Genomic DNA, 112,312 nt, shown 5'->3' with positions numbered 1-112,312 from the left:
TCTAGGTTCACCCACCTCATTAGCACTGACTCAAATGCATTCCTTTTTCTGGCTGAGTAATGTTCCATTGTATGGACATTTAGGTTGATTACCTGTCTTAGCTATTGTATTAGTGCTGCAATGAACATTGGGGTACATGTATCTTTTTCATTATGGTTTTATCAGGGTATATGCCCAGTAATGGGATTTGGGGGTCATATGGTAGTTTTATTCCTAGTTTTCTAAGGAATCTCCATACTGTCTTCCATAGTGGCTGTATCAGTTTATATTCCCAGCAACAGTTTTACACATTTCTTATATTAATCAGATATCTCACCAGTATGAATTCTCTCATATTAAGTCACTTGTACAGACACAATAATGACATTCTCTCATTTCTTACATTCATACAAATTATCATCAGTATGAATTCTCTGACTTAAAGAGTGAACTCAATTCAGTCTAAAGTCCTTCTTTTATATTCCTGTGATTTCTCACCTGTATGAATTCTCTGATGTTGAATAACTTGTCCACACATAAAGGCTTTCCTTCACTCCTTACATTCATAAAATTTATCACCAGTATGAATTCTCTGCCTTGAGGAAAGAATGCAATCAAGTCTGTAGATCTTCCCACATTCTTTATATTCCTATGATTTTTCACCTGTATGAATATTCTAATGTGGACAAATTGTCCACACACAGGGAAGGCCTTATCACATTTCTAATATTCATAAAGCATCTCACCAGTGTGAATTCTCTAATACATGGTAAAGACTGCATTAAGTCTAAATATCCTTCCATATTTCTTACATTCATTGGTTTCTCATCAGTATAAATTACCAATGTTAAGTAATTTGTGTGCACATAAGAAAGGCTTCCCCACATTACTAATGGTCATAAAGTTTATCACCAGTATGAATTCTCTGGTTTACAAAAAGAACTCAGTTAGTTCTAAACTGTTGGGAGCCGGCGTGAGGACCTCCACCCATGGCAAAGGTCATGAGGAAGGAGGCTTGACATACACAGAGGCGGGATCAAGCCTCAGGAGTCCCCCTGGAAATTCTTGAGCATCTACCCCCATAACCAGAGCCTGCCTACTTTACTACTTTGTGCTCTCACCTACACCTCTGACTTTACAGGGGGCTGTCCCCCACCACCTCTTTCGGAGAAGGAGTTAACTTAGAGCTCCAGTTAATAAAAACTCCTGGGCGTGACAGGAGTGTTTTAACCTACAAACTCCTCTGAAGGTTCTCTAGCCTGCCTGACAGGCTTGTCCGGCCACATGTGATTGCTCACAGCCTCCCAACCATGAGAGGAACGAGACACTTTAAACCTTCTAAAAACAGATTCCTTAGAAAAGTTAGAAAACCATTAGTATAAGTATAGTGGGCTGATTAGAAATTGTATTGGTGAAGGGTTTTTCATTTGTTGAGCGAATGTTTGTTGTTAAGTCTCCATATCCCCTGCCCTTACACACATTAATGAATATATAGAAGAAATAAGTATTAACCTTTGATATTAATCACATTAGACCTTAGGCTAAGTAAATTCTTTCCTTAATTAAAACCCACTACACCCTCACCCTATAGGAATGTAACTTTATCTGGTACCTTCGGAAGGTGGAGTCTTTTTTAAGAATAATCACCCCTGGAGAAATAAGTGTCCTGGTTGACTGACCGCTGTCACAAGGAGAGGGTCATAAATTGTCAGCAGGCCCCCTGGCCAGAAGATGATGTAACACCCCTAAGACCTCTGTATACATTTGTATGAAGCACCTGACTTTGATAAAAGTCAGGACTGCTGACCCCGCGTAACTTTTACATAACATCTCAGTGTATAAAAGTAGACCATGGAAATAAAGAATTGGGATCAGTTTCTCGAAATACTGGTCTCCCCATGTCACTCTCTCTCTCAAACTCTGGCTGAGTCTCCACCTGGAACGTGGAACCCACCAAGCTTACTAATTTTGCCTGGGCTTCTAAGATCCAACTGGGGAGGCCTCAGTGTCTCCTCTCCTTTGGGAGAATGGAAGGACGCCTGCGGCCTACATAAGTGGTGCAAACTTCTTGTCTTGAAGTTTTATTGGTCTCCCGTGTAAATCAAGCTACTCAGCCTCTTTTCTCCACTGAATTTTCCTACTGAGCTATCCTCATTCTATTACTCTTTACATCTCTAATTAATATCTAATTGAAGCTATTGTATCCCGATCCTCGCCGACACCGTCCCCACTTCGAACTCCCTGGATCAGCCGGGGCTGGACCTCGGCACTAAACAACTTCATACATTCCTTATATTTACAAGATTTTCCATCAGTATGGATTCTCTGGTATTGACTATATTATCCACACAAATAATGGCTTTCTCATATTCTTCTTTTTATAATTTTATTTATTTATTTAGGCTGTGCTGGGTCTTCACTGCTGTGCAGGCTATTCTCTAGGTGTGTGGGCGCTACTCTCTAGTTTTGGTGCATGGGGTGCTCATTGTGGTGACTTCTCTTGTGGAGCACTGGCTCTAGGGCATGTAGGCTTCAGTGGTTGTGGTGAGTTGGCTAAGTAGTTGCAGATCCCAGGCTCTCGAACACAGTCTCTATAGTTATGGCACGTGGGCTTAGTTGCTCTGTGGCATGTGGGATCCTTCCAGACCAGGGATCAAACCCGTATCTCCTGCATTGGCAGGTGGACATTCCGCCACTGAACCACCAGGGAAACCTTCACATTCTTAACATTAGTAAATTTCTAACCAGTATGAATTCTCTATGGTATGGTAAGGACTGACTGACTTAAAATTAAACATCTTCTCACAGTCATTGTGTTTTCACCAGTATGAGTTCCCTGATGTCTTTTTGTTTTGTTTTGCTTTGAGTTCCCTGATGGTGAGTAAACTGATATCCACTACTAAAGATTCCACATTCTTTCTGATTACATTATTTCCAATTAGAGCATGTTTTCTGTCAATTTTGATAAGGGTTGGATTTATGTTATTGATTAAACAGAATTTCTGTCTGAGTTATATGTTATAAAATGAGACAACATGATCATTTTTGTAGCTATTTTGTTGGTGCAGAAGTAATTGCAGTTTTCCATTGTTGAACTCTGCCATTTGATATTGGAATACATTCTTAAATGAATGTGGTTATGTTATACATCATTTTAACATGTGTTTCTCACTTTATGTTTTTTTGCTAATGATATATTGTTGTTGTTGAGTCGCTAAGTCATGCCCGACTTTGCAACCCCACGGACTGCAGCATACCAGGCTTCCCTGTCCTCCTTCACTATCTCCTGGAGTTTGCTCAAGTTCATGTCATTGAGTCAGTGATGCTATCTAACCACTTCACCCTCTGCCACCCACTTCTTGTTTTACCTTCAATCTTTCCAAGCATCAGGGTCTTTTCCAATGAGTTGGCTCCTCACATCTGGTGGCCAAAGAAAGTACTGGAGCTTCAAAATCAGCATGAGCCCTTCCAATGAATATTCATTTCATTTCCTATAGGATAGACTGGTTTGATCGCCTTGCTGTCCAAGGGACTCTTAAGAGTCTTCTCTAGCACCACAATTCGAAAGCATCAATTCTTCTGTGCTCAGCCTTCTTTACAGTCTAACACTCATATCTGTGCATGTCTACTGGACAGATTTGCTGACATATTGAGTGTAGCATTTTAACAGCATCATCTTTTAGGACTTGAAATAGCTCAACTGGAATTCCATCACCTTCAATAGTTTTGTTGGTAATAATGCTTTCTAAGGCCCACTTGACTTCACACTTGAGGATGTCTGGCTCTAGGTGAGTGACCACACCATTGTGATTATCCTGGTCATTAAGACCCTTTTTGTATAGTTCTTCTGTGTACTCTTGCCACCTCTTCTTAATATCTCCTGCCTGTTAGATCCTTACCATTTCTGTCCTTTATCATGCCCATCCTTGCACAAATGTTCCCTTGATATCTCCAGTTTTCTTGAGGAGATCTCTAGTCTTTCCCATTATATTGTTTTCCTCTATTTCTTTGCACCGTTCATTGAAGAAGGGCTTCTTATCTCTCCTTGCTATTCTCTGGAACTCTGCATTCAGTTGGGAATGTCTTTCCTTTCTCCCTTACTCTTCACGTCTCTTCTTTCCTCAGCTGTTTGTAAAGCCTCCTCAGACAACCACTTTGCCTTCTTGCATTTCTTTTCCTTTGGGATGGTTTTGGTCACTGCCTTTTGTGCAATGTTACAAACTTCTATCCATAGTTCTTCAGGCACTCTGTCTACCAGATCTAATCCCTTGAATTTACTTCTCACCTCCACTGTATAATTATAAAGGATTTGTTTTAGGCATATCTGAATGACCTAGTGGTTTGTCTCCACTTTCTTCAGTTTAAGCCTAAATTTTGCAATAAGAAGTTGATGATCTGAGCCATAGTCAGCTCCAGGCCTTGTTTTTACTGATTGTATAGAGCATCTCCATCTTTGGCTGCAAAGACTATAATCAATATGATTTCAATATTGACCATTTAGTGATGTCCAGGTATACAGTCATCTCTTGTGTTGTTGGAAAAGGGTGTTTGCTATGACCAGTGCATTCTCCTGTCAAAACTCTGTTAGCTTTTGCTCTGCTTCACTTTGTATTCCAAGGCAAAACTTGGCTGTTACTCCAGGTATCTCCTGACTTCTTACTTTTGCATTCCAAAATAGATATAGCTACAATAATTTCCTAATGGACACACAATATAAAAATATGTAAATCATAACATCAAAAATATAAAATGTGTGGAGCAGAGTAAAAAGGTAGTTTTTGCATGTAATCAAATTTAAGTTGTTATCAGCTTAAAATAAATTGTTATATCTATGTTTCAAGTAAGCCACAGGATAACTACAAAAAGACAAAAATCTATAGTAGATACAGAAAAGATAAAGAAAATGTAATGAAAGTACAATTGATCCTTGAACAACACAGATTTGAATTGTGCAGGTCCATTTATTCACAGATTTTTTTTTCTAAAGTAAATACTACAGTACTACACAATCTGCAGTTGACAAATCCTAGGATATGGAACTGAAGATACAGACAGATATGGTGGAACTGCATATACAGAAGGCCAGTCATAAGTTATATGTGGATTTTTGACTGCATGGGGTGTTGTCACCACAAACCACTGTGTTGTTCAACTGAATACCACTAACATGGAAAACCATCAATTCACAAACAATGATAACAACAAAGGAAGAAAAGAACAAAGAACTACAATATGGCTAGGAAACAATTAACAAGATGGGAATAATAAGTCCTTGTTCCAGAAAACATCTATTTCTGCTTTATTGACTATGCCAAAGCCTTTGACTCTGTGGATCACAATAAACCATGGAAAATTCTTCAAGAGATGGGAATACCAGACCACCTGACCTGCCTCTTGAGAAACCTATATGCAGGTCAGGAAGCAACAGTTAGAACTGGACATGGAACAACAGACTGGTTCCAAATAGGAAAAGGAGTACGTCAAGGCTGTATATTGTCACCCTGCTTATTTAACTTATATGCAGAGTACATCATGAGAAATGCTGGGCTGGAAGAAACACAAGCTGGAATCAAGATTGCCAGGAGAAATATCAATAACCTCAGATATGCAGATGATACCACCCTTATGGCAGAAAGTGAAGAGGAACTAAAAAGCTCCTTGATGAAAGTGAAAGAGGAGAGTAAAAAAGTTGGCTTAAAGCTCAACATTCAGAAAACGAAGATCATGGTATCCGGTCTCATCACTTCATGAGAAATAAATGGGGAAACAGTGGAAACAGTGTCAGACTTTATTTTGGGGGGCTCCAAAATCACTGCAGATGGTGACTGCAGCCATGAAATTAAAAGACGCTTACTCCTTGGAAGAAAAGTTATGAGCAACCTAGATAGCATATTCAAAAGCACAGACATTACTTTGCCAACAAAGGTCCGTCTAGTCAAAGCTATGGTTTTTCCAGTGGTCATGTATGGATATGAGAGTTAGACTGTGAAGAAAGCTGAGCGCTGAAGAATTGATGCTTTTGAAGTGTGGTGTTGGAGAAGACTCTTGAGAGTCCCTTGGACTGCAAGGAAATCCAACCAGTCCATTCTGAAGAAGATCAGCCCTGGGATTTCTTTGGAAGGAATGATGCTAAAGCTGAAACTCCAGTACTTTGGCTACCTCATGTGAAGAGTTGACTCATTGGAAAAGACTCTGATGCTGGGAGGGATTGGGGGCAGGAGGAGAAGGGGACGACAGAGGATGAGATGGCTGGATGGCATCAATGACTCGATGGATGTGAGTCTGAGTGAACTCGAGGAGTTGGTGATGGACAGGGAGGCCTGGCGTGCTGCAATTCATGGGGTCGCAAAGAGCTGGACACGACTGAACTGAACTGAACTGAACTGAACCTACCAATAATTATTTTAAATAAATATGGATTAAAATCTCCAACCAAAAGGCAGACTGGCTAAATGGATTTTTTTTAAAAAGACCTTGAATATGTGCTACATACAAGACACTCACTCTAGCTTCAAAAACACACATAGGCTCAAAGAAGATATTCATGATTATGGAAACCAGAAGAGAGCAGGGGTAGCTATACTCATATTGAACAAAATACCTTAAGTCAAATACTGTAACAAGAGACAAAGAAGGTCATTGTATAATGATAAAGGAATGAATTCAAGAGGATATACAAGTTGTAAATATATACATACCCAACATCAGACTACCTAATTATATTAGGCAAATAATAACAGATATGAAAGGAATAATCAACAATAATAATTTCCAACGTTTTCCAATTTTATGTGTGCTCAGTTGTTAATTGACTCTGCAACTGCATGGACTATAGCCCCCCAGGATACTCTGTCCATGAAATTTTCCAGGCAAGAATACTGAAGTGGGTTGCCATTTCCTCCTCCAGGGGATCTTCCCAACCCAGGAATTGAATCCACATCTCCAGTGTCTCCTGCATTGGCAGGTGGTTTCTTTACCACTGTACCACCTGGGAAGCACCTAATCAACAACAATAGAAGACTTTAATACACAAGCTTCTACAGTTGATAGATCAGCCAGACAGAAACATTGAGCTATGCTTTAGATCAAATGGACCCAACAGAAATATATAGACTATTCCATTCAACAGCAGTAGACTATACATTCTTTAAAGCATACCTGGAACATTTTCCAGGATAGATCAGGTGTTAAGTCACAAAACAAGTCTTAGCAAATTTTAAGATTGAAATTATACCAAGTATCTTTTCTGATCACAATGGCATGAAATTAGAATTCAATAACAGGAAAAAAACTAGAAAAATCACAAATATGTAGAAATTAAACAACACACTCCAGAGCAATGAATGGGTCAAAGATGAAATAAAAAATATCTTGAAATAAGTGAAAATAGAAACACAACATATAAAAACTTACAGGATAAAGCAGGAGTTCTAAGAGTAAAGTTTACTATAACTACATTAATTTAAAAATGAATGCTGTCACATAATAATTAAAATTTACACCTTAAAAAAAACTAGAAAAATAAGAATAAATTAGGCCCAGTGTTAGTAGAAGGAAGAAGATAACAAAGATCAGAGCAGAAATAAATGAAATAAAGAGAAAAACAAAGAGAAGATCAAGAAAACTTAAAAGATTTTTAAGATTAAATGAAATTGACAAAACTTTAGCTAGACTTACAAAGAAAAAAGAAAATTAAATAAAATTATACATTAAAGAGGAGATATTACAACAGATACACACAAAGATAAAAAGGATTATAAGAGATTCTACTACTAAGTCGCTTCAGTCGTGTCTGACTCTGTGCGACCCCACAGACGGAAGCCCACCAGGCTCCACCGTCCCTGGGATTCTCCAGGCAAGAACACTGGAGTGGGTTGCCATTTCCTTCCCCAATGCATGAAAGTGAAAAGTGAGAGTGAAGTCGCTCAGTCGTGTCCAACTCTTCGCGACCCCATGGACTGCAGCCTACCAGGCTCCTCCATCAATGGGATTTTCCAGGCAAGAGTACTGGAGTGGGTTGCCATTGCCTTCTCCTTATAAGAGATTACTATATCCAATTATATGCAACAAATTGGAAAACCTAGAGGAAATAAATATATTCTCTATCAACTGTGAATCATGAAGAAATAAAAATCTGAACAGACCGAGAACAAATAAGGACACTGAGGTCAGTAAAAACCTTCCCAATAAGCAAAAGCCCAGGACCAGAGGGCTTCATAGGTGAATTCTACAAAAAAGTTATAGAAGAATTAATATAAATTCTTCTCAAAGTCTTCCTAAATTTGGAGAGAAGGAAACAATCTCAAATTCATTTTACAAGGCCAACATTACCCTAATATCAAAGCCAGATAAGGATACTTCAAGAAAGCTACAGACTAAAAAAAAAAGAAGGAAAGAAAACTATAGACAAATATCCCTGATGAATACAGATGCAAAATCTCTCAACAAAATACTAACAAATCAAATTCAACAGTACATTAAAAGGACCAAGTAACAAGAAAAAAAAGAACCAAGTAGAGAAATTCCCTGGCCATCCAGTGATTAGAACTCTGTGCTTTCACTGCTCAGGGCGCATGTTCAGTCCCTGGTCGGGAAACTAAGTAAGATTCCCATTGGCTATGTAGCACAGCCAAAAAAAATATCAAATGAGATTTACTCCTGGGATGCAAAGATGGTTCATCATATGCAAATTGATAAATGTGATATTCCATACAAAATGAAAGACAATAATAATATGATCATCTCAACAGAAGCAGAAAAAGCATTTGAAAAAAATTCATTATCTTTTCATGATAAAAACTCTCAACAAATTAAGTATAGAAGGAACATACTTCAAAATAATTAAGGTCACATATAACAAGCCAACAAGTAACATCATATTCAGTGGTTAAAAGGTGAAAACTTTCCCTCTAATATGAGGAACAAGACAAGGGCGCCCACCCTTGCCACTCCTATTCAACATAGTACTAGAGTCCAGCTAGAGAAATTAGGCAAGAAAAAGAAACAAAAGGCATCTAACCTGGAAAAGAAGTAAAACTGTAGATGACATGGTCTTATATATTTAAAAAATCCTAAACACTCCACTCAAAAACTGTTAGAACTAATCAATGAATTCAGTAGTTTCAGCATTCAAAAACAATATTAAAACATCTGTTGCATTTTTTCCACACTAACAAACTATATGAAAAAAATCCCATTTAAAATAGGATCAAAAACAGCAAAATACTTAAAAATAAATTTAACCAAAGAAGTACATGAGTTATACAATAAAAGTTATATGACACTGATGAAAGTGAAAAAGGGAAGTGAAGTGAAGTCGCTCAGTCATGTCCGACTCTTTGTGACCCCATGGACTGTAGCGCACCAGGCTCCTCGATCCATGGGATTCTCCAGGCATGAATACTGGAGTGGGTTGCCATTTCCTTCTCCAGGGGATCTTCCCGACCAAGGGATTGAACCCAGGTCTCCCGCATTGTAGGCAGATGCTTTACCATCCAAGCTACCAGGGAAGCCCGGAAGAAAAAAAAAAAAAAAAGGGAAAAGACACAAATAAACAGAAATACATCACATGTTCATGAATTGGAAGAGTTAACACTGTTTTAAAATGTCCATACTATCCAGAGTCACCTATAGATTTAATGCAATCCCTAATAAAATTCCAATGACATTTTTCACAAAAACAGATACAATCTCCAAATTCATATGGAACCAAAAATGATTCCGAGTACTGAAAGGAATCCAGAGAAACAACAACATGAGGCATCATGTTTTCTGATTTCAAACACTATTACAAAGATATAGGAATCAAAATACTATGGTACTATCATTAAAACTAAAATACAGACTGATGGAACAGAATTAAGAACCTAGAAATAAACCCATAATTATGAGGTCAGCTGCTTTTTGACAAGGAGTGACAAATACTAAATGGGGAAAGTATATTCTCTTCAATAAATGGTGCTGAGAAAACCGAATATTCACATACAAAAGAATGAAATTAGACCAAGCTCCTTTCTTACACTATTCACATATATTAACTCAAAGTAAACCAAGAGATTAAACGTAAGCTATGAAACCATTAAAACCCTAGAAGAAAAATAGGGCACTATCTCCTTGACATAGATCTTGGCAATGATTTTCTGGATATGACACCAAAAGCACACACAAGAGGAAATATCAATGAGTGATATTTGTTGATATTTATCAAACTAAAAAGCTTCTACATAGCAAGAAAAATAATCAACAAAATCAAAAGGCAACCTACAGGGTGGAAGAAAATATTTGCAAACAATATATCTGATAAGGAGTTAATATGCAAAATAGATAAGTGGTGAGTACAACTAATTAAAAAAAATTTTTTAGTGGGCAGATTTCTTGACTAGATGTTTTTCCACAGAAGATATACAAGTGGCCAACATGTACATGAAAATGTGCTTAACGTCATTAATCATCAGGAAAATGGAAATAAAAAACATAAATATCACATCTGCTATAATAGCTATTATGCAAAAAAAAAAAAATATAAGAAACAAATACTGGAGAGGATGTGGAGAAAAGGGGGCTTTGGGGCACTATTAGTTGAAACGTAAACCGGTGCAGCCACTACAGAAAATATTTAGTATGGAGGCTTTGCAAAAAATTAAAAATAGAACTACTATATAATCCAGCAATCCCACTTCTAGATATATTTTAAAAGGAGATGAAATCAGTTTCTCCAAGAACTATCTGCATTCCATATTTATTACAGTATTATTCACAGTAGCCAAGACATGGAAACAACCTAATTGCTGCTTCTCTCTCTCTCTCTCCTCTCATCTTTTATTTATTTATTTTCAGCCTAAAAAATTAAAATCTGCCATTTGTGACAACATGGATAAACTTGATATTATACTAAGTGAAATATTATACTAAGTGAAATATAATAAGTGAACTGAAATATTATATATATAACTAATATATATTATATATATAACTAATATATATATATAACTAATATTATACTAAGTGAAATATAATAAGTGAAATGAAATATTATATACTAAGTGAAATACATCAAACAAAGAAATACAAATGCTGTATAATCTCTCTTATAGGTGGAATCTAAAATCATTGAACTCATAGAAACAGTAGAAAACAGTAGTTGCCAAGTGCTGAGGAGTAAGGGAAAAGGGGAGGTGTTGGTTCAGTTCAGTTTAGTTCAGTTCAGTCACTCAGTCGTGTCCAACTCTGTGACTCCATGAATTGCAGCACACCAGGCCTCCCTGTCCATCACCAACTCCTCGAGTTCACTCAAACTCACGTCCATCGAGTCGGTGACACCATCCAGCCATCTCATCCTCTGTCGTCCCCTTCTCCTCCTGCCCCCAATCCCTCCCAGCATCAGTCTTTTCCAATGAGTCAACTCTTCACATGAGGTAGCCAAAGTACTGGAGTTTCAGCTTTAGCATCATTCCTTCTGAAGAACACCCAGGACTGATCTTCTTTAGAATGGACTGGTTGGATTTCCTTGCAGTCCAAGGGACTCTCAAGAGTCTTCTCCAACACCACACTTCACAAGCATCAATTCTTCAGCGCTCAGCTTTCTTCACAGTCCAACTCTCATATCCATACATGACTACTGAGAAAACCATAGCCTTGACTAGACAGACCTTTGTTGGCAAAGTAATGTCTCTGCTTTTGAATATGCTATCTAGGTTGGTCATAACTTTTCTTCCAAGGAGTAAGCGTCTTTTAATTTCATGGCTGCAGTCACCATCCGCAGTGATTTTGGAGCCCAGAAAAATAAAGTCTGACACTGTTTCCACTGTTTCCCCATCTATTTCCTATGAAGTGATGGGACCGGATACCATGATCTTCGTTTTCTGAATGTTGAGCTTTAAGCCAACTTTTTTACTCTCCTCTTTCACTTTCATCAAGAGGCTTTTTAGTTCCTCTTCACTTTCTGCCATAAGAGTGGTGTCATCTGCATATCTGAGGTTATTGATATTTCTCCTGGCAATCTTGATTCCAGCTTGTGTTTCTTCCAGCCCAGCGTTTCTCATGATGTACTCTGCATATAAGTTAAATAAGCAGGGTGACAATATACAGCCTTGATGTACTCCTTTTCCTATTTGGAACCAGTCTGTTGTTCCATGTCCAGTTCTAACTGTTGCTTCCTGACCTGCATATAGGTTTCTCAAGAGGCAGGTCAGGTGGTCTGGTATTCCCATCTCTTGAAGAATTTTCCATGGTTTATTGTGATCCACAGAGTCAAAGGCTTTGGCATAGTCAATAAAGCAGAAATATATGTTTTTCTGGAACTCTCTTGCTTTTTCGATGATCCAGCGGATGTTGGCAATTTGATCTCTGGTTCCTCTGCCTTTTGTTAAAAAGCATCAACTTTCAGGGGACTTCCCTGGCCATCCAGTGGTTAAAACTCCATGCTTCCAGTACATGGGGCACAGGTTCAATCCCTGGTCAGGAAACTAATATCACACAAGCTGCCTCAGAACAGCTAAAAAAATTTTTTTTAATTTATTTATTTTAATTGGAGGCTAATTACTTTACAATATTGTGGTTGTTTTTGCTGTACATTAACATGAATCATCCATAGGTGTACATGTGTCCCCCAGAGAGGGGAAGGGTACGAACTTTCAAGTGTAAGATGAACAGGTTCTAGGAAACTAATGTACAACATGGTGTCTAAAGTTAACAATAGTGTATTATATACTTGAAAGTTTCTGAGAATATTCTGTAATGTTCTCACCATAAAAACAACAAACTGGTAATTATGTAATATCAAAATGTGTTAAATAACTTAACTGTGATAAGCATTTTGTAATATATACATGCATCAATATCACACACAACAAAGATCGAAGATCCCATGTGACCCAGCACAGTCAAATAAATAACTAATTTTTTTAAAAAACTCAGATGTAATCTTAGGATTAAAGAACACTTCCCTCCTTCCCATACACCTTACCACCACATCTTTAGGGATCCTGTAAAACAAAAGATTGCAACTGAAAAAAACACATATCAGATCTTACTTAACAAGTCTCTACATAGAACTAAAGACAACAAGGAAGACAAAAACAAGAACACTAGAGGAAATTTTAACCTCTCACACCTACAGCTATGGGTAAAAACAGATTAACCCCCAGCCAGATGAACAAAACTTCACACAAACAAATCTATTTACCTCATTTTCTTTTAACTGGTACATCATGTTCCGCTTTCAACAAAAAACTACAAGCTATATTTAAAGGGATAAAGACACAGACTGAAGAGACAGAACAAGAATCAGAATCAGATATAACAGAGATGTTAGAATAATAAAGACTCAAAATTTAAAATAATTCTGTTATTTATGTTGTTTAAAATAATTATGTTAAGGGCTCTAGTGGAAAACATACAAAAACAGATGGTAATGTAAGCAGAGATACAGAAACTCAAAGAATCAAAAGGAAATACAAGAGATGAAACTGAAATCAATTGCATGTAACTTTTTCTAAAGGAAAATCCAAACAAAACAAAATTTCTCTCCAATTATCCCAGAAAATTTTGCTTGCCACAAAGTGGCTATTGATACTGTTGCAATACTATCAACTAAAATTAGAATCTTTCATGAATTTGAAGATGCTATGAAAAAAAGCACATACAAGCCTTTCTTTAACAGAAACCTAAAATGAGACCCAGTATCACTTCTTTTCCTCTTTCCTCATGGATAAGTTTTTCCCAAGTTATCCATGTAAAATGTCTTAGACCTACAATAACCTATTTTTGAACTGTGGTGTTGGAGAAGACTCTTGAGAGTCCCTTGGACTGCAAGGAAATCCAACCAGTCCATTCTGAAGGAGATCAGCCCTGGGTGTTCTTTGGAAGGAATGATGCTAAAGCTGAAACTCCAGTACTTTGGCCACCTCATGCGAAGAGTTGACTCATTGGAAAAGACTTTGATGCTGGGAGGGATTGGGGGCAGGAGGAGAAGAGGACGACAGAGGATGAGATGGCTGGATGGCATCACCGACTTGATGGATGTGAGTCTGAGTGAACTCCGGGAGTTGGTGATGGACAGGGAGGCCTGGTGTGCTGCAATTCTTGGGGTCGCAAAGAGTCAGACACGATTGAGCGACTGAACTGAACTGAACTGAACTGAATAACATAATTTGATACTTCAACGTCCTCTATTATCAATATGGTAATTATTTCAGGTGATAGATTGAACTTTCAAGATTTCATGAAGTAAGTCTGACAATTCACTCTGCCACTTGAAAAAAAATTATCAACTACATAAGGATGAGAGCAAGATGACAGGAGTCTGTTTTCAGGCTTGGTAGTTCCAAAACCAAACAGAATCCAAGTGACCATTATCTAATGTTATGCTGGAATCGTGTTTCAGCTCTTGCTTGAGGCTGGAATATAACAACCTTGAAATTGTGTTTGGAGGGAAATAAATTCTAAGAAGTGTTTATTTTTCAAATATGGATTTTAAAAGGGAAATAAATGTTCTAATTTACAAAAAAAGTAAATGCTAGAAATTAACAACACTACAAGAGAAATGATGAATGCTCATCAGTAAACTGGGCACAGCTAAGGAAAGAATCACTGAGCTTGAAGATATTTCAAAATAGAAACTCCCAAACTGAAAAACAAAGAAAAGAAAACAGTAGGGTGGGGGGGATGAAGAGAATATCTAAGAATTTGGGAACAATTACAGAGAAATAGAATCAATGGAATAAGTATAAAATAGAAAAGTATTTATTTTAAGAAATTGGCCCATTCTATTACAGAGATTGGCAAGTCCAAAATCTTCAGAGTGAGCTGTCAGGCTGCAGACAACAGAAGAAATGATGCTTCTGTTTGGATCAGGTCTGAAAACCATCTCCTGGCAGAACTTACTCTTCCTAAGGGAAGATCAGTCTTTTCAAAGGATTGATGAGGTTCAGACACATTGTGGAAGACAATCTGCTTTACTCAAAGTCATTGACTTAAATGTTAATATCATCCAAAATATACCCTCACAGAAATACCCACAAAAGTATTTGACCACATATTTAGAGCTTGTTACACAGCCAAGCTGAATTAGAAAATTAGCCATCAAATCAAGCAAACAAGAATAGAGCAGAATGGAATATTTTAGATGTTGAAAGAAAAAAACCCATCAACCTAGAATTCTGTATCCAGTAAAGTTACTGTTCAAAAGTGAAGGAGAAATAAAGACTTTCTCACAAACCAATCACTGAAGGAATTTATCACCTGTAGATCTGCCTTGCAGGAAATATTTTAAAAGTACTTCAGAGAGAAGAAAAATAATATAGATCTATCTAATTAAAGGAACACCATTTGATAAGGAATAATGTAGCCACACGTTGACCAACACCCAGTGGCCAGTGAAGTTTAAATGCTCAACAAGGACCAGCAGTGGGACACCCAGGGCACCAGGCATGTCATTCAGCCATGTCGAGTGGCTGAAGGGTATGTCCCTGCTCTTTAGGGCCTGACAAAATGTGGTCCACTGGAGAAGGGAATCGCAAACCACTTCAGTATTCTTGCCTTGAGAACCCCATGAACTGTATGAAAAGGCAAAAAGATATGACACTGAAAGATGAATCCACCAGGCTGGTAGGTGCCCAATATTCTACCAGGGCAGAGCAAAGAAATAGCTACAGAAAGAATGAAGAGACCAAGCCAAAGCAGAAACGATGCCCAGTTGTGGTTGTATCTGGTTGTGAAAGTAAATTCTAATGCTGTGAAGAACAATATTGCATAGGAACCTGCAATGTTAGGTCCATGAATCAGGGTAAATTTGATGCAGTCAAACAGGAGATGGCAAGAGTGAACATCGATATTTTAGGAATCAGTGAACTAAAATGAACAGGAATGGGAGAATTTAATTCAGATGACCGAGGCTTAAGGGCAGTCTCCCTTCCTGATGCCAGGCATGCAGCCAGTTTCCCAACTGGCCCTGCACTCTGGTTGCTGATCAGGACTTTAATTCTTTGCTGATCCCAAGTTAGCTAGCTGGGGTTCCTACCTCTTACTAAGAGTTTCTTGTACTAGGACTTGTGCTTGACAACATGTATTGTTGTCAAATATCAATATTTGTGAGGAGTGGGTGTTACAAGGACATTCTCCCCAGTTAAAACCATGTGGAAGGTGAAATGTCTGTTCTTAAAAGCTATGAAATAATGCCACCCTAACTTGGCAGGGAGAGGCAGCATGTGATGAGGGAAGAAACACAAGCTACAAAGCCAAGGCATGAATACCATGTCTCAGCAATAAACTCTACAAGAAAAGTCTCCATCAAATCCCTCATGGGAAACACGCCTACAGAGTGAGTGGCTGCCGTTAAGGGAGCCTGGGGCTAAACTGAGACTGATGTTACACTGATTCCCATCTAGGGCAACATTTTCTAAACATACCTGACTCTTCCTAACAACTTAGGCAACAAAAGAATCCAAAATGCAGTCCTTGGTTGCAATCTCAAAAATGACAGAATGATCTCAGTTCATTTTCAAGGCAAACCATTCAAGGCAAACCATTCAACATCACAGTAATCCAAGTCAATGCCCCAACCTCTAATGCTGAAGAAGCTGAAGTTGAACGATTCTATGAAGATCTACAAGACCTCCTAGAACTAACACCAAAAAAAGATGTCCTTTTCATCATAGGGGACTGGAATGCAAAAGTAGGAAGTCAAGAGACACCTGGAATAACAGGCAAGTTTAGCCTTGGAGTACAAAATGAAGCAGAGCATAGCCTAAGAGAGTTTTGCCAAGAGAACGCACTGGTCACAGCAAACACTCTCTCCCAACAACACAAAAGATGACTCTACACATGGACATCACCAGATGGTCAGTACCAAAATCAGATTGATTAAATTCTTTGCAGCTGAAGATAGAGAAGCTCTATACAGTCAGCAAAAACAAGATCTGGAGCTGGCTGTGGCTCAGTTCTTCAGATCCTTATTGAAAAATTTAGACTCAAAAGAAGAAGGTAGGGAAAACCAGTAGGCCATTCAGGTACAACCTAAATCAAATACCTTATGATTATACAGTGGAGGTGACGAATAGATACAAGGGACTAGATCTGGTAGACAGAGTGCCTGGAGAACTACAGATGGAGGTATGTAACATTGTATAGGAGGTGGTGACCAAAACCATCCCCAAGAAAAAGAAATGCAAGAAGACAAAGTGGTTGTCTGATGAGGCCTTACAAATAGCTGAGAAAGGAAGAGAAGCAAAAGGCAAAGGAGACAGGGAAAGATATTCCCAACTGAATGCAGAGTTCCAGAGAATAGCAAAGAGAGATAAGAAAACCTTAAGTGACCAATGCAAAGAAATAGAGGAAAAAAATAGAATGGGAAAGACTAGAGATCTCTTTAATAAAACTGGAGATACCAATGGAAATTTTTATACAAATATAGGCATAATAAAGGATAGAAATGGCAAGGACCTAACAGAAGCAGAAGAGATTAAGAAGAGGTAGCAAGAATAGACAAAAGAACTGTACAAAAAAGCTCTTAATGACCCAGTTAACCAGGATGATGTGGTTGCTCATCTAGAGCCAGACATCCTGGGGTGTGAGGTCAAGTGGGCCTTAGGAAGCATCACTATAAACAAAGCTAGTGGAGGTGATGGGATTCCAGCTGAGTTATTTCAAATCTTAAAAGATGTTGCTGTTTAAATGCTGTACTCATTATGCCAGCAAATTTGGAAAATCAGAAGTGGCCACAGGACTGGAAAAGGTCAGTTTTCATTTCAATCCCCCAAAAAGGCAAAGCCAAAGAATGTTCAAATTACTGTACAACTGCACTCATTTCACATGCCAGCAAGATTATGTTCAAAATCCTTCAAGCTAGGCTTCAGCAGTATGTGAACTGAAAAATTCCAGATGTACAAGCTGGATTTAGAAAAAGCAGAGGAACCAGAGATCAAATTTCCAACATACACTGGATCATAGAAAAAGCAAGGAAATTCCAGAAAAACATCTACTTCTACTTCATTGACTATGCTAAAGCCTTTGACTATGTGGATCACAACAAACTGTGGAGTGCGCGGAGCTGCCCCTGAGAACGGGGTCTTGTCCGAAGGACACAGCTCTGGAAGCTGCCTCAGTCCTTGAGGGTTTGCTTGCAAACATAGCTCTCTGTCCCGCCACCCCAGAGATTACGCGCTTATTTACTGCAGGCACCTGGAGTTCTGTGCAAACTTCTCACGCACAGAGAAATGTTATCTGGTGTAAGAAATAATAACAGGGAGCCATTCCCATGCTCTCAAGATTTCTTGTGACTGTTTGTAAGATGTATAGGCCAACCAAGAAAAAATGTCAACTGTCTTGTCTTTCTCACGCTTTTCTGTATAAATATGAGATGTTGAATAAAGTTGGTGTCAGACTGCGTCCCTTCGTGGTGACGTGTCTGAACCTCTCGACCCCATCTTTGTAGTCTCTTGCTTTAGTTTCTTTCTTAGCCCCGCCGTGCACGTTCTCGGGACCTGATCGACTTTGCCGGCTGGCTCCGGCAGTGGAGTATTCTTAAAGAGATGGGAATACCAGACCATCTTATCTGCCTCCTGAGAAACCTGTATACAGGACAAGAAGCAATAGTGAGAACGAGACATGGAACAATGCACTAGTTCAAAATTGGGAAAGGAGTATATCAAGGCTGTATATTGTCACCCTGCTTATTTAACTCATGTGCAGAGTACATCATGTGAAATGCTGGGCTGGATAAATCACAAGCTTGAATCCAGATTGCCAGGAGAAATATCAACAACCTCAGACATGCAGATGATACCACTTTAACAGCAGAAAGTGAAGAGGAACTAAAGAGCCTCTTGATGAATGTGAAAGAAGAGAGTGAAAAAGCTGGCTTAAAACTCAACATTCAAAAAACTAAGATCATGGCATCTGGTCCCATCACTTCATGGCAAATAGATGGGAAAAATGTGGAAAGTGTCAGATTCCTTCTTCTTGGGCTCCAAAATCACTTTGGACGGTGACTGCAGCCATGAAATTAAAAGATCCTTGCTCCTTGGAAGAAAAGCTATGACAGACTTAGACAGTGTATTAAAAAGCAGAGACATCACTTTGCTGACAAAGGTCCATATAGTCAACGCTATATTTTTTTCCAGTAGTCATGTATGGATGTGAGAGTTAGACCATAAAGAAGGTTAAATGCCAAGAATTGATGCTTTTGAACTGTGGTGCTGGAGAATACTCTTAAGAGTTCCATGGACAGCGAGGAGATCAAACCAGTCTATCCTAAAGGAAATCAACCCTGACTGTTCATTAGAAGGACTGATGCTGAAGTCAAAGTTCCAACGCTTGGCCATCTGATACAAAGAGCTGACTCACTGGAAAAGAACCTGATGCTGGGAAAAACTGAAGGCAAGAGGAGAAGGGGGCAACAGAGAATCAGATAGTTGAATGGCATCACTGACTCAATGGAAATGAGCTTGAGCAAACTCAGGGAGATAGTGATGGACAGAAAAGCCTGAAGTGCTGCAGTTCATGGGGTTGCAAAGAGTCTGACACGACTTAGCTACTAAGCAATAACAATATAAAATATATATTTTTCTTATTCTTAATTGATTGCAGGCTGCAATTTGTTCAAAATAAAACAAACGATATACCAGATGGTGTAGCTGATGGATAAGTGGTGATATCAATGTTAGAAAGGGACAAGAAGAAATGGGGAAGACTTTGATATAAGGTACATAATTACCCATAAAGTGATATAGTGTTATTTGAAAATGAATGTAAGACTAGTTTTAAATGTAACAACTGATAAATTTTAGAAGAAAAAGAATCAATATACTAAGAGAGGTCAGGAACTGAAATCACATAAAATGCTCAATTAAAACCAGAATAGGCAGAAAAAGAGTGAAAGACAAAAAGGTGAACAAAAAACAATGGCAACAAATACAGACACAAATAAGGTAAATATTAATCCAGCTATATCAATCATGACTTTAATGTGAATGATCTAAATATACCAATTAAAAGATGATATAGAGTAGATAAAAAAATAAGACCAAACTATATCTTGTCTACAAGAAACCCACTTTAGATATAAAGACATATATAGGTTAAAAATAAATAGATGGAGAAAGATATGCCATACTAACACTAATCAGAAGAAAGCCAGAAAGGCAGGGAACCCAGAACTGTGCTCTGGGACAAGCTAGAAGGGTAGGATGGGGAGGGAGGTTCAAGAGGGAGAGGACATATGTATATCTATGGCTGATCATGTTGATGTATGGCAGAAACCATCACAATATTGTAAAGTAATTATCCTCCAATTAAAATAAAAATTTTAAAAAGAAAGCTGGAATAGTCATTTTAATTTCAGATAAAGCAGATTTTAGAGCAAAGAAAATGATCAGTGACAAAGGTAGACATTAAGGTGGGAGGGGGGTTCAGGATGGGAGACACATGTACACTCATGGGTGATTCATGTCAATGTATGGCAAAAACCTCTAAAACAGTGTAAAGTAATTAGCCTCCAATTAAAATAAATTAATTAATCTTTTTTAAAGGTGAACATTACATAATTTTAAAAGGGACCAATTCTCTAGGAAGACATAACAATTCTGAATGCACATGTCCCTAACCACAAGCATTAAAATACATGAGGCTGGGGCTTTCCTGGTAGCTCAATGGTAAAGAATCCTCCTGCCAATGCAGGAGATACAGGTTCAATCCCTTGTCCGGGAGGATACCACGTGCTATGGAGCAACCAAGCCGGTTTGCCACAACTACTGAGCATGTGCTCTAGGGCCCAGGAGCCACAACTACTCAGCCCACATGCTGCAGTAACTACTGAAGCCCCTGCACCCTAGAGCCCTGCTCTGAAAAAAGAGAAGCCACTACAATGAGAAGCCTATGCAATGTAATTAGAGAGTAGCCCCCACTTGCCACAACTAGAGAAAAAACCCATACAGCAACAAAGACCCAGCACAGCAAAAAACAAAACAAAGCAAAAAACACACCTCTCACTAACATATAGGTCAAAGAAGGAGTCACCAAATAAATTTTAAAATAACTTGAACTATCATGGGAAATAGATGGGGAAACAGTGGAAACAGTGTCAGACTTTATTTTTTTGGGCTCCAAAATCACTGCAGATGGTGACTGCAGCCATGAAATTAAAAGACACTTATTCCTTGGAAGAAAAGTTATGACCAACCTAGATAGCATATTCAAAAGCAAACATTACTTTGCCAAACAAAGGTCCATCTAGTCAAGGCTATGGTTTTTCCAACGGTCATGTATGGATATGAGAGTTGGACTGTGAAGAAAGCTGAGCGCCGAAGAATTGATGCTTTTGAACTGTGGTGTTGGAGAAGACTCCTGAGAGTCCCTTGGACTGCAAGGAGATCCAACCAGTCCATTCTAAAGGAGATCAGCCCTGGGATTTCTTTGGAAGGAATGATGCTAAAGCTGAAACTCCAGTACTTTGGCCACCTCATGCGAAGAGTTGACTCATTGGAAAAGACTCTGATGCTGGGAGGGATTGGGGGCAAGAGGAGAAGGGGACGACAGAGGATGAGATGGCTGGATGGCATCAATGACTCGATGGATGCGAGTCTGAGTGAACTCCGGGAGTTGGTAATGGACAGGAAGGCCTGGCGTGCTGCGATTCATGGGGTCACAAAGAGTCAGACACAACTGAGCAACTGAACTGAACTGAAATGAAATGAAAATTTAAGTATCATATATCAAAATGTGTGGGACACAGGGAATTCCCTGGCAGTCCAGTAGTTAGGACCCCATGCTTTCACTGCTAAGAGCCAAGGTTCAATCCCTGGTCAGGGAATTAAAATTCCACACCTGTGGCATAGCTCAAAAAAAAAAAAAAGTTATGGGATACAGCAAAAGCAGTACATAGAGGGAAATTTACAGCAATAAAACATATACTATTAAAGAAAGACCTAGAATCAATAATTTAAGCTTCCATCTTATGAAATAGAAAAAGAACAAATTAAATCCAAAGCAAGCATAAGAAATCTTTAAAAGTAATTAGAGGAGATATACTTAAAATTTGAGTAGAAGTCAATGAAATTGGAAACAGGAAAACAATAGGCAAATTCAATGAAACTAAAATCTGGTTGTTTGAAAATATAAATTGATAAACCTCTTGCCAAGCTAACCAAGAAAAGAAAGACAGAGGATACAAATCACAAAGTCCACTGGAAATGAAAGAAGCATTATAATTATTGATCCCTCTGACATTAAAAGAATAATAAAAGAATGGTAAGAACAATGCTGTCAAGGCTGTATATTGTCACTCTGCTTATTTAATTTATATGCAGACTACATCATGTGAAAGGCTGGGCTAGGTGAAGCTCAAGATAGAATCAAGATTGCCAGGAGAAATATCAATAACCTCAGATATGCAGATGACACCACCCTTATGGCAAAAAACAAAGAGGAACTAAAGAGCCTCTTCATGAAGGTGAAAGAGGAGAGTGAAAAAACTGGTTTAATACTCAACATTCAAAAAACGAAGATCATAGCATTGATCCATCACTTCATGGCAAACAGATGGGGAAACAATGATAACAGTGAGAGACCTTATTTTCTTGGACTTCAAAATCACTTTGGATGGTGACTGCAGCCATGAAATTAAAAAGATACTTGCTTCTTGGAAGAAAAGCTATGACAAACTTCAGTTCAGTTCAGTCGCTCAGTCGTGTCCGACTCTTTGCGACCCCATGAATCACAGCACGCCAGGCCTCCCTGTCCATCACCAACTCCCGGAGTTCACTCAGACTCACGTCCATCAAGTCGGTGATGCCATCCAGCCATCTCATCCTCTGTCGTCCCCTTCTCCTCCTGCCCCCAATCCCTCCCAGCATGACAAACTTAGCATAATAAGAATCTGAGACATCACTTTGCTGACAAAGGGTCCATATAGTCAAAGCTATGTTTTTTCCAGTAGTCATGTATGGATGTGAGAGTTGGACCATAAAGAAGGCTGAGTGCCGAAGAATTGATGCTTTTGAATTGCGGTACTGGAAAAGACTCTTAAGAGTCCCTTGGACCACAAGGAGATCAAACCAGTCAATCCTAAAGGAAATCAACCCTGAATATTCATTGGAAGGACTGATGCTAAAGCTGAAGCTCCAGTACTTTGGTCACCTGATACAAAGAGCTGACTCACTGGAAAAGACCCTGATGCTGGGAAAGATTGAAGGCAAGAGGAGAAGGTGGCAACAGAGCATCAGATGGTTGGATGGCATCACAATGGACATGAGTTTGAGCAAACTCCAGGAGATGGTGAAGGACAGGGAAGCCTGGCGTGCTGCAGTCCATGAGGTCGCAAAGAGTCAGACATGACTGAGTGACTGAACAACAACAAAAGAACACTGTTATACATACAAATTTGAAAACCCAGATGAAATAGTCCAATCTTTTGAAAAATACAATCTGCCAAAACTCACACAAGGAGTTAAATATATATCTATTAAAGAAACTGAATCAATAACTAATAATCTTCCAAAATAGAAAGCACCAGTCTCAATGGTTGCCAATTCTACCAAACATTTAAAAAGGAAAAGATACCAATTCTGTACAATGTCTTCCAGAAAACAGAAGCAGAAAGAACATTTTATAAGGCCAGTATTACCCTAACACCACAGACAATGATATAAGAAAGGCAAACTACAGGTCATTTTTCTCATAACATAGATGTAAAAACTTCAATGAAATATTAGCAAATCAGATGCTACAAGGTATAAAATAATTATAGCCTCAGAAAGAAAGAAAGAAAGAAGTATGACCCAATAGAATTTATCCCAGATATATAAGAATGAAATACTAGGAATTACATTTAGTATAATTCACCAATAGATCCAAGAAAAAAGGTAATAATTATTTCCATATGTGCTTAAGTGCCCTTCAATAATACTTAACACACATTCCAGATTTTTAAAATAATAAAGATGGAAAATGATAGCAATATCACTATACTGATTATAGGTATATATACTACATTATATGTATTATAAAATATAATAAACATATTTTATATATACATAAATCATGTTAAAGATGCATCTTACTTAATGGGGAAACAGTGGAGGAATTCTTATAAATGCCTGGAACAAGATAAGGATTCTTTTTAAAATTTATTTTATTGAGGTATAGGTGATTTACAGTGTTGTGTTAGTTTCTGCCACACAGTGAAGTGATTCAGTCATACATCTATATATGCATTCTTTTTCATATTATTTTCCATTATGTTTATCATCAGTTCAGTTCAGTCGCTCAGTCGTGTCCAACTCTTTGCGACCCCATGAATCGCAGCACACCAGGCCTCCCTGTCCATCACCAACTCCCGGAGTTCACTCAGACTCACGTCCGTCGAGTCAGTGATGCCATCCAGCCATCTCATCCTCTGTCGTCCTCTTCTCCTCCTGCCCCCAATACCTCCCAGCATCAGAGTCTTTTCCAATGAGTCAACTCTTCGCATGAGGTGGCCAAAGTACTGGAGTTTCAGCTTTAGCATCATTCCTTCCAAAGAAATCCCAGGGCTGATCTCCTTTAGAATGGACTGGTTGGATCTCTTTGCAGTCCAAGGGACTCTCAAGAGTCTTCTCCAACACCACAGTTCAAAAGCATCAATGTTTCAGTGCTCAGCTTTCTTCACAGTCCAACTCTCACATCCATACGTGACCACTGGAAACACTATAGCCTTGACTAGATGGACCTTTGTTGGCAAAGTAATGTCTCTGCTTTTCAATATGCTATCTAGGTTGGTCATAACTTTCCTTCTAAGGAGTAAGTGTCTTTTAATTTCATGGCTGCAGTCACCATCCAAAGTGATTTTGGATACTGAATATAGCTCCCTATGCTATACAGTAGGACCTTGTTTTTCTATTATATGTATATATAATAGATAAAGATGATTTTGTAAATCTGATTATAAAAATTTTGTTTCAGAAAGATCATTTTGTTAATCCTAAGAATAAATAAGAAGTGCTTTGGCTAGAGGCAGAGAGTTTGGTCAGCTATTGCAATGGTTCAGGCAAGAAGTGATAAGAGCCTGAGCAACAGCAGATAACTGCTAAGGAACCAAAAGAATGCTGGTTAAGTTCAGGCTTCCAGGTTGGGGTGATACATCTGGATAGAAAAGTCTGTATGTTATCTCTGTATGATATCAAATAAACGAAACAAAGATGCGGAGGAAAACATGAACTTCAAAACTTTAACCATCAGAAGAAAAAAAAAGTATGATTTTATCTTGAAATGAATAGTCTTGAAAGTGTATTGTGTACTTTATCTTGTTGCAATCAAGGAAATTTAAGTGAAGGTTTAATCTAATTAATGTTCTGTAAAAGCAACTGTAGGGAAGGTTAGTTATATAATAAAAAAATTGGCAGAGTGCGAAATGAACAATATTAGGGCAATAGTCAAGTAAATAGTGATATGTACTATCTCTGGAACATTTCATAGGTATGGACAATGTATTTTGGAGACTAGTCGGTTAAATAGTCATGATACAATGACAAGTAGAAAAGCAAGATACTAAACTGTGTAAACAGTACAATCCTAATTTTGCCAAAAAATATGTATCTAGGAGTGAGGTTACAGGTAATTTTCACTATCGCCATGCTTTGCTTTTTTTCACAATAGTAAAAGATGTTTATCAGTTTTCACAATCAATAGTCAGACAAAAAACAAAAGATAAATACAATTGCAAGCTATAATGGGAACATGATTAACTTAACAATATAAAATAATTACATAGAATTTGGGGGCTCAAGCAGAGTGATGTGGTAAGTGGAAGTGCATATATGTACATGTTTTCCATCCACCCAGCCAGTCTATGTCTTTTGGTTGATGCATTTAATCCACCTACCTTTAAGGTAGTTATTAATGTGTATGATCCTATTACCATTTTCTTAATTGTTTGGGGTTTATTTTCTATAGGTCTTCTCCTTCTCTTGTGTTTCCTGCATAGAGAAGTTCCTTTAGCATTTGTTATAAAACTGGTTTGGTGGTGCTGAATTCTCTAAGCTTTTGCTTGTCTGGAGAGCTTTTGATTTCTCCATCAAATCTGAATGAGAGTCTTGCTGGGTAGAGTATTCTTGGTTGTGTGTTCTTTCCTTTCATTACTTCAAACGGATCGTGTCATTCCCTTCTGGCTTGTAGAGTTTCGGTCAAATATTTTCTCAGGGCCTCTCTCTCACTTCTCTTTATAGAACTCCTATATAATGCAAATGTTGATACACTTAATGTTGCCCCAGAGGTCTCTTAGACTGTCTTCATTTTTTTTTCATTCTTTTCTCTATATTCTATTCTGTTGCAGTGATTTCTACCATTCTGTCCTCCAAATCACTTATCTGTTTTTCTGCCTCATTTCTTTTGCTATTGATTCCTTCTAGTATAATTCATCTGTTTGTTTGTTCTTTAGTTCTTCGGTAAATATTTACATCTTCTCTATTCTGTTTCCAAGATCCTGGATCATCTTCATTATCATTATTCTGGATTCTTTTTCTGAAACATTGCCTATCCCCATTTCATTTGTTTTTCTGGGGTTTTCAAGGTCCGATGCTGTAAAGAGCAATATTGCATAGGAACCTAGAATGTCAGGTCCATGAATCAAGGCAAATTGGAAGTGGTCAAACAAGAGATGGCAAGAGTGAATGTCAACATTCTAGGAATCAGCGAACTGAAATGGACTGGAATGGGTGAATTTAACTCAGATGACCATTATATCTACTACTGCAGGCAGGAATCCCTCAGAAGAAATGGAGTAGCCATCATGGTCAACAAAAGAGTCCGAAATGCAGTACTTGGATGCAATCTCAAAAATGACAGAATGATCTCTGTTCGTTTCCAAGGCAAACCATTCACTATCACAGTAATCCAAGTCTATGTCGCAACCAGTAATGCTGAAGAACCTGAAGTTGAACGATTCTATGAAGACCTACAAGACCTTTTAGAACTAACACCCAAAAAAGATGTCCTTTTCATTTTAGGGGACTGGAATGCAAAAGTAGGAAGTCAAGAAACACCTGGAGTAATAGGCAAATTTGGCCTTGGAATACGGAATGAAGCAGGGCAAAGACTAATAGAGTTTTGCCAAGAAAATGCACTGGTCATAACAAATACCCTCTTCCAACAACACAAGAGAAGACACTATACATGGACATCACCAGATGGTCAACACTGAAATCAGATTGATTATATTCTTTGCAGCCAAAGATGGAGAAGCTCTATATAGTCAGCAAAAACAAGACCAGGAGCTGACTGTGGCTCAGATCATGAACTCCTTATTGCCAAATTCAGACTTAAATTGAAGAAAGTAGGGAAAACCACTAGACCATTCAGGTATGACCTAAATCAAATCCCTTATGATTATACAGTGGAAGTGAGAAATAGATTTAAGGGCCTAGATCTGATAGAGTGCCTGATGAGCTATGGAATGAGGTTCGTGACATTGTCCAGGAGACAGGGATCAAGACCATCCCCATGGAAAAGAAATGCAAAAAAGCAAAATGGCTGTCTGGGGAGGCCTTACAAATAGCTGTAAAAAGAAGAGAAGCAAAAAGCAAAGGAGAAAAGGAAAGATACAAGCATCTGAATGCAGAGTTCCAAAGAATAGCAAGAAGAGATAAGAAAGCCTTCCTCAGTGATCAATGCAAAGAAATAGAGGGAAACAACAGAATGGGAAAGACTAGAGATCTCTTCAAGAAAATCAGAGATACCAAGGGAACATTTCATGCAAAGATGGGCTCGATAAAGGACAGAAATGGTATGGACCTAACAGAAGCAGAAGATATTAAGAAAAGGTGGCAAGAATACACAGAAGAACTATACAAAAAAGATCTTCACGACCCAGGTAATCACGATGGTGTGATCACTGACCTAGAGCCAGACATCCTGGAATGTGAAGTCAAGTGGGCCTTAGAAAGCATCACTACGAACAAAGTTAGTGGAGGTGATAGAATTCCAGTTGAGCTATTCCAAATCCTGAAAGATGATGCTGTGAAAGTGCTGCACTCAATATGCCAGCAAATTTGGAAAACTCAGCAGTGGCCACAGGACTGGAAAAGGTCAGTTTTCATTCCAATCCCAAAGAAAGGCAATGCCAAAGAATGCTCAAACTACTGCACAATTGCACTCATCTCACATGCTAGTAAAGTAATGCTTAAAATTCTCCAAGCCAGGCTTCAGCAATATGTGAACTGTGAACTTCCTGATGTTCAAGCTGATTTTAGAAAAGGCAGAGGAACCAGAGATCAAATTGCCAACATCCGCTGGATCATCGAAAAAGCAAGAGACTTCCAGAAAAACATCTATTTCTGCTTTATTGACTATGCCAAAGCCTTTGACTCTGTGGATCACAATAAACTGTGGAAAATTCTGAAAGAGATGGGAATACCAGACCACCTGACCTGCCTCTTGAGAAATGTGTATGCAGGTCAAGAAGCAACAGTTAGAACTGGACATGGAACAACAGACTGGTTCCAAATAGGAAAAGGAGTACGTCAAGGCTGTATATTGTCACCCTGCTTATTTAACTTATATGCAGAGTACATCATGAGAAATGCTGGGCTGGAAGAAACACAAGCTGGAATCAAGATTGCCAGGAGAAATATCAATAACCTCAGATATGCAGATGACACCACCCTTATGGCAGAAAGTGAAGAGGAACTCAAAAGCTTCTTGATTAAAGTGAAAGAGGAGAGTGAAAAAGTTGGCTTAAAGCTCAACATTCAGAAAACGAACATCATGGCATCCGGTCCCATCACTTCATGGGAAATAGATGGGGAAACAGTGTCAGACTTTATTTTTGGGGGCTCCAAAATCACTGCAGATGGTGACTGCAGCCATGAAATTAAAAGACGCTTACTCCTTGGAAGGAAAGTTATAACCAACCTAGATAGCATATTCAAAAGCAGAGACATTACTTTGCCAACAAATGTTCATCTAGTCAAGGCTATGGTTTTTCCAGTGGTCATGTATGGATATGAGAGTTGGACTGTGAAGAAGGCTGAGCGCTGAAGAATTAATGCTTTTGAACTGTGGTGTTGGAGAAGACTCCTGAGAGTCCCTTGGACTGCAAGGAGATCCAACCAGTCCATTCTAAAGGAGATCAGCCCTGCGATTTCTTTGGAAGGAATGATGCTAAAGCTGAAACTCCAGTACTTTGACCACCTCATGCGAAGAGTTGACTCATTGGAAAAGACTCTGATGCTGGGAGGGATTGGGGGCAGGAGGAGAAGGGGACGACAGAGGATGAGATGGCTGGATGGCATCACCGACTTGATGGATGTGAGTATGAGTGAACTCCGGGAGTTGGTGATGGACAGGGAGGCCTGGCGTGCTGCAATTCATGGGTTTGCAAAGAGTCGGACACGACTGAGCGACTGAACTGAACTGAACTGAACTGAACTAATATTGTCCCTTCATCTGGGATATAACTCTTTCATCCTGATTAACTTTCTGTAATGTGATATTTGTTCCAGCCAGGCTGTGGGATTGTGGTTCTACTTGCTTCTTCTGTCTGCCCTCTCGTGGATGAAGCTAAGAAAGTGAAAGTGAAAGTGAAGTCACTCAGTCGTGTCTGACTCTTTGTGACCCCATGGACTGCAGCCTGCCAGGCTTTGCTGTCCATGGGATTTTCCAGGCAAGAGTACTGGAGTGGGTTGCCATCTCCTTCTCCAGATCATCTTCCTGACTCAGGGATTGAACCCCGGTCTCCCACATTGTAAGCAGACGCTTAAATGCTTAACTGTCTGAGCCACCAGGGAAGTCCTTGGATGAGGCTAAGAGGGTTCTGTAAACTTCATGATGGGAGGGACGGGTGGGAAAGACTAGGTCTTGCTCAATTTAGTTCAGTTCAGTCACTCAGTAGTGTCCAACTCTTTGCGACCCCATGAATCACAGCACACCAGGCCTCCCTGTCTATCACCAACTCTCGGAGTTCACCCAAACCCATGTCCATCAAGTCAGTGATGCCATCCAGCCATCTCATCCTCTGTCGTCCCCTTCTCCTCTTGCCCCCAATCCCTCCCAGCATCAGAGTCTTTTCCAATGAGTCAACTCTTCGCATGAGGTGGCCAAAGTATTGGAGTTTCAGCTTTAGCATCATTCCTTCCAAAGAACACCCAGGGCTGATGTCCTTTAGAATGGACTGGCTGGATCTCCTTGCAGTCCAAGGGACTCTCAAGAGTCTTCTCCAACACCACAGTTCAAAAGCATCAATTTTTCAGTGCTCAGCTTTTTTCACAGTCCAACTCTCACATCCATACATGACCACTGGAAAAACCATAGCCTTGACTAGACGGACCTTTGTTGGCAAAGTAATGTTTCTGCTTTTTAATATGCTATCTAGGTCGGTCATAACTTTCCTTCCAAAGAGTAAGCGTCTTTTAATTTCATGGCTGCAATCACCATCTGCAGTGATTTTGGAGCCCCCAAAAATAAAGTCTGACACTGTTTCCACTGTTTCCCCATCTATTTCCCATGAAAATAGGTCTTTCTCAGTAAAGCTTTAATCCAATTATCTGCTGATGGGTGGAGTTGTGCTCCCTCCTTGTTAGTTGTTTGGCCTGAGGCAACCCAACCCTGGGGCCTACAGCTCTATGATAGGGTTAATGGCAACTTCCAAGAGGACTTTCACCAAGGAGGACCTTCCAGGACTGTTGCTGCCAGTGCCTCTATCCCTGTGGTGAGCCCCTGACAACACATGCCTCCACAGGGAGACACTCCAGCATTAGCAGGTAGTTTTTGTTCAGTCTCCTGTGGGGTCAGTGCTGCTTTCCTCTGGGCATTGATGCATGCAAGATTTTGTTTGTGCTCCTCAAGAGTGGAGTCTCTGTTTCCCCCAGTCTTGTGGAAGTCCTATAATCAAATCCTGCTGGACTTCAAAGTCAGATTCCTTGGGGATTCCCAGTTCCTTTGTTGAATCCCCATGCTGAGAAGCCTGACATGGGGCTCAGAACCTTCACAACACTTTGGTATTATTGTTCTCCAATTTGTGGGTTGCCCAACCTGGAGGTGGGGTTGTATGGGATTTGATTTTATCGTGATTGCGCCCCTCCCACTGTCTTGCTGCAGCTCTTCTTTGTCGTTGGACATGGGGTATTTTTTTTTTTTGGTGGGTTCCACTGTCCTCCTGTATATGGTTGTTCAACAGCTAGTTGCAATTTTGGTGCTTTTGCAGGAGGAGATGAGTATACATCCTTCTACTTTGCCATCTTGAACCAGAAGCCAGGATGCTTTTTATTTCTACTACTATTTAACACTGCATTGGAGTAATTATCCAAAGCAATCAGAGAATGAAAAACAAATGAGGTATACAAAACTGGAAAAGTATAGAACAATTCAGCAAAGTGTTAGGACATAAAATTTACATACAAAAATCAACAACCTTCCTATACAAAAACAATAAAAAATTAGAAACTATTACAGAATATAAGGTCCTATTTATAAATTAAAAAGTAGAAATTATTAAAAGCAAACTTATCAAAAAATGTACAAAATTTCATGTATAGCAAACTTTGATGTACTTCTAAAAAACACAAAAGTGGGTTTGAGCAAGTAAAAAATATTCCTTGTTCTTAGAGTAAGTTCTTTTGACCTAACGTCATAGAGATCTCAGTTGTATCCAAATTATTAGATAATATAATACTAATAAAAACATCTATTTCTGCTTTATTGACTATGCCAAAGCCTTTGACTGTGTGCATCACAATAAACTGTGGAAAATTCTTTAAGAGATGGGAATACCAGACCGACCTGCCTCTTGAGAAATCTGTATGCAGGTCAGGAAGCAAATTAGAACTGGACATGGAACAACAGACTGGTTCCAAATAGGACAAGGAGTTCATTAAGGCTATATATTGTGACCCTGCTTATTTAACTTATATGCAGAGTACATCATGAGAAACGCTGGGCTGGAAGAAACACAAGCTGGAATCAAGATTGCCAGGAGAAATATCAATAACCTCAGATATGCAGATAACACCACCCTTATGGCAGAAAGAAGAACTAAAGAGAATCTTGATGAAAGTGAAAGAGGAGAGTGAAAACGTTGGCTTAAACCTCAACATTCAGAAAACTAAGATCATGGCATCCGGTCCCATCACTTCATGGCAAATAGATGGGGAAACAGTGAAAACAGTGAGAGACTTTATTTTGCTGGGGGGCGGGGGGAGGGCTCCAAAATCACTGCAGATGGTGACTGCAGCCATGAAATTAAAAGACGCTTACTCCTTGGAAGGAAAGTTATGACCAACCTAGATAGCATATTCAAAAGCAGAAACATTACTTTGCCGACAAATGTCCATCTAGTCAAGGCTATGGTTTTTCCAGTGGTCATGTATGGATATGAGAGTTGGACTATAAAGAAAGCTGAATGCCGAAGAACTGATGCTTTTGAACTGTGGTGCTGGAGAAGACTCTTGAGAGTCCTTTGGACTGCAAGGAGATCCAACCAGTCCATCCTAAAGGAGATAAGCCCTGGGTGTTCATTGGAGGGACTGATGTTGAAGCTGAAACTCCAATACTTTGGCCACCTGATGCGAAGAGCTGACTCATTTGAAAAGACCTTGATGCTGGGAAAGATTGAAGGTGGGAGGAGAAGGGGATGACAGAGGATGAGATGGTTGGATGGCATCACTGACTCAATGGACATGAGTTTGGGTGAACACCAGGAGTTGGTGATAGACAGGGAGGCTGGCGTGCTGCAGTCCATGGGGCTGCAGAGTCAGACACGACTGAATGACTGAACTGAACTGAATAAAAATACTAACACTATATGGATGCAGACCTACTAGAAAAATAACATAGGAGAATAGAGAGGAATCATCTCACACCCATTAAGATGAATACTATAAAAAAAAAATAACAAATGTCAACGATATAGAGAGATTAAAATCCTTGTGCACTGTTGATAGGAATGTAAAATTGTGCAGCTGCCATGGAAAACAGTATGGAGACTCCTCAAAAACTAAAAATAAAATTACAATGAAAGTGAAGTCGTTCAGTCGTGTCCAACTCTTTGTGACCCCATGGACTATGTGTAGCCTACCAGGCTCCTCCATCCATGGGATTTTCTAGGCAAGAATACTGGAGTGGGCTGCCATTTTCTTCTCCAGGGGATCTTCCTGATCCAGGGATCAAACCTGGGTCTCCTGCATTGTAGTCAGACACTTTACCATCTGAGCCACCAAGGAAGTCCAAAATTACCATATGATCCAACAATTCCACTTCTGGGTATATATCCAGGAAATCCTATCACATGCCACCACACAGTATACTAAATGAAATAAGCCGGTCACAGAAAGACATATACTGACAATTTCATCTATATGAATTTCCTAAAGTAGTCAAATTCATAGCGAGAGGAAGTAGAATGGTGGTTGCCAGAAGCTAGGGGCAAGGTGGGGTGGAGAGTTAATAGATATGGTTTCCGTTTTGCAAGATGAAAAAAGTTCTGGAGATGAGCAGTGGTGATGGTTGCATAAGAATATGAACATAGTTAATTCCACTGAGTTAAATCCATTGTACTCTTAAAAATGGTTAAGATGGTAATTTTTTTCTGTGTATTTTACCACAATATTAAAAAACAAAGAAAACTGACCTAGCTTCCAGATTGCATAGAATAATGCTCAATATCACTAATCATCAGGGAAATGTAAAACAAAACCACAAAGAAATACCACCTCACACCTGTGAGAATGGCTATCATCAAAAAGACAATAAATGAAAACTGTTGGCAAGAATGTGGAAAAAAGAGAATCCTCATACACTGTTGGTGGGAATATAAGTTGGTGCAGTCACTATAGAAACAAAAACATGGAATTTTATCAAATAATTTAAAAACAGAACTGAGGTATCTTAGAAAAATCAATTAGATTTGAAAGAAAAAGAAATCTTCTGGGCTTCAAGCAAAATGACCAAATTACTTAGGAAGGAAAAAAAAATTAGGTTGGTAACAGGTTTCACAACAGCACACAAGAAAGGCAGCAAATAAGTTTTTAAACACCCTTCAGAAAAGAAGTGAGACCCAAGATTTTATATCCAGCCAATATGTCCTTTACATACTAAGGCTATAGAATATCAGTATTAAATATGCAAGAACTCAGAATACTGTACTCAGGAGCCTCTTTTGAGGAACTTACTAGAAAATTAGTTTCATCCAACCAAGAACAGGAAAATTCAGAAAGCATCATGATGGTTAGTGTTAAATATACTAATAAGTTGTAGATCTGCAAGTAAAATAAAGGAGGTAACAAGGCTGGGGAAAGAGTATGCAAATTGTTTTCTGAAAACAATATGTCTCAATTTGAGAGGAAAGAAAAGGGAAAAAAAGAATAAAATAATTGATCTTTATATAAGTAATGGGTTGGCTCAGCGGTAAAGAATTCGCCTGCAATGCAGGAGCCACAGGAGAGGTAGGTTCCATCCCTCGGTCGGGAAGATCTCCTGGAAGAGGAATAATTCTCCAGTATTATTGCCTGGAGAATTCCACAGACAGAGGAGCCTGACGGGCTACAGTCCAGGGGGTCGCAGAGTCAGACACAACTGAAGCGACTTAGCACAGCACATATAAATAAGAGGGAGTCAAGATATAGCTGACAAAGTAAATAATACAGCCACCTATGGAAAAGTTATTTGAGGACTTAGAAAAGACAGAAGTATAACGGATAACTACTGGAACAAAAACTCAAACATTACCTAACATCAAAAGTACTTTTCAAAGGGTTTTTTGGGGGGTGGGGGTGGGGGGAGGTTAGCATTTCCTTACTTCCGGGAACTACTAGGTGAATCCAAGATCCGCTAGGTTCACCTCTGTTATTTCCTGCCCCAGTTCTAGAACCAGGCATCATCTCTCCAAGGATCCCCGGTTCCTAGTCGAATGGGAGCTAAACAACCACTGGGAAAGCTGGTCACTTTGGCGCTCCCGGCGGGGTAGGAATGTCAAAACGCTCTGTCCGAGCGGGATCTCTGGGAAAATGAAGGTGGGACAGCGGCAAAAGGACTGGAGAGCGCCCGCGGGTCTCGAACCACCCTCAGAGAGAGTAATTTAAACACTGTGTAGTCGAAGGAACCGCTGAGCTACGGCCAGCCCGAAAAAACTCCCCATATTATGTCCTCTTGACTGCAGAGCAAGAGTTGCGTCATAATGAACCAATCAGAGTATACGTGATCCGGGCTAACTTGGAGACCTTAGAAAATCCATCTGCTCCCCCATCCCCAGTCCAGATACTTGGCAGAGTGCGCACCTGCGGGCCCAAGTCTCCCCTCTCCTATCTCCTAGTGAGCTCTTCCAGAGTTGCTTCCGGGCCCCTTCCCTTCTATTATTCGGCAGTCACCTGGTCAACTAGTCTCCTCCAGCCTCTTCCTCCCCGCCCACACCCCACCCCCTCCCCGCCCACACTCCACCCGCTCCCCGCCCACACACACAGGGCCGCTAAGTAAACTTAACAATTTTGAGACTGCAATGAGTCAGATTTGAATCTTTAGAAGCTGCAAATCGTTATTCGGGCCGTATCTTGGAAATTTGCAGCTAACCAGGTAAACCCTAGGGCGCCTATCCCAGGTGTTACACAGTTCCCAGGTGTTATGTAGTATTACTTGTTACTATTTCAAAAAATTATTAGAAACTGCATATGAATACCCTAAACAGCCACAATTCCTACTTTTCTCCAGTTAACCATGTTTACGATTTCAGTGTGCATCCCTCCAGTTCTATACACACTATAAATATACACACACTAGTCTTGACTGGTGGGAGTGAGGGGTGCAGGTAGGCTTATTGGGGATTAGTTGGGTATTTTGTTTGTTAACATGTCTTGGAGAGCTTGTCAGTATGTATATAGATCTAATTCATACATACTGTAATGGATGAATTTTACTTGAGTATAAATGTACTAGTTTTACTTTAAATGTTTCACTGTTATAGCCACACTAAATATCCTTGTATGTGTATGTGTACATAAGCAAGTCTGTTTTTAGAACAGATACTTATACAAGTAGATTTGCTGGATTAAAGACTCTTCGTATTTAAATTTTTGGAGGTTATGGGAGAGATTCAAGAGGCCCTGGGGGTGCCTGAAGCCAAAGAATCATCAGAAGCCATACAGATCTTTTGTTCCCTAAATACTTTAATTGGCAATTCCACCAGAATGTACATTCCATGATAGCTGGGGCCTTGATACCTTGTCCCAGAAGATACTACCAGGACCTAGAACAAGTTCAGCATCTCAGAACTCACTGAATGAATGAACTCAAGTAGGCCAGTCATAGGAAAACTCCTCAATCAGAATGCAAAATTTCCTTGGATTTTTAGAAAGACCACAAACATCAAGAAAGTTTCTCCTCCAAGAAATTCTTCTAGGATTGCTCTAGGGTCCTAAATTTCCATACCATCTCCTTCCTCCACTTTTAATTCACCAGCTTGAACCCCTCTAAACACCCATGAGCTAAACAGATCCTTTGGAAACTCAAACCACTTGCCAGTCCCAAGGGAACGTAGAGAAAATGGACTTCAGAATTGCTTTTCAGTAGAGGTAACCAGAAGTCAGATTCCACCAGTACCAAAACGGGAGGGAAATCACTTGAAGTCAAGCTGAATTAGCTGCCTCAAGAATACTGAAGCACTGAAGGAACTCAGCACATTGACAAATTCTCCAGTCTATCTGGAAAGGGGGAACAAAAGGACCCAGGGACAAAGGCAGATTCTTACCAGAGGACCTGTAGAACACAGAATCCTGCCAAGGAAAGCACCAACTAATATGCCTGCAGCAAATACTGTAGGAGAAATTGTGAACCAGTAATGACACTCAGTGTTTCCAGTGGCAAGATTCAGCATCAGAAATAAAATTAGGTAAAAGATATGTCTGACAGGAAATTTTGCACAAAAGTCCAAAGGGAAGAGTATATAGTACTCTGGGGGACCCACAAGTGGTTCAGATACTACATAAAGGTGTCAGAAGAGCTGGATGAGGCAGAAAATGTCAACAACCCATATGGTAGCAGCCTTGTTAACCAAAATAGAGCCCACTTTTCAAGGTAGAGAACCAACTAACGTTGTTATAGAATTCACTTGCTTAAAACTTGTGTAATTACCATTTGTGTTTTTTTACTTTAAGGAACTGACTTTTTCGCCCGCTCTGCATCCCTGGGACCTGGCATAGTACCTGATCCAGGGAATACCAAAGTTGTTTTTAGTTAACCACTCTGTGCCATCTAATTCTCAAGTTAGACCAAACTAGGCAAGGCAGCTTCTTAATGGTTCTCAGTGGGGCTAAGAGAAGGAATTCTATCCCTCCATCCCAACCTCCAGGGGACACAGACATCTTTAACTGTCACAACTTGGAGAAGGTGCTATTGGCAACTAGTGAGTAGATGCTAAAGATATTCTAAATATCCTACAATGCACAAGGGTGCCCCCACAACAAAGAATTATCCAGGCCAAAATGTCAACAGTGCAAAACTGAGAACCCTGTGCCTAGCCTAACTGCAGATAGTTAAGAAAACACTAAGTTTTCAACCCTGAGCTCTGCTGTTCCAAAACCAGCAGATCAAAGGAGGCTAAAAAATAGGAAAAGTTTTTTTAGACTCCTCCAGGCACAGATCCCATCAGAGGGAAGTATAACTCACGTTGAAGGAAATCTAGAAAAAAAGTGACAGGGCTCAAATACAGGGAGAAGAAAAAGTGTGGGGAAGGAAAAAAAAAAAAACAATACACAGGGAAGAATATGGAATGTTCCCACCAAATGTGAAATAGGCCCAGTCAATGCCATTTATTATACATGTTGAACAGCCTCTGAGACCCAAGGGCTCCCATATGAGGTTTTTTCCTTTTTCTTTTTTGCATCAAACAGGTTCTTCCAAGAGCCTGCTTACAAGGAAGACAAAAACAGGGTAATCCTCAATAAAATGAAACAAAAAGGAAAAGCTGAACAGAGTTTACATATGAAGAACAAAAGTTAAAAAACTCACCAGACAAAAACCACACCACTCATCCCATTTAATTTCCTGTTACATGCTCTGAAGAAGCTGAGAACACCAGGCCCCAAGGCAGCAATGCTCTTGAGGCTCTAGCTCAGGCTCCCTCTATGTGACAGATTCATGCACACGCACCCGCACATACCACAGATCCAGGCAGAAGTACACATGCATGCACAGGTGGCCAGAGAACCACAAGGGAGATGTAGAGAGGTTGGGGGGTGGGGGAAGTCAAGGATATACTGTCAACTGGAAACTGGGGACCCAGAGAACCCTTCTGCTGTAAGCTGAGTCAAAATTAAAACAAAGGCAGAACACAGGATAAATGTAGGATGCTCAGATAAGAGATGGACAGATGAAGAGGGAAAGATGCAAGGGGAGTTTCGGGAAAGCAGCCTCAGAAGAGGGGTTTTTCTTTATTGGGAAATCAGATGGTCAGAGGTCCTGTGTCTCCAGTGATGTACTGAGGCTGAAGGAATATGCCACAGCATGTTCCTTTGCATTCTGTGCTCTCTCCCAAGGCGGAGGAAAACCAGAAACACCCACCCTCTAGCCCTCCCCATTGCCACTCTTACTGACTTTCCCCAGTACCTCCCCCAAAATGACGCCCACACACACACAGTTAGGCCCAGCAAAAAGCCAAGCACAGAAAGCCTCAGTAACTCTTCTTGGTGGAACCAAAGCCAGAGAAGCCCATCACAGCTGCCATTTCATCATCCTCCTCAAATGTCAAGTCCTCCTCAGCCCTCCTTTTCTTCTCCTTCTGCTTCTCTTTCTTGTAGGCTTTGGCCTTTTCCTCCTAGAGGGGAAATCACTCAGAATCAGTTCAGACTCCCGAGCAAACCTTGCTGAAAGAGATAGGTGAGTGTCCTTTCCATCTTTAGAAGAAAAATATAGACAAGTAAAATTTCAAGAGCAGAGGAAAAGCCATAGTAAAGACTGTAAGGGACAGGAAAGAGAAGTTTCAGCCGGTGGAAAGCATTTCTCAATCCTACATCCCAGTTCATCTCAAGCTCACAAAAAGGTGATGGGAGAAAAACCCAAAGGGCATACAGTATAAGCCAGGAGATGGTCTAAGTGCTTCATGTATATTACATACTAAGATCTCTAATATGAGGAAACAGAGGTACAGAGAGGTTATATAGCTTGTCCAAGATTCACAGCCAGTAAGTGGAGGAAACAGAATTCTGACCCAGTCAGCCTGGTTCCACAGGCCTAATGGAGACTAGGTGCACTTAATTAATAACTCAGGTAGTAAAAAGAAAAAAAAGTATGGCCCAGAAAATTTAGAGAAAAAGGATAGGTTTAGAGCCATTTCCTTCAGATTATGAGAGTCCCAAACAAGGGCAATAAATGTTTCCCTTACTGTATAGGAGTTCAGGAGACACAATTCTCCTCTGGGAGTAGGAGTGGAATGAGGAAAAGAGCCTCCTCATGATTCATAACATAAAATTTAAAGCTGAAGGAGAAGGGAGAGAAGGATAGTAGAGCCTACCTCTTCTCTGAGTTCTTTCATCCTTTCCTCAAAATCATAATCCTTCTGCTTCTCTTCCATCTTCTTCTTGTTTACTTCAAAACGTTTCTTCACCTGATCCAAGGTAGAACGTTCCACACGCATAGACATGCCCAGGTTTCGCTGATCTGGGTAGGGTCAATAGAAAAAAAGGTAAGGTTCTTAAAACTTCCTAAGTCCCTCAAAAAGTCTTTTCCAACTCATAAAACATGCAGTAAAAAATATTAGGACTAAAAAAAACTTCTTGGCAGCAGCCCCCAATAACAAGATAAAGCAACTTTCAACTACTCTTACTGAGAAAATGCACACCAATAGGGACAGTTGGGCCCAGGAGAAAACCATGTTTTGGACTTGTTGAGAGCCTAAAACAGGTTTTCACCTCATGGACTCCAGGAACATTAAATAATGAAGTAAAGAATGGCCTGCGCTGAAGGAACTAGAGAATGCCCCAGACGTGAAAAAGAGGCTCAATAGAAACTACCCTCTCCCTTACCCCATCACCAAAATTCAATCTCAGCCTCAATCACAAACTACCTCCAAGCCTTACGTTTCTTTCCATTAATGTGATCCAGGAAGTTAATGGAGTCTTTCACCACACAGTCACAGACATTGCAGTAGTATCTAGAAAACAGAAAGAAACAACACTAGTTTCAAATCTGATTATAAAGATTTTATCATTTTCAGCCAAGAAACTGATCATTTTTAGGTAAAAATTCTTTTTAGAGGAGACACTTCTCATTTCCACAAAGCCTTTGCTCTTGGAGGAGTGTGGCTTCCAACCTCCAAGATGGCCCCCACAATGATGCCACCTATATCCCTATCTATACAGGCCCTTCCCAATGTGTACCAGGGTTAGTCCATGTGATCAATAGACTGTATCAAAAGTGATGCTATGTCACTTCCAAGATTAGGTTTTTTTAAAAAACATGCATTCTGCTTAGTCTGTTCAGGTAGATGATCACCTACCCTGGGGAAGCCACTTGCTTTGTTGTGAGCAGCACTATGGAGTGGCCCATAGAGCATAAAACTGAGGCCTCCAAATCACAGTCATGTGACAGAGTTTGGACAAAGATCCTCCAGCCCCACTTACACCTCGGATGAATGCAGACCCAGCAGACACCCTGATGGCAGCTTTGAGAGACCCTGAGCCAGAACCACCTAGATAAGCCTTTCCCATATTACTTACCCATGTGAGATATTGTGAGCTATTCTTTGTTTTATGCTGCTAAATACTGGGTTAATGTATTAACACAAATAGCAATAGATAATTAACACAAAGAGGAAAGTTAACAGTGAGTTTACTCAGAGAAGCAGCTCAGAGAAGTGTCACTTATTGTTATCTGGTTATGCTCCTGCTGGAAAACACACTTAGACAGAGTAGTAGTGTTAGGCAAAAAGATGAAGAGTTCTTGTGAGACCTTTCTTCCTAAAGGTAAGGGTCTAGGAGGAAGGTGCACAACCAGAAAATACATAACAACTACAACTTCTGTAGCCAGTCTTGAACCTCAACTCCCTTTATTCACCGTCAGCAGTTACTGGGCTCCATTTTAGTTGCACCTAATTTCTCCCCTAGAAATCTTCTCAGTAGTCCTTTCCTTCATTTCTTCCTTTGGAAGGAGAACAAATAATCCCTTTTAAAATATTAAGAAGTAGATATAGTGCTAATATGAAGATGCTTACAGAGTAACCCCCTCTTACAGACATGTTAACTAGAGACCCTGGAGGAAAATGGATGGAATTACAGGAAACAAGGTTGTTATTCTGGGGGCAGGTACCCTGCGTAACACTTCCTGGCTGCAGAGAAAGATGAAAAGCCACTCACCCTCCCATCTCAGACTGTGGGGTGGTCTTGGTAATGACAATTGTCTTCCCGAGTTTGGATTCCAGGTCCACCTTGTAGTCCCTATGCCGGAGAAGCTCTCGCTTAACTGGCTGCACTGGTTTTCCTGAAATATAATGGGGAAGGAAGTCCCTTCATTATTAGAGTTCCTTAACCAGAAAGGAAAAGAAATGCATAAAGTCCAAATCCAGAGGTCTACTTTCATTTCTTTTTTGAAACATGAAGCAAAGGACACAACAGTCACTTCTAGCAGCAGCTAAGGAGAAGCTCAACACAAAAAATGACAAGCAATTCTTAACTCTCTACATCTTTTCTCCACTTTAAAGCCAAAGAATCTAAAAGCAATTTTTTAAATTCATTAATTAACTGAAGGCAAGAGTTCTGAATCTGCACAAAAAGCAACCTTTTAAAAGAACAGCAAGACCACTCTTAAAAGGGAGACCAATATTTAGGAAATAATCTGTTGCATGCCAAGCACTATTACACAAGTTACATAAAAACTAAAAGGTTTAGAGTGTGTAACCTGGTGTGGAAGAAAGCAGAAGAAGGTACGGTTTGAAAACAGACAAGAAAGTAAGATATTTCTTTCTACATAGTGGAATCTCTAGAAGAGGAGCACCAACTCCCTGACACTGTCTATCACACAGAGAACAGTGCTAGACTAAACAGTACTAGGTTAAATAATACTATGTTTCCTGCTGAGAAAAAGAGGCTCTTCAATAGTAGTAACACACAGCAGCGAAATACTCCTCCTCCTGTCGCTACTAAGGATTCCACTCTCTTCTCTGTACCGGAGGAAAGTACTAAATGAGCCAAGCAAAGGCAGAGCAAGGAAGCCGAGAATCACAGAGCTGGAAAGCACCTCAAAAGCACTTCAATCCATCTCGCTTTCACCTTATACCTGAAGAAATCGAGAACCAGGGAGGCAATACTCTGCCAGATATTACAGAAGTATGGAGGACAGCGCATTTCAACTCCCCACCCACTCTCCAACCACTGCATCGCCTCTACAATACAGTTAGCACTTGATGGAGCAAGTACCCACCATCCTTCTTTTCTCTCTCTTCCGTGAGCCTCTTCTCGGCGAGCTTCTCATATTCATCTTTGTCCCACTTTCGGCGAAAGTCCAAGTTTTTTGTCTGGGGGGAAAAAAGGCTCTTAAGATTCGCCGTTAATCGTGTCCAACTCCTGGAAAAACTGAAGACACCGCGTCCACGCTGCCAAGGCGGCCCGGGACCTGAAGAGAGTGAAGCCTCTCCGGACACCACTAGGAGGCTAAGGTTACCTCAGGACCCCAACCCGAGCCCTCCCCTATTCCTCAGACCCTGCACGAGAGCCTCACTGGGGAGCTCTTGGACTGGAGCCATTATGTTGCGAAGAGGCGTCGGAAAGCCAGTTGGGTGTGGAATATTCAACGCCGAGAAGCCACCCCCTACCCCCGACTCCAAGCCTCCTCACACACAACACCTACCCCACTGCCTGACGCCATCTTCACTGCGAAGTGAATGGGAAGCCGGAAAATGCCGTAAAAAGCGGCCTTGAGCCGTAAAGCAAGCTTGCCTCCAATCAGCTTAGAGTCTCGTGTTCTAAAGGAGCTTAAAAACTGGAGGGCTTCGAAAACAGGATTGTCAGCCCCGCCTCCGCGCCAAGGAAATAGCGCATGCGCAAGGCAAGTATGAAGCAACACGGAAGTAAGGGCGCCTGCAAACCTTTTCGCCCTGGCTTTCAAAACAGGCAGATTCAACTCGTCTTAACAAGAGGAAAATAAGTTCAGATCAATGCTCTCTGATCTACTCTAATAAATTTGCGTGCATTCCAGGAGTTTCCAAACATTTAAGGCTGAAGCGCTGTTCAGTTCAGTTCAGTCGCTCAGTCGTGTCCGACTCTTTGCGACCCCATGAATCGCAGCACACCAGGCCTCCCTGCCCATCACCAACTCCCGGAGTTCACTCAGACTCACGTCCATCGAGCCGGTGATGCCATCCAGCCATCTCATCCTCTGTCGACCCCTTCTCCTCCTGCCCCCAATCCCTCCCAGCATCAGAGTCTTTTCCAATGAGTTAACTCTTCGCATGAGGTGGCCAAAGTACTGGAGTTTCAGCTTTAGCATCATTCCTTCCAAAGAAATCCCAGGGCTGATCTCCTTTAGAATGGACTGGTTGGATCTCCTTGCAGTCCAAGGGACTCTCAAGAGTCTTCTCCAACACCACAGTTCAAAAGCATCAATTCTTCGGCGCTCAGCTTTCTTCACAGTCCAACTCTCACATCCAAACATGACCACTGGAAAAACCATAGCCTTGACTAGACGGACCTTTGTTGGCAAACTAATGTCTCTGCTTTTCAATATGCTCTCTAGGTTGGTGATAACTTATCTTCCAATGAGTAATTGCTGTTATAGGGTCTCAAATGCTTCACTTTAGTGATTCACCGCAAGCACTAAGGATACAGGCTCAGAGCACTTAATTGTAAAGGTTGCAGCCTTCCCAACACACAAACACAAAGCGCTTTTTGCAATTTGTCTGTTTATCTTGAAGCAACGCTAGCACCCTTTGGTTCATTCATTTTTCCTCCACCTGAGTACATTAGGGTCATTCAATCCATCAGTTTCAGTTCAGTTCAGTCACTCAGTCGTGTCCGACTCTTTGCAACCCCATGAATTGCAGCACGCCAGGCTTCCCTGTCCATCACCAACTCCAAAGGGCACAATTTCAACATGATTGGACTTGGGAAGGTGGGTATCAGCAACACTCCCGAGAACAACTCTAGCAGATGTCTCACTATAGACACTGATGCAGTGGTGTGACTTTATCTCTAAGTTGGGGGAAGGGGGAACTGTGGTCACTCCCTTCACTCAATACACAAGCATCACCCCAGGGAGATTACTCCTAGTTCACAGAATCCTCCAGTGTACACTCAAGCATTTTCTATGGCCTATGCAAACCAACCCCTTGATAACGAATTACTCATACTCCATTTAAATTTTATTTAATATATTATACAACCTCTTCAAGAACAGCTACCTCCATGGCAGGACATGGAAGTCAGAGAAGTGATTCCGGCACAGGTAATGGGCTCCAAAAACATATCTCCATCTTGTCAGGTCACCTATTAAGTTCAACATTCAAGATTATTAAACAAACAGGCTCACTCTGTTATTATTAAAAGTGGATGGGCTAGAGAGATGCCACATCAGTATGGGCAGTGCAATGCCCTTAGGATAGCATCTCTGTTCTCAAACAAAACAGAAAGCGGTCATTTCCCCTCCTTGCTGTCTCCCCAAAACTCCCTGGACAGCCCATGACTAGGTTTTGGACAAACTTTCCAGAAGCCATAGTGGAAGGCTAAATATTTGACTTTTTATCTCAATGGTTCAGAATCCTCTCAACCTGAGGTGACTTTCCAAGAGACTTGCTGACAGCAACCATCTCAGCACATTGTTGGTAGCGTTCAACGGCATTTCAAATCTGCCATTTGCCTTGGCAGTTACAGCATATCTCTTTTACATACCAGCCATCTGTGCCCATGCACAGCTGCTCACACTAACCTAGGGGTCCTCAGGGCATTCTACAGTTCTGTACCCAGAAAGGATGAAGGATCCAGACACACTTGTCACAAATTCTGGCCAGCAGGTGTGAAGTCCATTACGAAGTCAGTCCTAGGTGAAACTTTTTTTACAAAGATCAGCAGATGGCATTCAGGTAATGATCAAGATTCAGACAGTCGTTTCTGAATTTCAGCCACTAGATTTTCCCGTTTAATGGCCACCTGAAACATAAGAGAACCCTCACGTGACAAACTAGAGAGTGATACTAGTTTCTTAGCCTCTGCTTTTCTGGATTCATTTAACTCTGCAACTGCTCCCACTACTTGGGCAACCAGTAGGGAGGAGTACGTGCTTCAACCTGACCTGGAGAATGTTTCCCCTCAAGACTAAAGTGATTCAAATACCTAATCTATGTCTGTTTTGTTGATTAATCTTGAAATACCCATGGAGATTTCACTTGTCTTTTTGCCCATCCAGCCAATCATCAGCTATAATGGTTGCCCAGGATGGAGCCTCATTCACCTCTATCACTATTAACCCTGGAGATACTTCCACAGCTAAAATATACATATTTCTCAAAGAATCTAAGAAAGGTAGAAACACTTGGTCCCTTCTATTTCTGGCTGGCCTGACTCACCTCCTCCCTGCTGGCCACTGAACGGAGCTTGATGACCCCTTCCTTCAGTTCTTGCTCACCAATAATGACCACCAGTGGAATTCCCATGTTCTCACAGTAGTGCAGTTGGGGTAGTAGTTTAGGGTTGTTCTTATACATCAGCTCTGCCTAAACAGGGTGAAGTTAAGAATAGGGGATTTAGAAGTTAAGTATACCACTGAAATCCCAGGAGCAAACATATCTAAAAAGTAAGTAGCTAGCCTACTTGTACCCTAAGAAGATACTCCAGTGAATACTAGAAAGCTCTTGAGTTCCACCCTAGGTATAAGCTAGAAGTGGGCCTGGTGCATGAATTCTACATATACCTAGATGGTGTAGATATTAGCTCCTTTATACCTTGATCCCAGCATCCCAAAGCTCTGCAATTAGCTTCAACCGTTCTTGAAGAAAGTTCTTCTGTGGTGTGGCCACAAACACTTGGGTCTCTGTGGTCCGTATCTTCTCACCAAAAGTCTAGTAAAAGAGAGAGAGAAAGTAAACTAATAAAAACTTTTGCACCAATATTTCAAAAAAACAAAAACAATCATCAAAAAACAGTCCAACTGCACCTCCAGAAACATGAGTTTTTAAGGTATGCAGCCCCACTCTAACCCCACCAAGGACCTACCTTTATCCTCTGCTCCACAATGGAGAAGATTCGCTCTACCCCAATGCTGAGCCCCACACATGGCACCTTGTGGCCTCTGGGGTCAAACATGCCCACCAGCCCATCATAGCGACCACCAGCAGCCACACTGCCCATATTCAGGGGCTCCTCCTCAGCATGCACTGGGGTCTGTAGCAGCACTGCTTCATAGATCACTCCTGTATAGTAGTCCAGGCCTCGAGCCAAGCTCAGGTCAAAGGAGACCTGCAGAGACAAAGTTACAGTCAATGTCACACAAGACTCAGGATCGTAAGAGCCCTAGACACAGCAAGAGGTCAACTCCCTACTCAGCTAACCTTTTCAGCAACTCCAAATAAAGTCAGGTATTCAAACAGCAGCTTCAGGTCTCCCAACCCCTCTAGGGCCTGCTTGTTCTGGGATAGTCTGGGATCCTGGAACATTTGCTCCACCAAGGATATCCCACCTGGGGAGACATGTGGGGAGAAATAAGGTCTCTGCTATACACCCAGATGTGTTTCATTCAAATTTAACCCTAATGTACTCCAACTAGTCCTCCTCATATTCTTTAAAAAAAAAAAAGAAACATCCTGATCACATCTGACCAGACTTCCCTCATCTACCTCCATCTTTGACATAACTGGTTATAGTAAGTAAAAAGGTTATTAAATTCAAACCAGGCTCTGGAACCTAGCACATTTATGGAAAGGAGCTGTTTCAGAGGTAGAAGTTATACACGGATCACCCTTACTCTGGTTCTATCACGTACCTCTAAAATAAAAACAGTGGTTCTTACCATGACATTGGACATAATCTCCAATTCGATCAGCCACTTCAGGAGCCAGGCCTTTCTTTACCACCATCTCATGTCTCACATCTTTCCAAGATATCTGCACAAACATCCAAACATTAAGCTAGCCCCAAGATCCCTCTTCCTCTAAATGGAAAAGGACATCTTGTTTCATTCATTAGGTATGTCACAAGTAGCTAACACTATACTCAGCACAGTTAGAGGCAGCTTAGGAAATCTAGCGATAATCACCACTGCACAGCAAAATTCAGGTCTTGTTTCAGAATGTCCCCTTACTTTCCTCCCAGAAATAACTCACTTCTGGCCACAATCTCCTCTAAGGGTATAGGTTTGAAGGCAGGGTCTACTGAAGCATGTCTTCTTCATTACCTTATCTAGTTTGTCTACCGAGGAGCAAATGGCATGGAACTTGCTTTCAGGAACACCACAGACAGCAAATATCCCATCCAAAATCCGTCGGTCACTGACCTGTGAACTCAATGGAAGCAACCCAAATGCCTTGTCAATGACCTCTCCATCAAAACAATGGCAGTCCCAACTCTCCTGACTCAAAAGGGACAGAAGTTTCACAGAATGATTATATAGATATAGATATGAAATGCAACACCTGTACAAAGAAAATCCTAGTAGCCTCAATGGCTGGTGTCACCTATGTCTTGAGACAGTTGAGACAGCATTAGGCCAAATCCAGACTTCGCTTCTCAGTCCTCAGCTCTGGCCTCACCTTAATGAGAAAATCCCCCAGGTGCAATCCACTAAGGATTTCACACATGATCTTCAAACATTCTGCATCAGGGATCATAGGGTCAAATTGACCAGCAATGTCAAAATCCTGCAGCAAAAAAAAAGACAGAAAAAAATTACTGAGCAGCCAGTTCCCCAGTTGTGGCCCCCAGAACTATCAAACCATGCTGCCTCCATCAGGTCTCTTACACACTGGTAGAACTCCCGGTAGCGGCCTTGGACTATGGTTGGGCTCTCCCGCCGCCACACTTTTCCAACATGATAGCGTTTCATCTTCTTCACTTTATTCATGGCCAGATAACGAGCAAAAGGGACCTTACATAAATAGGTTAAGGAAGAACGATACTGCATACAAAGTTTAGGCCCAGTGGAAAGACATTAGGGAGGACTGGGGCTCTATCAATCAGATCTCACCCACCAGAATCAGAACAAGGACCTTCTTTGTCTCCTTTCTTACTATACCCATGGCTTAGCAATCAATATATGTTAAATAGTGTCAAATGAAGGAATCCCAGCTAGCAAGACTGTAAGTTCTGTAAAAAGCAGTGGAAACAGAGCTAGAAATGACCCAAGAACTTCAAGTCTGGGCATTCCCTCCCACTCAGATCAATTCTTGACTGTCTTAGAAGAGTCAAGCTTCAGAACCTGGATTTGTCTACAATTTCTAAGTCAATTTTTCTTCAAATGCTCAAGGACCACCTACATCCTAATTCCCAAGTACCTGTTTAAAATGCAGATTGCTAACTCCCACTCCAGCTACAGAATTAAGAACATCAGCGGCTAGAGGTCAAGAATTTGTATTTCGGCAAGCTTCCCCCAGGGATGCTGACATACTATTTTTTTTTTTTTGGCTGTGCTGCATGGCATGGGGGAATCTCAGTTCCCCAACCAGGGATCAAACCTGTACCCCCTGCATGAGTCTTACCACTGAACCACCAGGGAAGGTCACCTAACAAACTATAAACTTAAATGATAGGGCACTAGGACAGGCTGTGCTGGCAGAATTGCCTTCTGGAAGAAACTAGAAGTAAAGACTGCTGCCAACAAGACTATAGGATCCCAAAGCCACTCTTTTCTGGTTAGTCAGAGTTGCCCTCTGAGTTTGAAAGAGGGAAGCCTCCAGAACTCAGGATACAGTAAGGTCATAGCGCAATGACAACAGCTCTCCGCCCTGATCCTTCAGATCATAGATGAGTCCAGAGTCCTCTCCATACTTCTCAGTAAGTATTTCCTACAGAGGTCAAACAGAAAGTGCCATGGTTAAAAGGAAAACTCCAGAACATAGGCTAGAAGCCCTTTGGGAAATAAGGCAGGTGAAGAAATGGGGTTCCTGTACTTTTTTCTCCTCTTACCTTTAGTTCAAATGCCGGGGTATCCAACCCCTTTGCTCCATGACGTTTAAAGCAGCTAACAACCACATCAAGAATTTTCTCCCTCACCACCATCTGCTGGGGACTAAGATCTCTGGTACCCTAGAAATCAAAAGAAGCCAGAGTGAAAACAAAATCAAGTCCATTTAAGACAAAGAGTTAAACTATATCTACAATCTAAGGTATGGAGTTGAAATCACTTTGGGTTCAGATGACTATGAGCCCCACCCAGTACCTCCAGAATAGTAAAGACTTTTTTACAATTAGTTTAAAAAAATGTTAAAAGTAGGGAATTCCCTGGGGGTCCAGTGGTTAGGACTCTGTGTTTAGGATATGGGTTCAACCCCTAGTCAGGGAACTAAGATTCTGCATTGTAAGACACAGAGTATGGCCAAAACAAATAAAAACATTAAAAGTGGTTGGGAAGGGAAGCAGAGGGCAGAACTCTAAGGCACTCTAATGGACAGGGTGCGGTACAGGGTATTACCTTTGGGGTCTTGATAGTAAAATTTGACTTCTCTTGATGAGGTTTCAGTTGGGATGCAATCAGTGCCTCTGCAACCTGGCAGAAAAAAATGTGAGATACAGTTTCTCTCATACTGGCCAAAGGAACTTCCCTGGTGGTCCAGCAGCTAAGGCTCCACACTCCCAATGCAAGGGGGGCTGGGTTTGATCCCTGGTCCCCTCGATCCCACATGCTGCAAATGGCAGTTCCCATGCCACAACTAAAAGATCTTGCATGCTGCAACTAAGACTTAGCGCAACCAAATACTGGCCAGGACTGTGGTATCTCTGGCCCTGTGCACCACCAACCTGCAAATACTTTTGGTCCTGAGCAATACGAACTCTTAACACTACGCTATCTATCCTAATCTCAGCACACTTCCAAAAACCCAGCTATATATGTGATACACAGAAGATCAGGTGTTTACTATATAAGCTTCCTCACCATATTTGGAGTTTTCAAATATATGGAAAAGTTTAACCACCCAGAAACAATGAAGGCGCAAAGAAACCCAAGACTACCACCACTGACCATCTAGGAGTAGGGACTAGTATGATCTCCAGTTCTCAGTCTCCACTCAAAGAGCAAAAAATAAAAATTGTTAATAAGATAGCAATGGTCATTAGGCTTAGAGATAGGGAAAAAATAACTTGAAGACAGAAGAGAACCAGCCCAAGAACAGCCCATTCTTTTTCTTCCAAGAACAGAGAACAATGCCTGTGGAACAAACAGGAAAGGATTAAAAAAAAAAAAAGATTAATAGAATGCTGTGTCTGCAAATAACAAAAGATATGCACCCTGTTGGACATAACACAAAGCATCTACTAGGAAGTCAACAGTGTCTTTCCCAAGGTAAAACAGAATCTGTGATTTTACTACCAGCAGACTATACACCCTTCCAGAAATATAGAGGGTGTAGTTCATACTTTGGCTGATTCTGTCCTCCAAGGCAGGGCAGTGAAGCCCACAGCCCCTCCTAAGAATCCATAATCTTTGAAAACTACAAACTGGGATGAGGGAGATTCATTTTGAGGTAAATTCTAACGTGAACTCATTTTACTTATAGTCGTAAGTGGTTATGTTCACATTCTTTGCTTAAAAAAATTTTTTTATGTGTTTGAGCCCAAAAGGTTCAGATAAGGGATTGTGGACCTGTACTTAAATGCTCCCTTACTACGTAGCCACACGTCATTTAACCTTGCAGCCTCCGCTTCCTCAACTATAAAATGGAAATATAACCCCAACCTCTCAAGATTGCTTTGATGATTAAATAATAAAGCATCCTAAAAGGCCTTAACTCTGTGTCGGTACATCGAGGGCACTCACTAAATACCGACTGTAATACGGCGGGAGTACAGGCTGAGAGTCCATGCTTTCAGATCTGGAGATCCTGCCCCGACAGACCAGAGCTATCTCAGTCTGGCTCACCTGACTGTGAGAACGGACTGCCCTGATGCACAGAGCACCGGGCGGCGGCCGGAGCAGGCCAAGCAACACAGTCCAGGCTCTCCCAGGTAGGAGTCCAAGCTGGGGCATCTTGCGGCAGGAAGCAGGACTTCCGGAACAAGAGGCAAAGGACCTAAGAATGAGGCAGACAGGACCCCAGAAAGGGTTACAGGACGCTGTGGAGGCGAAACCGAGCACCAAAGATGAGATAAGTGGGTCTACAACTTCTCAAACCTAGCACACTAACTCCACTCCTCTCCGGCTCCCGCCCGGCCCCCGCACTTCCGGTAGGAGTCGGAAGTAACTTTTTATTGGGCGGTGGCTCTCTAGGCGTATGGGCCAACTACTCGATATCCGGAAGTCCTCCGAGTCGAGGCTGTGGCCACCGCAGCCTATCTAGCCAGCAGTCAGTTCCAGTCAGCAGCAAGTATGGCTGATCGTGCGGCGCTGGAGGATCTGGTGCGAGTTCAGGGAGAGCGTGTGCGGGGCCTTAAGCAGCAGAAGGCCAGCGCGGAGCAGGTGCGACCCAGGCGGCGGAAGAGAGGACAAAATGAGGCCAGCGAGGACAGAGCGGGGGTGGTCTGCATAGAGGATAGGGATCTGGAAGAAGGGACTCGACTGGTAAATAGCACGACGGGCTGAGTGGGGAGGTAGTTGGGGTAGGATTTGGGAGAAGCAAAGCTAGGAGAAAGATATGCCCCACATCCTGATGAGGGAGGGATACTGAATGAATAGCGGGAGCGGGAGGGAGTGGCAGATGTGGTAGTCCAGCGCCTACTTTCCCTCCACAGATCGAGGAGGAGGTGGCAAAACTACTGAAACTGAAGGCACAGCTGGGCCCTGATGAAGGAAAACCGAAGTTTGTGCTCAAAACCCCCAAGGTAAATATTATGCCTTTAGGGAGCCTCCTAGAGGGTCCCTAATTCCACTCACAAGGACGCATATGCCTGCCCCCCTGAACCAGATCACTGAGGAGGATCTGAAATGTTGCAGAGGATACAGCAAGTTGCTCTTGGCGCCAGGCTGAACTGGACTCTATCTGAGTCATTCTGGGATGACAAAGTGATGAAAGAAACTAGGCCAGCTGGTTGCTTAGGGGAGTCTACTCCTCTTTTCATTCAGTAAATATTTACTGAGTGCTTACTGTGTTCCTAGCAGTGTACAAAACAGTGAGTTTACCATGGTGAACAATATAGCCTGCCCTCAGAGAGCTTGGGCTCCCCTGGTGGATCAGTGATAAAAGAATTTATCTGCAATGCAAGAGACACGGGTTCCATCCCTGGGTGGGGAAGATAACCTGGAGAAGGAAATGGGAACCCACTCCAGTATTTTTGCATTGGAAATCCCATGGACAGAGGAACCTGGTGGGCTACAGTCCATGGGTTCGCAAGAGCTGCACACGACTTAGCGACTAAACACACACACACACACACACAGAGCTTACATCCTACAATGGAAACAGACTTGGGAAGAAAAATAATCCCACACGTGGATATGTAATACAAGTTGTGTTAAGTTATGTAAAGAAATAGAAAGGATTCTCTGAGAAAAATAAGGGAGAACTGCAGAGTCTGAGGAAGTAATAGACCAGTTGATCTGTAGATGAGTGGGAGACAGCCAGGTGAAGAATGTGAGGAAGATAGGTCCAGGCAGGGTAGGGAAATCCTGAAGCAAGAAAGACTCTTGGTACTACCCAAGAACTAGAAAAAGACTTTATGTCTGGAATCAAATAGAGAAGGACAGTGGAGTGGAATGAAGTTGCTAACTCAGCCTCCATGATTTCAGTTCAGGTGACACTTTCTGTGAGTTCTATAAACCAGACTACTTACCCATCATCTAGGTACCTTGGCACTTCATAAATATTCTGTTATTGCATTTATTGCTGACCTTTCATTATTCACATGGTTGATTTAACCTGAGAGGCTGAAACTAGGTGCCTGGGACTAAATAGGTATTCAGTGAATGTATATGAAATTTACTTCCGCAGTAGGAGATGATTTGTCTTCCTTATGTTGAGATGTCACCTTTTAAGAGTAATTCTTTGGGCTCCTAAAATCATTGAGCTATTATTTTCTACATGTAACTCATTTCAGACATTAAAAAGACAGTGTAAAAACCCAAGGCAGTAACCATCAATAGCTATTCAAACTATTGGGTGAAAAGATTAATGGGGATTTATTGATAGATCAGGCTGGCCTCACCTAAACCCTATGATCAATCTTAGCATTGCTAAAAGTAGGACAACCAGATATTATATTCCACCAGATGTGATGCAATAAGAAGTACACAGCACCACCTATGAAGTGTTCTTGCCAAGAACAACTGAACCTGAATCTAATCAGTCTTCAGATCTAACCACCAGTTTACTAGAAATATGGGAAATGGAGGAACACATGTTAAATGACCACATTGAGTTTACTGTTAACCAAATCTAGAATAAGAAAAATTCTTTCAGAAAAATGACTCAATTTCCTCAACAAGAAAGGACAATTTAAAAAAAAGAAAATTGTTGCAGATTAAATAGACATGAGACACATCAACCCAGTACAAGGCATGAAGTTATTTAGAATCTGATTCAAACAAGCCAAGCATAAAAAGATATGACTGCAACAATTGGGAGTAATAAACATGGTTTGGGCACTATCTAAAGGGTTGCTGTTAGGTGGGCTGATCTTAAGTTGTGTTGGTTGTAAGAAAGGTATTACACTGCTTTGTTTTTTAATCTTTGTATGTTAGAAAATCATACTGAAATATTTGTAGATGAAAGTACATCTAGGATTTTTAATTTAAAATACTGCAGGAAAAAATGATGGGGCTTAGTCAAAAAATAGCAGATGTTGATAGTTGTTTAAGCGGGTTGGTAGATACCTGGTGGTTCAGTGTACTATTCTCTATAATGTGTGTTTGAAAATTTCCATAATATAATGTTAAAAGAAAAGGTGAATATAGTGAAGAGTTAATATCTACTGTAGTTTGTTGAAATACATTTCTTGACGTGTGATTCTTAGTTAACAAAAAACTCAATATTACAGGGAAAGGACTCTTTCAAGGGACCTTCCTGGTCAAAATTATTTTCATAATGTTACATGCCCTCATTTCATTTGCAATGAAGGTGCAAAAGCACTGGTGTGTAGAACTGCTGGTGTCTTAGCACAAATCAAGATGCTGGCATGGAGCTGTACTAACAGCCACTTTATGTTCTTTACTTTCAGAAACTCACAGGGGAAAAAAATTCAGTTTTACTTAAGAATGTCCTTGATAAAACAGTAAAAATTATTAATTTTATTGATTATTGACCCTTGAGTACACTTTTTTAATATTCTACATGATGTAATGGGAAGCACGCATAAAGCACTTCTGCTGCATCCCAAAATAGAAAAAATACTTGGTGCCATGTATGAATTATAAGCTGAACTAGCTGCTTTCTTCATGGAAAACCTTTTGTATTTGAAAGAAAAACTGAAAGATAAAACTATTGTGTTAAAGATCTGGATATCTGGCAGATCTTTTAACAAAAATGAATAAAGTAAACCTTGACACCTCAAGGGAAACATTCAACAGTATGTGTTGCCAGTAAAATAAAATTCAGGTGTTCAAGAGAAAGTTAGAACTTGTTATTTTCCACCATGAGCCTGACAGCTTCCCAACACTTAAAACTTTTTTGATGAGATCTATGGTGACATGAGGAGAAGGCAATGGCACCCCACTCCAGTACTCTTGCCTGGAAAATCCCATGGACAGAGGAGCCTTAGAAGGCTGCAGTCCATGGGGTTGCGAAGAGTTGGACACAACTGAGCGACTTTACTTTCACTTTTCACTTTCATGCATTGGAGAAGGAAATGGCAACCCACTCCAGTGTTCTTGCCTTGAGAATCCCAGGGACGGGGGAGCCTGGTGGGCTGCCATCTATGGGGTCGCACAGAGTCGGACACGACTGAAGCGACTTAGCAGCAGTAGCAGCATGGTGACATGAACAAATAGGATTTTCTGATATTGTATAATGAAGCATATCAACATTTGGAATATCTATATAACTGTTATCAAAAAACCAATATTTTCTAAATGACCAATGCATGATGTTATAAAATCATGCCTGGGTAAAACAGCCATTCCAAGTACAAGATAGAGTAACAGATCCTTTTAAATTGTAGTAAAATATAGATAACATAAAATTTGCCATTTCAGCCATTTTTAGGTGTACAGTTCAGTGGCATTAAGTACATTGATATTGTTGTGTGACTATCACCACTGTTCATCCTCCAGAACTTTTTTTACCATACCAAACTAAAATTCTTTACCCATTAAATGGGGTAGTGATACCCCATTCTACCATCCCTTGGTAAGTAGTGTTCTACTTTCTGTCTATGAATTCTGTGTTCCTTATAATGGATTTTATTTTATTTTTTTTTTTTTTTCCTTATAATGGATTTTAATGTGACAGTGTAAAAAGTTCATCGATGTAGTTTTAGATTCCACATTGTAACCAATCCTTAAGAAGCTTTCCCTAATCAGATTTTGGTGTAGTTTAAGAATATCTAAGTGAAAGTGGAGAGTGAAAAAGTTGGCTTAAAGCTCAACATTCAGAAAACAAAGATCATGGCATCCGGTCCCATCATTTCATGGGAAATAGATGTGGAAACAGTGTCAGACTTTATTTTTTGGGGCTCCAAAATCACTGCAGATGGTGACTGCAGCCATGAAATTAAAAGACACTTACTCCTTGGAAGGAAAGTTATGACCAACCTAGATAGCATATTGAAAAGCAAAGACATTACTTTGCCAACAAAGGTCCATCTAGTCAAGGCTATGGTTTTTCTAGTGGTCATGTATGGATGTGAGAGTTGGACTGTGAAGAAGGCTGAGCGCTGAAGAATTGATGCTTTTGAACTGTGGTGTTGGAGAAGACTCTTGAGAGTCCCTTGGACTGCAAGGAGATCCAACCAGTCCATTCTGAAGGAGATCAGCCCTGGGATTACTTTGGAGGGAATGATGCTGAAGCTGAAACTCCAGTACTTTGGCCACCTCATGAGAAGAGTTAGCTCATTGGAAAAGACTCTGATGCTGGGAGGGATTGGGGGCAGGAGAAGAAGGGGTCGACAGAGGATGAGATGGCTGGATGGCATCACTGGCTCGATGGACGTGAGTCTGAGTGAACTCCGGGAGTTGGTGATGGACAGGGAGGCCTGGTGTGCTGCGATTCATGGGGTTGCAAAGAGTCGGACACGACTGAGCAACTGAACTGAACTGAACTGAAAGAACTAAAGTTAGCTGAAAAGTTTATTCAGATATTCCTCCTTTTATAATTATACATCTCTTTAAGGCTAGATTTTCTTTATATACTCAACCAGAACAACATATCACTACAGAATTGAATGCAAAAAGCATATATGAGAATAAAGCTGACTTCTGTTAATCCAGACATTAAAGCTTTGCAAAAATGTAAATCATTGCCACTCTTCTCACCAAATCTTTTTGTTTTGGAAAGTAGTTACGTTTTCCTAAAATGTTATTTATGTTAACATGTAATGGATTTTCTTTTTTGTTAAGTGAATTAATATTTTTAAATGTTTGCAGTTTTAATTTCAAACATGATAAATATTGATAGGAATAATCAACTTTGGAGTCCTGAGTAAATAGTAGGAATATAAAGCGGTCCTACTTGTGAGTAGCATATAAAAGCCCAAACTAGAAGTTCTGACCTGAAAGAACAGAGTTCTAGTACTGGCTGCCATGAACCTGCTGAGTGGCCTTAAATAATGATTTAACGTCTCAACATGTTCTAATTCATTTAGTCAGTCCATGTCATAGGGCTATCAGAAACAAATTAAAGGTAAATAGTATTCACTAGGATTTTTTTTTTTTTTTTTTTACATCGCTCAGTTGTGTCTGACTCTTTGCGACCCCGTGGACTGTAGCCCACCAGGCTCCTCTGTCCATGGGATTTTCCAGGCAAGAGTATTGGAGTGGGTTGCCATTTCCTTCTCCATAGGATTTTTTTTTAAGGTATGCTGGGAGAGAATATTACTTGTAAAATTTGGAATTCAATGAGTTAAGCCAGTTTGAGTTGCTTATATTGCCTGTCATCAGGTAGATGTTTTCTGTTAGGCAGGGAAATGTTTTGTTATCCCAGAAAATGAGTTTAGGAAAATTAGAGAACAGAGTTCCAAGAATTCTGGCAGATAGAACCAAAGTAAAAGATGGGTCAAAATTTAGAAAGGTGAGAGCTAATGGGTGTGGTAGTTAATAGGGAATTGTTTGCACCTGTTTTACAACTCCCTGACCTGTAGGGAAATCTAAGTTTGGGACAGAGTTTTCATTCATCATCATTGAAGTCATACTTGTATATTTCTAGACTGTATTGTTCTTTATTTTTAAACTGCATCCTTGGTTCTCTGGCTGATTTTGACTCCAAGGGCACAAGAGATTATAGTCCCCGGCAGATGGCAGTTCGAGAGAAGGTGTTTGATGTAATCATCAGCTGCTTCAAGCGCCATGGTGCAGAAGTGATTGATACACCTGTATTTGAACTAAAGGTGAGAGACAGATGAGGAGAAATTATGTGGTGGAAGAATGGGAATACCAACAACAAAGAGGGTGGCAGGGGAGTGAGGCCCAAAGGCCTCTCTCTTATTGCAGACAAAGCTTGGTATTTTCTCCATGAGAAGGGGAATGGGACTGGCATAGAGGGAGAGGGCCTGCTTTTTATTTACCTTGGTTGCAGCCAGCAGCTTCCAAAAGAGAGCCCTTCTCAGCAGTGGAAGCTGTTATGGCTCCAGACTACCCTGAATTCTGTGTCACCTGTACCCAAGATGTTTCCTAGATACAAGCAGATCAAATGTATAAAGGATAAATACGCAACCAAGTCTCCTATTGATGGATCTTGAGGTGGTTTCTAGTCTATTAAAGAGCAGTTCTTTGCATCACTCCCTGCTTAAAACCCACTGGCTCCCAGTGCATTTATAATAAAATCTAAGCTCTTTACTCGGGCTTACAAGGCCCTACATGATGTGGCAACTGCCCACCTTTCTCTTCTCATCTCATGCTATTCTTCCCCTTGTCCACTTTGCTACCATGGTCTTTTTTTCTGTTCCTGGAACATACTAAATGTGCATATCATAGGGCCTTTGTTCTTGCTCTTCCCTCTTCCTGAGCTCCCTTTTTCCCCTAGCTCTTTGCATGACTTTAATTTCAGGCTAAATTAGACATGACAGATTTTCATTTCATATCTTAATTAAAAAGCCATTCCTCAAATAATCCTCTCCAATGCCTTTTCTAAAGGAACCCTTATCTAGCATATCAACCTATTTTATTTCCATTAAAGCAGCTATCACTATCAGAAATTATCTGTTAATTTGTTTCCTTGCATTAATGTACTGCCTGTCTCCTGTCATTACTTCAGAAGATCCAAGAGGGCATGGACTGCCTTTGTTCATGGATGGAGACACAGGGCTTAGAACAATGTCGGGTGCTAGTGGGCATTTATCTACAGGACAAATTCACGGAGATAGAATTTCTGCATCAAATGGTTGTACTCATTTCTATTTCTACCTAGATTAGTTTTGCAAGTGCTGCCATAACAAAATACCATAGACTAGGTGGCTTAAACAACAGAAATGTATTGCCAGGAAGCTGGAAGTCCAAGATAAGCTGTTGGCTCCTTCTAAGGGTCATGAGGGAAGGATCTGTTCCTGGTCTCTCTCCTTGGCTTTTAGACGGTGTCTTTTCCTTGTGTCTTCACATCATCTTCCCTCCTCTGTGTCCAGATTTCCTTTTTATAAGGAGATGAGTTTTATTGGATTAGGATTCACCCTAATGACCTCATTTTAGCTTAGTTATTTCTTTAAAGACCCTGTCCCCCAATAGAGCCCTAATCTGAGGTGACTGGGGGTTCAATATATGAATTTTAGAGGAAATGTAAGTTGAAATCAGTCATCATTATAATGGGTTTTGTTTTTAAAACTTCCTTTTAAATTTTTAAATTTATCTTTGTGATCACATTTCTTTTTCTCCAGGAAACACTGACTGGAAAGTATGGAGAAGACTCTAAGCTTATCTATGACTTGAAGGACCAGGGTGGGGAGCTGCTCTCTCTTCGATATGACCTCACTGTATCTTTTTAAACTTTGGATGGATTGGCCCTCACTGGGCTGGGGCTTTTTCCAGCCTCAGGTTTGAGGGCAGCTAGACATAGTTGGGATCAAATATAATCTTGCAGCCAGGGAAATTCTTTCTCTAAAGCAGGAACTGGACTTTGGCTAAACAGAGCATAGCTAGCCTTAGAAGACTTCTGAAATCCTGAGTGAGATCTCAGCTTTATGTCAGGGTCCAGTTCTGACTCTGGCAGCAATCCCCTGGCTTCAGAATACATCTCCCTTGTCCTGTCTAATGGATGGTGTTCTCCTTAATTGACCAAAAGCCTGTTTCCTTTATCTCCAAGCTATGTCAGAGAATCATCTGCTTAGACATCGCTGAATAGGGCCTCCTTTCTGCTCCCCGGTCAATCCGCCCACCCCTCTGCTGTGCTTACCACGGCCCCAAAAGAAAAGAGCCTTAATATTTTTTGAGACTTCAGCTGCCCCTGTGGTAACAGAGTTGATTCTTGCTGATGTTCAGAAATGCTGTTAATCTTACAAGTGGTAGTTTTAGGGGTGGGGTTAGACCCCAGCTTGGTGAGAATCATCAACTTCCAGACTGTGATAAGTGGGCCATTCTTCTTAACTTTGTCATTAGGTTCCTTTTGCTCGATACTTGGCAATGAATAAACTGACCAACATTAAACGCTACCACATAGCAAAAGTATATCGGCGGGATAACCCAGCCATGACCCGAGGCCGATATCGGGAATTCTACCAATGTGTGAGTATGCGGGCAGGCTGGGTAAGGCAGGAGTCCCTCAAGCTAGTAGAACCTATTGAGTACTCATGGTGTCCTAAACAAACTAGATGCCCCAGATAATGCTAACCCTAAGATTTCTTTAGTATTTTCACATGCAATACAGGGGTTATTCTCCTCATTTTACATATGAGTAAACTTGAGGCTCAGGAAGATGAAGAGACTATAGGGATAAGAAAGGCAAAGTTAGGACCAGAAGTCTTGGTCCAGTGCTCTTTATATTAAATCACAGTGATAGGATGACAGCAAAGGATGAGGAAATTGGATTTGAGGTACTGTCATCCAGACTGGTGGCAGAGCTTCTAAATGAAGAGAGAAAATGACTGAGGCCAGGTAACTCCCCCGACAACAGTGGAAGGAAATAAGGACAAATATTGAAAGGAATAGCCCAGTAGATGGGAAGAAAACCAGGCCTGGTAAAGAGACCCAGGAAGGCTGGGGTTTTCCTCTGGGCTGACAGTCAGACAGAAAATGAAGAATGTGGCCTGCATGTGAATGCAGTAAGGCCTCCTTCATGGAAAGTAGAGCTCCCAGGAGCCCTCCCTCAAGGCCCTTGAGGACCCCTAACTACGCCTCTCCCCACAGGATTTTGACATTGCTGGGCAGTTTGACCCCATGCTTCCTGATGCAGAGTGCCTGAAGATCATGTGTGAGATCCTGAGTTCACTCCAGATTGGCGACTTCCTGGTCAAGGTCAGAGCTGAGTGGAGCTGCGGGGGGGCAAAGCTGGGCCTGGCCTCTCCCAGGGGAAGGTCCTGGTTCAGAGGCAACAGGAGCGTAAGCATCCAGCACTGTAAAGGGCCATGTAAAGAGATTCCTTACGTGCCTTGAATCACTGTAGGTGAATGATCGGCGCATCTTAGATGGGATGTTTGCCATCTGTGGTGTTCCAGATAGCAAGTTCCGCACCATCTGCTCCTCTGTGGACAAGCTGGACAAGGTAACCACCAAACACTTGACTGTTCTTTTCCCAGGTCCAACCTTGCCCTGAGATATGGAAAAGATTAGGAGAGAGAGGGCCCTGCCTCTATGCCCACAGAGGAAGAGTAGCTCCAGGATATACGTTGACAGGCAGCTTCTGCTCAAGACACCCCCTGAAGAGGGCTTATACTTGCTCTGCCCTGGGGAAGCTGTCCAGGGTTCCCTGACCCGTATGTGTCTGCCCAGGTGTCCTGGGAGGAAGTAAAGAATGAGATGGTAGGAGAGAAGGGCCTGGCACCTGAGGTGGCTGACCGCATTGGGGACTACGTCCAGCAACACGGTGAGAAACAAAGCCTGCCTCCCGAGCAGCCATCCCACTGCCCTCACGCTAAAGCTGAAATTCCTTTTTGTATGTGTACATGCATAGGAGAAAGAGAGAGAGAGGAGTGTGTGAGTGTGTATGCATACATGTATCTTTTTCTTCTTGTCAGTCTAGTTCACAGATCTGTCTCCCCAGGTGGAGTATCCCTGGTGGAACAGCTGCTCCAGGATCCTAAACTGTCCCAGAACAAGCAGGCCCTCGAGGGCCTGGGAGACCTGAAGCTGCTATTTGAGTATCTGACCTTGTTTGGCATTGCTGACAAGGTGAGTCAGGTTGGGATGGAAGCCTCAGCTGAGCTCTGGGGCTGAAGGCCGGCCCTTGAGCCTCGTCTGATATTGACCATATTCTTCTCCCCCCAGATCTCCTTCGACCTGAGCCTTGCTCGAGGACTGGACTACTATACCGGCGTGATCTATGAGGCAGTGCTGCTACAGCCCCCAGCCCGAGCAGGGGAAGAACCCCTGGGTGTGGGCAGCGTGGCTGCTGGAGGGCGCTATGATGGGCTGGTGGGCATGTTTGATCCCAAAGGGCGCAAGGTGCCCTGTGTGGGGCTCAGCATTGGAGTAGAGCGGATCTTTTCCATCGTGGAGCAGAGGCTGGAGGTAGGGCTTGGGGCTGGGTGGAGGAAATTCTGGATAGTTGGTGGCACCTGAGCTATCTTCTTTGATCTCTAAGGAGGAAGTAGTACTGCACTGGTCAAGAAGCATCTTTGCAAAGAAAGGGAGAAGACAGTTGCTGTCCTTTAGACTCTCACCCTAATATAGGCCAGCTTGATGGATCTTTAATCATTCTTTCTTCACAAAATCCTTTGCTCTGGGTCCCTACTTTGCTCAGAGCTGTCAGAAATCCAGGCCAATATATCTAAAGACCTGGATCTTTCTCATAATACAGAACACTTAATATTTTACTCCTCTGTGCTTGGGCACTGTGCTTCATGCTTTTCATGCACTGTCTAAAAAACTTCTTAAACAGCCTTCTGAGGGTAGTAGTAGTAGTAGTTTAGTCGCGAAGTCATGTCTGACTCTTGTGACCCTATGGACTGTGGCCTCCCAGGCTCCTCTGGCCATGGGATTCTCCAGGCAAGAATACTGGAGTGGGTTGCCATTTCCGTCTCCAGGAGATCTTCCCAACCCAGGAATCAAACCCAGGTCTCCTGCATTACAGGCAGATTCTTTACCAACAGCTATGAGGGAAGCCCAAGAAGGTAGCTACTTTTATTATTGACATTTTTCAGACAAGGAAACTGAAGATTATAGATAAAATAATTTGCCAAAGGTTTAAGTGGCACAGTCAGAATTTGAATGCAGGCAGTCTAACTCCAGTCTTGCTCCCAGTCACTCTGATACTATCTCTAAGTGGGAAGCATGTATCTGAGGCTCTGGGATCCTTGAGATGGCTATCTTGACTCTCCAGCACCTACAGTAATGTGAGGAAAGCCCTTCGTGGCCTCAGGCCCACTTCTGTTGCTACTGTTCTTGGGTAACCTTCCCACTGCTCCCATCCTTTTCTTGAGGTCACTGTTTTCCAATTGAAGTTCCAACGGGCAGCTTATATTGTAAGAACAATAGAAATAGTTTTCCATAAAAAGTAACAGGCAGCAGCAGCATTCTTCTCCCCTCCATCCACACCCCTCCTATGGCTTTAGAGTAAGAGACAGTCTCTTGACTGTCAGTGCTAGAACTGCTAGGGGTGATTGGATTGCCTGTGTGAATGCAGAATATCACTTCCTTATGATGGATCCACAAGATAGTAGATGGAGATAAGCTTGTTCATAAACTGTACATAAGCTACCTTTGTGTGTGCTCAGTCACTCAGTTGTGTCCAACTCTTTGTGATCCCATGGAGTGTAGCCCGCCAGACTCCACAGTCCATGGAATTTTCCAGGCAAGAATACTGGAGTGGGTTGCCATTTCCTTTAAAAGCTACCTTTACCCTCCATTATTTATTCTGGGAAGTCATGCATAAGCCACTCAGTTCATTTCTTATTCTTCTAAGAGCTAATTTTTGCCCAATTGCTAGATGAGAAAAGACTAGCCTGCCCTGATGGAGTTGGGGCCTGCTCTCAGAATACTGACAAGAGCCTGCTCTGTTTGCTCACTGAAGGTGTTGTAAAGGTTAGCTCAGCTCTTTCTTAACTCTTTTCTAGGCCTTGGAGGAGAAGGTACGGACCACAGAGACACAGGTGCTTGTGGCATCTGCACAGAAGAAGCTGCTGGAAGAGAGACTGAAGCTCATCTCAGAGTTATGGGATGCTGGGATCAAGGTAGAGGAGGCAAGCCCCCCGGTGGCAGCAGATTTGGGAATGCTGAACACACACGAAATAAAAGCTTATCCATAATGGCCCTGCCATTCCTATGATTTCTTGGGGTGAAGATCAGAGCGAGGGGCCCCAAGAAGGTTGTCCCTGAGGATTGCAGAAGCCAGCTTTTTTTCTTCCCTGGTCCCCCGCAGGCAGAACTGCTCTACAAAAAGAACCCCAAGTTACTGAATCAGCTGCAGTACTGTGAGGAGACAGGCATCCCACTGGTGGCCATCATTGGTGAGCAAGAGCTCAAGGATGGGGTCATCAAGCTGCGCTCAGTGGCCAGCAGGGAAGAGGTAAGTAGGTGGGCAGGAAGGGGGAGGGACACGGAATGAATGCCATTTCTCAATGCAGCGGCCCATTCAAGACCTAAGCAAAAGCCTGGCATTCGTAGTAGCCCCCTAAAGGACTGAGGGGGTAGCATGATACTATGCTTATGGTCTCCATCCCCACATACCCTGTGTCTCTCTGGCTTCCCTAGGAAGCACTGTCTCCCCTGACGTGTTTGACTGGGTTCCTGCTCCCAGCGGAGCCAGGCCTGATGACTAGAAGAAGACATGGGCGCTCAGCAGTGGAACACAAGATGCTCATACCACCTTGTCCTTCCTTCCTGGCCAGGTGGACGTCCGAAGAGAAGACCTTGTGGAGGAAATCAAAAGGAGAACAAGCCAGCCGCTTTGCATCTGCTGAGTTGAGCAAACTATCAGAAGAAAGTGGGACTCACACTATTTAAGGCTAAGATAAGACTCTGCATACCTACTTCAACAGCTTTGCACATTTCTGTCCCAACAGGAAGACCTGAAAAGTGGTCAGAACAGAGACTTTTTTATTTTTATTATGATTATTTTATTTGTAATCACAGACAAAAATGGTCAGGTACTATACCATTTATCCATATGGCTCTGAGGGCTTAGTAGTCCTGCCTGTGTCCCTGGGCTACAGGGACCTGGCCCAAGATGGTCTCTTCTGCAGAGCCCTACAACCGGGTAGAGGGAACGCTCCCCACAACCAGCCTTGGAAGGTCCAATAAAATGCCTCAACCACTGGAGCCTGTCTGTGTCACTGCCTGCCGCCTAGCCCTGCCTTCCTGGTCAGAGTCTGGGTCTCCCACTGCGACCACTTCAGCGGTAGAAAATGGGGAGAGACACTTAACAGTAGCCCCCATGGGCTCTTCTGCAGGGTGGAGGGTGTCCCGGACGTCCTCACCTGTATGTTGCCTCCATCCTGCCAGTCTGCAAGCCATTTTTGAAGAGGTGGAGCTGTCTGCAGACCCACTCGCTAGGGTCTCTAGCTTTCACCTGCGGGTGCGAGGTTCGAGCGGCGCAAGTTCGGCGGATACCCCACCCCCTTGGTGGGCGGGGTCGTGCTCAGAGCCAATGAGAGCTTGGGGGGTAGTGGGGTAGGGAAGCTTCCAGATAGGCAGATAAGAAGATTATAAAGGGGGTACGAGTGAGCCAGCTGGGAAGCCATGCAGTCCAAACGCGAATGTGAGGTAAGTGGTTGGCTACCAGAAAGTCCATGAACCCTGGGCATCACTGGCGAGACGGGGACGGGCGCGGCAGTCCGCCATTCCAACCCACCCTTTTCCCCTCAGCTGTGGTGTGAGAGGGTGAATCCCGAAAACAAGGCGGCGTTGGAGGCGTGGGTCAGGGAGACGGGCATCCGGCTGGTGCAGGTGAACGGGCAGAGAAAGTATGGCGGGCCACCCCCAGGTAAGGTCTTACCAGCCGTATGCCTGCTAGGGGGCTAAGCCAGCCTCTACGGCCCCGACTCGCCGCGTTCAGGGGAGGGAGGGGCCTACCCCGAGGCTCCACTCGGAGTTGAGTAGGAAACCCCAAGCTACCCGTTACACGCACTCCCCAGCCCAAGCAGATGAAATTTATAATCTGTGCCTTCCCACCCACCCGCCCCCTCGAGGAAGGGAGCAAGTCTAGTCTTAAAATGCCAGTCCCATTGGTAATTCAGTCACTCGATTATGCCGACGACCCGGAGGATTACGGGTGTTTTACCCATTTCACAAACGTGTGCACACGTACTCCCTCACGCGCTCGGTCCCTGGACCCCGACCCAGGAACTATCCGGTTGGATGACGGTGCCCTTCTCCACCCTCTTCTCCCAGGATGGGTGGGCAGCCCGCCGCCGGCCGGGTCGGAGGTGTTTATCGGGCGGCTGCCCCAGGACGTGTACGAGCACCAGCTGATTCCACTGTTCCAGCGCGTGGGCCGCCTCTACGAGTTTCGTCTGATGATGACCTTCAGCGGCCTGAACCGCGGCTTCGCTTACGCCCGCTACAGCTCGCGGCGCGGCGCCCAAGCCGCCATCGCCACGCTGCACAACCACCTGCTGCGGCCGTCCTGCCCGCTGCTCGTGTGCCGCAGCACCGAGAAGTGCGAGCTGAGCGTGGACGGGCTGCCGCCGGGCCTGAGCCACCGCGCGCTACTCCGCGCGCTGCAGCCGCTGGGACCCGGCCTGCAGGAGGCGCTGCTGCTGCCTAGCCCCGGGCCGACGCCCGCACAGATAGCACTGCTCAAGTTCAGCTCGCACCGGGCCGCAGCCATGGCCAAAAAGGCCCTGGTGGAAGGTAGGACTGGAGACCGCGGGGGACCGATTGGTTGGGAGCAAACACTATGCCGGGCACTTTACCTGTACAGGTCAGCATAGTTCAAAAAGCGGGTTAAAGAGGCTAGAGCTTAGGGTCAAATTTGAGACAGACTACTTGGCCTCACGTTTTTATATTTTTACTGGTCCTACCAGCTATCAGTGACCTAAACGTAACACTTTCCATGCATTATTTCCTGACTTAACCCTCCTCACGGTAATGAAACAAAACGTTGGCCCTCTTGAGATTGGAGACTGGTTTAAGAAAAATTGACTTGCCGGAGGCAATCAACTGAGCTTACCTTTTACACATTGTAGAACCTGCTTCCTGAGACTGAGAATAATTAAACAGCTTTTAGCACATTCTTTTGTTCTTGGCAAGTTCTTGGCAAGTATTCATGGTAAAGTTTAGCTATTATGATGGTTATGAGGTAGGCAAAGCCTGCCATCAACCAGTACCCCAAGGGAACTTAGAAGGTAGCAGTTATTAGGTCCCTTTGTAAATAAACACAGTGAAGCCTGGAGAAGTTATTTAACTTTAAGTTGCCTGGGGTCACAGGCTTCCCTGGTGGCTCAGTGGTATAAGAATCCAACTGCCAGTGTGGGAGACACAAGAGACAGGAGTTTGATCCCTGGTTCAGCAAGATCCCCTGGAGGAGGAAATGACCACCACTCCAGTATTGCCTGGGAAATCCCTTGGACAGAGGAGCCTGCTGGACTACAGTCAGTGGGGTTGCAAAGAACCAGACACAACCAAGCATACACACATGCACACTTGGGTACCACCACCAGGAAATGGGAAGGTTAGAAATTAAATAGGCTTATGTGACTCCAGGGGCTTCCCTGGTGGCTCAGATAGTAAAGAATCTGCCTGAAGTGCAGGAGACCCAGGTTCTATTCCTGGGTCGGGAAGATTCCCTGGAGAAGGAAATGGCAACCCACTCCAGTATCTTTGCCTGGAGAATTCTGTGGACAGAGGAGCCTGGTGGGCTACACGCCATGAGGTCACAAAGAGTTGGACATGACTGACCAACGAACAGATTAAAAAGATGTGACTCCGAAGGACTGAGTCTGGGAGTTTAGGCCCGGGGCTTAGACCTACCCTGTTTGTCTTTTTCCTGCAGGGCAGTCCCACCTCTGTGGAGAACAGGTGGCTGTGGAGTGGCTTAAGCCAGACCTGAAGCAGCGACTCCGCCAGCAGCTCATGGGTACCTCGCTACAGTGCCTACAGCCTGAGGGCAACCGATTAGCCCTGGCCAGGGACCAGGGGCTCGAGTTCCAAGGGTCTCAGGTTGCCTTGCAGCTGCTGTGCCAACGGATGAAGCTGGGCAGCCCAGTGTTCCTCACCAAGTGTTTGGGCACAAGCCCTGCTGGCTGGCACCGCTTCTGGTACCAGGTGGTGATCCCCGGGCATCCGGTGCCCTTCAGTGGCCTCATCTGGGTTGTGCTGACCCCAGATGGGCAGGATGGGCATGAGGTGGCTAAGGATGCAGTATCTGCACGGCTGCTGGAAGCAATGAGTGAGTCTAGGGCCAGCCTCCTTTGGTCTACTGGGGCTGAGGCAGGAGGTACCATGGTTCAACAGTGACCTTATCCTCTCCACAGGGAGCCTTTGTCTGCACCCAGCCCAGCAGGCCTGGGCAGCCACTATCTGACTCCAAGAAGGGGAGGAGCATAGGCCCTGCCCTAGACTTGACACAGCCTCCCAGCTGGGGCAGGGCCCCAGAACACCTGGGGGCAGCTCAGGTTTGGCCAAAGTTGTGGTGAGGGAACTTCCCTTCTCCCATTCTGGGGTTTCATTGGACCCCAAGGTGTTCTATGTCACACACACATACACACACACACACACACACACATACCCTCTCTCCTCCTCCCACAGTTTAGTATGAATCTTTGTTTCTTATTTCCCTGTTTTGTCTTCTTTGTTGAAGTTTTTATTTGAGGGCTGGTGGAACCAAAGGGTCAAACATCTGCCTTTGCCCCCACCACTTGGTTATGGTTTTGGTGTATGTGTAGTTTTGAATTCTTCTATGCTGGTTGTATTTATATTAAACCCCTGGTTGGTGTATACCTGTGTCTGTGCTGTCTTGCCCCAACTGTGGGCTTTGTCTTACACTGGTGGAGTGAGCAGCTGCTACAAAGCCAGTACTTCCTCACAGCAGTGTGCTGATCCTGAGCATCTTCTTGTGCTGCACAAAAGGATAATTTCAATTCCCAGCCTCTCTAGGGATCCAACCCAGAAAACAAGACTTTTGTCCACTGAGAACCCATCCTGAGGTTCAGCTCATCCCTTCAGTCACTGTCATCCTCACTCTCCTCCTCCTCCAGAGTTTTGGCATCCTCTCCCTCTTCCCTCAGTCCTGCAAAGAAGTCATCAGTGCTCCAGGCCTTGCTGCTCAGTGCCCGCAGTGGTCCTCCCTTTTTCTTGCGTCGGCGGTAGTCATCCACCACCAGAGCCCGCAGCTGGGCCATGTCCCAAAACTTGAGTCGCTGGTCATGGCCACTGCTGGCCAGGAAACAGCCGCAGTGGGAGAGAGCTAGGTTCTCTACAGGCTCCTCAGCATGCTGGCCCACACTGCCTACCACTCGGTTCGGCAGGATGTTGACAGCCCTAGGCAGAAAGAAAAGTGTTGGGTATGGGTTGGTTAGGTCTGCCCTTCCTATGACTTGAAGGCCATCTGGTTTCTCTCACCTGATGACTCCATCAGTAGAGCCAGCACACAGCAGACTCTCTGTCACTGGAACCATGCAGTCAATGGACTCGGCTCTCAAGGCAAAGCGGTCACTTGTGGCCCCAAAGCCATCCCAGTTGAAGAGGTAGATGGTACCTTCACTGGAGCCACATGCCACCTTCCTCCCATACTGCAGGGAAACAGGGCAAAACAGGTTTGTGGAGCCACATCAGATCAAGTCCCTCACACCTTCATCCCACCCAACCCAGTTGTACTTTCATAAGTGTAACAGAGGTGAGGTCTCCAGACTGGGGCTCAGAGAGCAACTCAAACCGGCGTCGCTTGATGTTGAAGACACCGAGGCAGCCATCTCCACTGTAAAGAGAGCACAGCAGCAGGACTGGCTGGAGGCACTCACTGAGGGAGGCGTGTGATACAGGAGAAGGGTGGGACACAGCTTTGGGGCTGTACCTGGCTGTCAGCAGCAGTTTCTTGTCGGGATCCAGAGCCATGTCAGCAATGTACTCCTCATGCTGCCGCATATCCATTAAGGGGCCCTCCTTCCTTTGGTCCCAGAGGCGGATGCCACCTGTATCATCCCCAGTGGCCAGAACATTCTCATCCACCAGCAGCAGACTGTTGATGGGGGCACTAGAGACATAGATACAGAATTTCCTGGAGCACCTCTGTCCCAGTAGGGATGTACTGATCAATTCTTACCCTTTATCTCAAAACACAATAGGCTTCCCCTTACCCATGAGCCTTGGAAATGCGTCTTTCCAGTCGGCCCAGCTCCACATCTAGAAAATGGATGGCTTTGTCCTTGGAGACAGTAACAAGTTCTGGTGGGGGAAATGCCCAGGTCATGGTACTGTTCATTGCTCCCTTCCCACCACCACATTGCTGGCGGTCTTCCCTAATACTCACTCTGCCCATCTTCAGAGAAGACAACGGCTCGACAGGACTTGAGGTGGTGACCTGAGGACCAGAGCTCCTTGGTTTCTCCCTCTTGGCAGGAGTAGGAAAAGCTGGGGAGAACAGAAGAACAATGAATGACCCCAGACCTCACCTGGCAGTGTAGGACCAACTAGCCAACTTTCAATCTACCTAGGAGTTACTCATTGTACACCTCCAAGCCCAAGGAGCATACCATCCCATTCTCCCATTTTCAGTGAGCTTCAAATGTTAGATCTTTTTTTCACTCAATGTATGTTTTGGGACCTCATCCAACCCCCATCCCTCTTCATCATTGGAAACCCTAGCCTGGAGAAAGATTAGGTATGAATCACTCTGGAAGTCCAAAACTAACAACAGAAGAACAGGCCAGAGGTTGGAAATGTAAAGATTAATAAAGACAGAGAACTTGCACTCCAGGTCTATGGAGCTAAGTGTGAAAGTGTTAGTTACTCAGTCGTCTACAACCCCACGATCCCATGGAGTGTAGCCCACCAGGTTCCTCTGTCCATGGAATTCTCCAGGCAAGAATAATGGAGTGGGTACCCATTCCCTTCTCCAGGATCTTTCTCACCCAGGGATCAAACCCAAGTCTCCTGCACTGCAGACATATTCTTCACAGTCTAAGCCACCATTGAAGCCCAGGGGAGCTAAGAGAAGCCACAATTAATTATAGTACATTGTGACCACATGCTGAAATAGTGGTAGGATGAAAAGGCAGAGAGAACAGAGAGGTACCAGCCTGTAAGCTCAGCTTTGAGGCAAGTACCTGTCCAGAGATTATCCACAGTGCCTGCCTCAGCAGATTTTCAAAAAGGGTCCAATAAATGTTCTGTCCCAGTGCCTAACATGAAAAAGCTGCTTAATAAATATTCACAAACTGAATGAATGCCTTGGAAGGGAAGAGAGTCTTGGAAAGCTAACCACGTTGATGACACCTGAGTTGGATCATGAAGAATAAGTAGTTCACCTGGCAGAGAACAAGGGGCAGATATTGGAGATAGATGCTGATGTCCTTCCCAAGGCAGAAAAAAGGGATGAGGAGAGTTCAAGTGGCAAGAGAGGTATGGCTATATCTTGAAAGATGAGCTGAACTGGGCTTAAAACAATCATGCAGGCCAAATAGAAGTCTGAATTGAATTCTTTGGGCAAAAGGAACCTCTCTGGAATGGTCATGAGTTAACTTCAAGGCCTCCAGAAGGCAGTGGCTGAGGGTAGGAAGAGGAGATAAACAGAAGACATGAGGGGTATGAAGAAAGGTGACTCCCAAGTACCTGACACTGTAAACATGGACAGAAATAGTAAACCTCTTTACAAAATAAGTATTACTGTTATTTTGTTTTTTTCTGGCTGTGCCACTCAGCTAGCGAAATCTTAGTTCCCCAATCAGGGATGGAAACTGGGACCCTGGCAGTGAAAGCAGCAAGTCCTAACCACTGGACCACCAGGGAATTACCCCTTGTTCCCACTTGCAAAGATTAAAAAAAAAAAAATTTAACTTGCCCAAGGACACTGTAGCTAATGAGGGGTTTGGGATTTAAATCCATTAAGTAAATCTGATAGAACAACTCTCCTGGTTAGGGCCTTCAATGATTTTTCACTGCTTCCAGCTTATATTTTTTATTCAAAAAGCAAACATGTGTTGAGCACTCACCCTGGGCTAGAAGCAGCAGACATAATGAGAACTAAACAGACTACAGATTATACACTCCAGAACACTGTATTTCAAACTCTAGTCGTGACCCATTAGTGAGTCAGTATTTTCTGTATGCCCACGATTACAATAGGATAAAATAAACCAGAAAATATCAAAGTGCACCACACAAAACATAAAAGGTATTTTTCCTGTGGGGCGAGGTCAAAAAAGTTAAATTTTTTTTTTTTAGTGGAGGAGAAAGCATTCAAATTATTACACAAATTACACATCATTATGCAGTTTAGGAGCAAAAGGTATCTGGTGCCAAGGCAGCATCTAACTGATAATCTAATTTAGTCTGCACCACCTTGGAAGAGTGAGGAGATGCTGAGAACTCTGGGACAATAGGTTCAAGAGGGAAATTCCAGACAGAATGATAATGTGCAAAGGAGCTGAGCCTTCAAGGTGCATTTTTTATTTATTTATTTATATATATATTTTTTTATTTGAAGCAGCTTTATTCAAGTAAGTTAAGTCAAATAAGCTAAAGAAGGTGAATGCATTTTGTAAAATGTAAAACAATGTGCAAATTCAAGTGAAATCAGTAATGCTGCTGCTACTGCTGCTAAGTCACTTTAGTCGTGTCCGACTCTGTGTGATCCCATAGACGGCAGCCCACCAGGCTCCGCCGTCCCTGGGATTCTCCAGGCAAGAACACTGGAGTGGGTTGCCATTTCCTTCTCCACAAGGTGCATTTTTTAAAAGGTAACAATGAATAAGCACAGAAAGCAAAAAAACTGAACAAGGGCCAGAAGGTCAAGGCCCTTAACCAGATTAAGGAATCTGAATCCTAAAAACAAAGGTAAACTATTGAAGGGTTTTAATCAAGGAAGTGAAGGGGTCGGATCTGTGTTTTTAAAAAATCAGTTAAAATGGGCAAGAAGGGAAAGCAGGGGGCCCAGCTGGTCCTGTTTCAGAATCAATACATATTTCGGTGGGAAGTAAGTGTCTTGAAGGCCTAGTTGTTCCGCTACTTCTCCGGGCTCCGTCAGGGCATTCCAGCCACTCTTTCAGTTCTTTTAAGAGATTTGTGTGGTAACCTGCTTAAAGCCGAACGTTATTAAACGAACTGGACATGATTTAAGTCTTGTAAACTTAATCTCCCCGTAACTTTCTTTCCTTATCCCAGCTCCATTCCTGAGGAGCTTCCAGACTGAGCAGCCCTAGACCCACCACACTCTTCACGCCCCCATCTCTGCCCTGCACTTACACAAACACGTCCCCGTCCACGTCCCCCGCTGCCAAAAGGTCGCGGGCCGGATGGAACGCCAGCCCACTAGCCGGAGCCTCCAAGACGATATCTTCCGGAGTGTCCCGGATCCGGGCTGGGGCTTCCGTGGCGTCGGGATCCTCCTCGTCGCTCCCATCCTCCGCGGCCCTCTCCTCACACATGCGGTCCATGCACCAGATGACCTGAGCCGCGAAGGAAACGGGAAGTGAACCCAAGAACTAGCTACAAAGAAGTAGGAATGGCCCAGACAACCGCTTCAGGATTGAGGGGCTGGACAGGAAGTGGCGTTTAGGCGTTCTCCGTAACCCGGAAGAGGCGGAGCCAGACTCGCTGGTAAGTGAAAACGAACGGAGGAGCTCGGCCGCTTAAGCCCGGTACTTCCATGCGTTGCAATGGAGAGTTGCTGGGCTGGCTATACAGCACAACCCTCAACCCCCTGCTTGGCCTCTTCACCCGGAGATGGGAACTGCGTTTTCCTGATCCAGGCTGACAGCCATAAGGAAGGCTAAGCCGGGAAGAACTGATGCTTTTGAATTGTGCTGGAGAAGACTTGAGAGTGCCTTGGACATGAAGGATATCAAACCAGTCAATCTTAAAGGAAATCAACCCTGAATATTCATTGGAAGAACTGTTGCTGAAGCTCCAATACTTTGGCCATCTGATGCGAAGAGTCGACTCTCTGGAAAAGACCCTGATACTGGGAAAGATTGAAGGCAAAAGGAGAAGAGGGCGACAGAGAATGAGATGGTTAGGTAACATCACAGATTCAATGGACATGAATTTGAGCAAACTTCAGGAGATAGTGAAGGACAGGGAAGCCTGACGTGCTGCAGTCCATGGGGTTTCAGAGTCAGACACGACCTAGTGAGTGAACAACCACCCCCAAAAGGTAAGGATGACTGCCTGCCCGCCCTCAGGGGAGGAGAGGAGGACGCCAGTCATTCATGGCTCGGTGAAAAGACCAAGATGAGCCACAACCAGTTTGATCAGTGACAAAAGCCCACACCGCAAGAATTTGACTTACGGGGGTCCCTGACAGCAGGCAGCCAACTCACACTTAAGCTGCAGCCACGGATGGATGCTGAACATCCTCGTAGCCAAAGCAACTGTGCCCCATCAGTTTCTACTGTTTGGCTGCAGACCCTCAGCGGGACTGGGCCAGTAGTGCTGAGCGGGCAAGGAGTTGCTGAAAAGGAAAAATTGGCACAACAGTTGACATTCTGATTACCAAAGATTCCGCAAAGATGAGAGCACTCTGTACTGTGGGACAGATGAGGAGGAGCATGGGCTCCTGTCTGGACAATGTTCTCACATTGCAGTATAAGCCTTCTAAGACATCTTACATGCTGATACCCAGCTCCCTTAAGAAGAGGTGAAAGAAGTGAGGTTAGAGACCTCAGCGAGGCTCCAAGTCCCTTGTATGGTCTTGTGAGTCCTTGTTCCTCACGATGCGGCCACCTGGTTACTTCCAGAAGGCTTGGTGGTACTTGCAGAAACTTAAACTGGCAGTCAACCCCCAGGTCTGGATCTTAAGTGACCCTCTGCTGCTACTGCTAAGGCGCTTCAGTCGTATCAGACTCTGCGACCCCATAGATGGCAGCCCACCAGGCTCCGCCTTCCCTGGGATTCTCCAGGCAAGAACACTCTTCATCTGAGCCAGGTCGGTTTCTGTGACCTTTTACCTAATTGTGACTGCTGCCAACAACCATGAAATCAGGGTATCACTTACTGTCTGAAATTAACCCATCTAGGTGTTATTGCAGACAGAGCCCAATTTCAGCCTCCTAGACGCCATGCACAAAGCTGGCTTCCTCAAAAAACCCTTACTCTCTCAAGGTGAAAGTAACCAAAGGCAATGGCTAAGGTAGCCATGTAGCTTTCCTTGGATCTTGTAAGCCCTCAGGTTGTACCTCTGGGAAGGTAGTGGCAGCTATGGACCAGCCAGAAATAAATTGTGACCTTTGTTGACAAGTACCAAAGTGCTGGCAGTTAAGCTGAGAAGAAGAAAAGGGTGGTGAAGGAGTGAGCTGAAGGCCGGAGAGCCCACACCTAGGCCTTGACAAACTGTTCAGTGTGTTGAAGGGCACCCTCTTATCTAGGACAGGGATTCCGCAAGTGAGGGATTCCTCACTTCCCCTCCAACCCAGTAAGCAGTGATTTCTGCTTGGAATTACTGAAGATCACAGCAGGGCATAAATCTGTGAAAGGTTTTTTCTTCCCAGGAGTGTTTCTCATCAGGTGCCTTCACCTAGAGCCCAGTTGTGCACAACCTTGGGATCAGACTGGCAGCCCATTGGGCTAACCCTAAGTCCCAGAGAACCTCTACCCTAAGAGTAGGTCCCCAGATGAGTCTGCTATTTAAGACCATCCTTGTTTTTCTGGGCTATCAGTGAGGGTCAATTGTCCCTTCTCCACTGGGTATCCAGGCTACTATATATATTGCTTAGGAATCTATTAACAGAAGCACAGCTCAGCACAGGACTGAGCTGACCTTTTCCATGTGATTTTTATACAATCAGTGGGATTAGTAGACTTCTTGGTGTACCTGGGCCCTCAACATACATAAGATAAGACAGCAGGTTAACCAACTTTAATGGGATCAAAACATTATACAATGAAATTTATATACATTCACACACACACAAAAATCTTTCAACTTTTTTTTGGAATTGTATAAAGCAAGCAGTGGGGAGTAAATCCTTGTGGAGATTATTCTTGGAATTGGAACCAGAGATTTTAGTATTTTGGTCTTTTCACTTCAACTCTGCAATAGAAGGAGAAATGAACATAAGATCAATATACTAAGCAATTCTCACCAGTCCCACAAAGGAAAAATGCTGCTGCTCACCCATCAGCTTCCATCTTCTTCCTCTTCTCAATGATCTGCAAGAACAACAGTTATAGTTGACAGACTGCCATTCTAAGCTCACCTGAAACCCAAGGCTGACCTCTCTCCTACTTCATGGCTCTCCAATCCCTTGAGTGGTTCCTGAATCTGTGGGCAAGTATGTCTTCCCAGCTAAGGCCCTCCCACCCAGAAACAGTCCCACTTACCGCACTAATCTTTTTCCACTGGCGATCAAGCTCTGCTTTGTCATTGGTTTCCTTGAAGCGCCTGGTTTTCCGCCCTTCGGACATCTTGATGCCATATTGGAATGCAGCTCTGAAGGGAAAAAAAGGGGAGTTGAGGGAAGGAGGCATCAGAGATTACAGAGAAGTACCAAGGTGTTCCCAGAGGACCTATGAGCAGAGAACTGATTTCGTAATGTTTCAGCCAGACTACGCCCTCTAACCACCCCCCATCCCTCTCCTCACTCTTGGCTGTATTTAGTACCAAGACTCACTTGGGCAAAGCCTCCTTGTTGTTCATATACTCGCTATATTCCTCCTGGGTGTCAAAGTCCCAGCGGCCTAAAGGACCTTTCTTGTTACCCTGTTGCAGGACAGAATGGGGGGGGGGGGGGGGGGCAGGGAAAGAAGAGTTGTCAGTGGAAATGAAATTTTAGCCCTTGATTAAAGCCCAGGCTCTCCCATAATCCCAGGTTTTATCATTAATAAATCCTACCTTAATAAACAATAATAAGTGTTTACTATGTACTTACTATGGGTTGGGAAGATCCAATGCAGAAGGGAAAGGCTACCTACTCTAGTATTCTGGCCTGGAGAATTCCATGGACTATATAGTCCATGGGGTCGCAAAGAGTTGCACAACTGAGCGACTACCACTTCACTCACTCCTATGGCCCAGGCATTATTCTGCACACTTAACATGTACATTATTTAATTCTCTCAGAAACTCTTCTGAGAGAACTTAGAGTTCTCTCCATTTTCCTAATGAGGAAACTGAAAAATAAGCAGTAACATAATTTGACATGGTCACAACACCAATACCTGGCAGAGCCAGGGTTAAGCAAGGCTCCAAAACAGAATTAAACCATGCTGTTAAGCATAAAAGTACAGAGAGAACAAGGAAAAAGATTACACGTCTTCACCCTTATTGGTGTTTGGTGCTACGTCTTCACCCTTATTGGTGTTTGGTGCTTTTGTTTAAAGCTTAGAGGAAAATATCAATCCTGGCTATAATAAAACTCAAGTTATTTTCCTTTTTCTCCTGACAGTTATTTTCTAAAAACTGAAATTCCTTCTGCCCTTTTCTACATGTGCACTAAAGGCCTGCTTACTGCCTAAGACAGAAGTCAAAGCCTGGCACTTTATAGAAAATAAAAAGAAACATATTCTTGGCCCTATCTCATTTGGCTTTGTAGTGACACTTTAAAACAGTTAAACTGCCCAAGATCCACAATGCCACTGCTCCTGCTACTCCAGCTAATGGAAGATGAGCCTCAGGAAATGACAGATCTTTTGGGAGGAGGAAACGGGATATGTGTGAAACAGTAACTGCCTCCACCCATTCTTCCAGCTCCACACCTGGTCCATTTTGCTATAATCCACCTCCTCATCACTGTCCACAGCCATGTCATCCATCCTAAAAAGAAGCAACAGTTTAAAAGAGATGGTGGAATTCCAGACTCCTATGCTTCATTCAGAAACCTACCTACTAAGAGACTATATGCCTAGGAATAGCCATCCCTCCTAGGCCTCCCACACAGAGCCTAACAGAATACTTTATCCAGTAAGAAGTACCCCTGGGTTCCAGCAAGTCAGATTTCCACCTCACTGCTACTACTCCCAACCTTGTTCTCCAATCATCCCAGTCCACCTTCTTCAATAGAGTCTCGGGACTGCCCTGGTAGTCCAGTGCTTAGGAATCTACCCACCAGTGCAGGGGAACAGGTTCAATCCCTGATCTGCAACTAAGTCTGCGTGTCCCAACTATTGAGCCTGAGCTCCACAACAGGCAACGCCACTGCAACTAGAGAGTAGCCCCCGCTCATCACAACTAGAAAAGACCCGCACACAGCAGAAAAGACCCAGCATAGCCAAAAATAAAATTAATTAAAAATAAATAAAAAGCTATGTGACGATTATTATTAAAAGAAAAAAAAGTCTCACGTACGTGGCTGGATAGCACTCAGCATAGCTATTGGACATGCCAAAGAAATCTCCCAGCTGCTTCTTGTCCTCTGGCTTCTTCAGCATATGCTACATTAAAGAAAATAATTCTACCAACAGCAGAAAAACTTCAAGCAGGAAGGGCTAGAAGCCTCAACATGAAAACTCTTTTAAGAAGAGGGCTAGAACGTGAATGGGTCCTTTGAAAAAGGGGAAATCATGACTTCATCCTTGACAAAATCCAGCACGAAATGATAAGAGCAAGACATGTGGGGGGTGGGGAGGGGTGGTGGTTATGGGGAAGCAGGTGGAGTTGGAATGAAAAGAGAACAGTTTGCTAGAACCCACGAACACACTGAAATAAAGGATATGATTCAGTGCCTTCCCAGCCGGCAGATCCTGCAAACTTTTCATTGATAGACTTGATCAACTCCTTGGCAGATCCAGGTCCTGCGCAGAAGAGAACTCTGTTCAGACTTTTAAATAAGGAATTTACAACCTCTTCCCTACAACACACTTCCCACCTGTGCTTTTTGTAAGAACATTTTTTTTAAGCAACAGAATTCTTTAACTAAAGAAGTTTTAATCACATTTCAACTCAAAATGAGCTACTCTGCTTGAGATGCAGTCGTGTGCCCAGAATATCCTTCGCTCAACCTGCCTCACATCCTCAGAACCCCACAGCTGGGAGAATTACATCAAACAAATATGGCCTACCATTGTGCAGGAAGACTGAATTCCACACTTATCTTCTATCTACCCCATAAAGCAAGGCATGGATCTTTCGAGAACCCAGAATAGGAAGTTCCCCGGTCCCACCCTTGGCAGCTCTGAAATCTGAGTCAGACTCTCAGTCCAGAACAAAGCAGCACTGCCAGAGCCAATGCAAGATGCCCCAGGTACAACTCACCTTTGTCAACATCCATGGGCTGGAAAGAAAACAGAAACTGAAGTGAGTGTCACCAAAAACATGCCCACTCATCTCTCCCCCAAGTTTGAAACAATTTGCTACCCCACCCCTTGCCCACATTTCCAGAACAGATTAGTTGACCCAGTTGCTGCTATGGAGCCATGAGGCACCTATATAACTCACGGGGGTTCTATACCTGGTTGGGCAGCCACAAAGATGGGCAGCCCCTCCACCTGGTGCCCGGGACTCCCACTCACCTCATCGTCCACTTTTGGCTTCTCAAAGTAGCTGTGCCTCTTCTTCTCTTCTTCTCGTTCTCGGTCCCGCTCCCGCTCTCGGTCTCGTTCTCGCTCCCGTTCTCTGTCACGGTCTCTGTCTCTCTCCCGATCACGCTCCCGTTCCCGGTATCTCTCCCGCTCCTTGTCTCGAGGAGTCTTGGTTGTGGAGGGCACATAATCCCCAATATCTTCAAATATACTAGGAAAACAGAGATCCCAAGCTGACAAAGTCACACATATTTCCATCTCCCCCAACCATTTTTCCAGATTCTCACACCAAGGCCTCCCCCAAATGCCAAAGACAGGAAACCCAGAAGACCTTCTTCCCTCAGATCAGGAGTTAGGGGCTAGGATACATACTTCATGTCAGCTTCCGGGGGTTTCTTCTCTTCCATTTTCCCTGTAACATAAAGAGAGTAATGAAAGCACTCCTGAGTTAATTTCCACCCAGCCTCACCATGCTCCCCAGCTCTCAATACCCTTTTATACATCTTCTTTTTAAAAGATGGGACAACAAAAGCTATCCCTACTTCCCCTCCCAATGCCTCAAAACTGACCACTGCTTCCTGGGTGGGTCAGGCAGACAGAACCTAGATGTAACTATCCCCTTCCTAATGCTTCATTGCTCCCATTTTTCTCTGGTCCCCAGGAGCCTCCCAATGCTCTGGAAACAGAAGGCTCCAGGAGACCTTGGTTCCATCCTCAAATGCCCCTCAAAGGCTAAGGTTTCTCTCCCTAACCCTCCAGGTTACCTTTATCTTTCTTTTTGAGCTTCTTGTTGCGGGTACCCTGCCTCAGGTAGGAAAGGATCTGGGTGAGCTTGCTGATGACAATGTCATTTGTAGTCAGTGTGGTCTGGGCCTGAAAAATCCAAGAAGAATGTTATCCCACTAAGCAGGACTCTTCATTTATTCATTCATTTACTTTAACAAACTGAAGAATGGGTGAAAATTAACTAGGTGAACACAGGTAGAGGAGGTGTTATCAAAGGACATTCTGGACAGATGAAACAGCATACAAAGGCCCGGGTCAAAAGTGAATCTAGTACATTCAAGAAAGCCAGGATGTTTGGAGAACAGGGAAGCGTGGTAAAAACAGACTGCAAAGGCCAGAGTTACAGGGCCTCACAGGCCATGATAAAGATTTTGCTTTTTATCCTAACGGTAAGAAATCATCAAAAGCTTCTAAACCGTGAGGAAACAAAATTCATGTTGTGGAATGATCACTCTAGTCATGTATAAAAATAATAGAAAAAAGGATGGAAAGACACAAGAAGTGGTAATGGCCATATAGTACAGGGTTTCTTTTTGAGGGTGATGAAAATGTTTTTGTTTTTATGAGAATGTTTTAAAATTGATTTTTATGCCAGTTATACATTCACAGTATATTCTATGAATATACTAAAGCCACTGAATTGTACAATTTAAAGGGGTGAATTGTATGGTATGTAAATTACATCTCAATAATAATAAAAGTAAATATAATACTGAAAGGGAAACAGTGGAAGTGTGGAAACTAATTAGGAGCCTCTTTTAATAGTTTCAGCAAGAGATGATGGCTAAGAATGGAATGTTACTGTGTTACTGGCGGAGACAGAGAAGTCAATGGATTCAACTGAGATTTGGGAGGTTAAAATGTGGACAGGACTTGGTTAAATGTGGTAGATGAGGCTCAGGGCAACATCAAGGCTGATTACCAGGTTTGAGGCTCACATGGCAGGCTCTTGGGACTTGGGTCACTCACCTCCATGGTGGGGCAATCAGCTTTGCTGCGGATAAGAGTAGTGGGGATGTCTGTGTCAGCGTACTCATCATCTAGGTCTACCACATAGGCCATGCGGCCTGGAAGAAACAGCTCATTCCGCTCATATGCTTTGCTCTTGAAGAGCATGCGGTAAACATTTCGGCCTACAAAAAGAGAAACAGAAGCAAGTAGCCAATAAGAACCTTCTACAACAGGTGCAATTTACTTTTAGCTGATAAGAATACCAAGTATGAGAGTTAGGTGATTTACTACCACTTAAGTCATCTGACTACTACACTCCTAGAGCTACTAAGAGACAGAACAAAGAATGGGACCCTGGCCATTTAACTCCAAAGTCTGAGCTCTTATCCACCCTTCTTACACTGCCTTCTGAATACTGTGTGCCTAGCATTGTATTAGGCCCTGTGACGGAGGAGGATGAAGTTTACACTAATACTGATGAAGATCTGAAGATGGGGAAAAATAGCACTACTACATGTCCAATGTAATAAGACATGTTACACATATTATTTCTCTTTGTCCCAATAATCCCATGAGGTATATTAACCCCATTTTGCAAGTGGACAAGCAGGAGCTGAGAAACTGTTGGTTGCACCCCAAATCACATGCCTTGCATGATTTCACCACAGGATTCAAATGCAGGTTTCCAAATTCTGAGTTTTTAATCACCAACCATGCTACCTCCCTTAATGGATAAGCCCAAATCTGAGAGAGCATCCAGCCTGAGGGGACATTAGTGCGTGCAAGTGTGCTAAGTCGGTTCAGTCGTATCTGACTCTTTGCGACCCATACTATGGACAGTAGCCTGCCAGGCTCCTCTGTCCATGGGATTTTCCAGGCAAGAATACTGCAGTGGGTTGCCACACCCTCCTCCAGGGGATCTTCCCAACCCAGGGATGGAAACTGCATCTCTTGGATCTCCTGCATTGGCAGGCAGGTTCTTTATCACTAGCGCCACCTGGGAAGCGCAGGGACATTAGTAATATATACGAAATAACTACCGGGGACATTAGTAATATATATTAAGTAAATAAGTCCACATCTGAGTTCTATTAAGAGTAGTAGTATGTGGGAGCTACCTGGTTTGGGGACCAAAAAAAGAGATAAAAGTAGGTTGAGGGAGAAGGGAAGCCTACCCTGCCCAGAGCACTAAATTCCCTACAAGTCATCTGGAATGCAGAGGCACTAGTGCAGAAATTCTATACTCACCCAAACGTGTTTTAAATTCAATTTTATTTTCAGGATCCTCATCTTTCCTGAAAAGACAGAAAGAGCATTCTTGCTAAATGTGTTCCTATGTTTGGCCCCACCTTTCTAAATTCTCAAGCTCTCCCTGATGCTTACTTACTTAGTTTCCTTCTGGGGCTTTTCCATCATTTCTTCCTCCTCTTTCTCTTTGCTGGCAATTTCAGCTCGTACCTAACAGGAAAGCACTTAAGGTTTACCCATTTATTCACTTTACATATCTTTACTGAACACCATTATGCCACACTGTACCAGGAACTAAGAATTCAATACTAAAGAAAACAATATAGTCCTTGCTTTAATGGGGCTTATAAAAAGAAATGCAGACAAATTAAACAACTAAACAACAAAATGTGGTAACTGCTATAAATAAAACAGAAGAGCTACACAAGTGTGCAGGTAGTAGGAGGTAAGGAGTGGGGAGACAACCATACCTAGGTGATATGGGAAGGTTTGCTTCCCCAAGAAGATAAAACTGAAGCTGAGACTTGAAGGACAAATAGCAACTAGTCCTACAGAAGGGTCACCGCGAGACCTTTTAGATGGTTTGAACTAAGAGCAGCCTCCCTCGTCACCCAAAAAGGCCCTTATAAGAGCATTCAGCATGGCAGTATTACTCTCCACCTACCAACCAAGGCTCACCTTTTGAAGCAGAGCAAAATCCAAGCCTTTCACCAAATGGGTGTGTTCCATGTCACCACCCAAGAATTTAGACTCCTGGATCAACTGTCTTCTTTTCTCTGCAGCTGATTTGTCCCTGGAGAATGAAACAGACCACATAAGAACTAGACTTTGAATAAATAATTTGAAAAATGAAGCCTAGAAAAAAAAATAACCATCCTTTGTGGGCGGGAAGTGCCTCTTGAAATGGCTTGGTATGGGGAAAAGGCTTTCCAGAGCAAGGAAAATGTGAAGAATTCATACTGCCACTGTATGACTCTGCAATGCTGAGAATCATGCCCTGGCCCGCTCAGTACTCACGCCTCAGCAGTGGGGCCCACAGCCCTGTAGTTAGCCGTGGTGCTGATCAGTTCCGTTTCCTCATAATCTTTGTTCACGCCATCCCGCCGTTCTTTGGCACGGTCCCGGTACTTCTCTGCTAGTTCTCTCTCTCTCTCAATTTCTTGTTGGCGAAGCTTGGCATAGTAACTGTGACCAGGGAAGGCAAATGTGTGAGGCTCAGCCTGTTCCTGCCTGTTTCTTTATACCTTCATCCAACTCTCCATGCTGAAAGCTCATATATGTCCTGACAGAACTGCTGGTCACCTCTTTTTGTTTTGTTTTTAATATTTATTTGTCTGCACTAGATCTTAGTTGTGACACGAGGGATCTTCCATCTTCGCTTGGGCATGTGGGATCTAGTTCCCTGATCAGGGATTGAACCCAGGCCCCCTGCATGGGGAGGGCAAAGTCTTAGCCACTGGACCACCAGGGACGTCCCTGGCCACCTCGTGACAGTCCTCAAAAGCAGAGCTACAGCTTCTTCCAGCTCACAGATATGCTGTTCTAAAGCCACCTCAGTATACTCCATCTGTCACTTCAGAATCCTTCATTATCACCCAGCTCTATATCACTGAGTCTCTACAGGTATGAGACTTTTCCATATGGCAACCAGAAAGTCACCTGAATTTTTATCGCCTTCCAAATTTCACCTGAAAATAGGTCATTTCTTCCCAGTCCTTCTCAAGAAGAGAAGAAAAAGTAAAGTTCAAGATCCAGGAAGCTTGGTGTCATCTAAATAATAGCAATGACAATGATGACGGTGGCAACCAAGATTGACTGGATGGTTACTATATGCCAGGAACTGGTACTAAGGTACTAAGTGTTTACATGGACTGTCACAGTTGATCCTCAGGACAACCTAATAAAAATTATCACTATCTTGATTCTACCCCTGAGAATATTAAAGATTAGAGACGCTGAGCAAAATGCCCAAGAATATCCAGCTAGAACTGGTAAAGATGAGATTAAAACACCACAAGGTGGCTCCAAAGCCCTAAACTGCCAAATAAACTGCCATTCTAAATATCATTCCTCTCCATTATGAAAGCAGAGAACCTCAAGACAAGAAAGGAAAACCTCAATCTCTTGGCTCCTAACTAGCCCCTACTCCTTACCCCCAAATACCATCCACCACAAAACCCAACACTCCTCCACCTTCCTTTACCTTTTCTTTTTTCTCCTTCGTGCAGCTGGATCTTCATCCTCATTGTACTCCCTTGGCATCCTAGCAAAAAAAGAAATTCACGGATAGCAAAATATTGCCACAGCCCAAGAAACCCCAAGAAGTGCCCTTGAGGATTAAAGAAAAGCCTAGAATACTGACCAAAGCAAAAACGGTCAGTTTTAATCAGGCAGAGATCCATGTCAATATTTGTAGGTGAGTCCTTTTCAAATTTTAGAAAGCATCACAACCATCTGAAGGACTACTAAAATAATATATACCCAAATATCTGCCCTAGAATCTGAGTCTGTGGGGCTGGAATGGATCCAGAAATCTACTTATTTAAGCACCAGCAGCAACTCTAGTTGGTCCAACAAATGGTCCGTGGAACATACTCTGAGAAAAACTGAGATCCCTAGAGCATCCCAGTCTTTCCTGGAGCTTCAATCTCAAGAGGGAGAGAATCAAAACCATGGACTTCAAAAAAAAAAAAAAAAAGGCTTTCAAGTTCCTAAGACATCTAGTTCAATAAATTTTCCATAGAAAATAGTCAGGACACAGACTGGATCAACCCAGAACTTACTCATGGTGACGTGACTTAGAGGGTGGTGCAGAGGTAGGTGCAGCCCTTGGGGTCATAAGAAGTTTCCTGAAGTCTTCATTAGTGAGTTTTGATCTAAAGGGCAAAAATTTTTACAAATTAGTACCCAATGAGAACTGGAAAAGGAATATGTAAAACATATGGTTCACTTTACTAGAAATCAGGGAAATAGAAATTAAAACAAAGACATGCCCTTTTTAATGCATCAGTGCTAATGATTAAAAAGTTTGATAAATGAAGAATGAGTGAGAATTTGGGAAGTGGATATTCTCATATCACCAACAGGAATATAAATCAGCACAGATAACTAGGAGGACAATCTGCCAGTATCTTTCTTAAAATTTAAATGTGTAATATCCTATGATGCAGCAACTCCATTCATCTGTATTTAACCTGGTCAATTACTGGCATTATGTGTATAAGGTGTGTGAAAGAGATCTAATTACAGTTTTGAAAATAATAAAAACTTGGGAACAACCTAAACTCTCACTGGAGACTATTAATAAATAAACTGTGACAGTATTTCCCAAATGTGGAGAACATAGCACTGATGGCATAAGATATAATTTTAACTGATACAATGACCAAACTCAAATAAGTTTCCTTTGAATTCTCTTCAGAGTAGGCCTTTTCCTTGGCCTGCTGAGCCCACTGTAGCAAAGAATCCTGCTAGGTCTCCCCAAAAATGATTCTTCAACACTACCAAAATACGAATTAAGACTATTGCAAAAGGGGATAGAGATCAAAACTCAACTCTGAATACAACAGAGACAATAGGGAATTTATGGAAAATTACTCAGACATCAAAGGTATAGTGGAAGACGAATTTGATTAGATTATCAAGAGGCATAACTGGATCTCATTGATTGATGGATGGATGGATGGATGGTATTCTCCACACCCTAACAGAATTCTTTGCTAAAACTGGGTTCAGGAGACCTGGTAAAAAATATAAGCCCTGCAGAAGCCTAACTAGAGTTTGGTCAAGAAGGGAGTCCTTCAGCAGAGATATGCATCCCTACTTCGGGGCTGACTACATTTCCACTTGGGGTCACTAGGACACAGCTATCCCATACTACAGAGTTCTAACAATGGGATTCTGGGGTCTGAGCCCTGACCCTGATCCACCAGCATTTTAGAAACCTATGTGGGGGATGCACAGCCATCACAGCTGGTGGCACCGGGATGCAATCACTTCTGTGTGTACTGTGTGGCAGAGTCCAGCTCCAGCCACCTGGACACTTACTACATGAACCTCACGTGCCTCTCCCTGCCAGGTAGTCTGGGGACCCATGCTCATGCCTGGAGGGACATTGATGAGACAAGGCGTGAGCTAAGAGAAAGCCAAAGGACAGGCTGTGAGGGAAGATGAAGGCAGGGTATCTTGCCTGGGAGGAAGATGAAGTTGAGTATCACACTAAGGGTGAGGGTTGGTCTCTGTTGCTGCTGAGGCAGAACAAGAACCAAGTAGGACTGGCTATTAGTATACTTGATGCCAACAAGTATGTAGGTAACAAGTAGGGTAGGAAAAACTTTCCCTCTACCCTCTTATATTCTGTACCAGAGATCTGCAAATTAAACTGACAAAAAACAAACTTAAAAAAAAAAAAAAGGAGTCCTTGTCACTGCCATGAAAATAAGGACCAAGATATTGAGAAGGGAAAATCATCAGATGGCAAAATTATATACACACAATGTAACATAACTTAATTTTAATATTTTAACTCATAAGGCAATGATATATTTTACTGAGATATAAATGTATGTGTATAAATGCATTTTAAAAACAGTAGCAAAAAAAGATATGTGTAAAAAAGGTAAAGTGGTTACCTCTAAAAAAGGGACTGAAATTGGGTATGTTATCAAAGACAACACTGACTTCATTCTGAAGTTTTAATTCTATACAAAAATTAATTCCTAAATAACGCAAAATTAAACATGAATTTTTAAAAATTAGCACTCACCCTGCCATTATTTCCCCTCTAACACTTTTATGCAGTTGGCCTAACCCAGTTAAAGTTCACAGAGATAATAGGGCAAGTGGTATGATTCTCTGACCATTCTTCCTGACAAGACATTCAGAATTCTTTCACCATCACCACCACCACTTCGCTCATTTCCCAGCTCATTCCCATGGTTCTATATTAAAACACTCACTGGTGGAAGGAGTGAGGATCGTCCACATCGTGGCCATCTGGAGCCAAGGGATTGGAGAATGGCTCGCCTAACAAAAAGAATTTATATTAATTTAATAAATCTCTTTAGAGTCAGGTCCTGTGCGAAAGTTGTGGATTCAGAAGTGAACAATACAGATGTCTTTCCCTGTCAACTTGCTCACAATCTAGTGAGGCAAAAAGTCAAGAACAGCGACAATGACAATACAGTGTAAAAAATGCTGAAGCAGAAAAACACAAGGAGCTACGGGAGCGCAGAGGACGGGACCCCTAAAACCAGGCTGGAGGATCAGCCAAGAAATACTGAACATGACATCTAAGATACTACGCAAAAGATAAACTGACATAACAAAATTAAGTGACGGGTTGGGGTTGGTTCACAGATAAATCTTATCTGTCGTGGGCTGGGGCAAGAACAAGATTTAGGGACAATCTGGAGTTTCCCGGCCTCGTTCGGGGCCCAACTGCTTCGCCAGGCTCCAAGCGTCACACTCCCGGCCCGCCTCCACTCCGCCCCACCCCCAACACATACAGCTTAAATTCTGAGGCCAAAATAACACGCCAAATGTCCCGAGTCCCGCGGGGAAAGAAGGAGAGATGACCCAAGCCTTACTATCTCGCTCTGGCATTTCGTCCGCGGTGTTTCAACCACAACGACGACCGATGATCCGGTAACAACACAGCGCTACAGGAATCTCCCCACAATGCACCTCAGGAGACCACCCACAATTCCTTTCGGGCCCCAGCTTTTCCGTCTCGGCCGCGGGCGGAGAAATCAGAGCAGGAATTGACTGGCAATGCTTTTATGGCATTGGCTAAGAATGGCCCCGCCCCTTGTATACGCAAACCTATCACGGGGCTGGAGCGTCCGAAGCTGATTTGATAGGATTACTTGGCCGGAAGGTCTAGGGCGGATGATTGAGTACTAGCCGAGATGGCGGCGGCTGCAGCGATTCGTGGGGTCCGAGGCAAATTGGGTCTTCGTGAAATTCGTATTCATTTGTGCCAGCGCTCGCCCGGCAGCCAGGGCGTCAGGTGAGGCGCGGCCCAGTGAGGCGGGTGGGGTTCGGGGCGCCAGGGTCATGACCTCGACCTCCCGGGTGTTTGGAGAGGCCCGTGCCCACACCGCACGCGCGGTTCTCTCTCCTGCCCCGCAGGGACTTCATTGAGAAACGCTATGTGGAGCTGAAGAAAGCGAATCCCGACCTGCCCATCCTAATCCGCGAGTGCTCGGATGTGCAGCCCAAGCTCTGGGCCCGCTACGGTGAGCGCGGGACGCAGGGAACCAGAGACCCCGGTGGGGGAACGAAGGTTCCAAAAGAGAAAGAGCCGCCCAAGGTCACACAGAAACCTATACAGGAACTGGGACTCAGACTTCATCTTTGCTGTTGATCTTGATGCAAATAAGGAAATATACACTCGCAGAGTTACAGAGTGTTTGTATCCAAGTAACATGTGGAGGCGGGCCCTGCCCTGCATAGGAATCGTTTTTGTAGTTCAGAACAGGCTTCAGTTAGGGGAGAAGAGATGCTGGTCCAGCCCCCCAACGTAGGTCCTTTTAAATTATCTATGGTCAGTGCGGGTCCAGGTGGCATATGGGAATCGCAATAGTAAACCCTAAAATAATGCTGTGTTGACCATTTACTGCTAGGCCCTGTGTTGTTGTTGTTTTTTAATATAAATTTATTTAATTGGGGGCTAATTACTTTACAATATTGTATTGGTTTTGCCTGTGTTGAGTGCTTTCCTGTCCAAATCTCTTGAACCTTAAGTATGAGGGGTGGATTCCTTTTTCTCATCTTTTAGAGATTAGAACAATGAACGAACAATTGTATGGAACATGCCTAACGTTATTCAGCTAAGATGCATAACACGGTTGAGCTTTTACATTTGTTCCCCAATCCTAGACTGCACTTCTGCCAGACTTCAGTAGCTGGCTCTTCAAGTTACAATTCAGGTAATCTTGAAGATCTGAACTTCAATATCACCTCCTCAAAAAGGCATTTCCTGACCAGTTATGTAACATTGCCTCTTTACCCTATTTCATTTTACCAAGCATTTAGTAACATACTGTGTCATTTTACCACAATTTGAAAACTACCGTCATGTTGCCTGAACATAGAGACACAATAAATATTCATACTTACTGAATAATTGGGCTTCCCTGGTGGCTCAGATGGTAAAGAGTCTGCCTGCAATGTGAGAGACCCAAGTTCGATCCCTGGGTTGGGCAGATCCCCTGGAGAGGGAAATGGCAACCCACCCCCGTATTCTTGCCTGGAAAATTTCATGGATGGAGGAGGCTGCCAGGCTACAGTCCATGGGGTCGCAAAGAGTCAGACACAACTGAGCGACTTCACTTTCACTCACTGAATAATGGTATTTTTAATCACAGCTTTTAATTACACTTTGCCCTAGGAATGTCTGGAGGAAGGCAGGGAGTCACACCCAGGGCAGATTGATTTTAACAGTGCAGCTAACTGCAGTATGCCATGCACTAAAAGTTGTTTGCAGGAAAAAAAATTTTCCTTCTGAAAGCTAGTAGACTAGAGGAGATGGACACACAAATAACTTTAGTTTATGAACTACAGGATCCATTAAAAGGGCACAGTTAAGAGGCAGGCCCATGTAATACTCTGTTCACAATGATTAATACTCAGTGCTACCATGCCCCTTAAAACCTCCCTGAAACACTTTCCTTTCCATTATGACCACCCAGAATGAGCCAAAATTCTACTTAGACCTGGGCTTCCAAGATATGTTAGAGACCCACTGGATAAATTCTAGGCATGTCAAATATATTTTGGTCGTATCTCTTTACTACCCTTCCTATCCTACCAAGAGTGTAAGTGGAAGACTACTTTGGTAGCCTGTACAGTGCAGAGTGAATAATTAATAATCCTCCTGTCTCCTCAGCATTTGGCCAAGAGAAGAATGTCTCTCTGAACAACTTCAGTGCTGATCAGGTAACTAGAGCCCTGGAGAACGTGCTAAGTAGCAAAGCCTGAAGTCTCCACTGAGGATTAAAAACAACAGCCCCAGAGTCTGGGCTCTGCTGGACTGAGAACAATGTGGAGAAATGTATTTTGTTCTGTATAAAGATTGTGCTGAAAATGCTGTCTAAAAATGATCTGATTCGCATCCCACCAACTACCCATTATTGTGCAACCATCTGAGGGAAAGCAGTTGAATATAAAAATAAAACTTATTTTATTCTGTCCCATCAAAAGCCATGAGTCACTGAATCAAAAAAAGGGAAAGAACAAGAAAAAAGGAGGTTCCAGGGACCTATATTAAGTACACCACACTGAGTTCCATCTGGTCCTCTTGCCTGGACAGTGCTGGGTGAAAGGGGAGGAGCTGGGATCCAGAGGTCCTGGCTTAGGCTTAGGTGTAGGAGCTGAAGGCATGATCCCCTTATGGTTCTAAACCCCCAAAGGGGCTCTATGGGCCAGGACACTGGGGAGTATGGGAGATAAGGAGTGGAGTACATGACTTTCAGAAGTCAAGTCACCCATGAAGAGCTGTCTGCTGGAGAGCATGCACGCGATCCTGGAGCTGTGCCACCTCCTCATGCCTTTGTAAGGCCTGCAGCCCTGACTGCTGCAAGAAGGCCTGGGCAGCCTAAGAGCAGGGAAGAAAGAGATTTAACACTGGGTCCCTGAGCTGCAGCACACAAACACCACAGCCTTGAGTTAGCCCACCTCTTCTTGGAAGAGTGCATTCCCAAAAAGAAGTTTGATTGAACCTGGAGCCCACATAGGCTAGCCAGGCCCAGAGAAACGACTAAAGACTGTAAGGAAGGGGGCCATGGTGGAACAGGGGGACTGGGGACTAAGGCCAGAAACCCACCCCTGGCTGATAGAGGAACAGCAGCTGCAGCAGCTCCAAACTCTGGCCTACTACTTCAGTGTCAGAGAGGGCCAGCGTGTCCAGCAAGGTGGGGAGCAGGAGCCCTGGCCATAGATGCTGACAGTAAGCGGGACCTTTCTCTGCAACGTTGCACAGAACTGTGAGCACCTGCAGACAGAAACATGTACACAGTACCCACAATGAAACCCAAAGCTGGAATGGAGTGCTGACCACATGCCCAGTCACCATGCCAAGCACTCTTAATATGCATATTCTGTAATCCCTTCAGGCACCCTCTGGTAGGATTACTATTCCCAATTATAAATGAGGAAACTGAAGCTTAATGTGGTTAGCTGACATGCCAAAGGTTAATAACTAGTAAACTATAGTTTAGGAACTCATACCTAGACTGCTCTGTGACTGATGGTCTGGCCCTGAAGGAATCCATACCACACCACCTGCCAGCTCTCAGCTCAGGGTACTTCTGAGGGCTCAGGTCTCCTCCCACTGTTTTACACTTAGGCCACCATATCTTGGACTCAAGGGACCCGAATACCTACCAATACGCTCACCACATTAGACACTGACAGCAAGTGCAAGAGGGGCTCAATCAGATCCAGGGAGATCAAGGAGGTACAGAAACTAGGACTGTTTGCTAAAAGGGAAAATGTCAGAGTGAAGTTCCTCCAACTCAGGCATGAAACCAACCCACTCCCAATCCTACCCACCTCAGCTCAGACCAAGAGGAAATATTCCTAGGAGCTAAAGGTCCAGGCCAAGGCAGATTGTGGTGCTTACCAGTGAGGTTGTTAAGGAGCCAGAGGCCCTCAGGAAGCAGGCTAGGCTGTTTGTGGAGAAAGAACTGCAGAAGGATAAATAAGGCTGCCAGAACACGCTCATCTCGGAGTTGCATTGGCCCTCCCACAGTCTCTGCTGCTGCCTCTGTCAGCAAGTTGCTTAGACACCGAACAACAGGGCATACCAGCTGTAAAGACAAGTAGGGATTCAGGTTTAAAGAGGAAGGGGCAACCTGCACACGAGCTGGACCTGAATCAGAAGGTCACCCAGATATTGACCTGTCCACATACCAGCTCCAGTCCTGCATCCTCAGTTCTCTGGACAGCCGCAGCCAAGTCCAACAGCAGCAGCCCCAGGGTGGTTAGAGCCCCCTGGGTGATGAGCAGGGCATTGTTGACCTGGCTGGGCAACAGGAAGCAAGCAGTCACTACTCAGTCAGTCCTACCTTAAGCTGGCAAACAGCCTAGGTCTGTGTGTTCCCTGGGCTCCAAGAAGAGAGGACCAGAGAAGAGACTCATCCCCACAATTCCAGAAACTAAAGCCTGAGTGTCATGGAAGGAAGCCCCAGGGGAAGTCTGTGGCACTTTCCCAATTACCCTATTACCTGCAGATGATGTAGTGAAGGCACCAGGCAAACTCCACAGCTACCCCAAGGTTCAGCTTTGGGCCAGGCTGTAACAGTTGCAGTATGTGCTGGGGGAGAGTAGAGCCCAGGACCAAGCTGTCAGTAGAAGCAGAGCAGTGAGTAGGAACCATGGAAGGCAAAATGTTAATCACTGTTCCCAAACCCGAAGAGCTGGTGGGAAAAGTGCCCAAAACCCAAAACTCTTCCCAGTCAGGCGCATGGGGTTGCAATGTCCAATGCGTTGGAAACAAGACTCAGTCAGGCATCCAGGGGCTACACTACCGAGTAGGTCACACTTGCCTACACATGAGTTTTACTTACGGGATGATCTTCCCTGGAGCTTCCTTAGCCTGCAGAAGCTGGGACAAGGCATATCCAAGGGCTTCCAGCACAGTCAGATGGGGAGACTAGAAGCAGAGTAGGGATCTGACTCTGGAACCTAGGCCATAAGATTTCCTAAGACTTTCAATCCCTTAGCACAGAGAAGAGGCTGGAGCTGCCTAACCAAAGCAGGTGGGGCGTGTAAGGAGATGGGTACTCCAGGAGGAAGAAAGGAGGTGGACACTCACCTGGATGCAGGCAGCCAAGGCTGGAACAATGCCTTGAGGCAGAAGCTGCCTTCTCACAGCCTCACTCTCCACAATCAGGTTACCCAGGGTATACAGACAGAGCTCCTGAGAGCAGAACAACAAAAGCACTGGACTTGGCCTCCCTCAGGATCTCAGGCCGGGGGTAGATGGGGTGGGGGGGCAAGGGTGGGGGCTGGGGTGGGAATGGGAAAGATGAAGCATCCCAGTCCTTGAGAATCTGGGCACAGGGGAGTGGCAGGTGATGGTGCATGTATGGCTGTGGCTGTCAGGGAACCAGGCTTTCCTCTTTAACCTACCTGCCAGTCAAAATGGACCCAAAAGCACAATTTTTAAATCCAACCCAAGAACAAGGTAGGACAGAACAGGGCTTACTATAAAGTCTGAGCTGTGACCGGAGAGGTAGGTGAGAAGGTAGGAAGTGGCTGGCAGGCAGGCCTCAGCCACCGCAGACTGCTCAGAGTGAGAGAGCTCATGAAGGCACCGAGCCGCCTCAAGCTGCAGCAGGGCCTGGTTGCTGGTCAGGAGCCCAACCAGGGTCCGAATGCTGCCCTCCAGCCTACATGAGTGAGCACCAGAGTCCTTCTCAGCTAGCAGCCCATTCTCTCCGCACCCCTGTCCATCTGCCAGAGCCCCAGCCACCCACTCACATCATCCACACTGACCTGATGAAGGTCTGTTGTGTCTCAGGGTGCTGCAAGCCTCGACGAAGGCTGACCAGAGCCCTCTCCCTCTCCTTTTCCTCTGTGCCCCGCTGGGCCAACCGCAGGAACTCCTGGATCTGCAGAACAGGGCAGGGAAATGAGACATGGCAACACATCAATCCCAGATAGCAAGGCATGAGTTCTGCTCTACTTCACCTGTGAGCCCTCCAATATGGCACGATCCCTAGAACCTGTCATTCAGATTATTATGGCTAATAAATGCCAACCCTGCAGTAGAGTGGACAGAAGAGGGAATCAAAACTGTATTTAATACCAGCCCTGCCACTTAATCTACAGGGGACTAAACCCAGTGTCTCACCTGAAAAATGGGAGTAACATCTACTTCGGTGTTTTACTGGGTTATTTCAATAACATTTAAACCTATCAGCCTGGCATAACCTACCCCTCCAGCCATTGTCCCCATACAACTGACACTGCAACAACATTTATCGTAACATGACTTGTGTTTTCAGAGAAGGCAATGGCACCCCACTCCAGGGGAGCCTGGTTGGCTGCAGTCCATGGGGTCGCTACGAGTCGGACACGACTGAGCGACTTCCCTTTCATTTTTCACTTTAATGCACTGGAGAAGGAAATGGCAACCCACTCCAGTGTTCTTGCCTGGAGAATCCCAGGGACGGGGGAGCCTGGTGGGCTTCCATCTATGGGGTCGCACAGAGTCGGACACGACTGAAGCGACTTAGCAGTAGCAGCAGCAGACTTGTGTTTTTTAATGTTTCCAAACTTTTGCAATATCCATCCCTTCTGCCTGGGATACCATCCACAGGTCCTCCACTTCCTTCAGATTTCTCTTCTCACTGCCTCTGGGAAGTTAGTTCTTTCTGGTATCCTTTGAAAGACTCAGTTGTTTCTACTGTGCCTCATGTTTCCTTCACCACAGGTAGGAGCTCATCTGTCTCCTTTAATGGGTTGGGAACATGTCAAAGAAAGGGACTCTTTTCTTTTTTGTGTACCTGAGTACCCAACATAGGTGTCTTGGTACAAAATAGACACACAATGAATAAATGACGTAACCTAGGTATAAGTTCATCATAAACTATACACATAAACATAGGGTATGCCTGATGCTTACTACATGAATAAATGACCTGAAATAAGTTCTTTTGTTCACTTATTCCATAAATGCTGAGCATCTACTATACACCAGATACTATATAGGCATCTGAATTTTCAATGATGACAAATAAGATAAAGTCTAGTTAGAAAAAAGGTAACAAACAAGAAAATTATTAACATTACATTCTGCAGACCTACTTTAGATGCAGCAAATGCAAAGGCCTTAAGAGAATAACGGGGCTGGTATAGTGTTCCAAGAACTGAAAAGAGGACAATGTGGCTGAAATGAGTAAACTGATAAGATTACAAATGGCAGAGGTTATACTATGCTAGAGTGTGTAGATCACAGGAAGGATTTTGGACGCATCTGCCTGATGTGTAAAGAATGAATTTTTTTTAATTAATAGGAGGGTAATCACTTTACAATATTGTGGTGGTTTTCGCCATACATCAACATGAATCAGCCACGGGTGTACAGGTGTCTCCCATCCTGAAACCCTCTCCCAAAGAATGAATCTGAGAGAGGCAAAATTTCAGTAGATGACCTGTTAAAAGGCTTCTGTTAAGTATGCAGAGAAGAGGGTACTGTCAATTTTGACGGCAACGCCATGTAAAGACTTAGGAGGCAAAAAAAAAGCGGGGGAGGGGAGGACTTGATGATGTATTGGTGTGGGGGTAAGGAAGAGAGTTGTCAAGAATGATTTCCTGGTTTCTGGCTTGGCCCACTAGACGGATGGACAAGCAAATGGCAACCCACTCTAGTATTCTTGCCGGGAGAATCCCATGGAGAGAGAAGCCTGGCGGGTTACAGTACATAGGAGTCACAAAAAGTCGGACAAGACTGAAGCGACTGAGCACTAGACGGATAGAGATGTTGAAGGGTCCGCGTTCAGGTTTGGAGACAACCCTCGAGTACGACAGAAGGAATTTGCCGCCTAGTGGGTGTGACTGTCATCACGCATCCTGACCGCTCACCTCGGCTTCTCCGAGGATCACGACCACACATCCCCCTTCGGCTTCCTCCGTAGCTTCGTCTCTCAGCAGCCTCTTGCTGACCAGCTGCTGCTCCCTCCGCGCCTTCCGCAGTGCTGATGGGAAAGGAGCCGGCTGAGCATGGGAGGAGAACCCACAACCCAGGGGCTCGTCCCGTTGCCCCATCCCCGACCGCCATAACCCCATCCTCCCGTGTTCCCTCGCCCACCCGCACCTGCCTCCCGCTCCCGCCGGCGGCACCGTAGCTCCTCCACTCCGCAGCCTGACGACCTGAGGAGGCCCCGCCGTCCGCTCCACATGATAGAAGTGGAAAAATTCTGCACGAACTGGAGAGCCAACAACTTTACCCAGAGATCCACAACCGAACACAGCGGGCGCAGGCGCAGCGCAGGCCGGAAGGGGAGGTGCCAGTGGACGGGGCACGAAGCGAAGTGAAGGCGGGGCGGAACGAGGGGGCGCGACCACAGGCCAGCCTTGGCGAAGCGGCGAGAGGGTGGGGCAGACAGAGGGAGGGAAGATGCAAAGACAGGATTGGGTGGGGCGAAGGCGGGGAGGGGCCACTAATTGAGGGATGGGACCTTCAGCCAAGCGAATTTCAAGTAGCAGTTGTGGCTTCAGGCTTCTTTGGTGGCTCAGTGGTAAAGAATCCGCCTGCCAATGCAGGAGACATAGGTTCGATCCCTGGAGAAGGGAATGGCAACCCACTCCAGTATTGTCTGGGAAATCGCATGGACAGAGGACCCTGGCAAGCTGTCCCTCTGCCTTCGGTTTTTCGGCTTCCGACACTGAAAACCCCTGGCTACTAGTGTCAGCAAACACAACCTTCCCACCCCTAACACAATCTAAAAGAACATTCAAAACTACCCTGAGTTCTAGAGGAACTTCCCTGGAGTCCAGGGGTTAAGACCCCACGCTTCCGCTGGGGCCGGCGCGGTTGGATCCCTAATCGGGAAACTAAAATCCTGAGTGCCCCTTTAAAAGCCCCGAAAGAAAAAAAAAAAAAAAAAAACTACCCTTGAAGATATCGAATGCCATTTCACCAATAACAATGATTCTCAGTAATGAGTGCTAGCTAAACCCTGGACGTTGCCATGACAATTATCCCCATTTTCAGTTCAGTTCACTTCAGTCGCTCAGTCGTGTCCGATCCTTTGCGACCCCATGAACTGCAGCAAGCCAGGCCTCCCTGTCCAACACCAGCTCCTGGAGTCCACCCAAACCCATGTCCATTGAGTCGGTGGTGCCATCCAACCATCTCATCCTCTGTCGTCCCCTTCTCCTCCTGCCCTCAATCTTTCCCAGCATCAGGGTCTTTTCAAATGAGTCAGCTCTTTGCATCAGGTGGCCAAAGTATTGGAGTTTCAGCTTCAACATCAGTCCTTCCAATGAACACCCAGGACTGATCTCCTTTAGGATGGACTGGTTGGATCTCCTTGCAGTCCAAGGGACTCTCAAGAGTCTTCTCCAACACCACAGTTCAAAAGCATCAATTCTTCTGCGCTCAGCCTTCTTTATAGTCCAACTTTCACATCCATACACGACCACTGGAAAAACCATAGCCTTGACTAGACCTTTGTTGGCAAAGTAATGTCTCTGCTTTTTAATATGCTGTCTAGGTTGGTCATAACTTTCCTTCCAAGGAGTAAGCGTCTTTTAATTTCATGGCTGCAGTCACCATCTGCAGTGATTTTGGAGCCCAGAAAAATAAAGTCAGTCACAGTTTCCCCATCTATTTGCCATGAAGTGATGGGACCGGATCTTAGTTTTCACTCTCCTTTTTCACTTTCATCAAGAGGCTCTTTAGTTCTTCACTTTCTGCCATAAGGGTGGTGTCATCTGCATATCTGAGGTTACTGATATTTCTCCCAGCAAGCTTGATTCCAGCTTGTGCTTCATCCAGCCCAGCGTTTCTCATGATGTACTCTGCATATAAGTTAAATAAGCAGGGTGACAATATACAGCCTTGATGTACTCCTTTTCCTATTTGGAACCAGTCTGTTGTTCCATGACCAGTTCTAACTTTTGCTTTCTGACCTGCATACAGGTTTCTCAAGAGGCAGGTCAGGTGGTCTGGTATTCCCAACACAGTTTATTGTGATCCACACAGTCAACGGCTTTGGCATAATCAATAAAGCAGAAATAGATGTTTTTCTGGAACTCTCTTGCTTTTTCAATGATCCAGCGGATGTTGGCAATTTGAGCTCTGGTTCCTCTGCCTTTTCTAAAACCAGCTTGAACATCTGGAAGTTCACGGTTCACGTATTGCTGAAGCCTGGCTTGGAGAGTAAAAATCCCAATTTTACAGGTGAGAAAAATGAGACAAATACAATTATGGATCACTGTTCTGCATAAAAGGGAATGGCATTATTTTTGCAATAAAGTAATTGTTTCATCAACTTTGAGCGCCACTAATCTACTAGGTAATGGGGAAACACTGGTGAATTAAACACCATGTTCCAGGGAATTCCCTGGCAGTTCAGTGGTTAGGACTAGGTGCTTTCACTGCCATAGCCCCAGGTTCGATCCGCCCTCTGGAACTAAGATACCAAAAGCTGGGTGGCGCGGCCAAAATAAAAACTGTTCCATACCCTCAAAATCTGAATTGTGCCCAACTAAGCCCTACATGGTTTATTTCCTGCATACCTCTCCAGTCGTGCCTTACTCATCTCTCCTAGGATTTTTGTTCCCTAAACAAGCCTTGCACTATTTTCTCTTCTGGGCTTCTGCACAGGCTGTTCCATTGTCTAGAGCCCAGTTTTTGCCACCCCACCTCTACTAAAACCAGCCTCCTTCCTTTAACTAACACCATCCTCAAGATATCCACTGCCCTTCTCAGAAGAACTGGACCAGGCCCCTGTTTGAGAGCATGTAGCACCATACACTTCTTCATAACCCTTTTCACAGCTGTCATTGTTACAGTATAGTTTTTTGATGTTTTCTCCTTCCAAACCCCCTTCACAACTCCAAGAGAGTAGAGTCCTGGTAGCACTTAAGAATTTTCATTGAGGGAATTCCCTGGTGGTCCGGACTCCAAACTTTCACTGCTGAGGACAGAGAGTTCAGTCGCTGGTGGGGATCTAAGATCCTGGGCAAGGTGTATGCCAAGAAAAAAAAGTTAAAGAATTCTTAAAGAAACTGCTGATCTTTTGAAATTAAAAGACACTTGCTCCTTGGAAGAAAACCTATGACAAATCCTGGACAGCATATTAAAAAGCAGAGACATCACTTTGCCAAAAAAAGTTCGGTAGTTGTGAGAGTTGGACCAAAAAGAAGGCTGAGCGCCAAAAAATTGATGTGTTCAAATTGTGTTGCTGGAGAAAACTCTTGAGAGCCCCTTGGACAGCAAACAGATCAAACCAGTCAATCCTAAAGGAAATCAATCCTGAATATTCAGGAAGGACTAATGCTGAAGCTGAAGCTCCAATACTTTGGCCACCTGATGCAAAGAGCTGCCTCATTGAAAAAGATCCTGATGCTGGGAAAGACTGAAGGCAAAAGGACATGGGGGCAGCAGAGAACAAGATGGTTAGATAACATCACTGACTCAATGGACATGAATCTGAGCAAACTCTGGGAGTTAGAGAGGGACGGGGGAGCCTGATGTGCTGCAGTCCATGGGGTTGCAAAGAGTCAGACACAACAACAATTTTTTGAAAGCTACTACTTAGGCAAAAGTGCAAGTAAGAACAAATCCAGGAAAGAAAAGTGTTCTTTGAACCAACTGTTCTTCAAACCAACTTCCTTCCCTTGGATTTAATTCCACTTCTTGGAGTCAGTCAAGGAAGTCTTTGATTTCTTCAACAAAACATCTAGTTAAATATCTTCAGAGCATCATCTTATCCTCCACATTTTCTCTTCAGCTCCAGCATCCATCCAGCCTCTGGACAATCATTTATTGAGAATTATTTATTTATTTAGTGGAAGCATGGAGCCCTAGCCCTCAGACCAGCAGGGAATTCCCTGAGTATCATTATTGATGCACCATTATATGGCTGGGGAATAGGATCCGGGTCTTGTCCCCTTCCTTATGGGACAGGTTAGCTTCTGACACCTACATCTTTCTCATAATATGAAAGATAAGGCAAGTCCCCAGGAAAAATCTATGCTCTTCCCAGAGTGTCTGCTCAGTTACAGCTGCCCAAACTATTTTTGTTTTTTCTTTTTTGGTGGGGGAGGAGGGCTTGTTTTTGTTTGTTTGTTTTGTTGCACTTATCTGCCTGGCAACACTGTTAATCCTGTAAGAAACAGCTCTGTGTCCTACTACAGGCCTAGCTGTTTCTTTCTCTAGAGCTCCCACAAGTCCTTATTTTCTCCTGTGTAAGAATCCTGTTCACCATGGACTGTAGTTCTGTGTCTGCGTTTGCCTCCCCCACCTCCTAGAGTACTTGAGGAGCTATGTGATGGTCACATCAGCATCCCGAGGCTTGGCATCAGCTCTGGCACTTGGTAGACAAATGATGGATATTTTTTGAATGAAGCTGTGACTTGGGAACTTTGCAGAACCATTATTGCCCCTCTTAACTTGGAGTGTCTCCCATAAGATGATGGAATCTTTTAAATCACTTTTAAAAATTGAAGTATAGTTCATTTATGTTACATTAGTTTCAGGTGTACAGCAAAGTGATTCAGTCATTTATATATATATATATTCTTTTTCAGATCCTTTTTCATTATAGGTTACTATAAGATATTGAATAGAGTTTCTTCACTATACAGTAGATCTTTGTTGTTAAGGTGATGGAATTTGCTGAGGAGGCAGGCTTCAGTAGCCTGGGTCCTCTGAATGCAGAGACTCTGCTGAAGACAACAATGAAGGGCTACTGCTACAACCTTAGTGGTAGTGTTGGGATTCCAAGCCTGTTTGTCTGACTGCAGTCAGTTGGTATATTTCACACTGAACTATACTCATATCTTGGTCGTCAGGAATGTCCCAGTGACATGGTCTGGCCTTTAGGCATGACTTTGGGTATTAGGACATGCCCAACAGGACATACAGGAGGCAGTGTGGTCCAATGTGGGCTCCTTGTTTGGAATGGGGAAAAAGGGAAGTGAAAATTCAAATGTTTTTATGTAGCTCTTTGCCCAGAAATCTAGAAGTTCAGACTTATAAGGGCTCTTTTAAAAGTATAGCCCTTCTGAAACTGAAGGCAGTCATCAACTAGATCTTTTGAACTGTAACTTGCTTAATAAATAATATCATGTAATTTGCTTTCACCAATCAAGCTTGCCTTAGCCTTAATCATTCCTGCAAATTACATACCCTCATGTAGCTTACACAGTATGTCACAAAACTCCATTAATACCTCTTTGTGGGTAATACCTCTGATGTACGGATCGCTATAGCAATGGTTCCTTAAGCTGATTTTTCAGGAATTTAGAGTCAGCTCTTGTCCAGTTCACATTCCAGCTGATTAAGACTGCTTGAAACCACAACCCTCCAACCAGGTCTGTGTGAGTGCTGGATGGATGGCCTTTTGATGTCAGAGGGCCAAAACTTCATCCTCAGACCATGCTAATACTACCATTTTATGAATGTCCCTCCCATGAAGAAGCATGTAACTCAGATACACCTGAGCAGAGTACTGATTACTCACCTTTTTTCCTGTCCCCAATTACCTTCTTCTGCACCTCCAACCAATCTATACCCTTCACCCATAAATATCCTAAGCCCCTTTCCATGGAGGAGGTAAATGTGAGATTTGTTCTTCCTGCTCCTCAGATACCTCATGAATAAATCCTTTCTACAAACTTCAGTGTTTCGGTGTTTGGCTTAATTCCTGTTGGCCAAACGAACCTGGTTTGGTAACACTTCCCCACCCTCTGGGAAATTTGCTTTTCTTTTCTTGAAAGAGTAGGTGAGTTACTAATTAATCCTCATTCAACATAGGTCCAGCTTTTCCTTCCTAGGACATAGGAATTGTGCTGGGGAGAGGGCAGGAGAGAGCTAGGTGCAAGTGAGAAAATTATATTAGGAATATCTGGTTTCTCAAATGTCAGCACAGAGAAGTGGAAACTAAGAGAGTGAGGCACTAGGCCAATGTGTCTCTGTTCAACACATAGACTTCTCTACTTTTAAGAAAGCTGTTACTTTAAAAATTGTGAATCACCACATTGCACACCTGTTACACGTAACATTGTACATCAATTATACTTCAATTTAAAAAAATCTATCAGGATTACCTTCTCCTAAGACACACCTGGAGAAGGCAATGGCAACCCACTCCAGTATTCTAGCCTGGAAAATCCCAAGGACAGAGGAGCCTGGTAGGCTGCAGTCCATGGGGTCGCTACGAGTCGGACAGGACTGAGCGACTTCACTTTCACTTTTCACTTTCATGCATTGGAGAAGGGAATGGCAACCCACTCCAGTGTTCTTGCCTGGAGAATCCCAGGGAAGGGGGGCCTGGTGGGCTGCAGTCTATGGGGTCACACAGAGTCAGACACAACTGAGGTGACTTAGTAGCAGCAGCAGCGAGACACACCAAAGCTGGCCAATGAAGATTTCCACTGTGTCTGTAACTTCCCTGGTGGTCCAGTGGTTAAGACTGCACTCCCACTGCAGGGGTGTGGACATTCAATTCCTGGTCAGGGAACTAAGATCACACAAGCAGCAGGGCCAAAAAAAAAAAAAAATCTGTTACTTTCTTAATAAACACATTTAAAGAACAAGTCAGCAAAAAACAAAAAAGGACGTGGGGGGGAAGCTGTTCTTTAGACCAACTTCTTCTCTGGAACTAGCCCTTGGAGTTGATCAATGAAGTTTGCAGTCTCTTCCACAAAATATCCAGTTAAATATCTGAGGAAATTCAGGGAGTTGAACTTGGGTAATAGGAAGTTAATAACAACCACCAAGACTAGAGAAAAGTTATGGAAAGTACCCAGGCTGAATCACTGGGATAGGGGCAGGGGACATTGAGAATCCTGGCCTGAGGAACTGGGAATCTCCTTTTCTCCAACCCAGACAAGCCTGGGGGCATCTGAGTCATCTGAGCACTGCCTGGGTCAGAGGAATAGAGGCCTTGCAAGATCCTTCCTGTTATAGCCCCTTTCCAGGCAACATCCTTCATTGCGAAATTTCCAGGAAGAGTAGCGAATGGGGTGGCTGGGAGGAAGAAAAGTGGGGAGTGACAGGGTTCAAAGAAGGGGGAGCAGAGCGACATCACAGGGTTACATAAACTCTCAGAGGCTGCCAAAGAGTAAAGACAGATAGGTTTGTGGAGGCTGGAAGCCGGCGTGAGCCACTGTAAAGGAAAGAAGCCACAGTCCAGCCGACAACCAGAGAGAGAGGCAGAGGCTCTGAGAATCTACCGACTATGGTGAGAGTATGTTCTTGGGGCCGAAGCGTGGGCTATTTGGGGAACCTTAGGAACAGGCTTCGGCCGCCCTGACCTCCGCTGTCTTTCCAGGTGTGCGTGCCCTACCTGCTGCTGCTGCTGCTGCCGTCACTGCTGCGTGTGTCTGCGGACACAACAGAACCCTGCGAGCTGGACGACGACGATTTCCGTTGTGTCTGCAACTTCACGGATCCGAAGCCTGACTGGTCTAGCGCCGTTCAGTGTATGGTTGCCGTCGAGGTGGAGATCAGTGCCGGCGGCCGCAGCCTGGAACAGTTTCTCAAGGGAGCCGACACCAACCCGAAGCAGTATGCTGACACAATCAAGGCTCTGCGCGTTCGGCGACTCAAGCTGGGCGCTGCACAGGTTCCTGCTCAGCTTCTGGTCGCCGTTCTGCGCGCGCTCGGGTACTCTCGTCTCAAGGAACTGACGCTTGAGGACCTGGAGGTAACCGGCCCAACGCCCCCGACGCCTCTGGAAGCCGCTGGGCCTGCGCTCACCACCCTCAGTCTCCGTAACGTATCGTGGACAACAGGAGGTGCCTGGCTCGGCGAACTGCAGCAGTGGCTCAAGCCTGGGCTCAGGGTGCTGAACATTGCCCAAGCACACTCGCTTGCCTTTCCGTGCGCAGGGCTCTCCACCTTCGAGGCGCTCACCACCCTAGACCTGTCTGACAATCCCAGTCTCGGCGACAGCGGGCTGATGGCAGCTCTCTGTCCGAACAAGTTCCCGGCCCTCCAATATCTAGCGCTACGCAACGCGGGGATGGAGACGCCGAGCGGCGTGTGCGCGGCGCTGGCGGCAGCGAGGGTGCAGCCCCAAAGCCTGGACCTCAGCCACAACTCGCTGCGCGTCACCGCCCCGGGTGCTACCCGATGTGTCTGGCCCAGTGCACTAAGGTCTCTCAATTTGTCGTTCGCTGGGCTGGAGCAAGTGCCTAAGGGACTGCCCCCTAAGCTTAGCGTGCTTGATCTCAGCTGCAACAAGCTAAGCAGGGAGCCGCGGCGAGACGAGCTGCCCGAGGTAAATGACCTGACTCTGGACGGAAATCCCTTTCTGGACCCTGGAGCCCTCCAGCACCAAAATGACCCGATGATCTCCGGCGTGGTCCCAGCCTGTGCGCGTTCTGCCTTGACCATGGGGGTGTCAGGAGCCCTGGCGCTGCTTCAAGGAGCCCGAGGCTTCGCGTAAGGCCAGGGGAAGAGAGGGAAGAGGAATGAATTGGCTCAGATTGCCCTGGCTCCGGGAGACCCTCGCCAGGACATCTCAACCAACCAGCCTTCTGCCCCATCCTTATTAAAATCTTAAACAGCAGATCCGTGTCATTGACTCAGCAGATGTTTACTGGGCACAGTGCTGGACAGGGAATCCATTATACTTAAACTTTCTTCATCCTAACTTGCTAGAAACCATACCCGCCCTACCATAGAAAAGAACTACGGGGGCAGAAGGGGTATGGAAAAATTGAGTGTCTAGGGCTGCGTGGTTTCCCTGCCATTTGGGGTTTTCTGAACAGATTACTAGAACCTGTGTTAAAGGATGTTTGAATGGTAAACATGCCTGGAAGGATACTAAATGTTTCCTCTCTGGTGCATTTTCCAAGAGCCAGCTCAGCTGCTCCCTCTCCAAGGTAATAAAACCCAGAGGCATTTGCTTATTCTTACTCTTTTTTTTTTCCCCTTCAACCCCCAGTGAGGAAAGACAGCTATGCCACTCATTCTACCTAAGCTCTGAGGTTTATAATTTCAGGGTTGCTCTCCTGTAGTGTAGAGCCCCTCTGCCCACAAAGGTACACTGATTTTCACTCTGTCAGGTAATAACGGGGGAGCTTGAGAATGGGGAACTGATGCAAGATGCTATAATTTAACCTTCTCTGAACCAGAGATTTTGCAATTATGTTAATATACAAATGTATGATTGTTCTTTGATTTGCAAACAGTATAACATCTCAGACCCTTCACAGCTTCTTTGGACCCCTGCACACGGCAATTAACAGTATATGTCCCCTGAACCACATCATCTCAGAGACCCAGGACATCAACCAAGAGGGACTGTTCCTTCTAAGGGTTCCTTCTTCACCACATCAAGGAGATAGTCACGTCCATAAGGGATCTAGATATGCCTCAACGGGGACCTGAAGAGGAGTGGGGAGAGGCATGTAAACATAGCCCTTCTCCTGCCTGCCTTCCTCCAGTGTCCAGAACCACACAGATAGTAACAGAGAATGCACATATTATTACATTGAAGGGAAAGTTACACAGGTCATCAGACTCAAAGAATCACAGGGACAGCTAAATAAACTGCCAATCTGTGTGGCCAAACCTCACTGGCTCCATTTTGTCAGTTTCATCTTAGGCCCACAGTCCTGCCCCCTCCCCTCTCTGCACAACTGAGCTTTACTCTATTCACAAGGAGTGTACCCAAGCCAGATAATTTACCTAATTAGCTTTTACTCTTGCCTTCATCTGATATGAAAACGGGAAGAAAAAAAAAAGAAAACTGGAAGGATGCCTTTTGCTGACACAGATGGTTAACAGTCATGAGACCCTCAGGGAGGAAAAAGCCCAGGTTCCCTTGGATGCAGATGTGCAGCTTACTTGGTAGTCAAATTCTGTTTTTAGCCTTGACCCCTTTAAATCTCAGGTATCCCCGTCTCAGAGTGCATCTGTGAGTGCATCTGGATCTTGGCTGTATGTAAATTCACAACACCCGCATTATGTAAGTAACATGGCTGTATGTCAGTACCCACAATAAACTTCAAACTGTACTTTATGGAGTTGCCTGCTTCGTTTTTTCATCTCAAAGTTCTTTCTCAGTCTGATGGATATTATTCAATATATCTGCTTCCCAACATTTTGCATGTCGATAGTTTTCCCAATACCATTTTTTGAAAAGACATTGAATGGACTTGGCCCCCTTCTTGAAAATCATTTGACCGTGTGTGTCAGGTTTTATATCTGGGCTCTCTATTCAATGGTGGTTGTAGTGGTTTAGTCATTAACTTCTGTCTTTTGCAACCCCATGGACTGTAACCTGCCAGGCTCCTCTGTCCATGGGATTTCTCAGGCAAGAATATTGCAGTGGGTTGCCATTCCCTTCTCCAGGGCTCTTTTCAATGCTACTGGTCAATATATCTGTCTTCATGCCAGTACCATACTGTTTGATATGAAATCAGGACGTGTGAGGTCTCTAATTTTATTCGTCTTTCAATATTGCTTTGGCTTCTTGGGGTCCCTTGAGAGTCCATATGAATCTTAGGATGGATTTTTCTATATATGCAAAAAAAAAAGCCATTAGGTTTTGATAAGATTTAATTAAATTTGTAGATTGCTTTGGAGAGTGTTGATATCCTAATAATACTGTCTTCCAATCCATGAACATGGGATGATTTTCCATCCACTTGAATCTTTTTTCATTCTTGCAGCAATTTTTGTAGTTTTCACTGTACATGTCTTTCATCTCTTTAATTTCCAAGTATTTTATTTTATTTTTTGATGCTATCTTAAATGGAATTGTTTTTCTTAATTTCCTTTTCAGACTGTTCATTGTTAGTGTGTAGAAACTGCTTTATTGACAGACTGTCGGGACTTTTATCAGGTACTCTTGTACTTATTTTGGCTGTGCTGGGTCATCATTACTGCATGCAGGTTTTCTCTAGCTGTGGTGAGCAGTGTCTGCTCTCCAGTTACAGAGCAAGGTTCAGTAGTTGCAGCGCGTGGACTCAGTAGTTGTGGTAGATAGATCTGCTTTGCAGCATGTGGGATCTTCCCAAATCAGAGATCAAATGTGTGTCCCCTGCATTGCAAGGCAGATTCCTAACCACTGAACCATCATGGATGCCCCAGGTACTCTTAACTACTCATGCGTAGTGAAACTGAGAGAAACAGACTTGGGTTAATTCCTACTTCCAAAGGCCCCTACATTGGACTTATCTACAGAGAGGGTTGCTGACCTAAAGTCACCTTGAAATGACGCTCAAACAGAGGAAACTGCACCTACACCAGGACAAGAAGAAGACAACATCAGAAGTAGACAGCTTACCCAAGGTGCTAGACCTGATTCATATGATCATTGATCTTTCCTTGACTTCTTGGACCTTTGCATATAAATCAAATGTTTTTCTATCACGGGCACAATCCTATGCTTGTTTTTTAAAAAATCAATCCAGTTGTTGTGTTTATGGCCAATAACCTGTGTCTAGTACTTCCAGATTACCTTGGTGGATTTCTCCACTCCAAGGCTCTCACTAGATGACCCTTAGGAAATTTACCTTGTTTTAAAATTTTTTAGAAATTACTTATCTGGCTGCACCAGGTCTTAGTTGTGACACGTGGGATATATGATCTTCCTTGGGGCATGAGGGATCTCTAGTTGTGAGGAGATTTATTTTAGAAGAAAGAAAGTTCAGTCCTGTCAGACTACTCTTGATATTACTAGGTGGGATCCTCTCACCTGGCCAATAAATAATACCTGTTGTGATCTTCGCCATAAATATGAATTTTCCTCTAAAGTTACTCAAGCTTAATCAGAGCAATAAGCAAAAATTCGTGAAGGAATAAAACTTCCCACAATCATGGGATGGATTTATGTGGTTAACACCAGGCCGTGGTCATTTAAGTTTTAAGGTCCCCACAGTTGCAAGGGGTCACTCGTAATTGGGCTTCCCTGGTGGCTCAGACAGTAAAGAATCTGCCTGCAATGCAGAAGATCCTGGTTCAATGCATGGGTTGGGAAGAACCCCTGGAGAAGGGAATGGCTACCCACTCCAGTATTCTTGTCAGGAGAATTCCATGGACAGAGGTGCCTAGTAGGCTACAATCCATGGGGTTGCAAAAAGTCAGACATGCCTGAACTATTAACACTTTTATCTTGGGAACAATTATATTATACTAAGAACAACCAGCCTAGCAACACTAGGAAACTGGACTAAGAGGCTTATGGAAAGTGCCAATTAAGATTGGTACAGAATAGACTAAGTCAGATGACCTGAGGATATACTGGGCTACATCTAATGCAAGTTTCTGGCTTAATTTTCACTTATGATTTTAATAATACTGCTAGCTATGTTATTTATACTTTGCCTGTTTCACAAGATTAGATTGTTTTTTCTTGCATAGCTAAATGTGTGACAGAGTCTCTGACAAAAATCCATAGTTTTATATGAGATCAATGATTGTAATAGAGTAACTCTAGATATGGGAAGATACAACAAAAGGGAATTTTTCCTAGACCATATCATATTAGGAAGACAGGTGGTCCAGAGTCCTTTGATTACTGTTGGTAAGACTTAGTCCAGTAACAGCACACTGAGTAGCCTATCAGTGAAATCTTCACCAGACCGAGGAATGAGTCTTCCTAGCACCATGGGACAAAGTGGTCATGAAATGCCTCCCAAATATGGTTGAGTTTGTGACCATGAGGAGGCCCTGTCAACTACAAATTGGTACTTGCCATCTGCCTCTACAAGGATTAAATCATGTGCTGCTGCAGTGGCTGATTTTCAATGTCCCCTGAAAGGAGTTCAGGGTGGAGAGCAGAAATGAGACACTGTGCTCAGGGAAAAACTGGCAGGACAGGTCTTCAGATAGTTGGATATTGTCAGGGGCTGATTCTATGAGCCTAATCCTTGTATCTCCTTATATTTAGAAAAGCACCAAAATCCTTCATGGTGATGACTGTTCCTTTTGACTAGCAGAAACCTTCCGGAAAAATATGTGCTTGACTGCATATACTCTCCCTTCACCACAATCACATAGATGCTGACCTCCCCTTCCTCTCTAGAGCAGTTTCTCAGAGCTATCTGAGGTGCTGTCTCCTGGGATGCAGTCCTCATTTTCCTCGAATAAAACTTAACTTGCAACTTTCTTGTTGTGCATTTTTTTAAGTCAACAAGACCTGGAATCAAAGAACACTGGGGATTAGAACACACAAACATCAAACTATAAATACCTACTTGTGCTTAGCCATTACTACCAAAAGCATCATTTTTTAAATAAGCAGATGTGTGTCAATCAGTGCAAAATACAATAAAGACTTGTTAAAACAGAACAGTACTTTGTCTCAATGGCTATATAAAGGAGGTGGTTTTGTTTTTGTATACATCTGGTCTGACAGCAAGTTGTATTACGCATTTAAAGCAATACATGCCCCGAAAGCTTATATTTTCAGTTGTGTACTGAAATCAGAGACCGTCTTTTTTTTTTCTTTTTATTAGAGCCATACTAGTGAGTATGGGAGAAGGCAATGGCACCCCACTCCAGTACTCTTGCCTGGAAAATCCCATGGACAGAGGAGCTTGGGAGGCTGCAGTCCATGGGGTCACTAAGAGTCAGACACGACTGAGCGACTTCACTTTGACTTTTCTGCATTGGAGAAGGAAATGGCAACCCACTCTAGTGTTCTTGCCTGGACAATCCCAGGGACTGGGGAGCCTGGTGGGCTGTTGTCTATGGGGTCGCACAGAGTCGGACACAACTGAAGTGACGCTGCAGCAGTGAGTATGAGGAGAAGGCAATGGCACCCCACTCCAGTACTCTTGCCTGGAAAATCCCAGGGATGGAGGAGCCTGGTAGGCTGCAGTCCATGGGATCGATACAAGTCGGACACAACTGAGCGACTTCACTTTCACTTCTCACTTTCATGCATTGGAGAAGGGAATGGCAACCCACTTCAGTGTTCTTGCCTGGAGAATCCCAGGGACGGGGGAGCCTGGTGGGCTGCCGTCTGTGGGGTCGCACAGAGTTGGACACGACTAAAGCGACTTAGCAGCAGCAGCAGTGAGTATGAAGTAGTACCTCATTATGTTTTTGATTTGTATTTCTTTAATTACCAAGGATTTTGAGCATCTTTTCACATGCTTGTTGAGCTTCTTTTAATAAATATCTATTCAAATTTTTTGCCTAGTTTTAATTTTGTTTATCTTTTTGCCTTTCAGTGGTGTATAATGATGTTGAGCATCTTTTACTGCATGTATCTTCTTTGGAGAGATAGCTATCCAAATCTTTTCCTCATTTTTTTCTTGTGTAGTTTGTCTTTTTGTTGGTGAGTTGTAGGAACTCTCTATCTATATCTTGGATACTAGATCACTGTCAGACATATAATTTACAAATATTTTCTCCCATTTTGTTGGTTTTCATATTTTGATGTACAAACATTTTTAACTTTGATGAAATTCAGTTTATCATGTTTTCTTTTGTTGTGCTTGCTTTTGGTATCATATTTAAGAATTCACTGCCAGATTATGTCATGAGGATTAATTTCTCCATTTTCTTCTATGAGTTTTATAGTTTTAACTCTTAAATTTAAGAAATTGATCAGTTTGAGTTAGTTTTTGTGTATGGTCTGAAGTAAGGGTCCTGTTTCATTCATTTGTATCTGGATATTCAGGTGTAACAGTGCCATTTATTAAAAAGATTAATCCTTCTAATTAGGAGATAGATGGCCCCAGGCTGAACAGTTTCTCCCCTGTGGACAGAAACTCCATAAAGCAGGATGATGGAACAGGCTGGGTTCTGCCCAGATAAGTGATAAAAGACCACATATTCTTGAAGTTAAGGAAACCTCCCTGCCTACACATGTGCAGAAAGGCTCACTGGAGGTCAAAAAAGATGGGGGTGTCACCTCATAGTAAGTGAGGCAATCACCCACAGGCCTCTTCACTAGAATCCAGCTTGGCTAAGAGATGCACATGCGCACACAGGAGGACCCTGAGATATACCAAATACAGGCTCAGAACCAGACACAGCAAAGTGATTGGCCAAAGAAAACTTGGAAGAAATGCCCCATAAAAGTGATTCAAGCTACGATGAGGGTGCGACTGTCTCTGAGCCCACCTGTACGTCTATCCACATGTGCTATACTCTTTTTTGTCCTAACAAACCCTTGTTTCACTACTTTTTATCTTTGTGGGAATTCTTTTCTGCAAAGTCAAAAAGTCAGGGCTTTGTCACTGACCACCAGTCTAGTGGCTAGGCTCTGGTACCCTGACTGCCTAGACCTGACCTCAATCTCTGGTCAGGGAACTGAAGCCTCATCTCAGGCCGCTGCAAGCAGAGGTCAGCCAAGATCATTTCCTCACTGAATGTTTTTGACGTCTTTGTCAAATCAGCTGTCCATAGAAACATGGGTTTATTTCTGGACCCTTACTGCTCTTTGACTAATCTCTGCTTTTACGCCAGGACCACAGCATACTGTTCTATTACTCTTGCTTCACAATAAGTTTTGAAATCAGGAAGTATGAGTCCTCCAACTTTGTTCTTCTTTTATAAGATTTTTCCGACTATTCAGCACCTGTTGAAATCCATACGACTTTAGAAAGAGGAACAGTGGCTGAGAGTGAAGGAATGAAGGAACTCCAACATTACACTAACACTTTAAAAGAGGCTCAGAACACACCAAGGAAACCAGAACTGAAAGAGACACGTGTACTCCAATGTTCATCGCAGCACTGTTTATAATAGCCAGGACATGGAAGCAACCTAGATGTCCATCAGCAGACGAATGGATAAGAAAGCTGTGGTACATATACACAATGGAGTATTACTCAGCCATTAAAAAGAATACATTTGAATCAGTTCTAATGAGGTGATGAAACTGGAGCATATTATACAGACTGAAGTAAGCCAGAAAGAAAAACACCAATACAGTATACTAACGCATATATATGGAATTTAGAAAGATGGTAATGATAACCCTGTATGCGAGACAGCAAAAGAGACACAGATGTACAGAACAGTCTTTTGGACTCTGTGGGAGAGGGAGAGGGTGGGATGATTTGGGAGAATGGCATTGAAACATGTATAATATCATATATGAAATGAATCGCCAGTCCAGGTTCAATTCAGGATACAGGATGCTTGGGGCTGGTGCACTGGGATGACCCAGAGGGATGGTGTGGGAGGGAGGTGGGAGGGGGGTTCAGGATGGGGAACACGTGTACACCCGTAGTGGATTCATGTTGATGTATGGCAAAACCAATACAATATTGTAAAGTAATTAGCCTATAATTAAAATAAATAAATTTATATTAAAAATATAAATAAATAAAAGAGGCTCACAGAAAACAATGACCTGTCCTTTAGTTCAGTTATACAAGATGTTGGAGGGTGAAGCCATCTAATCCTGAGACCACTTTTGTTTTTGGAACCTGCCAAGATTGAGGAGAAGACAGTAAATCTGGTTGACCCTGCTGTGGGTGACATTTTGGTAGTAAAATATAATGACAGGCTGAACTAATTACTCTTTATTTTCACATAACAGCTGGTGGTGGTGTAGTCTCTAAGTCGTGTCCGACTCTTGTGACCCCATAGACTGTAGCCCACAAGGCTCGTCTGTCCATGGGATTTCCCAGCCAAGCATACTGGAGTGGGTTGCCATTTTCTTCTCAACGGGACCTTCCAGACGCAGGGATTGAATCTGGGTCTCCGATACTTCACGCGGTCCCCTGCATTGCAGGCGGATTCTTCACTGACTGAACTACTAGGGAAGCTCACATAACAGCTACACAACGAGATATAACAACAGGCATTGTTGGTAAGCATACAGTATCAGTA

At 43.5% G+C, this 112,312-nt stretch overlaps 9 protein-coding genes across 18 annotated transcripts; 4 read left to right on the top strand and 5 right to left on the bottom strand.

Annotated features, from left to right (window-relative positions):
- Positions 1–36,075: 36,075 nt before the first annotated feature.
- ZMAT2 (zinc finger matrin-type 2) lies at positions 36,076–42,912 on the bottom strand. The gene is made up of 6 exons (XM_019965067.2): positions 42,766–42,912; positions 42,340–42,433; positions 41,277–41,400; positions 40,002–40,075; positions 39,437–39,582; positions 36,076–38,740 (listed from the first exon to the last, which is right to left on the bottom strand). The coding sequence occupies exons 1-6, from the start codon at positions 42,781–42,783 to the stop codon at positions 38,597–38,599; spliced, it is 600 nt and encodes a 199-aa protein (XP_019820626.2). The 5' UTR covers positions 42,784–42,912; the 3' UTR covers positions 36,076–38,596.
- Positions 42,913–44,253: 1,341 nt separating this feature from the next.
- Positions 44,254–51,285, bottom strand: HARS2 (histidyl-tRNA synthetase 2, mitochondrial). Of its 4 annotated transcripts, none has more exons than XM_070793711.1 (13): positions 50,977–51,285; positions 49,531–49,605; positions 49,026–49,145; positions 48,809–48,904; positions 47,863–47,988; positions 47,654–47,761; positions 47,299–47,397; positions 46,915–47,008; positions 46,457–46,584; positions 46,122–46,364; positions 45,851–45,967; positions 45,476–45,622; positions 44,254–45,059 (listed from the first exon to the last, which is right to left on the bottom strand). In XM_070793711.1, the coding sequence occupies exons 1-13, from the start codon at positions 51,082–51,084 to the stop codon at positions 45,000–45,002; spliced, it is 1,521 nt and encodes a 506-aa protein (XP_070649812.1). In that variant the 5' UTR covers positions 51,085–51,285; the 3' UTR covers positions 44,254–44,999. The 4 variants fall into 4 exon arrangements, with proteins under 4 accessions (XP_070649812.1, XP_070649814.1, XP_070649815.1 ...); XM_070793713.1 differs by having other exon boundaries at positions 45,535–45,622; XM_070793714.1 differs by lacking the exon at positions 50,977–51,285 and adding an exon at positions 50,886–50,905.
- A 68-nt stretch (positions 51,286–51,353) lies between these two features.
- Positions 51,354–64,539, top strand: HARS1 (histidyl-tRNA synthetase 1). 2 transcript variants are annotated; one of them, XM_019965061.2, is made up of 13 exons: positions 51,354–51,513; positions 51,786–51,875; positions 57,408–57,527; positions 59,007–59,102; positions 59,725–59,850; positions 60,472–60,579; positions 60,728–60,826; positions 61,054–61,147; positions 61,325–61,452; positions 61,549–61,791; positions 63,336–63,452; positions 63,641–63,787; positions 64,110–64,539. In XM_019965061.2, exons 1-13 carry the CDS (start codon positions 51,424–51,426, stop codon positions 64,179–64,181), a joined length of 1,530 nt encoding a protein of 509 aa, XP_019820620.1. In that variant the 5' UTR covers positions 51,354–51,423; the 3' UTR covers positions 64,182–64,539. The 2 variants fall into 2 exon arrangements, with proteins under 2 accessions (XP_019820620.1, XP_019820619.1); XM_019965060.2 differs by having other exon boundaries at positions 63,973–64,539.
- A 132-nt stretch (positions 64,540–64,671) lies between these two features.
- Positions 64,672–68,157, top strand: DND1 (DND microRNA-mediated repression inhibitor 1). 2 transcript variants are annotated; one of them, XM_019965064.2, is made up of 4 exons: positions 64,672–64,983; positions 65,086–65,203; positions 65,611–66,072; positions 67,214–68,157. In XM_019965064.2, exons 1-4 carry the CDS (start codon positions 64,960–64,962, stop codon positions 67,675–67,677), a joined length of 1,068 nt encoding a protein of 355 aa, XP_019820623.1. In that variant the 5' UTR covers positions 64,672–64,959; the 3' UTR covers positions 67,678–68,157. The 2 variants fall into 2 exon arrangements, with proteins under 2 accessions (XP_019820623.1, XP_070649818.1); XM_070793717.1 differs by having other exon boundaries at positions 64,672–66,072.
- WDR55 (WD repeat domain 55) lies at positions 68,001–72,938 on the bottom strand. The gene is made up of 7 exons (XM_019965063.2): positions 72,622–72,938; positions 69,689–69,789; positions 69,516–69,603; positions 69,233–69,412; positions 69,037–69,136; positions 68,782–68,951; positions 68,001–68,700 (listed from the first exon to the last, which is right to left on the bottom strand). Exons 1-7 carry the CDS (start codon positions 72,810–72,812, stop codon positions 68,382–68,384), a joined length of 1,149 nt encoding a protein of 382 aa, XP_019820622.2. The 5' UTR covers positions 72,813–72,938; the 3' UTR covers positions 68,001–68,381.
- Positions 72,939–75,217: 2,279 nt separating this feature from the next.
- IK (IK cytokine) lies at positions 75,218–87,562 on the bottom strand. Its single transcript, XM_019965055.2, has 20 exons — positions 87,405–87,562; positions 86,775–86,841; positions 84,600–84,692; positions 84,020–84,079; positions 82,834–83,001; positions 82,495–82,609; positions 81,956–82,026; positions 81,817–81,863; positions 80,587–80,750; positions 79,596–79,704; positions 79,204–79,243; positions 78,823–79,042; positions 78,566–78,584; positions 78,027–78,105; positions 77,660–77,740; positions 77,071–77,128; positions 75,987–76,075; positions 75,697–75,805; positions 75,491–75,525; positions 75,218–75,406 (listed from the first exon to the last, which is right to left on the bottom strand). Exons 1-20 carry the CDS (start codon positions 87,418–87,420, stop codon positions 75,379–75,381), a joined length of 1,668 nt encoding a protein of 555 aa, XP_019820614.1. The 5' UTR covers positions 87,421–87,562; the 3' UTR covers positions 75,218–75,378.
- Positions 87,563–87,668: 106 nt separating this feature from the next.
- On the top strand, positions 87,669–90,020 carry NDUFA2 (NADH:ubiquinone oxidoreductase subunit A2). The gene is made up of 3 exons (XM_019965059.2): positions 87,669–87,826; positions 87,949–88,055; positions 89,708–90,020. The coding sequence occupies exons 1-3, from the start codon at positions 87,726–87,728 to the stop codon at positions 89,797–89,799; spliced, it is 300 nt and encodes a 99-aa protein (XP_019820618.1). The 5' UTR covers positions 87,669–87,725; the 3' UTR covers positions 89,800–90,020.
- Positions 89,978–102,987, bottom strand: TMCO6 (transmembrane and coiled-coil domains 6). 4 transcript variants are annotated; one of them, XM_019965056.2, is made up of 13 exons: positions 102,849–102,987; positions 95,642–95,753; positions 95,410–95,522; positions 93,319–93,434; positions 93,029–93,212; positions 92,636–92,740; positions 92,388–92,473; positions 92,046–92,162; positions 91,720–91,843; positions 91,442–91,628; positions 91,204–91,298; positions 90,644–90,811; positions 89,978–90,415 (listed from the first exon to the last, which is right to left on the bottom strand). In XM_019965056.2, the coding sequence occupies exons 2-13, from the start codon at positions 95,724–95,726 to the stop codon at positions 90,302–90,304; spliced, it is 1,494 nt and encodes a 497-aa protein (XP_019820615.2). In that variant the 5' UTR covers positions 95,727–95,753; positions 102,849–102,987; the 3' UTR covers positions 89,978–90,301. The 4 variants fall into 4 exon arrangements, with proteins under 4 accessions (XP_019820615.2, XP_019820616.2, XP_070649816.1 ...); XM_019965057.2 differs by having other exon boundaries at positions 91,732–91,843; XM_070793715.1 differs by lacking the exon at positions 92,388–92,473 and having other exon boundaries at positions 91,720–91,839.
- CD14 (CD14 molecule) lies at positions 102,541–105,533 on the top strand. Of its 2 annotated transcripts, none has more exons than XM_019965053.2 (2): positions 102,541–102,749; positions 102,834–105,533. In XM_019965053.2, exons 1-2 carry the CDS (start codon positions 102,741–102,743, stop codon positions 103,950–103,952), a joined length of 1,128 nt encoding a protein of 375 aa, XP_019820612.1. In that variant the 5' UTR covers positions 102,541–102,740; the 3' UTR covers positions 103,953–105,533. The 2 variants fall into 2 exon arrangements, with proteins under 2 accessions (XP_019820612.1, XP_019820613.1); XM_019965054.2 differs by having other exon boundaries at positions 102,547–102,743.
- Positions 105,534–112,312: the final 6,779 nt, after the last annotated feature.

This window comes from Bos indicus, chromosome 7 (assembly GCF_029378745.1).
Source record: "Bos indicus isolate NIAB-ARS_2022 breed Sahiwal x Tharparkar chromosome 7, NIAB-ARS_B.indTharparkar_mat_pri_1.0, whole genome shotgun sequence".
In the NCBI taxonomy this organism is placed as follows: domain Eukaryota; kingdom Metazoa; phylum Chordata; class Mammalia; order Artiodactyla; family Bovidae; genus Bos; species Bos indicus.
Note: the sequence above shows the minus strand (reverse complement) of the source record. Positions and strands in the feature narration are given on the sequence as shown.

Coding starts and splice junctions, on each gene's coding strand:
- ZMAT2 (XM_019965067.2), bottom strand. Junction 40,076..41,276: donor CCACAGTCTGAGATGGGAGG/GTGAGTGGCTTT, acceptor TCTGTTTTCTAG/ATACTACTGCAATGTCTGTG. Junction 38,741..39,436: donor TGAAAGAACTCAGAGAAGAG/GTAGGCTCTACT, acceptor TTTCCCCTCTAG/GAGGAAAAGGCCAAAGCCTA.
- HARS2 (XM_070793711.1), bottom strand. CDS start 51,084: ATGCCCCAGCTTGGACTCCTACCTGGGAGAGCCTGGACTGTGTTGCTT. Junction 49,146..49,530: donor TTACTATCAAGACCCCAAAG/GTAATACCCTGT, acceptor TTTGATTTCTAG/GGTACCAGAGATCTTAGTCC. Junction 46,365..46,456: donor TATTTGGAGTTGCTGAAAAG/GTTAGCTGAGTA, acceptor TTGTCTCTGCAG/GTCTCCTTTGACCTGAGCTT.
- HARS1 (XM_019965060.2), top strand. CDS start 51,424: ATGGCTGATCGTGCGGCGCTGGAGGATCTGGTGCGAGTTCAGGGAGAG. Junction 51,876..57,407: donor TTGTGCTCAAAACCCCCAAG/GTAAATATTATG, acceptor TTTGACTCCAAG/GGCACAAGAGATTATAGTCC. Junction 59,851..60,471: donor ATCGGGAATTCTACCAATGT/GTGAGTATGCGG, acceptor CTCTCCCCACAG/GATTTTGACATTGCTGGGCA.
- DND1 (XM_070793717.1), top strand. CDS start 65,364: ATGAAATTTATAATCTGTGCCTTCCCACCCACCCGCCCCCTCGAGGAA. Junction 66,073..67,213: donor CAAAAAGGCCCTGGTGGAAG/GTAGGACTGGAG, acceptor TTTTTCCTGCAG/GGCAGTCCCACCTCTGTGGA.
- WDR55 (XM_019965063.2), bottom strand. CDS start 72,812: ATGGACCGCATGTGTGAGGAGAGGGCCGCGGAGGATGGGAGCGACGAG. Junction 69,790..72,621: donor GTGGACGGGGACGTGTTTGT/GTAAGTGCAGGG, acceptor TGTTCTCCCCAG/CTTTTCCTACTCCTGCCAAG. Junction 68,701..68,781: donor TCTACTGATGGAGTCATCAG/GTGAGAGAAACC, acceptor CTTTCTGCCTAG/GGCTGTCAACATCCTGCCGA.
- IK (XM_019965055.2), bottom strand. Junction 82,610..82,833: donor GTGGGCCCCACTGCTGAGGC/GTGAGTACTGAG, acceptor TTCATTCTCCAG/GGACAAATCAGCTGCAGAGA. Junction 75,806..75,986: donor AACAAGGAGGCTTTGCCCAA/GTGAGTCTTGGT, acceptor TTTTCCCTTCAG/AGCTGCATTCCAATATGGCA.
- NDUFA2 (XM_019965059.2), top strand. CDS start 87,726: ATGGCGGCGGCTGCAGCGATTCGTGGGGTCCGAGGCAAATTGGGTCTT. Junction 87,827..87,948: donor CCCGGCAGCCAGGGCGTCAG/GTGAGGCGCGGC, acceptor CCTGCCCCGCAG/GGACTTCATTGAGAAACGCT. Junction 88,056..89,707: donor CAAGCTCTGGGCCCGCTACG/GTGAGCGCGGGA, acceptor CTGTCTCCTCAG/CATTTGGCCAAGAGAAGAAT.
- TMCO6 (XM_019965056.2), bottom strand. CDS start 95,726: ATGTGGAGCGGACGGCGGGGCCTCCTCAGGTCGTCAGGCTGCGGAGTG. Junction 95,523..95,641: donor CCGGCGGGAGCGGGAGGCAG/GTGCGGGTGGGC, acceptor CTTTCCCATCAG/CACTGCGGAAGGCGCGGAGG. Junction 91,629..91,719: donor TGGAGCTGGTATGTGGACAG/GTCAATATCTGG, acceptor TTGTCTTTACAG/CTGGTATGCCCTGTTGTTCG.